This window comes from Kogia breviceps, chromosome 1 (genome assembly GCF_026419965.1).
Source record: "Kogia breviceps isolate mKogBre1 chromosome 1, mKogBre1 haplotype 1, whole genome shotgun sequence".
Lineage (NCBI taxonomy): Eukaryota > Metazoa > Chordata > Mammalia > Artiodactyla > Physeteridae > Kogia > Kogia breviceps.
This window is the reverse complement of record NC_081310.1, coordinates 64,290,890-64,433,052: the sequence shown is the minus strand read 5'-3', so window position 1 is coordinate 64,433,052 and position 142,163 is coordinate 64,290,890. Positions and strand designations below refer to the sequence as shown.

The following is a 142,163-nucleotide window of genomic DNA, read 5'->3' as shown; positions in this document are numbered from 1 at the left end:
TCAATCATACAGATCAGGGGTACAGTTCTTCAGGGTCCGTTAAGAAAAATAGTTGTTCTTGGGCTTCCCTGGTGGCACAGTGGTTGAGAATCCGCCTGCCGATGCAGGGGACATGGGTTCGTGCCCCGGTCCGGGAAGATCCCACATGCCGTGGAGCGGCTGGGCCTGTGAGCCATGGCCATGGAGCCTGTGCTCCGCAACGGGAGGGGCCGCGACAGTGAGAGGCCCACATACCGCAAAAAAAAAAAAAAAAAAAAAAAAAAAAAAAAAGTTGTTCTTTGAAGTATCCCAGACTTTTTTTTTTAAACAACAGATTGAGCCCTTTTTTTCTTCTTTCCTTCTAGCACATTCTTATATTTTTCTTAGTATTTTTTTTAGTGTTTGGCTTTTTCGTTGTCTTTCCCTCCATCGAGTTTCAAAGAATCTTATTTCATTTCAGAGGTATTTAATAAGTAGAGTTTTCTTCTGTGGGTTATTGTTCCTTGCAGGAAAAGGTGATGCCAAATCAAGTAAAAAGAGTTGTATGCCTTTGTCACCTAGGCTTTTGCTGAGGGAGACTAGTGTATGTGTCTATGAGCAAGGGAGGGAGAGAGAAAGGAGACTCTTTGTCTTTAGGAGAGTTTTACAAGAAGGACCCTGGGGCCTTAGATTCTCACTGCTATTCATCAGATACATAAAGAATTGGCCTTGGTGATCTCAAGAGTTCTCTCTGGATCCGAAATTTTGTGATTCAATGAACTGAGATAGAAAAATGCGATCATTTCTTTGGGGACCCAGGAGTAGATGATGAGGCCTTGGTTGATTCCAGGCCAAGGTCAACATTCAGCCCTACTGGAGAATAGTACAGGCACTAGGAGAACCTGGTACCAGGTTATATTAATGTTCTGGACCAAGATTCAGAAGACCTGAATCTTGGCAGGGGTCACATCCTGCCTCTGTCCCTTTATCATTTACAGAACACTTTAATATGTATTATTTTGCTCCTGGTACATGCCCTTAAGATTTGGGAAGATACTTGAAACAGTTTGTAAACGATATAGGACAGTATATATATAACAAGTGCCAGATTATGTGGTAGACTCGAAAAGCTGCAGTTAAGATGTGAGTGGAGCCATAGTTCATATGGGCTTGGAGTAGTTCTAAGTGGAAGAGGGAGGACTAGAATTGGGCTTTGAAAGAGCGTAGGATTTGAGTGGATGGGGTGAAAAGATTCTCGGTAGGAAGACATACCAGTTAGAAGGAATCTAGCATGTTTCGGGTATGGTAAGATGACCATCTTGTTTTGAACAAAGAGAGGCCTATGTAGCGGGGTTGGGGTGGCCATAGCAGTCAGGGAACCTAAGGATTAACATAACAGGAGTTTCTAGAGACTCCTGCTTTTCTTATCTCACTTTTGGGTCTTTTAACTACACAACTGGCATGTTTTGTTGTTTTGTTCAGTCAGGGGGACGATTCTTTCATTCTTCCACCATTTTTAGTGACTTTAACATAGATTCACTTCTCTTTGCCATAGATCACCACTGAGCATTTAACAAGAGATCCTACTCAGTGCTTCCTGAATGGAGGTGAGATGAAGGTAGAACAACTATTTCAAGAATTGGGCAACAGATCTGACACTTTTCAGTCAGATGGCATCAATGACTCTGAAAAATGCTCTCCTACAGTTTCTCAGGGTAAATGTTCAGATAGTTTGAATACAGTAAAATCCAGCAGTTCATCCAAAGCATCCAAAGTGGTGCCTCTGACTCCAGAACAAGCACTGAAGCAATATAAACACCACCTCACTGCTTATGAGAAGCTGGAAATCATCAATTATCCAGAAATTTACTTTGTGGGTCCAAATGCCAAAAAAAGACATGGAGTTATGGGTGGTCCCAATAATGGGGGTTATGATGATGCAGACGGGGCCTATATTCATGTGCCTCGAGACCATCTAGCTTATCGATATGAAGTGCTGAAAATTATTGGCAAGGGCAGTTTTGGGCAGGTAGCCCGGGTCTATGATCACAAACTTCGACAGTACGTGGCCCTGAAGATGGTACGCAATGAAAAGCGCTTCCATCGCCAAGCAACCGAGGAGATCCGGATTTTGGAGCATCTTAAAAAGCAGGATAAAACCGGTAGCATGAACGTTATTCATATGCTGGAAAGTTTCACGTTCCGGAACCATGTTTGCATGGCCTTTGAGTTGCTGAGCATAGACCTTTATGAGCTCATTAAAAAAAACAAGTTCCAGGGTTTTAGCATCCAGCTGGTTCGCAAGTTTGCTCAATCCATCTTGCAATCCTTGGATGCTCTCCACAAAAACAAGATCATTCACTGTGACCTGAAGCCAGAAAACATTCTCCTGAAACACCGTGGGTGCAGTGCGACTAAGGTCATTGACTTTGGGTCCAGCTGTTTTGAGTACCAGAAGCTATACACATATATCCAGTCTCGGTTCTACAGAGCTCCAGAGATCATCTTAGGAAGCCGCTACAGCACGCCCATTGACATATGGAGTTTTGGCTGCATCCTTGCAGAACTTTTAACAGGACAGCCTCTCTTCCCTGGAGAGGATGAAGGGGACCAGCTGGCCTGTATGATGGAGCTTCTAGGGATGCCACCACCAAAACTCCTGGAGCAATCCAAACGTGCCAAGTACTTTATTAACTCCAAGGGCCTACCTCGCTACTGTTCTGTGACCACTCAGGCAGATGGGAGGGTTGTGCTTGTGGGAGGTCGTTCACGGAGGGGTAAGAAGCGGGGTCCCCCAGGCAGCAAAGACTGGGGGACAGCACTGAAGGGGTGTGATGATTACTTATTCATAGAGTTTTTGAAAAGGTGTCTTCACTGGGACCCCTCTGCCCGCCTGACCCCAGCTCAAGCACTAAGACACCCTTGGATTAGCAAGTCTGTGCCCAGACCTCTCACCATTGAAAAGGTGTCAGGCAAAAGGGTAGTAAATCCTGCAAATGCTTTCCAGGGCCTGGGTTCCAAGCTGCCTCCAGTTGTAGGAATAGCCAATAAGCTTAAAGCTAACTTAATGTCAGAAACCAGTGGTAGTATACCTTTGTGCAGTGTTTTGCCAAAACTGATTAGCTAATGGACAGCTGGTGTGCTCAGAGATGATATGTGGGTATTTTTAATCATCTTGCAAACCTGAAAATGGAAAAAAAAAAAACAACCAAGCCCATTCATGGATATGTTTTTGGTAGACTAGATGTCTTTTTTTAATAAGGCAAAGCATTTTTATATGACTGTAAAAGAACTCTTGAAGGGCTAATTACCTAACCAACTTGTATTGGCCATCCTGGGATACATAGTAAAAGGCTTTTTATAGGTCAGTGCATCTTTTGTTATTATTGTCAGGTGTTCATCAACCTGTGTATTATTCTGTTGGTTTAAATCCCTTTCTCTCAAGGTAGACAATATACCAGAAAGTATATCCTGAACATTCACTTTTGGTCTCCCTCGGCATCTGTTCCAGAGGGTTAATTTGGGACATGGCTGTAGTTATAGATGAGACTCAAAGCTAGATCTCTCGTGCCAGCAACCTGTCCTGTGGACTCATGCTAGGTGAAAGGGCTCACAGCAGACTATGAGGTGGGAGAAGCTCCGGGAAGCTGTGGGTCCCCTAGGAAAGTTTTGTCACTGCTTCCAAGTGGCTTATTTCTCTGCCCTTCAATTCTGTGATGCATGGTGTTTTTATTGTATGTTGTCGTTATTATTTTTATTTATTATTATTTTGCCACTGGTTTGTTTCCTGGGCACTCAAAGCATTTTAGACATCTTACCACTTCACAAAGTACTGGTTTTAAAACAAGTCATATGCATCCCATCTCCAAGGAAGATAAAGAAGTTCTTGGCTCCAAATGACCCAGAACGTTAAAGGTAGAATCAGCCTGCAAACTGCAGTTCTGCATTTCCATGGACTCTTTCCTTATAAAAGTGATTGCTATCACATAACCCTGACTACAGCTTCATTGCTTTCTCTCCTCTTTCGAGCTATCTGCCACCTTAATGGGCCACAATTTTCTCACTTTCAGTTTAAACCGAAGACTATTCCCTAGACTGGGAGTGAGCTTCAGATATAAGAAGAAAATCCAGAAACTGGTGGTAATCCATTTCATTTTTTCTTCACTTCAACATCCTTTCTTTTTCTCTGCTGAGATTTAAACAGTGAGGGCTGGTAATAAAACTTAATTGCTAGCCAGATGCCTTATTCAGAAGGATGGTGAAAGGGACGGTAACTAACTCACTGATGCAGTTTTGTTTTCTTCCCCCCGCCGTGCCTCTACTTCCACCCTCCGCCAAAACAAGAGTCCACCCGAACTCTGTCCTGACAGTGTGTTCTTCAGAGTAGACCGTTGCTTTCTCCAACACTGTTCTCAGGACTATCCAGTTCCATTTTTATGATAGACTTTGGTCTCTACAGATTCCATAAGGTCGGAACGAGGCTGTTTTTGTTGGGCAGCACAGTCACAAAAAGAAGGAAAATGCCACGGACATGTTACTCAAGGAACTTTTGCCTTAACCAGAAGTATTCCTCACAGCACAGGCTGTGAGAACAAATGTCCAGAGCATGGCCCCAGCCTCTCAGGCACAAGGACCACAGGGCAGAGAAGGGTTCAGACTGTGACCTCAGCCTCTTAAAAGGGGGATGTCCTGGTACTTCTGGGGTCTGAGCAAGTGGACTATTGAAAGCCTTAATTATTTCCCCTAGTTTACAGAAGGCAATGGAATATGCAACTCCTTTCAGCCCCCTAACTCCTGCTGAGTGCTCTAACTTACAGAGAAGTTGTGTAAGGCTCCTGCATTATCTAGGCAGAGCATATGGCGAGGTGGCCTTTCCAGTTGTTATCTGTGTGGGAGACCTGCTCTCTTAAGCAAACTGTTGAAAGGACTGCAACCCCAGACGCATCTGCCACGTGCTGGATTTCGATGTTTGTGTTGTCAGTGAGATGTCTCCTTGGTCAGCCAGCGTTGTGTGTGACTTGGGAGAGAAGGGAGCCTGTGGCCGAGGTTGGCATGTGGTCTATTTTTGTGTAGTGAATGGACCATGAGGTTACAGAACCTGGGCCAAGCGACAGGATTATAGACAACCCATGACACTGTACAAATTCTAGAAAGCTCTGGGAGGGTGAATGGATGTGTTTATGCCTCAATTTGGCAACCTAGAGGGTGACGCAGAGCAGAGTCATTCAAGTTGGCATGACTGTCTTCTGCGGGCCGGTTCAAGTTTGGGGAGAGTGGGCTGCTCTAAAACGTGGTGGTTGCGCCGGATGGATTTGATGAGGTTTATGAGTGCGTTTCAAGTTTAGGGACAATTGTGTTTTTTAGAAGCTGTCACCCTTTTTCCAGCCACTGTCAGAGTTTTGCTTGGATCCCTGCCCAGCCATAGCACTGAATGACCAAATTGGATCAGAGTTAGTACAGAGATTCAGGATGTGTCTTACAGTTGCTGGATTGTTCTTCAGCCATTTTTGTCATTTCAATTAAACAGGTCAAGTTGGTTGACTTTTTAAAAAAATATTTAATATTATTTATTTATTTGGTTGCACAGGGTCTTAGTTGTGGCAGGAGGGCTCCCTAGTTGCAGGTCACGGGCTCCTTAGTTGTGGCTCGCCAGATCCTTAGTTTCAACGTGTGGGCTCCTTAGTTGTGGCAGGCAGGCTCCCTAGTTGCAGGTCGCGAGCTCCATAGTTGTGGCTCACCAGTTCCTTAGTTGTGGCACAGGGGCTCCTTAGTTGTGGCATGCGAATTCTTAGTTTCAGCATGCATGTGGGATCTAGTTCCCTGATCAGGGCTCAAACCTGGACCCCCTGCATTGGGAGCGCAGGGTCTTAACCACTGTGCCACCAGGGAAGTCCCACCTTCTTTTATTGATTTTTTTTTTACAGTGTGGAGTTGGAGAGAAGAATGGTACTCCAAGGTTTGTTCCTGGGTGTGGGTTTGGGGGGCTTGGAACTACATGTGTTGAATCACAGTAAATCAAGTAGTATGCAACATTATGAATGAGGAACACTCTGTATTGCTGTTTGGAAACTAGATACGAGGCTCCCAATCTCAAAAATCAATGCAGTTTTCTCCAAGGGTCAGCTATTCAGAAAATCTTGGCTTCAGTAGAAGGTCTAAGGTATATGGGCATTCAGGAGGATCTGACCAGTCTTCCAGACAGAAACATTTCCACTATTGTGACAAAGTGATGAGGGCAGTTTGGCTGGGTTGCGTTGTTCCCTGAAGTGTGTGGGTGGAATGGCTTTTGTAGTTAGAGGGCAGGGACCGGGCTGATTCAACTTTGTAAACCCCTCACTCGGGAGCAGCAGCCAACACCTTCCCCACCCTTCACTACCACCATCCTCACTCCCTCCTCATCTCACTTGGTTCCTCTGAATCTGGATCCCATGATCATGTCTCATTGGCATCCTCAATTCCCCTTGCTCCTTGCCCTTCTCACTGAACTAGCCTCATAATCCCTCAACATGGACCAATTATACATCTGGATTCTCACCTGCATTGTCCACTTTTTTGGGAAAAAATTGTTCAGTTGTGAAAATGGGCACCCCACAAAATACCAGGCAATGAACCATTGGCATTATCTCATTTGCTACCTCTGCAGGATGAGAATGATTATTATCCCCATTAACCAGATAAGAAAACTGAGGCTTGGTTAGTTCTTTTTCGATGGTAGATTTGAGGAGCATCTTGGGGAGGTAGAATTATTTATGCCTTACTTATTTGTTAGCTAAGAATAGTTGCTGCTATTTTAATTTTATAATGTCAGTGTCTTTTTGATGCCCCACCCATCTTGATTAAATTATCACTTTATTTGGTCAAGACTTTTTGGAGCCAATGAGAAGGATGACAGTAGAAACCAAAAGTGTTTGTTTTCTTTAAATCTCTGAAGGTGACAAAATCTGGAAGAGGAAATGAGGGTGAAGTCCCAAGTTTCTGATTGAGCTCTAGGAATGAGGTGGCGGGTTTCTTTATATCACCTATTATTATCATTGTCACTAGAATATAAAGGTCATTGAATCTTACTGTATGAGTTAGTTTTATCTTTAACCACTCAGCTCGAAGAGAATGCCAGAAACTGTCTGCTAATTCTCTTCCATGTGTCTTCTCCATCTCTTACTTCTGGAGATGATGTTCAGGTTTTTTAAAGATACACTGTTTCTAAGTTGAGAAATGGGAGAAACCGTGTTCTAATGTATTCCTTGACTGATCTGTGAGCACTGCCTTCCCAAAGCCTTGCCAACTACTACATGGCTTGGCTTGTCAGCAGTCCTTTGGGTGTTTCCCAAAGTTCACTCCAATTCAATAAGAGTCAGCAGTGAGGTGTGGCACACAACGGGAGCTTAGCAGGGAATGCAGAGACGGGTGGGTGATACGGTCCCAGCTCTTCCTGACCCAAACTTGCTGTGACTGACTTGTAGCCAGTCCACTTCATTGTCTTCACTAGCAGGCAGCGGACTCTTCTCTTGCTACTCAGAGTGGCCTGAGTAGGCCAGACCAGCATCATCAGCATCTCCTGGAAGTACAGGGTGCCGGCTCCACCCTAGACCTTATCAGTCAGAATCTGCCCATTAACAAGGTTCCCAGGGGGTCCACATGCACATCAAAGTTTGAGAACTGGATTCTGAAATACATACTAACCACCGTCATTCTCCCCTTGCCCCAGGAACGAATAAAATAGTGAGACTTGGGTTTGATGCCTGACTCGGAATATATTTCCTCTCTGACTTGGGCAAGCTGCTGCTTCCTCTGGAGCATCACAGCATTGAGGTGTTTCTCCTGATTAAGGAGAATGGAGCTTAAACGCCCAACACCCACAACTCTAACTCGACTTTTCTAACGGTAAAGTGAGAAACAAAAGCCAGGCCGCAAAGAGTGGAGCGGGGTCACTGTTTTTCACTTTATTTTAATTTATAGGAAAATTTAAGTACAGTTCTAGGTGGAACTCTTAAACGCTTTTAAAAAAAATTATTTGCAAAAAAAAGCATTTAAATCAGATCCATTTGGCTTTCCTTGTAACCTTGCCAAGCTCTTTCAATTCCAAACCGCCATCCAGGCAGGGACTCTTCTCACCCCTTTTATTGATTTTTAAATTCACAAAATCAACCGAGTTTCCAAATTGTTATTGAGACAGTACAGAGCTGGGTAGGAATGTTTGTTTTAGTTCATTCCTAAAATCATGTTTTTCTTTCAACATGGAAAATTGGCTAATCCAGCTAATATCTGCTCATTTTATTAGACTCCATCCCACATTCTACCCTCACAGTGATTGATCTGTTCATCATGTGCTATCACGATTTCTCCTTGTATTCGAGTGCAAGCTTCAAACGGGCATTCCCATTCGTCATGAAGCTCTGAGTTAATCGGTTGTGATGTTACCGAGCATGTGCAGATGATGGGGGTTCGTTTCCCTCCGTGTACCAGGAGTGCGCTCACCTCTTGTCTTCTTTCAAGTTGACCTACGTAGTCAATCTCTGATCTCCTCTTTTTGAGAGAGGGTAATTGGAGAAGGGTTATGTGAGGCCACCTTCTTCTGGTCTGGTATTTGACACTGATAATAATGAAAAGGAAAATGCAGCCATAACCTAACTATGATATAAAGATTCTGCTTCTGTCTCCCAGGGCCTCTGTGAAGAAGGAAAGAGTGTAACCTGCATCTCCTTTCCCAGAGGAAATTAATTTATGACCATAGTAGTATACTTTATTCCTAGGTGTTTTAAGGTACGGTTTGGGACAGACAGGTTAGCTGGCTAATGCCGTTATATTTTAGTTTTCATGACACTGAATCTGTTAAGAATGGGGTTTCTTGCGTGATAAAAAAAACTGAACAAAAGATTAAACAAGAATTTCAACTGTGAAACAGTCTGGATCTGTAGCAGCTGGTCGTGTTGAAACTTTTTGTTTTGCTTAATTCCTAACTAGGCATAATTAAAGTTAAATGCAAAATTTTAGGTAGCAGCCGATAAATTGTTCTAGGCTTTCTTAACAGAATACTCCTACTACTTTAGTGAATCATGGAAAACTCTTTCTCATTTACTTTTGATTATTTCTCTTTCATCTGTTATTCAATGTCATGAACATGGAAGTTGGAAGAGTGACAATGATTGTTCCAGACTGCGTCTGTATGCTTTTTCTCCTTTGAGAATTAAGGATAAGAGCTTATCCTTTGAACCAGGTAGAATTGCCGGAACACGCTCTCCTCTGTCTCTTCAGTCTCGCCAGAGGTGACCAGTCTGTAGAGCCCTATAACTTAATATGCACAGAGCAACTGCAGGCATCCACAACGTGAACAACCTGGAGTCTTCCAAACAAGGAGAGAGACAAGGCCAGGGATCAGCAAATCAAGGAAGAGTTGTCCTCTGCCAGGAATCAGCCTCTCAGTTTTTAATAATATTTTTAATATCCTGTTTTCAACATAACATGTCCCACTTTCACCTTCAAACTGTGCTTCCTAAAGCCCAAGATTTTAAAAGAATTTACTTCCAAACCTGGCCTTCAACCAGAATGTGATTAGGGGTAATCCTTCCCAAGTGTCTGTCAAATTATGCCTGCTAATTTCAGCAAGAAAAGTTTTTAAGTGAACCCAACCATGTAAGGACTAAAAGCTCTTTGGTCCCTGAGAGCCAGAGCCCCTGAGATAAGCCAGAGCTACAAATATATCGTCTAGACTTTGAAAGAAAGGATATGATTCTTAATATAGCTCACCAACCACTAAGTCAAGCCCAAGCTCTCATAATTTTTTTCTATAACAGGAGAAGCCTGCCTGACAGTTGACTCGAAAGATTCTCACCTCTTCTGCTACCACAGAAATAAACTGAAAAGAAAGAACTCCCCTAAATCAGGCCAGATGGTGACCTGTGGCTATTTCAGCTCAGGATGTCAGCCTCTAAAGCATCGGGTTTGAATCATTTGGGATCATGGGATTCTATCATTGTTCACTTGAATCTGCTGACACACTTCCTCTGGAGAGCGCAGTTTGGCATGGATGAGTCAGTGGTGTTTTTGTTATTTTATTTTATTTTAGGTTGTTTGTTTTTTAAAAAATAAAAATTGCTTTGAGAAATTTTCAGCATCTCACAACTGTTTCAAAACCAAGGCTGACAACTTTCCCAGCAGGCCCTGAGTGCTATACTCTGAAATGTTCCCAGTGTGGTAGGCAAGTTATCAATCACTGAACTTTTAGGGCTGTGCTGCAGGTACAGCCTCTCTTAACTTGATGACAATGACAGAGAAAGAAAATGCTCGAAGAAGAAAATATTGGGATGAGAAAAGGAGTGGAATGAGAAACAACCTTGTAGGGATTCATCCTATAATATCCTTTTAGTTCCCCAGAGCATCTGTCCATAAGCTCTGGCATTGTAAAGAAGGGAGATTGGGAAACAGGCGCGGTACTCAGGAATGGCCTGCTTCCCGGAGCCCTAACAATCAGCTCTCCCATCAGGAGAGAGTTATCACATTTACTCTCCTGGGGCCTAAGCTTAGCTTAAAGATGAGGCCTGGCAAGCAGTTTAAGGAATGCAGCTTATTTGGGAAGTTTCTGGGGTTTTTGTCTGTAGGTAACGTAAAGCTTAAGGGAACTGAGCAAATGGAAAGGGAAAGAATGCTCTTAGGGGCCCTCAGGCACCTTAGCTGCTGCCTGCTTCTGATTGGCCCTGAGCCCTTCCTGCCCTGGCAACAGGAGCTAAGTGGACACGGAAGAACTGCCTTCTGCCACCCTTGAATCGTTCCTTGGATTCTTGAATGGGCTTCCTGCCTTATGAGAGCAGGGTCTAAGGCTAGAAAAGGACCTTCCCATAACTCTCATGAAGCTGCTGCATGTTAGAAAAACTAACTTCGGCTGGAGAAACTACAGGCCAGGGGGAAGTTAAAAGAACATTGCTGTTCAGATTTCCCCATGATCTAGTACACCCCAAGCCAGGACACTCCCATGGTTTTTTGTTCCATTTAAGTTAAAAGCTTATCAGAGCTTAGAAAAGGCAGTGAAATGGCAATGAGAGCTCAAGGTGTGTTGTCCTTTGCTTTTCAATGTCCGGGAAGGCATCAGTCCAGAGGCACATGAGGTGACTGTGGCAAGACGGTGCCAATGCCGAGGGCTGATCTTGACCTTTCTGTAGCATGCATTTGGGTGCAATGCGCCCTGCTTGTTTACAGAGGCTGCTCAGCCCTGCCTTTGCAAATGGCTGCTGACAGCTTCTGATGGCAAGCAGACTCAGGACACCCAATCCAAACCACGGCGGAGAATTCTCTATCATCCCTGGGGTGGAGCCCTGGCCCAAACGAAACTCACCTGTGCCCTTCTGAAGCCTGTCCATACAGGCCTTTATTGGTGCCTTTATTCTTTTGACAGTGACTTATTGAGCAACTGCTGTGTGTGAGAAAAAGAGCACTCTAGTGGCATTTGTCAGGGACGGAGCGCGCCAGCAGCACTGTAGACTGTTCAGAATTTTAAAAAGCCAGGCAGTGGAGTTAGAGAAAATGCCAAGTTATCTACAGTCCGTTCTGGTTTTAAAATTTAAATAAATCTGCAAGTGAATGGGGTGCAGTTTGGAGTTTCAGAAGAGCATGTTCTGAGTCTGCCCAGAGTTGGTGTCTTGTGTTCTGAGCTGAAGGCGGAGGAGAAGGTATAGAGACACGCTATCTGGCTCTCACTTCCCTCTGTTTCTGACCTTGAAGATGAGATGGGGTCACCCTTGGGGTTTCGCCGACATAATTTCAGGTCAGGGGTGTGACTCTTGCTGTTCCCTCTTGAAACATCAATCCTATTTCTAAGTTGCCATCCGAAGCAACCCCGAGAGAGGAAACGGCAGGCACCATCCTTCCCCACCTCTCTTGCCTCTCTCTCCTTTCCCTCGACAATAAGCTGTCTTGTAAGCTGGCTTGCATTGCTGTTTTCTCTGGTTGCTAAATCAACATTCTTTATTTCTGTCCCTTCATCAAACCCTGTCTGAGCCCAAGACTGAGGTGAATACATGGGATGGAGTCAGGAACTTCATCCCTGAGATCCTTTCCTACAGTTTTCGAGCAGCTGTCCCACACTGTCCTGGTTCCAGTGCCCTCTCAGTAAACCCTTGTCATCCAGGAGTCCCTTTCCTCTCCTTGAAACCCAGAGTCACTCTCTGCTTTAAAATGTCAGAGCGATTTCCAGGCAAAGCAGCATAAGTGAGAGGGAGAAGCCTCCAGACCTCTCTAGGAGACCACAGGTGCTTCCCCTTGATCCTGCTAAAATAAGGGTCCAGGGTTTCCACGGTGGATCTTCCTGCAGGGACAACTGTTTCCCAACTGCCGTGTCACACCCGACACCCCTACTACCTCAACCTGGCAGCTGCATGTCAAAGAGAGAGTAATCCCTCCGTTCTTGATTTATTCCCAGCCTTAAATTCTACTACATCCAGAGGAGAGAGGTGCACCTTTAGCGGGGAAAGCCTGGGTGGGGCTGAGGCTGGAGGAGGTGCCACGGAGGCTGAGAGCTCCTCAACCAGAGTCACAGTTTGTAAAGTCACACGCTGGAGCCCCGGGCTCCGGGAGCGTCCTCTCCCTGCCCCCAGCTGTGTGTTCTGCAGGGGCTCCCCCAGGGGGCACCAGGTCCCCCCTACCACCTTCTCTTCATTCTTTCAGCAAATGAATGTGCCAGGCAGTGAGCTAGGCGATTCACACGTGATTAAGACATTTGTCCTTGCTCTCAAATTCAGTGGAAAGTTAAACTCTGGTGAAGAACTGACATACAATGGGATACATATGATGATAGACAGACTAGATGCCCTATGGAGTCTCCTCCTGGCCCCCCCAAAAAGAAGAAGGGTAGGGGTGGAGGTCAGCAAAGGTTTTTTGTGGTGACTGCCCCATCCATCACTAGCCATGGCCATTTCCCCCACTGACCACCCACTATCTACAATGCCTGCTGCCTCAGCGATCATGAGTGAATGGTGCCCAGGCTCTTCGAAATTGAAAATGTGGGGCTTCCCTGGTGGCGCAGTGGTTGAGAGTCCGCCTGCCGACGCAGGGCACACGGGTTTGTGCCCGGTCCGGGAGGATCCGCAGAGCGGCTGGGCCTGTGGGCCACGGACGCTGAGCGTCTGGAGCCTGTGCTCCGCAACTGGGAGGGGCCACAACAGTGAGAGGCCCGCATACCAAAAAAAAAAAAAAACCAAAAAACAAAAAAAAACAAAAAAAGAAAAAAAAATGTGGGAGACTGAGGCCCAAACTGGAGCGAGCAAATACCCATGTTCCTTTGGTTAGTAGCAGAGCCAAGGTTTGGAGCCAGAATCTCCACCGCTGCTATCAAAAAACCATGCCCCATTCAACACCCAGCCCCCATGCAGTGTTTCCGCTGCACTCCCAGCAACCCTCCTTCCCCAGTCCCCATCCAACTCCCCAAAGGTGCCAAAATGGGGGGGGTTATTTTTACCGACAGGGTTGGGAAAGGGGCAAAGGCTGAGGCTGGGGCAGTTCAGTGGCGCCAGCTGAGGCTTAAATACAATGAAAAAGCCCCACCCTGCCAGCTCTGCCTGAAGAGAACCCAGCAGGAAATAAATAGCGCTGTGTGCCCTGCCTGGAGGGCTGGCCTGCATATGTCTGCCTGGATGAAAGCCAGTCACATGAGCCGAAGCTGGTTAAAAAGAGCTCCGGTAATCTCCCGGCTCAAGTGTCTCCTCTGGCATGGGGAGTATGTGGGCAAGGGTGCCAGCTCTTCTTCGTGGGGCCTGGGTGAACAGGGAGGAGCAGGGGGAAGGGGCAATTCGGGCCAGGGAGAGAGAGAGCCAGCCAGTGGGCCTTGACTCCAGGCAAAACCATCAGTCCGCAGGTCCTGGCACTGGGACAGGGTGATGAGTCTGGTGAGGGCTGTGTGGATGGAGAAGTCGAAGGGAGAAAACACTTGGCAAAAGTTCCCTGATCAAGTCTTAATATGGCCAAAGCCGTTGTTGCCAGCATACCCCTTGCCCCTTGATATGTGTGTGCACACCGCCCCACCCGCTGTATAACTTTTCTCTCCCATAGCTTTGTCCCCCTGCATGCATTCCTGCCCCACCTCCAACCCCCCCAGCTCAGAATGTCAGCATCTGTCTCCCTTCAGCAGTGCACCTGACCCTGCTGCCTTCTCCCGCTCACCGGCTCCTGTGACACAGGCCAGTGGCTGCTTTTCTCCAGGCCTCAGTTTCCCTCCAGGCTGCATGTTTCAGATCTGGTCCTCATGGCTCTCCAGGCAAACTAGGGCAGCACACAGAGAGGCTCCCGAGAGAAGAGTTTTTACTCTGGAACTGATCTTTTACTGAAGTCCCTGAACTAGGTGAAATGATTCAGCAAGCTCAGGACCTTCTTGTTCAGATATGAGTTCCCTGAGATGTTGAGGAACCTTTTGCCAAGAGACTCATTTGCTCAGATCCTCCTGGTGAGAAAACACCTTGTGTAGAATGGCTGGTAGCATGCAACCCTGTTGCAGCGGGGTGGCTGGATAGCAGCCCGGGGATCACAAGGAGACAAAACTTGTTCTCTGCAGGACCACATGGTGCTGCGGATGGGGAGGCCAAGGGAACAGCTTGACCTCGAGGAGCCTGGATAGGGTGATGGCCTGGGGGTGGGCAGGCGGTGCTCACTCAACAGCTCTGGAGATTCTTACTGACTAGATGGTTGATTGTTCAAGGGGGAAATCGGGGCCTCACCGCCCCCCCACCCAATAAAACCCACTCCCAGTTAGCAAATCTAACTGGTCCAGAAAAACACTGACCATATAGGGATGCAACAGGATCATTTGTGATTTCAAGAACTATTCTGGAACTCCAAACTCCGTAGAGATTCTTCCTAAGGTTGGGGCCAGATGCCCGCATTCTGTGGCTGGAAAATTTATGATTGGGACATATGCAGAAACATCTAAGTTCTTGTAATTAATACATTTGCTTCTGAGCCAACTTCAGGCACCAATGTAGAGCAGGATCTGAAGAAGCCAGATAGGCACCAAGCTACACATGAGGATGAAAATGTTTTCTGTGGATACTGGGTCCAGTGCCCACTCAAAAACAGAGGAACTGGGGAGAGTCTGATGAAGAGGCCACTTACAAAATGTGGACAAGTTTCTAGGAAACTATTAAGGGACAGTGAAGCACACAGGCATAGCCTCACGGCCAAGAGAACCTTAGAGAACATGGCTGTGGATGAGGCTGAAGGACAGGCCCCTCCACAGGAGGCCCTTTGTAGAGGAAGGTGGCCCTGCCAACCTCTGGCCAGCAAGGAGGAACCAAGGGGACAAATATGCTGCCACCTCCTCTCACTCCTGTGCCTCCATTGACCAAACCTAACCAAAACCAAAGGACGAGAGAGTCTGACTGGTGCAGTCCCCAAAGGCCAACTCCCTGGGGCACAGAGCACAGTGGAGAAGGCTGGGGAGTAGATCCAGAGGGGCAGAGTAGGTACAACAGTCTCCATGATCCTAAGCAGGCAATTTCATCAGCATCAATGAACATTTTTGGAGCATAGGACATGCACCAGCACTGAACCACTCACCTGGGGTAAAACTTCAAGAACCTGGGACTCCTGGGGAGGCAGGAGCAGGAGTGTTCAGGGAAGCCTTCTTGGAGGAAGTGGGAATGTGAGATGGGGCTCGGAGGAGAGGTGAGACAATGGCCAGGAGTTCTTTCCTTCTGGTAGCAGAGTGCCACTTTGCAACTGGATCCGTCCCAAGGTCAAGTTTCAGATCTTCCATCCCTGAGATTTTACATCCTAGCCATGGCCAAAGACGCCCACCTGACTGGGGCTGTCTTAGTCCACACATTACTTCTCATCTCCCCTGGGAAGGATCAATTTGCCGAACTGTTTATTTTCCCCCGGCATTTCTGAGGACAGGTTTGTCCACCTCCAAGAGTGATGTCCTAATTCATCAAGCAATTCATCAGTAAAAATTCACTTGGACTTCCCTTCTGGCGCAGTGGCTAAGAATCCACCTGCCAATGCAGGGGACATGGGTTCGATCCCTGGTCCGGGAAGATCCCACATGCCGCAGAGCAACTAAGCCCGTGCACCATAACCACTGAGCCTGCTGTGCTGCAACTACTGAAGCCCATGCACCTAGAGCCTGTGCTCCGCAGCAAGAGAAGCCACTGCGATGAGAAACCCACACATTGCAACAAAGAGTAGTCCCCACTCGCCGCAACTAGAGAAAGCCCGCGCCCAGCAATGAAGACCCGATGCAGCCAAAAATAAATTAAAATAATATTAGATGATCAGGAAAACTAAAGGGAAAAAAATACATTGTTTTAAAAAAAAAATTCACTGAACTCCGTGCTGGGAGTACGGGTGAATAAAACACACTCCTTGCCCTCAGGAGGTCATATTTTACACAGAACAGAGACATGTAAAAAAATTATTAGAGTGTGTTTGATAGGAGGTGTCATGGAGGTATGATCCAAGTTCTAGGGAAGCACAGCAGAGAAAGTGACTAATTCCTGGAGGTGTTAAAAAAAGACTTCAGAGAGGTAATATTTGTACTGCAAGTCCATTAATGAGTAGAATTTGCTAAGCTGAGAAGGGAATTCCTGGCGGAGGACTTGAAGTGTGTTGAGACAGCAAGAGGTGAAAAGGGATGGTGAAAAACTCAGGATGGTTAGTGTATAGCATGGCAGGAATTGAATCTGGTGAAAAAGGTTTGGGCTGGTTTAAGGGGACATTAGGAGTACAGTTAAGGATTTTGTCAGTTAGGCAGACAAATAAGGAACCAAAGGATGTTTTAATGTAGAGAAGTAATACGATGAGTTTTCTTTTTGAAAAGAAAGTAATTTTCTGGAAGGAAACAGTATTTGTTCCAATGCAGGTAGTGGAATGTGAGCTAGGGGTCAGGTACCCCTGCTCCCACCCCACATCCTACATTCCCGCACCCTCCCCGACTCCTGCCATTTCTCTACAGAGACCAGTCTTTATTTGGTCTGCTGTTGCTGCTCTGACTTTGCAACAAATAAGCCAAATAAATCAGCTTGTTTCTTCTAGGACAACGTGGGATGAGCATACCCAAGAAGATTATTTCCCCTTCTTTCAGATTTTATCCCATCCCCTAATTTGATGACCCAAGGAATGGGATGGAACCTTAACTGGAACAGTCAGCCTATGGGATTTAGGACCTGACAATCCTAGAATAACCAGCCAATCCCAGAGCTCTTGAGCCTCCCTGTGGTTCCTTCCAAACTTTGTGGCTATTCCTCCAGGTCTTAGCTGAAAAACACCAAAAATAGGCCAGCTCTTTTCAATTTAATTAGCCATTCCTCTGAGGACACCAGATGGAATGAAGCAGAGACAGATGCATCGGGGGCAAGGAGGGGTGGGAGTCGATGTTAAATGGGGTTGTCTCATGAGCCCAAACTCACCTCCACAAAGGGTGCCTCTTAAAGCAAGGAGCCCAAGAGGCAGATGAAGGGGCTCCAGCCCTCGGGCTCAGAGGCAGGGGTCAGTTGCTCTCAGGCCTGGTCTGTGAGGCAGCCAGAGGATGGAAGCAGGTACCTGGGTCTCCTGGGCAGGAGGAGGAAGCCGCCTCCCTCCACAGGGGCTAATGCACAGTTGGTCTGCCCCGAGGGGGTTCATCTGCCCTCACCTGGCTCCTGTCTCCGTGGCTGTAGGCAGCCCACACTGAGAGCCCTGTGACACAGCCAGGCGCGGTGCTGGAGTTTATTTCAGGAGCTCTTTAAGAGCAGGGGAAACAGCCAGCTGTCTGGGACCAGATGATCCCTGAAGTGCCTTCCTTATCTAAGAGTGAGGTTTGATAAGTAAATGCAGGCAGCTCTGGGGCAAGGGAGAGCTAAAATGACCCATAGAGCCTTAGGGGGTCTCACCCTTAGCAAGTACCTTCTCAGGACTGCAGAGACCACCGATGTGGAGCAACTGCCCCCTCTGGTGGTGAGTACGGGGATAAAGTTACACTGCCCCCTCTGGTGGTGAGTGAAGGGATAAAGCCAGTTCACCCTCTACCTGGGTACGCAGCAGGTTCTTCTAAGCTCAAAAAAAAAAAAAAAGGATAACTGGAGAGTCCCTCTAGCTTCCTCTCCATCTCCTGATTGCAGTTATGGCCCCTAGCCAAGATCTTCTCTCAATTTTACAGATTGACATATTTAGTGGAAAAAACACTGGAGCTATGCTGTGAATAGCAGCCTGGTTCCAGTGAGAACATGGAGTCACTTTTCCTTTCTGCTCCACGGGGGAAAAGAAACTACCTGTTTGTAACTTTAGTCAAGCCTGGCACTTTCCATATTTGTAACGTGGAGATGATGGAGACACTGCCTGCCCACCCTCCAGAGGGGCCACACTACCTCTCCTAGTGTTGCAGGTAGGGAGTGAGGAGTCATTGTATATATGGGGAAGGGGGGCACTTCCTGATCCTGGGACCCAGTTAGTCCCACTGCTGGGGTGGTCTTCCCTGTTGGAAGCTGGCTGTCACTCCAGCCTGGACCAAGACACCCCACATGGCTCAGCCCCTCGTGGCTGCCAGGCTCCTTGCATCCTGGTCAGGAAGTCACTTTTTCCAGCTGCCCAGGGCTGCCTGCCAGGGAAGGTCAGAGTGACCTGGTGACTGTGGTTCTCAGGCTGGAAAGACAAAGTCCTGGGTCTATTTTGTTGTTACTGTTGTCACTTAGTCTGTATGATTTACAATTATTTTTAGGAACCTTACTGGACAATTTTAAAATGTGCACTGTGACTCTATCTATCAGACACTGGATGCTATTGGCGGGAAACAAGCCAGAAGAATAAATTCTATGCTTCAACTATGGTTGTGACTCTTTCCATGTGTAAATTAATGGAGCTTTTGCTACTGTTTCTCCCCTCCCTCCCTCCCTCCCTTCCTTCCTTTTTGTACTGATAGCTCAAAACTAAAATGAATTGAGTGCATGAATGCTCTGAATGGTTAATTCTTTGGATAGGTGTACATTTAGGAGCAATGTTGCACAGTGTGTTTCAAGATTATTTTCAAGAATTTATTTTGCTAAGTGTACTTTAAATTTTTTTATTGTGATAAGATGTATATATCATGAAATTTACAATGTTAACCATTTTTAAAGTGTATAATTCTGTGGCATTAAAGGACATTTATAATGTTGTGCAACTACCACCACTATCCATCTGCACAACTTTTTCATGATCCCCAAAAGAAACTCTATACGGGGCCACTTTAACACTGGACCCTGGAAGAGACTGCTAGAGTCCAGTTTGACCACCGAACTTCTTGGTGACTCTCCCTTCTACTGTTCTTCCTAGCCTGGACAGAAAAGTAGTGTCCACCATGTTCTGGCCCCTTCCCCAGTGGCAATTCATCAGATACAGACAACAGCAGAGAAAGAAGCTATGGCTGCCTTGGTTTCCTACAGTTGCAGAATTCTGTAGCCAGAAGAGACCCCCTAGAGGTCTTTTGAACACCCTTCCCCAAAGCAGAACCACAGCTAACCTACAGCCTAGCTCTATGTCTGACATGTAATGGGATCAAATAAAGATTTGTTTAATAAATGAATGAGCCAGTACAGATAGATCACTATCCCTGGAAAGGAGACTTCATGGCTGTTCATGGTCTTAGGGAGATGACAAAGCACGTGCTTTAGGGTCAGAAAGATCTGGGTTCAAGTGCTGGCTCTGTACCTTACAAAATATGCAGCTAGGTTTTTCTTTGTTAGGGAATAATTCTTACCTTATGGTATGAGGCCTGAGTGAGGCAATGTATATGACGTATTTTACCTTAGAGTAGGTAGAAGTTCAATTACGCTTAATTCTCTTTCCTTTCCACCTACAGGAGGATCTCACAGATGCATTTCCAGAAATGACTTTCTCCTTTTTGATTCCATTTCTTATTGGCTCCTTTTTTGTCAGCACCTAAGAAAGACATCTTCCCCATCTTCCTCAGCCTTTTAAAGTTGGGATTTTAATGAGAAACCATGAAAGGGGAATGTTACTTTCCCCTTATCTGACATTGAGCCTCCCGATTTCTATTTTATTGGATATGGTTGTTGTGATTTATTTGTTCATGTTACGCGTTTTTTTCTCTCCTTCCACCCACCCCCATACACAATTACCCACACAGGCCACTCCTCTCATCCTTTAAACTAAACTTTCACATCTTTTACTATTTCCAAATTCAAAAACTTGGTTCTACTCCCCTGGGACAGAGGACATAGGGCTTATTATGGGCCCCAGGTTTTAATAGTAACAAGATCTTATCAATCATTCATCGGAGGCAATGCAGTTATATGGCTCCTGCAGTGAGTTTGCTGGGGAAGGGAAGAGGAGAAAAGGGGCAGGTGTCAGGGAGAGGCAGGCCTGAGGGCCAAGGATACTTAAATGTGTTACAGGATCAGGAGAAAGAGTCAGTTGAGTGGGAGTGGGGCAAATACTGTCAGTTACCTACTCAAAACCCATAACCCTTTTTCTTCCCTTGGGAAGGGCTCCTCCTTCCAGGCAGGGGAGGAGTTGGAGGAATTCCACTGCCTCTGTCCAGTGATTGGTTGAGGATGAGCATGTGATCCACTTCTGGCCAATGAGATATAAGGGGGAACCTGTGGAGGTTCTCTGGAAATATGTTTTCCCATGATAAATAAGAGAGTCACAGGAGAAAAAAAAAAAAATGCCTTTAAAAATTTAAAATTTATTTGTATTCTCTTTTCCACTCCTGCCTCTTTCCTTGCTCAGTTGAAACATGTCCTCTGAGAATGAGAAGCTTGGAGCTGCTGCAGCCTCCTTGGAACAGTGAAGGGATGAGCTAGCTGGAGGGGGACGTCCAGTCCGCTGAGGATGGCAATACAGAAGGATGGTAGGACATGGATCCTTGATTGTACTTGAAGACTTTTTTGAGCTGCTGAGAAACCTGAGATCACATCTGTTAGGTCTTATTAAGAAACTGTTACCTGCTTTATGGGTTAAGCCACTCCTAGTTACCTTTCCAGCTGAGTTCATCCTTACTGATATGGGGAGGTTGTTATATTCTGGAACCAAGGTAATTTAGGTTGGTCTTAAAATGGGATCAGGATAGCAGTAAAACTTTTAAAGATGTCGAAGTAAAGCATCTCTGATTGGGGCTTTCTCCCTAAAGTAGCAGTCAAGACCATCACTCTTTAAAACAATCCTGAGTTGCCGATTATTTTGTGATGGGTAGTGAAGGTTATGGAAGTCAGATCTCTTTGCCTTTCTGCTTGAAGCCGGGCTAAACAAGCCTACATCTACAGTTCTAAGCAAGAAACGTCAGTTAGCCCACTCCATGCCTTCTAGCCCTTATTGGTCATTCTTGATCCACTGGGAGGCAGATTTTCCTAACCTTTCCAATTGGCCACATTTTGATCGTAATAGGAGACAGGACTTTGGACGTTGTGCTTTCCTCTGGAATTTAGACAGAAGAGCAGTGCTCTCTTGATTGAGAGTTCAGTAGGCTGGGTTCCAGTCCAGGACATGGACCTGAAGGAAAAGGAGAGATGTGCAAAGGAGACATTGCAGAAGTAGCCAGAAGGCACAGGCTGCTTTTCTCAGGGCTACTGAGGAATGTATAGGTGACTGGGAATAGAGTACCCACCCTGGAGAAATATACAACCTATGGGTGAGAAAGTTCTCAAAAGTAACTAATAAAAGCCTAGCCATTTCTATTTCATTTATTTCTGCTCTGATCTTTATGATTTCTTTTCTTCTACTGACATTGAGTTTTCTTTGTTCTTCTTTCTCTAGTTGTTTTAAGTGTAGGGTTAGATTGTTTATTTGAGGTTTTTCTTGTTTCTTGAGGTGAGATTGTATTGCTATAAACTTCCCTCTTAGAACTGCTTTTGCTGTGTCCCATAGGTTTTGGGTCGTAGTGTTTTCATAGGAAAGATTAATAAAACTAAAAGCTAGTACTTTGAGAAGATAAAAAAAATCAATAAACCCTTAGCCAGACTCATCAAGAAAAAAAGGGAGAGGATGCAAATCAATAAAATTAGAAATGAAAAAGGAGAAATCACAACTGACACTGCAGAAATAAAAAGGATTATAAGAGACTACTACAAACAACTATATGCCAATAAACTGGACAACCATGAAGAAATGGACAAATTATTGAAAAGGTACAACTTTCCAAGACTGAACCAGGAAGAATTAGAAAATATAAACAGACCGATCACAAGCAATGGAATTGAAACCATAATTTTAAATCTTCCAACAAACAAAAGTCCAGGACCAGATGGCTTCACAGGAGAATTCTATCAAACATTTAGAGAAGAGCTAACTCTGATTCTTCTCAAACTCTTCCAAAAAAATTTCAGAGGGAGAAAGACTCCCAAATTCATTCTATGAAGCCACCATCACCCTGATACCAAAACCAGAAAAAGATAACACACACAAAAATATTGTAGACCAATATCACTGATGAACATAGATGGAAAAATCCTGAACACAATACTAGCAAACAGAATCCAAAAGCACATTAAAAGGATCATACACCATGATCAAGTGGGATTTATCCCAGGGATGCAAGGATTCTTCAATATATGCAAATCAATCAATGTGATACACCACATTAACAAATTAAGGAATAAAAACCATATGATCATCTCAATAGATGCAGAAAAAGCTTTTGACAAAATTCAACACTGATTCATGGTAAAAACTCTCCAGAAAATGGGCATAGAAGGAACCTACCTCAACAGAATAAAGGCCAAATATGACAAAACCACAGCAAGCATCCTACGCAGTGGTGAAAAACTGAAAGCATTTCCACTAAGATCAGGAATAAGACAAGGATGTCCACTCTCGCCACTTTTATTCAACATAGTTTTAGAAGTCTGAGCCACAGCAATCAGAGAAGAAAAAGAAATAAAAGGAATACAAATTGGAAAAGAAAAGTAAAACTGTCACTGTTTGCTGATGACATGATATTATACATAGAAAATCCTAAAGATGCCACCAGAAAACTACTAGAACTAATCAATGAATTTGGTAAGGTTGCAGGATACAAAATTAATGCACAGAAATCTCTGGCATTCCTATACATCAACAATGAAAAATCAGAAAGAGAAATTAAGGAAACACTTCCGTTTACCATTGCAACAAAAAGAATAAAATACCTAGGAATAAACCTGCCTAAGGAGGTGAAAGACTTGTACTCAGAAAACTATAAAACACCGATGAAAGAAATCAAAGATGACCTAAACAGATGGAGAAATATACCACGTTCTTGGATTGGAAGAATCAATATTGTGAAAATGACTATACTACCCAAAGCAATATACAGATTCAATGCAATCCCTGTCAAACTACCAATGGCATTCTTCACAGAATTAGAACAAAAAATTTTACGATTCATATGGAGACACAAAAGACCCCGAATAGCCAAAGCAACCTTGAGAAAGAAAAACGGAGTTGGAGGAATCAGGCTCCCCAACTTCAAACTATACCACAAAGCTACAGTAATCAAGACAGTACGGTACTGGCACAAAAACAGAAATATAGATCAATGGTACAAGATAGAATGCCCAGAGATAAACCCACATACATATGGGCGCCTAATTTATGACAAAGGAGGCAAGAACATACAATGGAGAAAAGACAGCCTCTTCAATAAGTGATGCTGGAAAAACTGGACAGCTACATGTAAAAGAATGAAATTAGAACACTCCCTAACACCATACACAAAAATAAACTCCAAATGGATTAAAGACTTAAATGTAAGACCAGACACTATAAAACTCTTAGAGGAAAACGTAGGAAAAACACTCTTTGACATAAACCATAGAAAGATCTTTTTCCACCCACCTCCTAGAGTAATGGAAATAAAAACAAAAACAAATGGGACTTAATTAAACTTAAAAGCTTTTGTACAGCAAAGGAAACCATAAACAAGACAAAAAGACAACCCTCAGAATGGGAGAAAATATTTGCAAATGAAACAACAGACAAAGGATTAATCTCCAAAATATACAAAGAGCTCATGGAGCTCAATATCAAAAAAACAAACAATCCAGTTAAAATGGGAGGAGGACCTAAATAGACATTTCACCAAGGAAGACACACAGGTGGCCAAGAGGCACATGAAAAGATGCTCAACATCACTAATTATTAGAGAAATGCAAATCAAAACTACTATGAGGTATCACCTTGCACCAGTCAGAATGGCCATCATCAAAAAATCTACAAACAATAAATGCTGGAGAGGGTGTGGAGAAAAGGGAACCTTCTTGCACTGTTGGTGGGAATGTAAATTGATACAGCCACTCTGGAGAACAGTATGGAGGTTCCTTAAAAAACTAAAAATAGAACTACCATACAACCCAGCAATCCCACTACTGGGCATATACCCCGAGAAAACCATAATCAAAAAGAGACATGTACCACAATGTTCAATGCAGCACTATTTACAATAGCCAGGACATGGAAGCAACTTAAGTGCCCATTGACAGATGAATGGATAAAGAAGATGTGGCACATATATACAATGGAATATTACTCAGCCATAAAAAGAAAAAGTTATTTGTAGAGGGGTGGATGGACCTAGAGTCTGTCATACAGAGTGAAGTGAGTCAGAAAAAAAGAAGCAAATACCATATGCTAACACATATATATGGAATCTAAAAAAAAAAGAAAAAAAATGGTACTGATGAACCTAGTTGCAGGGCAGGAATAAAGAGATAGACATAGAAAATGGACTTGAGGACATGGGGTGGGAGGGTGAAGCTGGGGCAAAGTGAGAGTAGCATCCACATACATACACTACCAAATGTAAAATAGTTGGGTGGTGGGAAGCAGCCGCATAGCACAGGGAGATCAGCTCGGTGCTTTGTGACCACCTAGAGAGGTGGGATAGGGACGGTGGGAGGGAGGCTCAAGAGGAAGGGGATATGGGGCATGCATATGCATTTGGCTGTGATTCACTTTGTTGTGCAACATCAACTAACACAGTACTGTGAAGCAATTATACTCCAATAAAGATCTATTAAAAACAACAAAAAAGCCTAAGCATAACAAGCAGAGCGAAAGATGGATTGGAAACAATGGGGACTGAAAGCAAGGAATCTAGTTAGCCAGTTACTGGAATATTCTAGGTGAGAGAAAACTAGGGCAGTAGCAGGGGAGATGGAAAAGAGAGCAGGATAGAGGAGGCCTTGCTGAGACAGAAGCAGCAAGAACTGCCAGTTGAATGTGGGATGTGAGGAAAGGGAAGAATAAAAGGACGAATCTCCTAATACAGCGTTGGGAGAGACCTTAAAAATCAGCTAGATCAAGTCTGAAAACCAGACTTGGAATACCTTCTTCAACAAAGCCATACACACATGCCCAGTGTATGTGGGATACAATGTGTTTTTCTCTCTCCCTTTCCTTTTTCAGGAGTAGGGCACACACCAGGGTCGGATAACAGAAGATTCCACAACTGTTCTGTGCAGGGATTCGGGGGTATTGCTGCAGGGCCAGCTTCATGGGTGTGTGACCCATGTGGTCACACAGGGACCTGTGCCTAGGGGGCCCCATGTTTGGCTTAATGCTCTTCTGTTGCTCCCTTGGAATTCTTCCTAATTTCTGAACAAGAAGCCCTGCATTTTCATTTCGCACTGGGTCCTGCAGACTATGGGGCTGGTCCTGGGCCTGTGGCAGTTGCTGCTGGGAAGAGAGGCAGAGGTGAGGGTTAGATAACCCAGTCTGTCTACAGGCTCTGAAATGCGAGGGCAGCCTGGGTTTTGAAATGAGCGTGGATGAGAAGGGTGTGGATCGTAAGAGTCGCAGCCTATCTCACAGGTTTGCTGTGAATGTTAAATGAGCAAATGTATGTAAAGGGCTCGGAACAGTGTCTGGCATGTAGTGATTGCTATGTGCATGTTTGGTGTTAGTATTATTCCCTCCCTGCATGGATTCCTCACTTGACAGCCCCAGGTTGATTATTCACAGGGTCACAGTTAACTTCTCATTTTTACATTGTTAGCCTAGCATTCACCATCCAGCCCCTAGGCTTAGGATTGTCTTTTGGGGAAAAAAATCCAACAATAATAAATATCACAATAAATACACGTGTGATCTCACATCCTCTAATCCTTAGTGTAGCTAAACAGTGCTTCTTCTTTTTTTTTTTTTTTTTTTTGCGGTACGCGGGCCTTTTACTGTTGTGGCCTCTCCCACTGCGGAGCACAGGTCCTGGACGCGCAGGCTCAGCCGCTCCGCAGCATGTGGGATCTTCCCGGACTGGGGCATGAACCCGTGTCTCCTGCATCGGCAGGCGGACTCTCAACCACTGCGCCACCAGGGAAGCCCTTCAGACTGCGTCCATCCATGTGGGATGTGTGTCTGTATGTGTCTTTGTGTCTGAGAGGAAGCTTTTTTTTTTTTTTAAATCTTAACTCAATTATTTAGGGGTTCTCTCTGGTCGTTTAATTTTTTTTTCTTTACCTGCCTTTTTTGTTCATATAGAAAAGACTCTTGAACCACCTGCTTCCTCCCTCCCTCCACTTGTCCTCAGATCCCCAAGGGGAGGGCAGGATCTAAAGGAAGGACTAGTCACTATTGTCATCATGATAATGGCTCCCTCCCCCACTTCCCTCCACTCCCATCTGAGTCCCCAGAGCCCGTAAAGTGCTCAACCTTTGTCCTTAAAGTACAGCTCCTTTTACTGGAGGTAAAAAATTAAAATACTGGCCTGACACCTCTATTCTGTGAGCAGTTGTCCTGATCAAAGTCTGGAAGCTGTTCTCCCTGCTCTCTCCTAATCTTAGATGGTCCCAACCCATTCCCAGGAAGACAGAGCTCTCTCTTAACTATCCTGGGGTTTCAAGTCTATGGAGGACTGCATATTTTTTCCTTAGCAGAAATAGTTGTGGTTTTTCCTAACAGCTTTGCAAGTTCCCCATAGAGTTGGAAATTCCCTTCCTGGTTACAGCTTTTAATGGATGCACAAGAAGCCTGGTTGGATCCTATCTTTCCTGCTGTGTGACTCTAGGAAGTCAGCTTAAAGTCTCTGGGCCTCAGATTACAAGGATTTCCTAGATTAGGATGGATTGAAGGCTGAAAAGGGAAGGATTTATTTTTGGAGGACCCTAGGAGAAGGGATTTACAAACATCTCTGTGGTGAGAATAGCCAATTGGGGAACTACCAACACACTTAGGTTCCTCTTCTTGAAAAAAAAAAATGAGTTTAATAATTCCCATTGCTAATTCCTATCCCTTACCCTCATCTCCATGCCTGCCTCCACCCTTGGCTGTTGACTGATAGAGTAGATAAGCTGTACTCTCCCCCCTCCCACTTATACACATACTTCTGGAAGGCCTTAGATAAATAGGAGACAGAGGAAAGCCTGAGGAACTATTATTATCATTACGATGATTATTATGCTTTCAGCATGAGAAACAGGAAGTGAAACTGACAAAAATGCCCAATGATAAATGTCTAGCCCCATCTCCTCAGCCAGACCTAAAGGCAAAGAAGCCAGCCAAAGAAAACTGTGGTCCCACCACAGGCTCTATCAACCTCCAGCGTGTGTGTATGTGTGTGTGTGTGTGTGTGTGTGTGTGTGTGTGTGTGTGTGTGTGTGTGTGTGTGTGTTACAAGGAGTGTCTTTAAATAACTAGTTTCCAGGACTTGTGATCTTTCCACCTTATTCTAATGCCCATGCTTCCTCTTTCATGTGATATCCTCAGGGTCCTTCCTTACTACTTCCTTCCCCATTTCCTAGAGAGAGCTTCCAAAGGCTGTCAGATGTTAAAGGACTTGTCCAGTGATTAATTGGTTCCTCTACACACACCTTATCTGCTGAGGCCAGGTCTGAGCCTGATGCTTTTCTCTGGAGTCTGTTTTGTCCCCACAGCAGACATTCCCTGAGCCAGAGGCCTTTCTTCCCTCGCCCTTCAGGGGAGCTATGTTTTCTATTCTGGCCTGGCTGCCTGACACTACATCTGCTTGGCTGATTATCCACATCCTTTGTCTTTCTCAGGAATCGATTATGGATAAACGGTAGTGGGAAAACAGGGCATGGGGCCATATAATTACTCCACGTTGACATTGCCATTCGCAGCACCAGGGCCCCTGGAAACGCTGAAAAACAGTAGAAATGACCTGATTTTCAGACTGCCTTGTTAGCTCAACTTCCCAGGGATGAAAGAGCAGACAGCTGTGTGGGAAGTAAATGGAGCAAGCTGGTGTTTTGGAAATACCCCTGCATTTGGACAATGTTCTGAAAACTGCAGAGGGAACAGAAGAGAAAAGGCTTCAGGACAAGGAGCAGGGAGAGGAATAGAGAGTAGGATGCTCAGCTCTTGTTCTCCTCTCAACACCTTTAATGGCTTTTGGACCAAGATCTAGATCCAGAGGAATAGATTATTGGAATTTTGGTTTGGGAAAAAAATAACCATCTTAGTTTCATTGTCATTTTTTCCAAGCCTAGAACAGGGTCCAGTGGAGCCCGTCCAGGGTTGGCATGGGGGTGAGGTCACAGCAGGGTAACTGATGGGAGAAGAAATTCTAGGATAGAGCCTTATGCCCCAAGCTGTCTATCTTTGGGTGGCCCCTGCTCTCTGCTCAAGAAAGCACGGTGCCTAAGAAGACAGGGTTGGATCCCAGCTTCCTGCTTTCAAATTCCCACTCCAGTCCTTACTTTAAGTCACTTAAACACACTGGGCCTCAATTTCCTCATCTGGGTCCCCCAAAAGGATACTAGTAACACCTGCCTTGTAGGGTTGTTCTGGGGATTGATTAACACATGGCGAGCACTAAGACCCATGTCAGGAACATAGGAAGTGCTTGATCAATTGGCGTGATTATTATGACTTTTATTTGTCTTTCCCTGAGTGCCAGGCACCATCTTCCATTCCATCTGCCCAGCAAAAAATAAGCGTCATATTCTGTGGCAGGCACTGGACAGTCACTAAGGATGGACAAGAAGTTTGCAGGAGGCTTCACTGCCTGCCAGGTCTCTGTCCTTTCTTAACACAGTGTGGAGCACACAACAGGCAGTGTCATCTTGACTCCAGTCTCCCTGGGTCCTTGCCCCCCGTCCTTGCCTGTTCACCTTCATTTGCTTCTTCTGCTGCCCTGCTCTTTCTTTTCCCAGCTCTGTAGAAGATGGTCCCAGGTGTCCCAGCCCAGGCCACGCTGGAGTCCTGCCCAGGCCCTTCCCCGACTCATCCTGGTGAGGAAGCCCGCTATCTGCCTTTCCAGGCCCTGGGTTCCCCACACACTCCCTGAGGAAGCTGGAGGAGGGCCGCTTGGCTCTGTAATCACCACACTTCTTGGTGGTAAACAAGAACCAGATTCCTGGGGAGTGACGCAGGCAGGAGCTCAGTGGCCGAGGCAGCCTCGATCACACCAAGACTTGAAGAAACACCTCTGCTTGGGCCCTGACCTGTCTGGGGAAGGCCCAGGGGAAGGCTGCCCACACACCACTCTTTGCTACCCTTCCTATTGACAGGGGCTTTTGCACCAGATGGCTCTGCAGACACAAGGGGGGGCAGCCAGTGGGCCCAGATTCGGAGGCCTCCCCCACAGAACAGGGGAGCATAGCCCCATCTCTCCTCTTCCAGGATTGGTCTCACCCTCTTCCCTGATCGATACCCAGCTCCCACCCCAGGCCATCATCGCTCACTTCCTATCCCTTCCCTCACCGATGCTGGGAGAAGCCTCAGACTCCAGAGGATGCCCTGATCCCAGGAAGCACCGAGTAAAGGCTGCACTGCAGGCTGGCATGGCCACGAGCTATCCAAGCCTTTTGACTTTGGGTAACATGGCTGATCCAGGGCTTCCCTCTTGACAGTGTGACTTTGGAGTTTAGGATCTGGTGTCCTGGGGTTTAGGCCAAACACAGTCCATGCTAGTTCTTAAGCAAAAAGCTGGACTGGCTCAAACACCTCTGGAAGGATGCACGAGAAAATGGGGCAGAGAACTGGATGGCTGGGAGAGAGCTGTTTACTATATGTCCTTTGGGGCTTTTGCATTGTGCACCATGTTCACATACTAAAGCAGGGGTCCCCAACCCCCGGGCCACAGACCGAAACTGTTCCGTGGCCTGTTAGGAACCGGGTCGCACAGCAGGAGGTGAGCCGTGGCAAAGCAAGCAAAGCTTCATCTGTGTTTACAGCTGCTTGCGTTACCGCCTGAGCTCCGCCTCCTGTCAGCATTATGGTGAGTTGTATAATATTTCATTATATATTACAATGTAATAACAATAGAAATAAAGTGCACAATAAAAGCAATGAGCTTGAATCATCCCGAAACCACCCCCCCTCCCACCGGTCTGTGGAAAAATTGTCTTCCATGAAACTGGTCCCTGGTACCAAAATGCTTGGGGACCGCTGTATTAAAGATTCAGAGAGAGAGAGAGAGAGAGAGAGAGATGGAATATTCTGTAATTTTGTAAATCTTCTACCTGTTGAATATAGTTAAGAGTCCTTTGTCTCGCTCCTCCAAGGCAGAAGAGACAGTGAGGCAGCTGCATTGGAGAGGCCTCATCTGGGTCCGACTTCAGGCTTAGAAGGGGCTGTCAGAGGCAGGTGGCTGCTTGGGGGAGATTTTCCAAGTGTCTGAACGGCTTGGAATCTTGCACTAAAAGGTGACACGTTGCTGAGTGCAGTGATCCAGGAGGAAGGAGGGGGGACCTGTGACCCCTCTAGGCCTGGAAGGCCACTCTCCCATCTCATGGACAGTTAAGCCCCTCCGTACCAGAGAGGTCGACACAGGCGGGTCATTCAGCTACCTTTGCGCTGGGAGCCAACACCAGGGGGCTGGCCTGAACTAGCACCCCGGAGGCCCAGTGTCCTTCCTGGTAGATGCCAGAAACTGCCTCCAATTTCCAGGTAATGTGTATTAGTCTTAGTACATTTGTTTCTTTATTTTATTTTTTAAAATATTTATTTATTTATTTTTGGCTGTGTTGGGTCTTTGCTGCTGCGCGCGGGCTTTCTCTAGTTGTGGCATGCAGGTTTTCTCTAGTTGCGGTGAGCAGGGGCTCCTCTTCATTGCGGTGCGCGGGCTTCTCATTGCGGTGGCTTCTCTTGTTGTGGAGCACGGGCTATAGGCGCTCGGGCTTCTGTAGTTGTAGCACGCGGGTTTAGTTGCTCTGCAGCATGTGAGATCTTTCCGGACCAGGGCTCAAACCCACGTCCTCTGCATATTGGCAGGTGGATTCTTAACCACAGGGGAGTCCCCATTTTTTTCTTTAAAAACATTTCTTTCTTTTTTGTTCTAAGTTCTTGCATTTATATCATGTGTTGAAGTTTGCACAGCACTTTCACATAGTATTACCAATGGCTCCCTGTTGCCCAAAGTCCAAAGCCTTAGTGGAATGTCTAGCCCTTAAATCTGCTTTTCGCCTCACATCTTGACACTCTCCCCTGCACACCCTACATTCCAGCCTGTGCTGACCACCTGCTGCTCCTAAACAGGCTGTGCAATTTCTCATCTCTCTTTGCTCCATTGTTTAGTGTTACCCCTTTCTCCTCCTCTGCCTGGAGAATTCTTGCCCATATTTAGATCCCTAGGTCAAATGTCGTTTCTTTGGTGAGAACTTTCTAGATGACTCTCTCCTGTTTGTGAGCCCTGAAGACCCATACTTAAACCCGCTCAAGGCCACACCCATTAGGACGGCTATTACCAAAAACAAAACCCCCAAATCCTAGAAAATAACAAGTGTTAGTTAAGTGGAGAAATGGGAACTCTTATGCATTGCTGATGGGAATGTAAAATGATGCAGCTGCTATAGAAAATAACATGGCAGTTCTTAAAGAATTTCACATAGAATTAGCATAGGATTCAGCAATTCAACTTCTGGGTATATACCTAAAAGAATTGTAAGCAGGGACTCAAACAGATATTTGTACACCCATGTTCATGGCATCATTATTCACAATAGCCAAAGGGTGAAAGCAAACCAAACGTCCATCAAGAAGGATGAGTGAATAAATAAAAGGTGGTATATATATATATATATATATATATACAATGGTACAGCCTTAAAAAAAAGAAGGAAATTCTGACACATGCTATGACATGAATGAACCTTAAATACATTATGCTAAGTAAAACAAGCCAGTCATAAAAAGACAAATACTGTATGATTTCACTTACATGAGTTTCCTAGAGTAGTCAAATCCATAGAGACAGAAAGTGGAATGGTGGTTGCCAGGGACTGAGAGGAGGATGGGAGTGAGGAGTTGTTATTTAATGAGTTCAGAGAGCTAATTTAGGAAGATGAAAACTTCTGGAGATGGATGGTGGTGATGGCTGCACAACAATGTGAGTGTACTCAATGCCTCTGAACTAGTTAAGAGTTAAAATGATACATTTTATATTATGTATATACATAACCATCACCATTTACATATATATGTAAATATATATATATGTAACTTCTCAAGGCACTCAAGGTCCATCAGGGTCCTCTGAGCATTCCTATGCCCAGTACAATACTTGACCTTTAGTGGTGCTCTGTCAATGTTTGTGGATATGAAAGGGGGTGCAAAGTTGATGGTAGGGGTCAGGTGCAGGTACCAGGCTGGCCCACATGCCAACTTATCTCTTCTAGCACAACCAGTTTTCTCCTGCACCTACTGCTCCAGTGAAGGGAGGGTTCTAGACATCTATCCAAAGCTGTGGGGAGACCCCTTGCCAGCATCAATGAGCGAGCTTCCAGGAATGAGCGGGACTTACCTGCAACATGTACTATATAGGTCACACAAAAGGAAGAACTTCCTTTCATGATATAGTGAGACACCGGAAGTTCTGAGAGCCTAAAGTTTTTAAGGTCACACACCTACTTGTCTACATGTAGGTGTGGTCTTTTGAGAAAGTTGACAGATCAGGTGGTCTTCATAGGTCCTTTTCATCTCTACAATATCACAGTTTTCATAACCTAAAGAGAAACATGGGGGAAAAAGTTAGCTCCTACCTCTGTCATTTAATGAGCAAAAACAAAACAAAATGTAGGTTATACCACATGTACCTCATATATTTAGGTAATTTCTCCAAAGCTTATACATCCTAGGATCATAAATTCATTACTGCTTAAATGACTTTATTCATTGCCTTTAACTCTCTGTCTTGGAGGAAGAGTCTTTGGAATCTGAGTAAGATGCAGGTTGCAGACTGTTTCCTTCTCCTGAGCCATGCACACAGGCTGGGATGGCTTCCCCAGAGTGGCCTGGCAGGTGTCAGGTAGCTGGACAACTTACAGGAGCATTTAGGAACATGGACTTTTGACATGTGTGGAAACAGCATGAGTTTTGAATTCCAGCTCTTCTGCTCTAGTGTGATGACTTTGGCCAGGTATTTAACCTTTCTGAGCCACAGTGCTTTCAATGATTGGAATAGCAGAAATAATACTAAGTACGGCCTGTCAAGAGGATTGAAGGAGATGATTGGTATGAATGTACCTGCTGCATAATAACTGCTCCACAGAGGCCAATCAGTATGTGTCAGTAACAGCTCAAAACTTGGCACGGGAATATTAATCTAAGCAATATTATCTCCCCCTTCATTATACAAAAAGAATGCAGAGGTACAGTTATTATAGTAGTAAGTGGTAGAGGTGGGATTTGAACCCAGGATTTTATTCCACCATGTTCTGCTGACTCAAAATTATGGTCTCATGGGAAGCTGTTTATTCTTATACACTTAGGAAATCTCTACCCAGTCCACACACACACACACACACACACACACACACACACACACACACACACACACACACATCTCTTCCTACCTTTCCTACCTTCCCACTCCCATTTACTCATCTTAAGTGAGGGATGGAAAAAAATTCCAGGGGTCAGCAGGTTACCAGACAAAGACCAATGACCCTTTGGGTTGACACAGCCTGGTTGTGTTCCTGGATGGCAAATCTCCTTTACCTTTCTCCCTTCCCCATCTCACTATCCAGGCTGAATGCTCATCTGAATTGCAATTGACATGCCAGATACAGGCTAGACTGGAGGGGCAAAGGTTTTAATATGGAACAACAGTCTTGGGCTATCTTGACTACGGTGGAATAGTTACCCCTTTCCTCTCCATTTCCTGTACTAAGGCACAGAATTTACAGTTAGGCAACCTGTAGTCTTAATGAGTCCCGTTTTCCATCCCTTTGGACCAGGTCACGTCTGTCGATGTGCAGAGGCTAAGTTTCTGTTCCCCCTTAGGTACTTCCTTCTGTCTCTTCCCATTCCCATTCTTCCCCTCTGCTCTGGATGCTCCCTGCTGTGGCATTAAACAGTCAAAGGATGGGGTGCAGATAAGGGCATTGGGGTGGGGGAGCAGAGCATTTCTTCCCCTCTGAGATGTCCTCACATAGGGCATTGCCCACAATATTTACTTTGGGTAAAATTTCTTTCTGTGGATCAGTCCCTAGCACTTTCAGAGATTTCAAAAATTTTGTGACAAATAATTCTTATATATCTGTCATTCTTGCTCTGGAGAATTTCTCAATCTCTCAAAGAAAAACTAGCCTATAAGATGAAGACTGCTTATCTCTCCCAGGCCTCAAGTCATTTTCCTTTCCAAGAGTGAGCTTTCAGTGAAGAGAGCTTTTCCTGTGAATCATGCTGCCTTCTGCAGTATTTTGTGTGCCCCAGTAATAGATACAAAGGCCACTTTATCTGTGTGCATATATCTATCCAACAGCTTGCGGATGATCATATTTCATCAAGAGCGTGTTATCTGAAAATGTGCAGGAAATTCACCTCCATAGATTTTCACCCCTTGTCATCCATTCATAATGCCATATCACAGCAAAATAGGAAATTTTTACTCTCTGATGGTGGAAAGCAGGACAGGGGAAGCCTTGAGAAGAGATATTGCCATGGATTCACAAGTAATCCTATCATATAACCCAGCCATGCAAATTAACATAGACCTATACTCTGTAACAGATTAGGTCAAGATTGAAGGAAATTGAGGTGTGGGAGATTTAAAGTTTACCTAAAATGGAAAGTATAGGCCATACCTCTTTAGGTCATTCCTGCCCAGAAATGGCAAGATACCATATTTCGGACATCAAGAAGGATATGTGGGTGTATGTCTGCTTAGGATTTAGAGTGGGGCCATGAAAATGGACTTTGGGTCAGAAAGACCTGGGTTCTGTACTTTGTTAACTATGTACCCCTAGGAAAGTTATTCAATTTCTCTAGGACTAAGATTCCTCATTTTAAAAATAGATAAATGAGGATAACAGTACATATCTCAGAGGGTTGTATAATAGTTAGAATGGGATTTGGATGTGAGTGATAGAAAACTTAGAACATCAGTTGCTGTAATAAGAAGGACATATATTTCTATTTCATATAAAGGCCGGGTAAGTTGTTTAGGGCTGATACGATGGATCCAGGCTCCATCTTCTATCCATACTCCATGGATAGAAGGACATAGACTCTTTCCATCCTTTTGCTCTGTCATCCTCAACCTGTGGCCTCCAATTCATGATTCAAGATGGCTGCTCAAGCTCCAGCCGTTACATTTTTAAAAAAAATTTTATTTATTTATTGGCTGCATTGGGCCTTAGCTGCTGCACATGGGCTCTTCGCTGCAGTGCTCGGGATTCTCTCTAGTTGTGGTTCACGAGGGCTCCAGAGCTCGGGCTCAGTAGTTGTGGCGCGCGGGTGAGTAATGCCCTGCAGCATGTGGGATCTTAGTTCCCCAACCAGGGATTGAACTGGCGTCCCCTGCATCGCAAGATGGATTCTTAACCACTGGACCACCAGGGAAGTTCCTCCAGCCATTACATTTTTATTCTAGCCACCAGGAAGGAGAAAAGAGGAAGAGAAGGAGGAGGACTTACCTCTTTTCTCAACAGCTTCCATTTACAAGTCATGAACACAGCCAGCTGTAATGGAGGCTGGGAAATATAGTTTTATTCCGGGCAGTCATGTGCTTAGCTAAATACTGACGATTCTTTACTATCAAAGAGGGGGAAATGGATACTGGCGGAAACAACCAGCAATCTCTACCACAGATCCTCATGAGATTTAAATGAGACAATGGCAGGCTGAGCACAGTGTTGGGTATAGAGTAAGCACTCAATAATCGCCATCATTATCATCATCACGGTCATCATGAGGAGGTGGGGAATACTCTGAAACTATGACAAGACATTTCCTTATTTTAACCTCATCTTTCTGATAAAGTCACCCATATCCACCTCCCTTTTAAGACACTATGAGCTTCAACTTTTATGAAGGTCAGACACCTTTACGTGTCCTTATGAAATAAAACTACATAAAAGGAAAGCAAAGGAATGATGAACCTAGGATTCAAGATAATGGTTATCTTGGCCAGAGAAAACAGAGGTGGATTGGGGATGAACGGAGGAACCACCTAGTTAGATGTTTGCTACTGTCAAAGTCCTAGTTTTCATTTTGGGTAGTGGATTCACAGGTGCCTACTGCATTATTAAAAATAACGAAGGACTTTCCTGGTGTTCCAGTGGTTAGGACTTGGCACTTTCACTGCCATGGCCTGGGTTCAATCCCTGGTCAGGGAACTAAGATCCCTGCAAGGCGCAGCCAAAAAGCCCGCCTCAAAACAAAACAAAACAAAACAACCAAACTAATAACTAATTAAACAAAAGCAGAGATGGACCAATGATTCAATGATGAGGAGGATTATAATTAACCAAATTCTATGTACCTAAGGTCTTTAAATTGTCTTTGTGTGTACAGTATTCACGGCATATGTGTTTGCATGTCAATAGTAGACAAAAATAGTACTTTCTATTTGCATAGACTTTTAACTTTTGAAGTGCTTCTACATATCCATAAAAATTGTTTAAGTAGTTCATTATAGATGGTTGAGAGCTTCATATTATACAAATAGGACTTTGGACTTCCATGTCCTAAGAAAAAATATTTTATTGTATTCTTACAATAGCTCTACAAGGGAGGCAGGACAGATGTTATCATCACTGCTGGACAGATAAGAGGGAACTGAGAGGGCACGGGACTTGCATGAGGTTACACAGTTAGAACTGGAATGGAACTTAAGACTCTGGATCTCTTGCCCATCTTAGGTTCTTCCTTTAGCCCATCTCACTCCCCAGTTATTATCCATCCATTAGACATTTATTTCGTGTCTGTTACATGCCAGGCACATTGCACTTATGTGTTTGTGTTGATATATGTATATGTTTTCTGGGTGCTGTGTGTGCAGCTTCCGTAATCTCTATGTACTGAGTCCTTGTGCGCCCCCTGGGCCTAATTGGTCCCTGTAATTCCAGGAGGAAGCCCCAGCTGTGGTTTCAGTTGTCTAGTTATTCCTAGGTCACAGGGCTGCAGCATCTCCCCAGAGTCCCAGCTAGATAGAAAGGCAGCTTTGATATCAGGGGCAGATCCCCAGGCAGTGGGCACAGAGCAGAGGAGCAAGCCAGCAATGCCTCAGTCATGATAAGATTTACTATTTCATGATCATTTCTAGCTTTGGGGGAGTTCTCATGAACACTATCTCATTTAATTCTCACTCAGCCCTGATATTCGATTTTATTATTTTTCTCCTTTTTTCAGATACAAAGAGGAGAGACTTGAACTCAGGTCATTTGTCTCTAAATTCTATTCTCTTTCCACTGTGCCTTCTGTCTCTGAAAGGGCAAAAAGAGCTTATCCTCTTTCTAGCCTTGTGGAGGGAAGCAGGTGAAAACTCAGTGCCAGGCAGTAGGAACCCACCGGTGACCCTCTGCAGAGGAAAAAAGACCAACTCCCAGCCCTGCACAGCCCCAGCCCAGCTGAGATGAGACCAAGGGGCAGGCACTTCCACCACCCCCCCATACCTGCGTCCTTCTCTCAGTCCTTGAGCTTCTCCCTTGTGGGCCTCAGGGAGGTGATAGTAGTGCTGCAGAACGGGTGAGGTGTTTTCCAATCTCTGTGGCCGTAGGCTGTCTTTTTATCTTTGAGGAGTCAGAGGAATGGGGAACTGTCTAACTTATCCACCCTCCAGCATGAGAGGAGAGCTTCCCTGCCTGCTATTGCAGAGGAGAAATCCCCTCTGCCCTCACCTCCCAGACTTGTGTCAGTGCCACTCTCTTGATGCTGTCTGCTTGCACCTGTCTTCTCCCCCACAGATCAATACCATCCACCACTGCAGGCCTGAGCACGGCACCTTGCACAAATTCAAGGTGTACACTAAATTAACTGTGCTCCAAAAGAGCGAGTATTTGTGTTAGGGGAATCACATTTCTCCTCGGTCCATGGAGTGGGCCCTGGAGTGAGTCCCGGGAAGGGACTCTGCTGGGAGGGTAACTTCTACCTTTCAGGCTACCCTTCACTCCATCCTTGCCTGGGCTCAGTCCCCAGGGCACCTGTCCTTAGCATGTTCCCTTCTCTGCTTTTCCCCGAGCTAGGTCTCCCTGGACAAGGGGGCTCTAGAGCGTTGGGGGAACGTGTTAGGGGCCACGTATGGCCATAGGTAAAGTCACATTGTCTAATTCGGCCTTATCAGTAATGAAGCTGAGGTTTTGTCTTCACCTCAGGCTCCTTGTCTTATTTCGGAGCTGTTTTACTAGTCAGAGTGGGGAGGAGGTCAGCAGGAATGTATTTCATGATCATCCCCCAACCCCCATCAGAATATGTATCGAGACCCTCTGGCAGCTTAAATTTAGGGCCTCCCCAATCTCCTCCCCTGATCTGGGCTATGCTTAGGTCCAGCTAGATCCTTAGTATCTTCCTCAGAGACATGGGGCTAAATCGGACTAGAACTTGGCTTCTTCAAAAATACCCATTTCTGGGCTTCCCTGGTGGCGCAGTGGTTGAGAATCCGCCTGCCGATGCAGGAGACACGGGTTCGTGCCCTGGTCCGGGAGGATCCCACATGCCGCGGAGCAACTAAGCCCGTGAGCCATGGCCGCTGGGCCTGCGTGTCCGGAGCCTGTGCTCCGCAACGGGAGAGGCCACAACAGTGAGAGGCCCGCATACCGCAAAAAAAAAAAAAAAAAAAAAAAAAAAAAAAAAAAAAAATACCCATTTCTTATGGCTGTAGGTTTAGGGCCTAACTTTTCCACATTGGAAATCAAGACCTATTCCCCACACCTTCCCTTTTTGGTACATTGTCTCAGGGAATTCTCCCCACACCCTATTCTTCCCCCTGGGAGAGGTGCACCGACTTGCTCAGGATCACACAGCCAGTCAAAGGAAAAGGCTCCCTTATTTCAGGTAGTCTGAATGTCAATCCATCCTCTTCCTGCCCTGTATCCCTTTTTAGCTAATTTACATGAAAAAATGTTCAAAAGTATAATTACTAAATTGTTCATATTTATATGATAAATCTTTACCGAAAAACAAATTTGTGAGAAAAGAAATGCAAAACTCAGAGGAAAGTGTTCAAGTTAAAATATTCCATATTTGCCTCACCCTATTCCGAAAATGAGTGGCCTCTGTAATTCCAGGTCACCCCAGAGGTCTCATCTGGCTCATACTTGCTAGTCATCCCCCCCCCCTTCGAAATATACCCCCAGATGCAGCTGTCTAAAAGAGCCAGACAATTGGAGAAAAGTGGATTATCTATCTGATTATGCAGCTACTTTCATATGCCTCCCCTTTCCCTTTGCGTGGCCCTGATTATTTAAGAACTAAGATTTTTCAGTCCCCGCTCCCTGTCCCCAGCCCCAGTCCCCAGCTTTGGCTCTTCACGCTCCGGAAGCCTCGCGTCCTCCCCTTTAAGGCCAGCCCCTCCCCCACGCCCACGCCTCCCCAGCTCCGTCCCGCCTCCCCAAGCCCTGCCCCCTCCGACCCTCCCCTTTAAGGACCGGCCCCGGACGCAGACGAGGCTGTGACGCGGCCGCCGGCCCTCGGGCTGGGTACTTTGTCGCGCGGCCGCTTACCCCCTGGCCGGGGCCCCGCCGTCCCGCGTTCCACCGAGCGCCTGGCCCCCGGGGGGAGGGTGGGAGGGAGGGAGCAGGGTCGGTGGGCGCCAGCGGCGCACAGCGGGACCCACGGAGCCCCGCGACCCGCCGAGCCTGGAGCCGGGCCGGGGCGGGGAAGCCGGCTCCAGCCCGGAGCAAACTTCGCAGCCGGGCTGGGGGTGGCGGGGAACCCGTCCGGAGCCGGAGGAGGGGCCCGCCGCGGGCCCTCCCGCCGCTGCTCTCGCGCCTCCGGGCACCATGCTGTCCAACTCCGGTGCTGTTCCCCAGCCCACCGCCGCCGCCGCCACCGCACCATGCTGTCCAACGCCGGCGATGTTCCCCAACCCGCCGCCGCCGCCGCAGCCCCCCGCCCCGGCCCAACCTCACCCCCAGGTCCAGCCGCCGCCGCAGCCCCCGCAGCAGTTCCCCCAGTTCCACGTCAAGTCGAGCCTGCAGATCAAGAAGAACGCCATCATCGACGACTACAAGGTCACCACCCAGGTCCTCGGACTGGGCATCAACGGGAAAGTTTTGCAGATCTTCAACAAGAGGACCCAGGAGAAATTCGCCCTAAAAGTAGGTTTGGGGCCCGAGGGAGGGGAGGACGGGCGGAGGGGCTCTCCCGGGGACCACCCCCGGCACTCCGCAGCGGCCTAAGCTCTCGGTGGCTCAGCGTGGTCGTGCCGACGCTTTCCTCGGACGGGCGTCGGGGCCGCGGAGGAGTGGCCGCGGCGGGGCTGCCCGTCCCGCGCGCGCGAGGGGTGCCAAGTGCGCGGCAGGGGGCGGGGGGCAGCGGGAAGGTCAGGTCCCGGCGGACCACACCGCCGAGACCGAGTTTCCGGTCACCTCCGGGTGTGAGTGGCGGGGACTCGAGAGGACTTGTGAGGACCCTGCCATTTTGGGTTTGAGCGGCATCCAGCCGAGTCGCAACGGTTGGCTTCGGGACCACTTCTGCTAATTTTCCCCCTAGTCTCAAGGAAGTGATTTTCGGGGGTTGTGGTTCCCCATCCTCTCCTCCTTCCTTTCTTTCTGTGGGCACAAAAGGCCCATTACTCATTGAGCTGGTTGGTCGGTTGGTTTGGAGAAGTCGTATCTCAGAGGTTTATTTAGCCTCGCTCCTTATTTGGGAGCCGGAATGTGTGATTTCACTTCCCTGGGCCTTGCGAGTGCGGCTGTGCTGCCTTGGGGCGCGCCGGCCGGGGAGGTGCAAGGCTGGAGATTCCGCTGGGACACCGACACCCCCCCCTCCCTACGACCGCCCCGGGCGCGGGGGAGGGTTTGTTTTGATCCGAGAGCGTGCCCCCTCCTACCTTCAGTGCCTGTGAGGCTCCAGATGGGAGGCCAGCAGGCTCCTGCGCGGTGTCTGCTGTTTCCATAGCTCCATTGATCATTGTAAACCGGGTCCGTAAACCACGGCTTGGCCCAGTGCTGATTCCGCAAATCGGAGATAGCCACTTGAGTCCTGGACATGGGCGATTGGTGGACAGCAGGAGGGAGCGTTTTCCTGGAGCTGGGGAAAACCAACCTCTTTCTTTCTTTCTTTTTTTTTTTTTTCTTCTCTTTTTTAAGGGGATATGGTAGGGGGGAGAATGGGGATTTCAGTGAGAGTATCTACTTCGGAAGTTAAACAGAATGGACTTGGAGGTCTGATGAGTCGCCAGTGCAGTGTGAGCCACTGTTCAGGGTCATGAAAAAGGTTTTCCCCAAAGAGGGGTTTCAGATCAAACCACATCTCTAAAGGGGACCAAAAATGCCTTTTTCCCCTGGGGTGTCTTAATGATTGGAGGAGGAGAAAAATACTTCCTGTGTTATATTTTCTCTTCCCCCTCAATCCCTGTGGCTAGCTGTGTTTCAGCTATTCATACAGAACTCAGATATGTGTTATGGGTGGAAATGTTGGAATATATAATTAGATATAATAAGACCCTGGTACTTGGGGGTTGTAGAAGACAAGCATGTTCAACTTAATAGATTTTAAGGCCTCTAAAATTATTTTCTTGCTGCTTTCATCCTCCCTTTTGGGGGAGAACTTCAGCTAGCCTCAACACTGTCAGATTTGTTTGGTTTTTACTATAAGCTGTTGCTGAGGGCTTTTGGTTGTTTGGTGTCGACTTTTGGAGAAGGAATATATCAGTATCCTGAACCCTTTAATGTTTGTGCCTTAGACCGTTCTTTCCGTACTGATAACTGGGGGCAGGGAAGGAGAGTGATTGTTTGACCCCGTGGCTCTGACCTCGGGGAGTGGAGTTGAGTGAATACTGTTTGATCACAGTTAACCTGTACTGTTGAGGAAGCGACAGACATTCTTTCCAGGAGAGTTTTCTATCCCCTCTGAGACACCATCTGCCTTCACCCATCAGCAGTTTGGGGACACTGGCTGCTCATTTTCTTGGATAGCTGGAATATGGTATAAAGACTTCAGAACAAAAGCTCTCAACTTCTGCTCCTAATTCTATTTAATAGACACAGAAAACCACCCTCTAAAATGCTTTTGGGTGGCAATTCAGATTTCTATTGTAATTAATAGGAGAGAGATTTGGATTTTTTTCCCCCTTTGAATGGTTTTGAAAGATCCAGCAGTATTTTATTTTATTTTACTTCTTTAACATCTTTATCGGAGTATAATTGCTTTACAATGATGTGTTAGTTTCTGCTTTATAACAAAGTGAATCAGCTATACATATACATATATCCCCATGTCTCCACCCTCTTGCATCTCCCTCCCACCCTCCCTGTCCGGTGTCCCCTCTAGGTGGTCACAAAGCACCTAGATGATCTCCCTGTGCTAAAGATCCAGGAGTATTTTAAATAACACTCATAGTTTGTCCTTCTCAGGTTAGAAGTGGATGAAGATTGAGGTCAGAGTGTGTTTTGACAGGAAGCCTGCTCCCAGATCTTACAAGTTGACTCAACTGTTAAACTGTAGATTTCCCACATATCTTTGTGTAAAAACTTAATAATAGAGGAAGAAAGAAGGGATGAGGCATTCAGAAACTGATAGCAGTGTCAAGAGCGCTTCCAATATCCAAATACTGGCTGAGACATAATTACAGCTGTGAGGGGAATCTGGTTCAAAGAATTCTGTTCCAGAGGCACACACCAAAGAGATTTCTAGATCTTGAATCTTGATTAACTTAACCATAGGTGCTGAGTACTGAAATGACTTTCAAAACCAGGAGTGTTTTGATTATTAAGCAAGGGAGGAAGATGTGGTGGGGAGGAGGGATTGCCTCATTGGAAAGGTGCCTGAAGAAAAAGGGAGGAGACCTCTGCTCTACCCGGGGCGTTAGGCCATTCCTGGGGAGTTAGGTCAAAGAGCTGTAGAGCAGCAGCAGGGCCTGTCATGGGGGTTCTGATATCTGCTATCTCACAGCCCTGAGAGTTGATGAGAGGTGGCGGCTGCCTTGATGCTCTGCTCCCTGTCTGTGGTCTGGTGACCTCTTAGTCCTATTAAATGTAATCAGTGCTTTAAAATAGTCCCAATCCGCCCTGCTATTTCTCTACCTCCACCTGAGAGAGGTGACGTTTACATGCTTTTTGGTGGGTGCTATGACCTTGCCTCACCATCTCTCCTGGCTGCTTTTGCGAAGATCTGAGTCATACTCATACTTCTCTCAGAGTTGGAAGGGACTTTAGAGGTCATCTCATCCAACCCCCTCCTTTTGCAGATGAGAAAACCAAGGCCCAGAGCAAAGGCTTGCTTGAGGTAACACAGCCATGCACTGGGCAGAACCAGGATTAGCACCCAGGATGCCTGACCACTTCCCACTTGGGAACTGCACTGACATCAGCAGGCTCGGCCCTGGGACAGGCTGCTGCTCCAGAGCCTCTCAAGCCGGAGGAGCTACTGTCACCGCAGGCTCTCCTTGACTGTCGGCCAGGGGGTGCTGGGTAGGGACTTAGCGGCTTCCCAGCAGAGATCGCCAGAGTTGGAGAGGCAGCTTATAAACCAACTCAGCAGCTCCATGAGTTTTGAATCTTCAGTAACAAACATTTTTTTTTACCACCCCCTCCTCTTTTTAAAAGGAAGTGTTTGCTAGAAATCTTATTTACTAGTATATTTTTTGTGCAAGAACCTGAGAATTCTATTCACTCTTTCTTTGGTAGGGACTCCTGGTCTCAACTCACTTGTGCAGTAATTGGTCCTATTCCCTGTGGGGTTCCTCAGTTGCTTACTGCTTCATTGCGTCATGGTGAATCTTAGGTATTAGCTGAACAAATTTAATTAAAGCCAGCACCGTTGTCCCTCTCTGCCATGTGACTCTGATTCAGTGAAGCATATTATTGCTTTACAAAATATAGAATGTTGTCATAACTTATCTCTGTTTGTCTTTCCATTGTGTGGATTAGAGGAAACAAAGTACTGTTCCTTCTCCTTGCCTTTCTCCAGCAATCCTCCCTCTCCAGGTGACTTCGTGTCACCGCCATGTGGCTTCCTTGGTGTTCTGAAGGGGAGCTGATCAGAACCCCTCATGATTGAGAGGGAGAGCCGGGGTTCCCACATCCCCCCAGTGCAGGCTGCACCCTCTCCAGCACGCCTCGTGCTGTGTACCGGTCAGGGAGCAAGAGAGTTTGTGGCTGGGTGAGGGGCAGTGTCCCAAATTGGGGTTTGCTGGATGGAATCACAAGGTGAGGAAAGTTTCATTAATCAACCAATCTCTTTTATCTCCACTGTTGTTACAGTAGTTAACAATTCTCTGAGCATCCTACCATATGCTTTGTTGTATGGAGGATACAGACATTGAAAGTGGCCTTAAAATTTTGGAGGTCAGGAAGCTTATTTGGAGAAGGTGAAATTAACAAATGTAGTCTAGGGCTGTACAGTCCAGTATGGGTAGCCAATGCCCATGTATAGCTATTTAAAATTAGCTAAAATTGATTAATTAAATTAAGCTAAGTTAAATTTAAAAATCAGTTGCTAGCCACGTGTCAACTGTTCAGTAGCTACATGTGGCTAATGGCTACTGAACTGAACAGTGGAGAAGAACATTTTCAACCTTGTAGAAAGTTTTATTGTACTTTGCTGGTCTAGGGGTTAAATTGTGTGGTTGGGAATAGAAGACCTTGGAAGAGGCAATCTGTGAGGACCAAAGGAGCTGAGGACAGTCTCTGAGGAATGAGCACATCTGCAGGAGGTGATGGTGGCGTTGCCCTCGGGGCAGCTGAGGGGGAGAGTGGATCAGTTGGTAAGGAGCAAGTGGGGCTGGTGACTCAGAATTGAGCCTAACCGATCTTTGTGTTAAAAGCACGTTTTAAAGTGTTTGAGGAGCATGAAGTAAACTAACAGGATGTTATAAGGAAAGGTTACAAATCTCTGAGGTTGGGGCTTGTGATTTTTTGATGGAAGGTGTAGCTTCTGGGTTCAGAGACCCTGTTCCTTGCTTTGGGCCCTGCCCTGGTTGCTGTCTACTGCAGCAGGGCTCTTGACATCCACTGAGGCAGGATCAAAGCTGGGGTGGCTCAAGGTTCTTTTTCACTTATGAATTCTGGGCTTTGATAGAGCTTGAAAATAATCTCCAGCTAAGATGTGGGATCAGTGGCTGACAAAAGGGGGAGAAAAGCAGCCCCAGGCCTCAGGACCAAATATTGATGGGTGTCTGGTAAATGAAGGGGTCCTTTTTAGAGGATGAAGGTATTGGTATTCATAATTAAGATGTTTTGACTGCTTGGAATCTGAGGAGTTGGGCCATCATCAGTTGATTTTATTTAAGAAGCAGGTGCAGGGGATTCAGGGAGAGGCCTGGAGGAGCCAAGCTTCAGGACTGCTGGAGGCAAACTTAACCCCTGGCCATATCCTGGGGATGACGGAGGCCCCCTCCCTACCCGCAGAGCCCAGGGATGTGTGGTGTCTGTGCCAAGAGGAATGCCAGCCATGGTGGGGAAGACAGGGCATCAGTATCTGCATCTGAGTCTTCTCACGATTCCCAGGTGGCCCTCCTGTGCTCTGATGCAGGATTCTCCCTGGTAGTTTGACATCTGTGGCACAGGATTCATACTTTCCTGCTCCCTCTTCTCTGCATGAGGCCTTCCCAAGGATCCTGTGGGGTCTCTTTTTTCCCCTCCTCCCTGTGCTTCACCTTTCCAGTTGCTGCAGTGTCCTGGACAGAAGTGGGTGGGCAGGGCAGAGCTGTTCTTTGTGTTTGAAGGGGCTGCAGCTGCTCTTGGTAATGATATAAGGCTCAGTGGCAAAGGGACCCACAACTCCTAGTTCCTTAGAGCTCACAGCACTCCCTGCTTATCTTTCTGGACCCTTTCCACCTCACCGAGGAAGAGGCTGGGCCAGTCCAGAAAGGTTCAGTGGTATATCCAAGGTCTTACCTGGTATCAGCATCAGAGCCATGTCTTGGGACCTGGTTCACTGGGACCTCCTCTTGGTCTGGGTTCCTTTGGTGTTTTGGTTGCTAGAGGTAAGAGTATGGGGATTGTGGACCTGGCAGTGCAAAACTCATCTCCACTAACTGGTCGCTAGGATCTTTCTACATTAGTCATCTTAGAAACAGGGACATTGGTATTAAGATGGGACCATGCCACGGAGCAGCTTGATGTACACCAGATATGTAACCAAAATCAGATTTTATACCTTTTCTAGTTCTTAGGGGAATAGTGATATTTTGTGTTTTAAGATATGTATGGATATAAATATCTAGGGATGAACCCGATACCATGGGTTATGTGCTAGATTAGAAAGAAAGAGAGAGAGGAAGAGAGAGAGAGAGAGAGAGAGAGAAAGGAAGAAAGATAGAGCTAGTCTTGGTGCCCTGCTAACTAGCTGTGTGACTTTGAACAGGTCAGTTTAAACTTTCTAGGCCTCAGTGTACACATCAGAGGGTCAGGCTACCAGTGGCTCCTGGGACACGGCAGTGTGGGATAGTGGAGGGCTGTGCTGGAGGCAAGAGGCAGGAGAGCTTGCTGACTTGGTCCACGTCTGACCATCAGCAGTATCTGGGCCAGCGTGGATGCCCTTTTGATAGGCTTGCTGCTGGGTTGCAGGGCAGCTCCTGTCCAGTTAATTAATAACCATCACTGACCAGCTGCTCCTTCTCTTGTGTGAAGACTTGGTGAGTTTTCTAGCAAGTGCCTCAGCAGAGAGGATGGACTGTGTAACTCAGTGGGGTGTGAATCCTCTCCTTCCTTGAAATCAGAAGAATCTTAGTGTTCTGGTGGCTCAGGGTAGAGATGGGAACTCTTCATTTTTTTCCCCATCTGAAACTCCTTCCCGTTTGAAGTTACGGGGCCAAACATGGCTGCTGTGGTTGGCTGTGCGGGCTGTGCCCTGCACAGGGCACCTGGCTGAGGGAGGAGGAGGGCTCTGATCCAACTCACTGTCCCATTTGTCAGGCTTTGCCTTGGTGTGTGACTGGGTCCATACAGATGGGTGCCTTCTTCTAATTCACTTGGAGTTATAGTATGGGTTTGGGGCTGTTCTGAGGTGAGAGCTGGGGACTGATTCCCAGAGCTTATGGGGAAGTTAGGATGTACATCCAGGTACCACTTTTTACCCGTAGGACTGGGTACTAAGGGATGTAAGGAGACTGAGGAAGCAAGAGGAGAGGGAGATGCCTAGCGAGGTCTGTTTTCATTTCTCTTCTTCCTGCCATTCAGGGCTAAAGCGATGCTTTTAGCCCTGGAGCTTTGGACTGAGGTCCTGAGTGCCAGGCCAGAAGACTTTGTTGGAGGAAGAGGAGACTGAGTGGAAGCGGGGATAGGGTTGTGCTCTCCTCTTGCAGTGCAGAGTTCTTGGGGGTCTCTATTCTCTGATCCGGTAAACACCTTAATGTGCCATCTGCCAGGTCGCATAGGCTGGGACGTGGCTCCAAGGTCGACCTTTATCTGTAACTGATGTTCCCTTCTAAGACCAGCCAAGCTGTGTGTTCATTCCGCCAGGAACCTGAGCTGTCCAGAAGGATCGTATGAAAGGGCATCTTACTCTTGAGGGACGTTTCCAGGCATCTCCATGGCCAGTGTCCATCCAGGGCTCTTCCAGGGAGGTGAGGAGTGGTGAAGCCTTTTCTGTCTCAGAGAAGATGTGGCGAACATCTCTGCTAGGCTCATCTCCGGGATGGTTCTTCTGAACCTGAAGCAAAGGCGAAGTCTCTCTAGTCACAGGTAGAGGGACTTGGGAGGAGAGCCCTTGACGGCCCTTCCAGCTTCTCCACCTTCGTGCTCCTGTGGGGCTCCTTACCCTCCCGGGCCCTCCAAGGAGGTGATTGAGTTGATCACTTTGCTGCCATTTTGATATTCATATTGTTATGAGGCTCCCAGCCCACACTGGACATTTGTAACTGGGCCTCCCGCCCAGGGCCCAGAACTGTCACTCAGCCCCTCTGTCTCAATGGCTAAAAATAAACTGCCACTGCTGCAGTCTCCCCCCACAGCCAGGCCCTGACGCCTGTCCCAGGTCTTCCTGCCACACTGCTGAGCTGTTTCTCACACTCACTTGCACCCCCTCCCCATTGGCCCCCTTCTCTTCCAGCCTGAGCTTGGTAGGTGGTTTGGGGCCAACTGGCTTTTCTGAGTGCTGAGGGTGAGCCGTGGCTGCTGCTTCTCCAGGTGTCGAGATTTATGTGTGGAGGCTCCGTGGAACTCGGGGAAGGATGAATTAGCCAGGGAGGAGGTGAGTGGGCTCGGCACTGTTAGACCGTGTGTGTGCTTGCATCCAGATCTGGCTTCCTCCAGACTCCACCCGCAAGCTAGCCTCCCTGGCAGAAGGAGTGTGGGAGTGAGTAGAGGAGTTCAGCGTGGCTGTCCCAGGCCCTCACCCAGCCACCCGCCCTGTGGCTGAGCGTGCTACCTGCCCCAGGACTCCTGCCCTGTTGCTAAGCTATACTCTCCACCTCCACAGCATGGGGCTTCAGGTTACCAGATTCAAAAGTGTGACCTCATCTCTTTGGCTTCCAAGAATAACTGGGCCCTGGCTCTCAGGGCCTGTTTCATGAGTCAGGCCATGGCCCCTCTGGCCCTCCCAGCTCAGCCACCTGCAGGATGTCACAGAGAACATGGGTGTCTTCTACCTCCTGACTGTGGGGGGCAGGGGTGTTGGTGATCTGTGTCCCTTGAGGTCCATCGAGGTGGCCTCTTCTACTGCCCGTGGATCCTGGGGCACTATAGAACGAGGAGAGGAAACGGGCCCGGGTAGCTGAGATACCTACTTAACTGATAGATACTGGGCAAAGTATTTCCTTTAGTTGACTTTGACATTCTCTTCTTTCTGATTTTTCTAGTCCTTGGACAGGTGTTGGTACTAATCCTGTTGGATAGGAGGATTCTGTGTTTTCTGGTATTAGGGTTTATCTGGGAGAAGGGGTGCATGGGAGAGAGCAGAGGTAGGACTTGGGGGACCCTCTGCTTTCAGCTAGAGTTACATACCCAGACCAGGTCTCCATGACTGCCTACTCCTGTCTTTCCCCCTGGAGCCTTATTTCCTCTGCAGGGAGAGATTTATCTGCCAAGGCCCATTGGCCTCTGGAGGGGGAGGAGTTGGGTGTAAATTGCTAAGAGTTTATTTTTAACTCTGACGGAAGGAGTCCCTGTCCTTGGAGTAGCCGTGCCCTCCCTCTTCTCTCCGTCTCCTGGGCCTCCTTGCCTGGCTTCTGTAATTCTTAGAGGAAGGGATTTTTAAAGGAAGGATTTTAAAGGCAGGCTTCACGGGAGCCTCAGGTGAGGGAAGCCTTTCTAAGTGAAGAATCTGCAGATTGCTCCTCATGCCTGATTTCTGCAGAGTTCAAAGAGTTGGGGGGTGGGGCAGGAGGAAGAGGGGGAGCCCTGGGCGCTTGAAGCCACGTGTGTGGAGCTTAGAGCATCCTAGGAATGCAGGTGGCCTGGTGAAGAGCCCAGTGTGCCCTGGAGCTTGCTGCAGTCAGGCTGCCGCCTGGGGGAGCAAGGTCTTCTTGTACCTTTCCTTGTGTTTCTCTCCTTACTGGCACCCGGATCTGAGGAAGGCTGGAGGCCACGGGGCAAAATGAGTGCGTAGAGTAACCTGCTTTGCAAACTCTCACGCTTACGGAAATGTCATTTTGCTATTCCCTTTGACTGCCAGGCTCTCCAGCACCATATCCCTTCCACTGGAGCCCATGTGGGATTCCCAGGGACTTCCTCGCTTCTGTGTCCCCTCCCTCTGGCGGCACTCCAGTCACCTTCGCTCTTAGGGAGGAGGAAGGGGCTGTGAGCACCCCTTCCTCTGTGCCTCGTCTCCCTTGCTTTCATGGTCTCTTTTGGTTACCTTGCTTTAGATTTTTTAAAAGAATAAAATTGAGTTGGAGGTGTAATTAGAGAAGGAAGGGCTAGAGAGTAGAGGTGGGGGCGGGCTGGGCCTTCGAACATGTGGCCGACCCTGAGGACCCCGACCTGGAATGAAGTCTTGCCCCCTCGGTTCCTTGGAGAGCATGGGGAGTAGTTTACCTAAAGCCCAGCTCTGATCACGTAGCTTCCCAGCTTAAACCCTTCCATGGGTTCCCTTTGGACGCAGAGTTCAGGAGATTTCCAAATCCTTCTCAGATCTGACCCCAATCTGTTTTTTTCTGAGTGTGTGCTGTGCCTCAGCTTAAGTGGCTTTTATATGCTGTTTCCTTATGGGGCTCTGCTTTCCAACCCCACACCCTCACCCGTGGCCTGTACCGCATTCGTCCTGTGTCGCTTTTACCACCCCCACCCCCTGCTCCCGGTCCCTAGCCCGTCCGTATCTGCCTCTTCTACCCAGTACACACACTGCTCCTTCCTTCGTGAAGCCTTTCATGCCAGAAGCAGGTCTCCACCTTCGCTCCCTGTCACACTTGCCAAGACACTCTTACCTTTTCTTTCACATTTTAAATGTATTTCTCCACGTGTGAAGTGGAGATATTGGATTGTAAGTTCCTTGAAGACCCACGTCTCCATTATTTTTGTATCTTCTTAGTTCTGTGTAGTGACTATATGCTGCCATTAAAAAAAAATTCGGAGAGTATTTTGGCATTGTGCATTATACTTAGCTGCCTCACAAAGGTGTGAAAACTGAGTAATAGTGCCTGCTGCCTACGTTAAGTATAAGGTAGTGGCGGTGATCCTCAGGGTGGGGGGAGGTGGCCCTGGGTGAGGGGCAGTATTTGCTTGGGCTCTCTGAGAATGAGCCAGGGCTATAGTGAGGGTCCCCCTAAATGTCTCTCCCTGCTCTTCCTCCTGTCTGCTAAAAAGCCATTCTCAAGACAGCCTTCTGGGAGTTCTTCCCTTTACCCACTCGGATCTGCTGACTCAAGCTGGCACCTTATGTTTCTGCTTACGGAGTTCTCGTTCTTGTAAGGGCCCTAACCACAGTTTCCCATTGATGCCTCTCCTCCTCCTCCCAGTTCCAGAGCCCCTCCTTTTCCTGTTGTGCTGTGGAGATGACCCTTTTGCCCCTTGGAGAACTTTAACTGAGGGAGGGACAGATGTGGAGCTTGCCAGCTCTCCTACAGTTCTTGGAATCTTCGAGTCAGCGCCAGACACACCAGAGACACACAGATGCAGTCCAAGGTGATCTATCTGTCTGCTGGCCTTGCTCCTGTGTGTTGCAAGAGGACCAGTATTGAGCATCGTGTTGCTGGGACTGAGGTCAGAGGTTTGAACCTCGTGGGACCAGTTAATTCCATGCAGGGGGAACAGAACTGGACTGGCATCTGAGAGACCTACCTGGCTGTGTGGTCCTCAGCAAGTCCTTGAACCTTTCTGGGCCTCACTTATTTTCTTCATTTGTAAATCGAAGGGCTCTCCTGTTTTGAAGGGTTTTCTTCGTTACTGCTGCTGCAACCCCACTGCTGGGAAAACAACCCGATGCTGGGAAAGAACCTGATGCTGGGAAAGAGGTGGTCAGCCCAGGTTCCAGGGATCCCGGGATTGGGAGCTATCCTCTCTGTCCTCACTTTCTGCAGGCCAGTGTTCTTTCACCCTTCTCCGGACTTTAGTATTTTTATTCATTCAGCCATTCAACCGATGTTGATAGAAATGAATTCTTCTCTGTGCCTACCTCCTGTCTTCCCTGCTGACTGGCCATCAGGAGGCCCAGATGGCAGGATTCACCTAGAAAGGTGACTAGTCAGGGTCATCCCGTTGGGTTTAGACCCCTTTAATACCTCTGCTATATGAGATGAGAGGGATTGAGAACAATGAGGGTTGATTCTTTCTTGCATTTTAGAGTAGACCCCTACCTTTCTAAGTGGGATTTGCCTTAGGGTGCCTTCTAGCCCTCTGATATCCAAAGCAACCCACTACTCAAGAAAATTAATTAGAAATGCCAAGAATGACTTTTGCCGCCTCCCTAAGGATAGATCAGAACAGCAGAATGACTTTGATACCTACAATAATCTTCTATCATCTTTCTCCTTCAGATCACTGTTGAAAGCTTAGCAATGCTGTGAAAGTTTCCCAGATTGATAACAAGTGTTTATTGAGCAGATATTATATGTATCAGGCATTGTATTAGGTGTTTCACATACACTCTTGTTAATCCTTAAAATAATACTGCAAAGTGAAAGTCCCCATTTTACAGAAGAAGAAACATGTTCAGAATCATTCACTCATTAGCAATTATTTATTGAACACTTACTAAGTGCTAAGTGTTATTTCAGGCTCTGGGGATACATCAGTGTACCAAGCAGACAAAAAAAAAAAAAAAAAAAAAAGATCCTGCCTGCGTGGAGCTTGCATTCTATCTAGCAGGGGGGGCTCAGGGAAGGCTTCACTGTGAAGGTGACATTTGAGGGAGTCCTGGAAGTGATTGGAGTGGGGGCAGGCGGAAGGAATACAAGTGCAGAGCCCTGAGGCTATTAATGAAGGGCGTGTCTAGCTCTAAAACCTGCCTCCCTATAGCTTGCAGAACTGCCTCTTTTTTTTCTTTTTTTAAAATTAATTAATTAATTAATTAATTTTTTGGGCCGTGTTGGGTCTTCATTTCTGTGCAAGTGCTTTCTCTAGTTGCGGCGAGCAGGGGCCACTCTTCATCGCGGTGCGCGGGCGTCTCACTGTCGCGGCCTCTCTTGTTGCCGAGCACAGGCTCAGTAGTTGTGGCTCACGGGCCTAGTTGCTCCACGGTATGTGGGATCTTCCCAGACCAGGGCTCGAACCCGTGTCCCCTGCATTGGCAGGCAGATTCTCAACCACTGTGCCACCAGGGAAGCCCAGAACTGCCTCTCTTAATAGTTCTTCCCTGACTCCGCTATAATTCAGTACTTAGTTGATTCACCTCTTTATTTTATCATGAAGTATTTATGGAATGCTTATTTTGTGCAAATTGCTGCAGTGATAAGATGGGAGCGCTGCCTTTGGGAACTTACAGTTTAGAGGAGGAGTGAACACCTTTGTGTATAAAAGGAGTAAAAATAGACTGACCCCCAAAATCTGGACTGTGCGCCTTCACATGTCTTCCCTCTTGACCCTCTCTGACAGAGGCAGTCCAGGTGGTCTGATTCCAAGTTTTACACATAAAGAGGTTCAGGGAGCCAGTGGTGGGAAAGTGGTAGAATCAGGGCCACAAAAGATACAGAGACTCAGGGTGGGCTCCTTGAGGGCAGAGGTGTCAGGGGTGCCGTCACTTTTGCCTGGTATGGACTCACACCTGTGACAGGGCCCGGGGCCAGTGCAGACAGAAGTTTGGCCAGTGGGGGAGGAGTAGTTTGAGGGACTCCACTGGGGCTCCCATCTTCTGTTTGCTGAGGGGGGAAGACCCAACGTCTCCCTAGGGATGTTTCTGGTAATGGGAAATGCTTGGGATTGGGTTGACTGGCTATCGTCTGGAGCCGGGGAGGAAGGTGGTGATGAGAGAGGGCTGGCCGGGCTGCAGCTGTGGCTGAGGCTCTTGTCCTCTTCTGGGCCCTCACAGGGTTTCTCTTTTGCTCTGAGGAGTCGCATCCTTCCTGTGTTGAGCCTCCCAGGCGGATCAGTGGGCAGGTGCACTCAGGGTGCTCTCTGAGCCCCAGCTCTGGCCATCTTTGCCTCCAGCCTCTCAGGAGCTGGGCAGGCGGAAGTCAGGGCTCGGGATGGAGCCAACCGTTAGTGCAGATGGGAAAGTGAAGCAATGGGTCAGGTCTGTTTTTTCCTGAGCATGTGCTGTGACAAAGGAAGTTGCAACATTTTTTTTTTCTCTCTTTCTTTTTATAGAGCAAGAAGGGGGGAAAAAAAGTCTTCCAGTAAACTTCAGAAAAAAGATCTGGTCTTTGAAGGATAGTTGTTCTCCCCCTCCCCCGCAGGGATTTTTTAGTTTGTAGTCTTTCTCCCATCCTTCCTCCCCCGCCACCCCTGCCACTGTCCCTCTTCTCTGAGGGCCTGTGTCTCTGCAGCAGGCTGAGTACCTCTCCCGAGAGGAGGCAGTCAGTAACTTGGTCTGAGGGGGCCTTGAGAAAGCATCTTGTCCATTGTGAGTGTGTGTCCAGGCAGATGCTGGCAAAAGGGTCCCAAAACATGGGAGCAGGAATCAAGGCTGAAGGACCACACATGTGAAGCTGGAGTCCTTGGTCAGGTTTGAATTTGGCCTTTATGCCATATCTGGGCAGGAATCCACTTGTGTTTTTTAGTGTGCAGATGATATATTTTCCTGATGAAAACTTCCGAAGTCTGGAAAAGTAGTGGAACTTTTTTTTTTTTTTTTTTTGGCGAGATTTATTTCTTCTCCCTTGGATTTCTATACCCCAGAACAGCCAAAAAGTTCCATTACAAACCAGCTTTGAGACTCCAGCTTTAGTCAGCTAAGGGATGTTCTAGGTCATCCTTGAGAATGAGGTCTGCTTGCTCTGGGGAAGCTGGGTGGTTGCACCAAGCAATAGGACCCACTGTCTGGGATGGGCTGACGGCTGCTGGCACTGTTGGTGTTAATTGCTTTCTTGGGCAGAGAAGGGCAAAGCCCTGAGGGGTGAAAATTTTTGTTCAGGCTCTTTGTTCTCTGTACCTGTTGTCTCTGGTACAGCTGTCACAGAGCTCCTCCCTTCCTGCTGTTTTCTTTGAATTTAATCTCCCTGTCATCAGGTGGGTCTCTTCAGGCTGGAGATGAGCTCCAAGAGGTGGTGGTGGAAGGAGCAGAGTCACAAGTTTCTTGCTTGTGTAAATCTCAGAGTGAATACATAAACCCTCTTTCATAGCTAGCCGTGCTGGCTGGTCCAGTAGCCACTAGCCACACGTGACTATTTAAATTTAAATAATTAAATAAAGTTAAAAATTAGTTCCTCTGTATCGCTAGCTACATTGCAAGTGCTCAAGAGTCACATAGAGCTAGTGGCTGCCGTGTTGGGCAGCTCAGATAAGAGAACATTCCATCATTGCAGAATGTTCTCTCAGACAGCACCAGGCTCTGAGGTCATCATTCTACACCCTGGTAAAGATTTAGCAGAGCTGGAAGGGGATTTGTGTAAGAGCATGAGGAGAGGTTTTTGGGGCCCAGTCGAGAGGGTAAAAAGAAGGTGATCATTTAGAAAGGGACTTTAAATAGTATTTTGTTTGTCTTGTTTTGGGCTACATTCCAGCAGATGGTCATCTAGCCCAGTTGCTCCCAGCCAAGTCGACTGTCAGAATCACCTGTGGGTAACATTTGAAAATACAGATTCCTGAACCCCACTCTTTGTATCTTATTGTACAAGACTACAGAGGTGGTGTTCAGGAATGTGTGTTTTTGTCTGTGATAATTATGTGTGTTTGGCAACCTTTTGAATCTATTCTTAAATTCCTCCAGTGATAGGGGAGCTTATCCCTTTTCAAGAAAACCTTACTCTTAAAAAAATTGTTTTTTTTCCTGGTTTTAAAGGTTTATGTTTGGAGGTTCCTTAAAAAACTAAAAATAGAATTATCATATGACCCAGCAATCCCACTACGGGGCATATACCCAGAGAAAACCATCATTCAAAAAGATACATGCACCCCAATCAATGTTTATTGCAGCATTATTTACAATAGCCAGGTCATGGAAGCAACCTAAATGCCCACTGACAGATGAATGGATAAAGAAGATGTGGTACATATATACAGTGGAATATTAGCCATAAAAAGGAACGAAATTGGGTCATTTGTAGAGATGTGGATGGACCTAGAGACTGTCATACAGAGTGAAGTAAGTCAGAAAGAGAAAAACAAATATCGTATATTAACGCATATATGTGGAATCTAGAAAAATGGTACAGATGAACCAGTTTGCAGGGCAGAAATAGAGACACAGATGTAGAGAACAAATGTATGGACACCAAGGGGGGAAAGTGTGGGGGGTGTGGTGGTGGGATGAATTGGGAGATTGGGATTGACATGTATACACACTAATGTGTATAAAACAGATAACTAATAAGAACCTACTGTATTAAAAAAACGTAAAATGCCAAAAAAAAAAGTTTTATGATCATCGAGTCAAAATTTAGTTCCCTGAAGTTGTATCATCCCTTGGTGCTAGTGGTGTTTTCCGGAGCCTCACAGAATGCATCAGTCACATCTTCCTCACTCGGCCTTCTGCAGATAATTGTGCAGGGCTGTGTGTGCTCCTCTGCTGCCCCGGCGTCATGGCAGGGTTTCAGACTACTCGACCTGCCAGGGGCCCTAGAGAGATGCAGGGATGTGACATCATTCCCAGGATTCTTCTGATCATCAGGCCTTGCTGAGAGATTGAGGAAAGGTCTGCATCTCAGTGGACCCTGACAGTGGAGAGTCCTAAGGGTCATCCAGCTTGTACAGGCCGTGCGTACCTTCCCCTTCTTCACATCCTGCCTCATAGGAAGGAGTCGCTGTTTCTCTGCATGGTTAATGCTTGCTTTTTGAGGCCACTGATCCGGTTTTCTTCAGAGGCATTGAGAGACTCAGCCACCTGTACCCAGGCAGATGTGACCACAAACATTACTTCTATTTAGAGACCTTTTAGTGGCCTCCCCTTGCCTCCAGTGTGTCCCTTGAACTCCTAAACATGGTGTTCAGGCAAGCTGGCTTTGACCTTTCTTTCTTCCCCCACCCCCAGCACGCCCATGCGTGCACGCGTGCACACACACATGGGCGTACACACACGCACGTACGCGCGTGCGTGTGTGTGTCTCTCTCTCACCTTCCAGGAGAGGAGAGGGCTCCATCCCACTCTGCAGTGCGTTCTTTTGCTTCCACATCTTCTTTTGCACCTTTCACTTGTTCATCCTTTTATTCCTGGTAGAATTGTGTTTCTCCTTTGAGGCTTAGATTTTACCTGTTCCCCCACCCCCAATTCCAGGCTGAATACCTTTCTGCCCTATACTAGTGGTAGCTCACACGAGCTCTGTGACTGCTCTGAATTTATATTATGGTCACTCCCATATCTCTCCCTGCTGGACTCTGAGCCCCTTGGGGACAAGAGTGTGTCTCGTTCGTTTGGTATCCCCGAGTGCAAGCACAGTGCCAGGCACTTAGCTGAGCTGTACCATACCCACAGAAATGGATTAGCTTCTTGCCTGTTTGTCTTCTTTTGGATTCTGACGAGACGGCCACAGAGGAGCTGAAGCCTCTTTTCCAGCACCAGCATTTTTACCCCCAGTGGCCTAGGGCCTCATCAGCTTGGATGAAAAAAGTACTGTTTAGCAGCTGATAACTAACAAGCAGAGCAGAGCCTTGGCTGCCTCAGAGGCAAAACTGGTATTTAAACAATAAAGTTTTTAAAATCAAGAATTAAAGTGTCAGCTTCAGAAGCCGCTACATCCAAACACAAGCCTGCCCAGGTAGAGAAGATAAGTGGAATACTGGAGCCAAAGAATTCTTTGTAACCTTGAGGAGTCCAGGGGGAAGAGGCTGAAGGGGGGATTGGGGGGGCTGGGGGGGTGGTGGCAGGAGAGGGAAAGGGGCTTTTCTGTTTCTGCTCTTGGAGGTGGGGTCTGGGATTGCTTGGGGAGATGGGGGGATGCTTCACTAGAAAGAGCTCTCAGTGTTCCCTTTCACTCCCAGTTTCTATAGATTGAACTAATTTTGCTGGATGGGCAAAAAGAAATTTGGAAAAGTAGGGTAGGAATAAACTCTGGACTTTTTCCTAAGGTGATGAAACATGCACTTTTGTATTCGGTGATAGACGGAGACTGTTCAGTATTACCTCATGGGATCTCACCTTGTTTCCTTCTGATGTTACTAGGGTTGGGAGGCGAGAGCTGACGTAGGGCTTCCTCCCTTCTTGGGTCAGAACCAGAGCCTGAGGAGTTTCCCAACCTCTTGGTGCTGCCCACATACTAACCACGATCTGCATCTCCACTGAAGGTGTTCTAAGAAATATGCATGCCAGGAGCAGTCCGTGGCTTCAGAACAAGGGCAGAGGTTTTAAGAGGCTTCCTATGTGAGGGGTGGCGGGCTGGAGAGTGCCTTCAACTTGTCATCAGGGGGCACCTGCCTCTATGCTCAGCTGCAGAGGTCGGTGGGTGATGTCCTTTCGGAGTCTGCTTTATTGTGAATGAAGCAGAAAGCCCACACCAAGAAACCAGAGAGGCTCCTGAAGGAGCTTTTCTACAAGTTCACCCCAGCGTACACATCCTCTATTTTTCCAAAGCAAAGGAAGGATCTGTCAGACAAACCTTTTTTTTTTGCGGGGCGGGGACTACTTCCAGGTCCAAGAGATGGTCTGAGATATATAGTTTGAATATAAAAATACTGTACTTTCTGGGAGATGCTGACAGTTAATGTCATGTCTGAGTGTCTGTCACTCTCATGATGAGAGGAAGGTTGGGTGGGAACCCTTGCTAGTCACGCTTGGTTAGCCTGCTATTCCTTTAAGGTTTCTCTTTTGGAATTGGTGGTATTAGTGGCTGAGCTCACCCAGACCATGTGTGATACTTATGGTGGCGGCCTCTCCCTGACCACAGGTGTATACATTGAATGCAGTCACCCAGTTACCATTATGGCCAAATGCAAAACAGTTGGGGAAGTCTAGGGGGAGACTTGGTAAGGGAATAAAACCAACTGGCTTATCTGGAGTTGAACTGTTGTCCTTGGTGACATAAGCACATATGATTCACAGCCAGTGTTGGCTTGAGTGTGTGCAGAGTTTCAATCTTTTGGATGAAGTTCTAACGGTCTTTGCGGAAGCGTCATCATCGGTTGAACTGAATTGTGAAGATACCACAGCGCGTGTGCACTCGTGAATCTGTTCATTCATCTGTTCACTGGAAGCCTATTGAGGGGGGAACATGTAAGCAAAATATTTCTTATATATTCCAAGTGGTAGAAGAGCTGCATACTGGGGACTGGGTGAGCATGGAAGAGAGAGCCACGCATTTCTGCAAACACCAGACAGTCTTGGAATGTGTTGGTGCATCACCAACCCTGAGACGCTCTGTGATCAGATGAATCTGGGAGACATTCTGCAGCGCACATTAACATTCTAAAGGCTCTGAGAAGTTCTGTAGTAAAAGAATCTATTTGACTTTGTATAACCTGGTGCTTCTGACACATTTAGGGCCTCCTTTTTACCTATCACTTATTAACATCCTACAGAATACTATCTGAGAAATGGCAGTACAGTCTCCCTGCTCTGGGAGAACTGTCCAGTGATTCAGAGAAAAATTCACCTGACTATATGTTAACACAGGTTTGAGAGGCTTAAAAAACTGTGTGTGTGCATGCTGGGGGTGTGGCAGAGAAGGGCCCCTGGCAGGTGGCTTCCATTGAAGTTGGCCTGTCTGCATTCCTGCTGGCTTTGTGCTTCTGGAGAAGGCTTTTGTCCTGGCTTGAACATACTGAATAGCAGTTACATCTGTCATGCCTGGGAAGTGGCAGTGTGCAGTTTGCGTGGGGGGGGGGGGAGGGGGGCGACGACAAGCAGTGAGCAGACACCCCTGCTTGAGGCCCAGGCTGCTGAGAGCTCCTCACCATGGGAGAAGGGAGGGCCTGGTGATCCAGAGGCAGCTGCTTGCTAGGACTGGAAGTGTAAGGGCGCAGGAGTTAGCTCCCTTACCTCTGTGCGTCCTCCGTGTCCGATGGGGGAGGACTTTGAACCTGGAGGTGGCAGTGTGGGAGAAACAGGGGTCTGGATGTTTCCTTCCCTCCCCACCATCCAAGGGCATCTGGAGGGCGGACCAGGGTGGAAAGGCACTTGGCTTTTCATCCCCCGGGGGAACCGAGGTGAAGGCGTTTTGGTTTAAATTTAAGGAAGAATTCAGAATTGGGAAGTGGATTTACTAAATAAAGTTTGTGGAGTTTTAAAATTCAAGAGTCCCGGCTAGAATTGTTTTCAGACCGTTGGTGACTTGTCGGTGGTCCCCTTGCTGGCCGGCTCCCGAGGAAGGCCTCACTGGCTTCTTCACTTGGAACAGGCCCAGGCCCAGGGAATTCCCAAGCCCACTGTGGGCCTCTGCGGCCTCCTGGTGCAGCTTTGCACGGAGGTCATGGTTGCTTACAAGGAAGTTAAACACTGAGGGACAAAGGGAATGTTAGTGGGAATCAGTCCCTCTTCCTGGAGATTAGGCACTTCCAGTGTAGGTAGAGCTCAGTGTCATGAAAGCAGGCCCAGAATTTCCTGTTTGTATGTGTTTATATTTTTATGTTGTATTTCCTCTTCTGACCTTCCCAAAGGGAAGGGAGGTGGTCTGTCCTCAGGAACTACGGTGAGCTGTCCCTCATCTCCCATCTCCCATCTCCCTCATCTTCTCTGGCCATCTCCCTGTCTTACCTCAGCCATAGCCACTGCGGCGGCCTGGCGTTGCTCAGATGGGGGGAGGAGCAAACACAGGCCCGCTGGTTGTTGCCTGTGGGAGCAGAGAAAGGGCAGATGCTGCCCTCCGTTCCCCCTGAACAGGAAGTCTGGGTGGGCCTGGCTTTGGTTTGGGAAGCAGGAGTATTAGCTGCTGCCGCCAACTGGGGTTGTGTTTGCAGACTCCCAGGCTCTGGCGTCCCCAGAGGGACCAGTAGCTCTGAGCCCTGAGGGCTGGCGGCCCCCAGGGAGGGAGCCCTCGCCAGGAACCTCTGGTGGGTCTTGGGTTAAGGGTGGAGGGGGGCTGGGCAGTAGGAGAGGAGAAGGGGCGACTCCTCCCTCCCATATCAGCTGGGATGCAGCACCACTGCATTCCTGCCACTTCTAGGCAAATTGGTCATTATGGAAATTCTTTCTTACTCCAGGGTGGAGCTTTCCTTGTTGAGAAGAACCTTCAGATGTGTTCTTTCCAGGTCCTGGCAATGAGGCACTAAGCTGTTGACCTACTGCCCCCTCAAGGCTAGAAGGCAGGGCAGTGTCTGAGCCCCATTCCTGTCATCTCTCCTTCTTGTTCTCCCTTCACCTGTCCTTCGGTCTTCACCTGATTCTAGCTTGGTGCGTAGGTGGCATGGATTGGAGGAGGGGTGGCACTGCACGCCTGGTGTTCCTGTTTCTCACAGGTCCTAGCCTTGTGGGGTCTCCATTTCCTGTCATGGCCCTCCTTGCATCTGGGACACATTTGGATCTAGATAGGGTGTCCTGTTGTCCTGTGTGATGAGGATTCCAGATTTCCCTGAGTTGATTGGTCTCAGTTATTCCAGGGGAGGAGTGGGATTTCCCCCACCCTCAGACACTCCAGGCTCCTTTAAGAGTCTTGACCTCCAAGCAGCCTGCCCCCCCCGCCCCCTCCCCACAAGGAGAATGGTAGGAAGGAAGTCCTGCTGGAAGTTGTTTTTTGGTTTGTGAGGTAACTGTCTTTGGTTTGAGAAGCACATAACATATCCTCCTTCCCTTTAAGATCTGAGGCCAAAAGAACTAGGTTCTCTGGTTTCCAGGGAAACCAGAATGGATAAGGCAGAGAAAGAAGGGACTGGTTGTAGGTACTGAAATCTAAGAGGGGTTCTTGGGGTCTCCTATGCTTTTCCAGGGAATGTGTGTGGTCTTCTCAGCGCCCTGGGTTGAACCCCTCACTCCATCAGCAGCCAGTGTGGAACCTTGGCAAACATCCTAAACTCTCTGCACCCTAGTTTCCACGTGCCTGAGTGAGGATCTTGTCGGCTGCAACCGGATTGTAACTTTAAAGGGCTATGGAATATGTGAAAATTAAACACATTTTCAGGTTATATTACCTACCTAGAAAGAGAGAATCATATCAAAGAATTTAGCGTCAGAAGAAACCTTTGCCCTCAGGTAGGCTAGGCTTATCCAAGATTCCACAGAGGAGGGGACAGTGCAGGTTCTCAGCAAGGTAACTGTAGAGCTGGGACTAGAACTAGGCCAGTCAGCGTTCTGGTGTCTCCTTCTTTCACTTGGCCAACTCCAGGACATGTGTGCTCAGGGTGGAGAGCCAGAGTAGGCGAATCATACCACAGAAAATCTGACAGTCTTGTGTGCAGTCAGGTTTACATGCTCTATGCCATTGTGGGCGGGGGAGCAGGGATAGTCAAGTAGATAATCTTCAAATTATTGAAATCGGACTTTTCAAAATATCAGTGACTTTTTTTGTTTTTCTCCAGCAAATATATGTCCTTCATTCTCTTGGGTTTCCATAATGCTCTGGGTCCCAGCGGCCTGCTGGTGTGGGGGCAGGGTGCTTCTGCCCATTGGCCTGGTGTTTGCGGTGGACGATCCACAAAGTGCATTATTCTCGTGCAGACAGAGCTGTTTGTACCCAGTCCCTTTTTTTGAGTACATACTGACACAATAGCAATCTTCTTGCTGTAGGAAACTTGCCTGGAGGAAAGTGGCTGGAGCTTGCCGCAGCTGTAATTGTATCTCTGCATCCTTTGGCTCCTGTCTAGAAACATGGTTCAGAAAGATGTGGTGAATAGTTCACTTTCAGAGCTGGTCCCTTCACTGTCGGGGGAGAATACCAAGGCCAGAGAGGGGCAGGGCTAGAGTCAGATAGTGATGGAGCTGGTCCCATGGGAACAAGAACTCACAACAGCAAAGGTCTGAGCACTAACCTCACATATCCTCCATCTTGGCTAAGATTGCCTGTCCCCAGGTCAGCTGGGCCTTTTGCAGTTCTGCCCTTGAGAGGCCCCTGTGTTGTCTGAAGGCCCTCTTCTTCCCCTTGCTGCTGCCCTCCCATGACCTCCCGGCCACCTCTTCTTTCCCTTGTGCTCCCTATTGGCTGTTACTTCCTCCACCCCATCCCCCCTTTATTATGAGATACTTTAATAGGCAGTGAACTTGAAAGAACTGTGAACACCCATATACACAACAACCTAGATCCTACCATTAACATTTTACTCGCTTTCTCATGTCTTTCTCCATGTTTCCATCTCTCTATCCATTTATCAGCCTATCTTATTTTAGGAATGCATTTTATAGTAAGTGGCAGACATCAGTACCCTTCGCCCTTAAACATAGCATATGTAGGCATTAATTAGAGTTCAATATTTGTTCATGCGTTTAAGTAATTTTTTTTTGGTGGTAAAATTTATATAGCAGTGAAATGCTCAGATTTTAAGTGTATCATTTGATGAGTTTTGATAAATGCTTCCATCTGTGCAACCCGAACCTGTGTCAAGGTAGAGAACAAAAAATTTTATTACCCTGGTAAGTTCCCTCATGCTCCTTCCCAGGCAATCACAATTCTGATGTTTTTTTCACTAGAGATTAGTTTTGCCTGTTCTGGAATGTCGTATAAATGGAATAATCACGATGAACTCTTTTATGTAAAGTTCATCCACCTGGTTACCTGCATGGGTAGCTCGTTCCTTTCTATATGGAGTAGTTTTCTATTGTATGGTTATGGTACAGTTTGCTTATCCATTCTCCTTCGGCGCATTTCCAATTTTTGGCTATGGTGAATGAAGCTTCTATGAATATCCTTGCACAGGTCTTTTTGTGGACATAATGTTTTCATGTCTCTTGGGTCAATACCTAGGAGTGGGATTGCTGGGTCAAAGGAGGCTGTTAATTTCTTGTTCCTGAAATTACATCCTGTATTCTGTACCCAAGATCGTGAGTATTAGAAAGTTCCTGATTGCTCATCTAGATTATTCTTTCACTCAATGTAGGAATCCCCTGAGAGCCCACCTGAGAGCCTCTGCTTGAGTGTTTCCAGGGATAGGGAGCTTACTACCTTACAGGCCCCTGCTATTGGGGGATAGCTCCTTTTAATTTCTGCCTTGGGGAGCCACATAGGGCAAGTCGAATAATTTAACCTTCTCTGTGACAGCCCTATAGAATTTGGGGACTGTTAATCACATTCAGTCCCTCAGCTGCTCCTTCGAGGTTTCTCTTCTTTAGGATAATTGTCCCAGTTTATTGACCCGTTTCTCCTGTGACTTGCTTCTCAGACCTTTTATGCACTGCTCATCATTCTTTGGAAGTTTAATACTTTTTTTGCTTAGCAGGTGACACTGGATTCTAGATGTGGTCTGAGAGGTACAGAGTGTGGTTGTATCTGGACTCCTGTCTCGATCTAGATACTTGATCTGCTAGTGACCTGAAGGTGATGCTGACTTTTTGGCAGCCACATCATGGTGTTGGATCAGACGAGTTAATGTTCGTAAAAAATACCGCAAGTCTAAGGTGATATTAAGCTACTTATGCAGCTCAAAGCCGTTTAGACGGAGCCTCTGATATTAATAGCATCTACCGTGTACCTTCTGCTTGCCATCCTCCCATTTAATCTTTGCCACAACTTTATGAGAAAGGTGCTATTAAAAAGAACTTAATAAAAACTATTTGGTTTAAAACAGGGCTTGTCAGCTTTGGCACTATTGACCTTTTGGATCAGATAATTCTTTGTTGTGGGGATGGTCCTGTGCTTCTTAGGAATTAGCATCCTTGGCCTCTACCCACCAGATCCCAGATGCAACCCTCTCTGTGCCCTGCCAAGTTGTGACAATCAAAAACGTCTCCAGACATTTTCTGATGTCTCCTGTGGGGGAAAATCATCTCAGGTTGAGAACTATTGCCACGGTGTAGAACTTAGTCATTGAAATAATTTAAATAATGTAGCTCTTCCTGAAGGGTGACCACTGTTACACCTTAGCATATATACTTCCCTATTATGTTCTTTGTAAGAGCAGTCCTTGCTTTTCACAGTTACAATATACATGAATTTCATTTATCACAGTTTAGTTAAATAACAGCAGTCCCCCAACAGCATGGTTCCAATTCCAGTTCCCATGGTATATGAACTCTGAGTGATTACATAGAGTACAGACTTTGCTACTAGCTCTTCAGTCCACAAATCACTAAGTACCTAACAGATGTTTGTTATGATCAGTGACCAGTCACAACCCTTCTTTCAGAGTCTGTTGGTGGTGGTCACCGCCCATCTGTTGTTGAGTTCACACATACACAGGACAGTGTGCAGTTGTGTTGCCTCCTTGTCTCCTAGTGATAAACTCGTGTGACATTTTACAAAAATGGATAATCAAAAGAGGAAATTGCCCACCGTTGATGAAATTTCAGCAAAGAAATGAAAAGTGAAATTCCGTAACTGAACATAAGTGAAATTATAGAATAAATAGCTGATTGTAGGAATGTTGACATTGCCGCTGTTTGAGACTCTGCAAATGCAGCCAGAGGAACTCAGTGAAGGAAACTTCGTTGACACAGTGGTTGTGAGGCAAAGGATGAAGAAGTTCCAGAGGAAGTGACACTGGGATAAAAAGTTCACATTGAAGGCACTCTTGGAGATATTTTGCAACATTGAAAGCACAAAGGATAAAATGTTGGAAGCTGATCCAAACTTAGAAAGGAGTGTGGCAATTTGCGAAGGCAATGCTTGCTGGGTATTGTGTGTTAAATAACAAGAAGGCAAGCCCTGTTCAGGCGGCTCTGGATGAGTCTTTACAAAGCAACAAAACACTCATTCTCAATGTCTGATATTTTTTAGTTACAGTGTGCTAAATAAGTATTAGTTTTATACTAAATATTTTTTTCATTTCTCTATTCATTTATAGCTGACAGTAAAAGAGTTTTTAATGTTTTGACAAAAATTTCTAAAGGTCGTGGAACAATCTTAATTTTCCCCATTGATGATTAAGATTGCTTTGTGTGGTCATTTGTGTGGTTCCATGTTACTAAGTAAAGCAAGGCTGTCTATAGTTACAAAAGTTTGGGTAAATACACGTGTGTGGGCGCACGCGCACACACACACATATATCTGCTTTTTCTTTTTCAAAACATTTTACAAAAATGGGACCAGACTACATGTATTGATCTGCAGCTTGCCTTTTTCATGGAAGAATATCTTTTTTGGAGACGTTTTGATCTCAGTTTGTCTGGATCTCTTTCCTTCTGTTCTATAATTGCATATTGTTTAATGCACCATTGTGGGTATACCATAATTTATTTGACCAGTATCTATTAATGGGCATTTAGTTTATCTCACTTTTTTATTTTTACCCATTTGGAATGCACTTGACCCTTGAACAATGTGAGGGTTAGGGGTGCTGACCCCCATGCAGTCAAAAATCCACGTATAACTTTGCAGTCGGCCCTCTGCATCTGCAGTTCTGCATCCGCAGTTCTGCATCCGTGGAATCAACCAACTGGGGATGCTGTAGTCCTGTAGTACGTATTTATTGGAAAAAATCCGGGTGTAAGTAGACCTGTGTAGTTTAAACCCATGTTGATCAAGGATCAACCGTAATGCTAAAGCGAGTATCTCTGACAGATACTATCATTAGCCCCATTTAATGGATGAAACAATGGAGATTAGAAAGTGAAGGGAGTTCCCTGGTGGTCCAGTGGTTAGGACTCTGTGCTTCCACTGCAGGGGTCCCGAGTTCCATCCCCGGTCAGGCAAATTATTTTTTAAAAAAAGGGAAGAAAGAAGGTGAAATAACTGCCTAAGGTCAGGCAGCTACTAAGCTTAGAGCTGGCTTGAGTTTAGGATAGTCTAATTGCAGGGCCCTTGCTTTTAATGACAGCGCTCTATAGCTTCTCTTCTCTTAGAAGTAGCTTTTAACAACAGCAACAACAATATCACCAACAAACAGTAGTAGAGTTTATTGAATTAAGTACAATTCTAAGTGCAAGTACATTATTGTTATTATTATTAAACAACAACCCTATACGGTAGGTCCGGTTATTATCCCTGTATTACAATGAAGGGAACTGGAGGTATAAGTTAGGAAATTTCCAGGATCTCATGGTTAGTTAATGGAAGAACTGAGACTCACCCAGGCAGCCTGTCTTACTTATCGTGTGGTATGGATCTGACTTGAGAAAGGTCTCTCTCATCACAGGCCGTTATAGAGGATTTTTTGAGCCCCAATATATAACTTTTTAGGGGGTTACTTTGGCCCGTAGTTTCACCTACTGTCATCTGTAAAAAATCTGTTACCTAGCACACTCCCAATTTTGGGGTCACTTGCAAGTTTGATGAGCTTGCTGTCTACTATGTCTTCAGCCAGCTTATTGGTAAAATTCTAGGCAAAGCCAAAGATTGCATGCCTTGGTTTGTCACTGGAGGTGTTTTCTGGGTTTAGTCAACAAGCAAATATTTATTGAGTACGTCCATAATGCCATGTATTAGACCCAGGATTAGGAATCAAAAGGTGAACAAGACATGGTCCTAGTCTCCAAAAGGCACACGGTCTGTACAGCAGAAGGAGGACCAGTCTTGTAAATAACACCAGTGAGTGCTACAGTAAGCGTTTAACAAGAGTCTTGTGGGAGCAGAGAGGAAAGAGGGCTGACTGTGCCTGGACGTCATCAGGGAGGAGTCACAGAAGAGGTGACATTGCGCTAGCGCTCAAAGGATGCCAAGACGTGGAGTCATGACAAGGCATGGCATGTTTGAGGACAGTGGAGTTCAGTGTAGCTTAAATAGAATGTGTTAGGAGGTGAGGGCAGAGATACTACGGCTAGGAGTTAGGAAAGACCAAGCTAAGGAATTTGGGTTTTATCCTCTTAGCCAATGGACATCTTTAAGGAAGAAAATGTCCTGCTCAGATTTGCCTTTCAGGGGTTGATGTGGGATGTATTGGAGAGCAGATTAAGCCTACTGTCTAGAAACCAGTTAGAAAGCACAGAAAAGAAAAGGGAATCAAGCAAGCGGCAGCAAGACTGGAAAAGGGAAGATAGATTTAGGAGATCTTTCCACAGACAGAATTGGTTTGGTTCTGTGCGTGAGGGAGGGAGAGAAGCTGCAGATGACTACTTCGAGATTTATATGCGGGAACCTGGCTACATGGTGATGTCATTGTCATTTACTGAGACTGGGCAACAAGTCAGAGGGAGAAGTGAGTTCAGCTTGGTGCATGTTCAGCCTGTCCTAGGTCCATTAAATAACACTTTTATTTTTGGTCGTTTATAACAATTACAAATATTATCAAAATGCTTTGTCATCTCACCCCCTCTTTCTTTGTCATCCCAAAGGTCTGGCAGGAGACTTTGTCCATGTACTTTGTAGAAGTCAAGGATCCTTGTGTCTGTTATTTGTTTGGTCTATAATTTAGTAAGCCTGCTAGAAGAGGTAACAAGACTAGTGTGCCGTGGCTTCTTAGGGAAGCAGGCTGCGTTGTGAAGGTCCAATTCATGATCTGCTCCAGAGCTTTGCCAGAGACAGATATGAAGTTAAGCAGTTCTTCTTCTTAACAATTCTGTGTACATATTGTTTCTTTTGCCTTGACTCTGTTTCCTTCACTAGACGGAACTCCTTGAACTCCCTGGTGCCTGGAGCAGAGTGGGTACTGAGGGAATGCTAGCTGCCAAAAAGCAGGGCGTTGCCTGTTTTCCCCGTGGCCCCTCAGTGATTACCAACGGTGGTTCGGAAATCATACCTGCAGGTTCCTTCTGTATCCTGGGATGTGATTCTAAGACTGGCGTCTTTTAACTCAGTCATCTTTGGATGATAATAAGTTGGTTGGTTCTTGGGCCATCTTGGATTTGAGGTTTCCCTTAATTAAGTAAGTATGTTCCAGTTTGAAGTGCTTTCTCCTTGATAGAAAAGATGGAACACTTAGGAGATGAACATTCTCCCCTTCTCTGCCATTTTGGTAGATTAGAGCCTCTGTCCCCACGAGGGGCCCACTTCCTCCCTGCTTCTTCTTACAGCTTTGCACATAGGCTTTAGCCACGTTTCTAGGAGTTCTTACATTTTTCACAAGCTCTGCTCATGCTGTTTTATGAGCCCACGCCACTGTCTTTGGGTCTGTCCTGGATTATGGGCAGGTGCTCCTGTCTTTAGACACATCCTTAGAGCCCCCTGTGCATGGCCTTGCCATTGGCAGCTGCTTCCTCCTGGTTCCTTTTTCCGGGATTATCATGCTTTAGATGATCAGAATCCACTTGTTGGAGGCCAGGCCTTGTCCTTCAAAATGCCTTCCCTTTTGGGATCTCTGCTCATACTATTCCTTTGTCTCAACTTCTAAATACTGGTTTTCTGGAAGTCTAAACAATTGTTTAGACTAAACAATTGCTAAACAATTGTTTTTGTCCTAAGGCTTTTTCTTCCCTCCTTTGAACTCTGAATTGACAAGGTTACTTCCTCCCAATGTGGTATTCTTATTGTTATTGTTTTGCTGATTAAGGTTTTGTTTTGTTTTTTTAAACATAATTTACTAGACTTTGCTTTCTGGTCAGAATCGAGTTCTGGGTAGCAATTCCTCTTCTTCCATCTTCAGCTGTGTGAGAGGCAAACTCTTTAGTAAGGCAAGACAGGAATGTGTCAGGTGCCCTGCTCTTGGTAGAAAAAGACTTAAGTCTCTCTTGCAGATGTCCTCGCGCTCATGGTGGGTGATTTGAGTTCTGTCTTGCATCTGGGCCATTTTGTAAACTGTGTAGGAAAGAGTGGTTCATATCTTCTACCACATATTCCTCCATATGTTACCACAATAGCTACTTATTGTTCTTTTTCCTTCTCTCTTCACCCAGCTGTCCTCCAGTCTTAGGTGTGTGGAATTGTGGGATTGTTGTCAGGGGTGGGGTGTGTGTGTGTGTGTGTGTGTGTGTGTGTGTGTGATTTATAAGACCCTTCTCCTCTACTTTCTCTCTCAACTCCCTCCACCTTCCGTTAGATCTGTTGATTAAGGTATACGTGCCTTGAGTCTCATTCTGCTAAACTGGGGTGATGAAGATGAGTGGCATTTATCACTTCCAATTGAAAATTTATATTTGCTTTGTCAGTTGTATAGGGTCAAATGGTTGGGGGCTGCGTGTGGACCAGAAGCTGTGTTCGTGACCTCCTTCTGTCTTATTTTCTCTTGATAGTTTGTCCATCTCTGTGGGTTTCGTAAAGTCATACCTACATACTACAAAGAGCAGAGCATTTTTTCTCCCTGCCACTCAGGTTTTAGCTTACAGCCAGCTCGGAGAGCCTAGTGTGTTTCCTTCCTCCCGTCATCTACCCTGCGTCCTGGGGAAAGATGCCTTGTATCCTGCTGTAAGCCATGGCCTATAGAATTGTTCTGATATGCAGTCTGCCCATTTAATCAGTAAATGTGTGTTGCAGCTCCTCTGCACTAAGCTGTGTGCTGGGCCTGACGGATGCAGAGATAAATGGGGCTGACCAGCAAACAGAGCAGGGAAAGGAGGCCTTTAGGAGGAAGGAGACAGGGTAACAGTACACTAATGTCAGCAGCTCAGGGTTTGTTTGTCAAAGCCTCATTTGTAGTGAAAAAAGGGACCTGGAGGTTAGAGTCTGAATTGGGTTGAATCCTGGCTCTGTCAGTCACTAGCTGCTGTGACCTTGGGCAAGTTACCTCGCCAGCCCTGCTTGCCACACCTGTAAATGGAGTCAGCCATTGGCTCTATTCCAGAGGCCTGTTAGGAGGCTTAAATATAGCATATTTTCTATATATAAAGTGCACCTGGCTCATGGTTGGTGCGGTACACACAAAGATTCTTCTTTCTCTTTCGAAGTCGGCTGGAAGAAACAGAAATATCTGTGTCCTGTAGCCTTTCAGTTTCCTTCCCAAGACTCCACCGTGGTTGACATCCCTGCTGTGCGCTGGGCTCATTTCCAAATAAGTCAGAAGTGGTCAGCAGTAGCGGTTTGGGGCCTCAGCCTGCTCTTTATCATATTTGGGTTATACTCTCCAGGAAGATGCCAGGTCTTTCTGTCACCTGGGTTCCCCTCATACTCTGAGTTCCAACAGGTCCTTCTTTCCCCCTCTGAGGTCAGCATGGGGTCCCCATCTCCAACCACCTCCTGCTCTAACAGGCAGGTCAGCTTGCTTCTGGGGCACTCAGGCTGGGGGTCAAATATAGGACCAAAGCATACTGCCCCTGAGAATCCCTAGACTTAATTTTTAAGAAGAAATACACGCAGATGGTAGAAATCCAAACAATACAGAAAGATATAAAATGAAAAGGGGAAAAAATGGAAAATAGTACTAGCTTCTCTCTAGTGCCTACTCCCCTGGGGTGAACTCTGTTGATGTTATAGGGGGTAAATACCTCCAGAAAAATGTTAAGCATCCACAAGTCTGTGTATCTTCTCCCTCTGCCTTAAACAAAACAAAGCAAAACAACAAAACCACCCAAGTGGTATATTTTACATTCTGTTTAGTACATTTTTATTTTTGGAAATTTAAGAAACAAAAAAAAAATGCTACCTATATTACCACCATTTATGAATAACCACTAATGAACCTTTTGGTGTGTTTGCTTCTTGTCTGTGAGAACATACTTTAAAAGTTACTTAAGTAATGTGAATGCAGCTCCATTAAAAAAAAAAATTAGAACAGAAACAAAAAAGCCAAAGTATCATCATGTTCTTTGTCTGCTTTCCCATCTATTAACACCCAGCTCCCCTCACAGTGGTGGATGCAGCCCTGCCGCGCTTTCAGCAGCCTGTGCCACACTTTGTTATATGGAGATGCTGCCATTTATCTGACCATCTCCGCAGTGGTAGACATTTAGGTTCTGACCAATTTTTTTGCCATTGAGATACTTTCGGGACATATTTGTAGGATGATTTCCTAGCTAAGTAATTATTGGGCCTAAGGTTTGAACATTTATAATTTTGATAGATAGATATGGCCAAAAATATACTAGTTTATATCCCTGTTGAGTGTATGAGAGAGTGCCTTTTCCTCAACAATCTTTGCATAAACTCAGGAGTTTGTTTGTTTGTTTGTTTTTTGGCCTCACGGCTTGCAGGATCTTAGTTCCCCGACCAGGGATTGAACCCGTGCCCCCTGCAGTGGAAGCTCGGAGTCCTAACCCACTGGACAGCCAGGGAAGTTCCTCTTTTGTTTCATTTTTGGTCAAACATAAAAAAAAAAAATTCGCCATTCTGGTGAAGTTATTGTTATTATAAACATTTCTTTTTTAATGAGTTGCATCGAGCATCTTTTGTTTGTGTTTCTTTTGCTTTGAACTGCCTGTTCTTATTCTTTGGCCATTTTTATATTGGATTGTTAATCTTTTACCATTGATTTGCCAGAGTTAAGTTAACCTTTTATCTGTCATGTGTTGCAAGTATTTAAAAAACTTTGTCATTTACAGTGTAACTTCTAAGCCTCTTGTCTTTTCCTTGAAGGTTGGTCCTTTGTGGCTCCCCAGGGGAGGTTCTGGAGAGTAAGAGCGAGGGCGGTGGGTGGGGGGGACCACAGGGAAGGTCATGCTCATCTTCTGGGCAGTGTGGCTCAGTGCTTTTAAAGGCTTTTTGTACTGGGTTCCTTCCCCATTGTAAGTTTTAGCTTTGTTTTAGGTCGGGATTTTCCCCCATCACATTAATGAAAATCAGTTAGCAAAATAGAAAACCTCTTTCTTTTACCTCCCAACCAAATGTTTGGGAATGTGTGTACCAACATGAATGACCCGATGATGTACTTCCGTGTGTGTTCTTTTTTCAGTGACCTTCAAAGATTGAAAAAAATTTGCTGTTAGATTCGTTTGTTTAGATCAGTTCCTAGGGGAGGCCCATCAGTTGCTCCTCTCTGAGCTGTGCAGAGGTTCTAGAAGAGGGACATACTCTTTCTGCCCCTATAGATGTAGAGGAAAACCATCATTTCAACCAAGACTTGTCTGTTTATCATGTCTTATGCTCCCGAGCTGGGCTAGATGAAAAGAGATGTGTGACACCTCTCTCCAGCCTTTCGTCTCTCTGAAACTTGGGAGATATTGTGGCAGCACACAATTTATGTCCTTTATAGCACAAATCATGATGTGTAATTAAAAAAATTTTTTTTAAAATCTTGTTTGTTGTGTACTTCCTGCACTAAAATGTAAGCTCCATGGGGGTGCAGGCCTTATTTGTCGTGTTCTCTGTTGTTTCGCAGCACCTTCCAAACCAGCGTGTGGCACGTGCCAGGCACTCCGGGTTTGCCAAGTGATGGCAATCTGGGTAGGTGAGGTCAAGTGCTGTGAGTGCCACGTGTCTCCCCATCCCCTTGATGGCTGCAGAGCCAGGGACGGGAGGGACCTGGCTCTTTAGACAGATAACACATGATGCTAGGACAGCATGTCCTGCTCCTGCAGCCTTGTGACTCCTCATAACCTCCTTGTTCACTGTTCAGGGCTCTGGGGGCCCAGTGTTGTAGGTTTCAGGTTGAAAGGAGAGGTCCAGTGATTTTTGAGCCAGACATGGATGCCCCACTCCTAGCTGGAGAGCTGGGGAGGCTAGGTCAAGGGCCAGGTGGAGCTGGAGCCGGACAGAGAGTGACTGTGTAGGTTGCACTACAGTTCTGCTCTTCTCCTCTCCTTAGAGGAGGGCTGTGCAGCATCCAGTGCCCACTGGGCATGAGCTGCTTTGTTGCTCAAGACTCGACAGGGCAGCCCCTGGTCTGTGGCTAAGCCACCTGGCAGAGCTGCCTGGAAGCCCATAGCTGCTGTTCTCTGGCCACAGGGCCTGGGGGTATGGGTGACAGCCTCCAAGTAAAATTTGGAGAGTAAGCTTCTTTGCCTCTTTAAAAAGTATATATGCTAATTGTAAGTCACTTAAAAAATTAAGTTATAATAAAGAAAATTAAGGCACCTGTAATCCTATCTTTCAGATGTATAATTATCAATATTAACATTGTACTGTGAATGCGCTTCCATACATATGTGTATATATATATACACATGCACATACTATATACATCTATGTACATATATATACACACACGAATATAAATAGATATACATATAGAACTGTACTGTACATAAAGCTTTGTAGGTTGCTTTTTCACATACTTCAGATAAATTTAAAGAAATTTCAGATTGGGAATTGTGCTGCAAAAGAAAAAAAATAAAGTGCTACTGCTGATAGCGACAAGGTGACGGAGACACTTAGGAATCCATTTCGCATTAAATATTCTTCTGAAACATCATTTTAATGATTGAAGATTGTATAGATAAACTCTTTTTGTAAAAGCAATCTCTTTAGCTTGTTGCTGGGCGTTTGGTTTGCTAGCCATTTCTAGTTAAGGTAAACAAATCATAGAATATACATAGCCTTAAAGCTCCACCTATGATTAGTGCTGTAGGGTAAAATTCTACAGTTCTTGAATTCTGGAATTTCAAAGTTAAAGGGTTGGTTTGCACTTTAAGGCCTATGTACATTTTCAGCCCCCATTTTGGCTGTTGGTATCATGGGCAGCCTTGGGCAGATGTTGTACCCTTTGCCTTACCACGGGGGGTGGTGGGAAAGAGGCTCTGGGAGCGGTGAGAATGGGGTTCAGAGTCCAGCCCTGCTGGGGACAGCCAGCTCAGACCTTGAAGGGATCGCATAGCTTCTCTGAGCCTATGTTTTCTCATTTATAAAATAGGATGCGTCCCCCTGGGGCGGGTCTGAGGGTTCCCCGTTGGAAGTGCTTAGCACACGTTTAACTCAGAGCCCTCCCTGGAAGCAGGGGCTCCCTTCTCCCTGCTCCTTTTCGGCTGCTCCTTGCTTGCTGCCAGCTCTGTGCTAAGGAGCTTGCTAGGTCTCAGCCCACAGCAGCACCTCTCCTTCCCAAGTCCTCCTCTTTTCTTCTGGCCTGTAGAGTGCCCAGGTCAGCCCCCTCCTTGTGGTAGGGAGGGGAGTGGGTGAGCCTGGCCCACAGCAGTGTTGGTGCCCTCCTGCTGGGAGTGCAGAGGAGGTCTTATTTACCAAGGTGCGCCACACGCCGGCACCACGCTCTGCCTGATTCAGACTTTTGCATCACTCTTGGCACCGAATCAGTCTTGGGAAGGGATGGATGGCTTCGTTCTCTCAGGACCTGTGCGCCCCACCCCCAGCTGTCTAGTTTAGGTGGTGTGGGAGGGAGAGGGAGACTCAGGGCTAGGATGCCTAAGCCCACTTCTCTCCCAGTGTTCTGGGTCCCCCTCCACCCAGCGCCTGGAGCTGTTAGTAGCACCTTAAATGAGATGGGTGTGAGCAGGATCCCAGCTGCCCACCCCAGTGGGACTCTGGCGCACTGGGAGGGGGTGGTTTGGGGGACAGAACAATCATAGCAAACACTAATGCAGTGCTTACTATGTGCCAAGCACCGTTCTTAGTAATTTACATAATGCATATGTATTAATTCATTTAATATAGGTAGGTACTGTTATTATCCTATTTAAGAGATAAGGAAACTACAGCACAAAGGGATTAAAAACTTCCTCAAGTTCACACACTTGGTAAGCGGTGGAGCTTGTGAAGGGGATGATGCCTTGGGACCTGGGGCTTGTTCCTTCCTGTCTTGTCCTCAGACCTGCCTTGCTGGTGAGCTGTGCTTCAGGCCCCAGCCTCTCTTTCGCTCCTTTTCTTTGGCTCACCTAGGCTTAGGATGCTGATTACTCCCAAGTCTTTTCATGTGGCCCCATGATGGAAGATTTGGTGGGGGATATAGGGGCACCATCCTCTTGCCTCCACGTTCCGCCAAAGACAGGCATGGAACAGTATTTTTTTCTTTTTAAAATTTTATTGGTGTATTGTTGATTTACAATGTTGTGTTAGTTTCAGATGTATAGCAAAGGGATTCAGTTATACATCTACATGTATTCATTCTTTTTTAGATTCTTTTCTCATTTAGGTCATCACAGACTATTGAATAGAGTTCCCTGTGCTCTATAGTAAGTCCTTGTTGTTTATCCATTCTATATATACTAGTTTGCATCCCAAATTCCCATTCCTTCCCTCCCCCACCCCGCTGCCTCTTGACAACCACAAGTCTGTTCTCTGTGAGTCTGTTTCTGTTTCATAGGTAAGTTCATTTGTATCATTTTTTTAAGATTCCATGTATAGGGGATATCATATGATATTTGTCTTTCTGTTTCTGACTTACTTCACTTAATATGACAATCTCTAGGTCCATCCATGTTGCTGCAAATGGCATTATTTCATTCTTTTTAATGGATAAGTAGTATTCCATTGCATATATATACCACATCTTCTTTATCCATTCATCTGTTGGCAGGCATTTAGGTTGCTTACATGTCTTGGCTATTGTAAATAGCACTGCTGTGAACATTGGGGTGCATGTATCTTTTGAATTAGAATTTTCCTTTTTTCTGGATATATGCCCAGGATTGGGATTGCTGGATTGCATGGTAATAGAACAGTATTTTGGGAGAGCTCCCACAGCTCCCTCATTGCCACCATTACCCTAGAGGTTCCTCCCCAGGCAGTGGGCTCTGTGGCCTGGTCCCTGGCCCCCGCCACACTTGGTAGGTAGGTGACCTTGCCTATTGCATTGCAATCTAGCAGATACAACAGTTAACCTTCTCTACAGGGCAAAGGAATTTCAGATGCAAACTACAGGGGGGCCGAGGCAAGTCACAGTATCCATTCCAGGCTTAGCATGTGCTTAAAATATTTTATAATACCTTTCAGGCATTCCTTGTCTCAGGGCCTGTGGCTTTTTGGTGGGAAGACCCTTCTTTCCTTCAGACGTGAGCCCTCAGGGCTGTGGTTCTGGGCCCTTTCGCCTCTACTTGTCCTTGTCCAGGCCAAAGAGGTAGGAGCCTTTCCCACGTGACTCTCTTGGCTTCTGGTTGAACCTGCTGTGTTCCTCTGCTGGTGTGGCCCCTGGCAGCACCCCGGGAATCCTGTTTTCTCTCCCTGACTCTTCTCTGGCTCAGAGCTCAGCACCACCCTTACTTAGCCTGGAACTCCAGATTAGCACATTCTTGCTTTCCTCTCTCCAGGCTTCTGTACCCCACAGCTGTCTACAAAGCCTCTTTGGCTCTTAACGGCTTTGCCCCTGTGACGTCAGCCAACCTGTCCTCCTGACTGGGTTGAAGGCCTTGCTTTCATTGCGTGGGCTGGTTTTTATATCCATTCAAGGATTTCTGATAAATACATACCTGGCTGTCAATTACCAGTCTTCATGGGAAATTCTTACTATGTGTCTCTTAGAATTTAAAAATACTGCTCTTTCCAATTTTCTTATTTTGCCACATTGAATCCAGTTTTACAGATGAGGAAACCCTTTTCAGAAAGGTAGATTGGCTTGCCTGACACAAGCTGGGAAGTGCAGAACTGGGATGCAAATTGTGTGCGATTCACGAGACCAGGTTTGTTGTGCTAGGCCAATCCAGCTCCTCTACCAGGTAAGGAATTGTGTGTAAACCTGGAGGTGGAATGTGAACCCAGGCGTTCTGGCTGTAGATTCTCTTTTAACTAATGCCACACACGCTAACGTGTCTATAGCAAAGAGAGCAAGCAGAACCTGCGGTGCGTGCTCTGAGTTTAGGAGGGGCTGAGGGGCGTGCACTTGGGTTTGGGCCTTGGTGTGTCCTCATTTAGCACAGCTGTGGTTGGTTAGAGCACAGAGCTGGTTTCCAGGCGGTGATCACAGGGCTGCAGACAGAAACCCAGCCTATAGTCTTGCTGGTGACTTGTATATATCAGGGTTCCTTGGTTATATCAGGATGTTCCAGCCTCAAGTCAGAGGTGATGGAGAGGGCCCCTGTGCTGTGGCAGTTATGCTGATGGTTTACAGTGGTGAGTGCCTTTCTGATAACAAAGCACACTTAGAGGTATTCTTTCATTAGATCCTTGCAATGGCTCTGTGAGGGAGGGGGCCAGGCAGGTATTTTAACCCCCAACTTAAAAATGTGGAACAGGCTCAGAAAGGTAATAGCCTCTTCAAGGCTATGCAACCAGAAGTTGACAAATTCCAGACCAAGCCCAAGTCTCTCATGATTGTAAATCCAATGACCTCATGTTGCCTCTGAGTAAATTTGACAACTTCAATTCTTCCTCTCTGGGCTCCAGTTCCTATGTGCCTGTAGGGGGCGATAGAGGTCTTTCTATTTTGGGTGCACTGATAACTTTCTCTCTTGAACCCTTTGAACTTATCAGTGTTACAGCACATTATCTCTCTGGATTAGAAGCATTTTCTGTGTGTCTACCTCCCCTCATGCCCTCACCGCCCAGTTTGAGTTCTTCCAGATTGGGACTCTTCTATTTGGTCTTGACATCTAGCACAGTGTGTGGCCCATAGTAGGAGCTCGATAAATGCTTGTTGAATTGAAATACATGCAAATGAAATTGGCCAGCGTCTCCTCCTCCTTCTCATAGTGCATGGGAAAGGAAAATAACCTTTTTCCTTGGTCCATCCAAATAAATGAAGTTGAAGGTGGCAAAACCCAGGACCTGTTCAGTGTCCTTAGATGGCCACCAGGTGGCAGTGTGACCCCATGGCAACCTTGTCTTCTGCCTGCTCCCTAGGAGACTGAATTATCTGGGCCCCTGTTGGGGGATTGCCTCTGCAAAGACAGTTTGCATTTGGTGATCTGAGACTTGACAAGTCTCGGTCTCTGCCCCTCCTCTGAAAATTGCGTGTTATTGTGGAAAAGGTTTAGGCTTTGGAATCCACCAGGCCTGGTTTCCAACCCCGGCTCTGCCTTTCCCCAGGAACTGAGGCTGGGACACACTACTTCTCTGAGCCTCAGTTTCCGCATCCTGTAAAATGGGCAGCCGTTGTACAATTAGGAAAGGACCAGCATATCATAGACCATAGCATAACTGAATGTTAGTTTTATTTTTGGAAATTCCTGTTTGCTTTTCCCTGCCCTCTGTAATCTGGCTCCGTCCTGGCCTTCTGATCTTACTCACCAAGCTTCATGCACTTTCCAGCAGGTCTCTTAGTGCTCCTGAGGCATCACCCACCACCCCAAAGAACCTCTCGGTACCAAGATGACTGCCATGGCACCAGGTGTCATGCAGGAGAGATGGTGTGCGTTCCCTGTGCTCCTTTTAAGAGGTCTCTCAGCAGACTTCCTATAAAGTTCTTCTTGACCAGTGTCTGGTGTTAGTAAAGGGCTTGGCTTAGACTAGTCAAGATTCAGCCCTTCAGGACAGGAATAAAGACGCAGATGTAGAGAATGGACTTGAGGACATGGGGAGGGGGAAGAGTAAGCTGGGACAAAGTGAGAGAATGGCACTGACATATATACACTACCAAATGTAAAATAGATAGCTAGTGGGAAGCAGCCGCATAGCACAGGGAGATCAGCTTAGGGCTTTCTGACCACCTAGTGGGGTGGGATAGGGAGGGTGGGAGGGAGATGCAAGAGGGAGGAGGTACAGGAAGGAACATGTGTATATGTATAACTGATTCACTTTGTTATAAAGCAGAAACTAACACACCGTTGTAAAGCAATTATACTCCAATAAAGATGCTAAAAAAAAAAAAGATTCAGCCCTTGAGGCAAGTGAGGGCCCCAGACTGCTTTAATACCCCTGGCCACTTGGTCCATGGAAGAAGAGGGGACAAGGATGAGGCCCGTGAGTTACATAACTTGCTCAAGGTTGCAGATCTAGTAAGAACCAGGATTCAGACCACACTGGGCTGACTCCTGAGGCTGTCTGTTGGTAGAAAGGACATTGCTCGGGATTTGATATGCTGGGTTTAGGGATCTTGGAGGTACCTTTTCTAACTGATCTGGAGTCTCCCCTGTCTCTAGGTCCCTTTCCATTGTTGTTTGGATTTTTCTTGGTCTATCTTTCTGCCCAGGTGTCCTTTGCCCTCTGTCTCCCAATGCTCAACTCTGCTCTTCTTCTGGAATAGACTTCATGCCCATAGCTGGGCCTTTCCCCTGAATGGTCAAGGGTGGTCTCAGAGTAGCTGTTGAGACCCCACGAGGGGTCATTCTGAGGTTCCTTTTAGAGCAGATGAGGGAGCTGCAGAGCTCTGAGTCGGGGCTTAGGAGAAGGAAGTACAGGGAAAGTGCTCAGGGCTGGTGTTGGGCCAGGGTAGGGAGAGTGGGTGGTGTGTCGGTGGGGATGCGGGCGAGTGTGTGGGCCAGGCCTTGCGGTAGGTCCTGGTGGCGCAGCAGCCGCTGCCCCACTGCGGTCACTCAGGAGGCGTTTGGCTTGCAGATGCTCCAGGACTGCCCCAAGGCCCGCCGGGAGGTGGAGCTGCACTGGCGGGCCTCCCAGTGCCCTCACATTGTACGCATCGTGGACGTCTATGAGAACCTGTACGCGGGGAGGAAGTGCCTGCTGATCGTCATGGAGTGGTGAGCAGCCCTCCTCCTTACTCCTGGCCTGGCCTGGCCCTGCTCCCCACCCGGGCCCTCACCTCCTGAGTGCTGCCAGATGGGAACCCTGGAGCTTAAAGTGTAAACGCCTGAGGTTTGGAGGGGCCATGGGGGAGTGCCAGTGGGATGCTGTGTCCTCAGATCTGGCTGTGGCTTGTTTCAGTTTGGATGGTGGAGAGCTCTTCAGCCGAATCCAGGACCGAGGAGACCAGGCGTTCACAGAAAGAGGTAGAAAGGATCTGTGTGGGGCCTGGGCTCGGGCAGGCGTGGCACAGGGTATCTGAAGGGGCTCTCGTGAGAGGCGTGGAGGCCTGCTGCCTTCTCTGGCTTGCCGCGGGGGCCTTCCTCCTCAGCCGAGCCAGGGCTGCTCCTCATTCCCTGGTGTCTGGGGGGCGGGGGTGGACGTAGGAAGCCTTAGGCTGTGTGGGGGGATCAGTGTATTGGGTTTTCAAACCTAATGACACATCTTGTGACTTTCCTTCCCACTCTCACATTCCCTCTTCTCTGCAGAGGCATCAGAGATCATGAAGAGCATCGGCGAGGCGATCCAGTACTTGCACTCAATCAACATCGCTCATCGGGATGTCAAGGTGCCAGCTGTTCTTTTTGTCCCCCCCCCAGTCCCCCCAACTCAGGTGCCATGGAGGCCGTAGGGGTCAGGGTCATGGTGACGCTAGGAAGGGTCCCCAGAGTCATCCTACATCCCTGCTGCCTGGCTCCTGAGCGAAAGTGGGGCAGAATGCCACTCTACCCTGCAGGCCCCGCCCTCGCTGGGCAAACGCCCACCCCAGTCATGAAGCCTTGTGAGGCCACCCTCACCCTGTGGTGCTCCTCAGTCACACCTCACCGCCACACCTTCGGTCTCTATGTCACTGCAGTGTTCACTGAGGTTCTCTGCATCAGTGTCTGACTCCCACGCACGCTGTAAGCTCTTGGGAGGCAGGGAGCTGAGGGTCCTCACCCTCAGCTGTGCAGATCACAGGGGCTGGACAAATGGTTGTGGAATGGAGGAAGGAAGGAAGGAAGGAAGGGAGGGAGGGAGGGAGGGAGGGAGGGAGGGAGGGAGGGAGGGAGGAAGGGAGGAAGGGAGGGAGGGCATGATAGCCCCTCCCAGGTTCAGCAGAGGTTCTATTTATGTCTCTTTCTCTATAGCCTGAGAATCTCTTATACACCTCCAAAAGGCCCAACGCCATTCTCAAACTCACTGATTTTGGCTTTGCCAAGGAAACCACCAGCCACAACTCTCTGACCACTCCTTGTTACACGCCATACTATGTGGGTAAGTCCAGAGGAGGGCTGGGGAGCTTGTCTTCCCCAGAGCTTTTCTCAAACCCTCCTCTTGCCGGCCTCAGGGCCACAGGTCCTAGGAGAGTTGAGTCCTCAGGCCCTTTCTAGCCCTGGTTCTGATGTGACCCGACCCAAAGCAGGGCTCGTCAGAACTCAGCTGGGACTAAAGGAAATTATAGGAAATTATCTGCCTGAGATTATGGGTGGGATATTGCACACATGCGTGCTTTTCCTGAGAAGAGCTGTCATTCCCATCGGATTCCCAGTGGAGTCTGGGATGCAGATTTGGTTCAGGAGCCCCAGCTGACTGGCACAGAATAAACTCTCAAAACGTGTTTGTCAAATTAAATGGCAGTCTGAAAGGCTCTTGCAGTTCAAGACGTGTTTTATCTTGAGACTCTAGCCCTAGGGCTCTCTTGGAGAAGGGTCTTCTGGTCTCCTTTGTGCAGCCCTGGGTCTGGGCTATGACTGTTCCCCTTCCCAGCCCAGCTAAGGTCCCATCAAGATGGGCTGAAGGGTTGGGTGGGGAGCACCAGCCACCGAGGAACTGCGGTGGATCCCAGTGTTCTGAGGGCCAGGCCCACCCAAGTTGACCTTTGGTTTGCAGCTCCAGAAGTGCTGGGCCCAGAGAAGTATGACAAGTCCTGTGACATGTGGTCCTTGGGTGTCATCATGTACATCCTGTGAGTATGTGGGGCAGGGGCCTGGGGAAGTGGGGCTGGGCTGGGCTGGGGCGGGATGAGAAGAAGAGGCAAAGATTAGCGTTCCCCTTCTGGATGGCAGATGTCCTGAGAATCCCCTGCGTGTCCCTGTCTCTCTGTGTTTAGTGGATTCTGACAGCTAAATCCTATAAATTAGCTTATGGGCAGGAAAATGTGTGGTTTAGATACTTTTATGTTGGATTCCCGGGCCCTGTCCTTGACTTTGTATATTGTACCTGAGTCAGTGAGTCCCAATTTCTCTGTGACCTTTGCAAGAAGAAGCCTGTGTCTCGCTCTGGTCCTGGTGCAGGACCCTAAATAACATCAGCTCTGTCCCTCTCTTCCCACTTGCTCTCGGCTCAGGCTGTGTGGGTATCCCCCCTTCTATTCCAACCATGGCCTTGCCATCTCTCCGGGCATGAAGAGTCGCATCCGAATGGGCCAGTATGAATTCCCCAACCCAGAATGGTCAGAAGTATCAGAGGAAGGTAGAGAACCCACGTGTACATGTGCGTGTGTGCAGGTGTGTGTGCGTGTGCAGGGGTGTCTCTCACGTGGGTGGCGTGGCTGTGGATCCGCACCTGGCCCACAGCTGCTGGGTATGTCCTGTCTGTGTGAAGGGCCTGTGGCAGAGCTGGGGTATGGGCCGCGTGGGGCTGTCAGGGCTGGAGCCGTAGTGGTCTTCAAGGCTAGCTCCTTGGGTGGTCTGTGTCCATGCCCCTTTGAATCTGGTTTTTCCCTGAAAACTGGGAAGGAGCAGGAGAAGGGGGGTGGCCCCTTAGCCGTCTCTGTCCCCTCCCCGCACCTCGCTTTCCCCCACAGTGAAGATGCTCATCCGGAACCTGCTGAAGACAGAGCCCACCCAGAGGATGACCATCACCGAGTTCATGAACCACCCCTGGATCATGGTAAGCCTGGTGGGCCGGAGGGGCCTGGGTTCACGCGGACTGTCCCTTGGGGCTCCACCCCACCCAGGCTTTCACCCTGACACTTTTCTCTATCCCCAGCAATCAACGAAGGTCCCTCAGACCCCACTGCACACCAGCCGGGTCCTGAAGGAGGACAAGGAGAGGTGGGAGGACGTCAAGGTGAGGGGACCGCTGGCCAAGGGAGGCTCAGGGTGCTTGCCGAGTGCTTGGGTGTGAGAGGCGGTGCTGGCCCAGACGGGTTGGTTCTGTACTCGCTCACCCCAGGGGGTGTTGGTTACAACAGCAACAGCGGCTCTGAGCCACTCGCTCACCCCAGGGGGTGTCGGTTACAACAGCAACAGCGGCTCTGAGCCACTTCCCTGCCGGGTTGTGGGCAGAGGTTCTGTGTTTGGTCTAAAGTTGGCCTTGGCTGTTTTCTACAAGCCCTCTACTGTCTGGGTCTCTAAAGGGACGCGAAAGGTCATCTGGTACCATCTCCTCACTGCAGACGAGGAAACTGATGCCTGGGGTGGTGGGGTGACCTGTTCAGGGTCACGCAGCTAGTGATTGGCTGGGGCAGACATGAACCCAGGTCTCCTGACTCCTAGTCGGTGCTCTTTCTGCCTTCCCGTGGGGTTGCTGGAGGGCTCTAGGAGGGCGGTGGCAGCACGGTGGCCAGGCTTTGTTGACCCAGCCCTGGACCCATCAACCAGCCTGCCCTCTGTCTCTTCTGCCCCCACCCGTCACCCTCATCCTGCCCTTGCTTTGTCTGTCGCCTCTCACGTCTTTCTTGATCACTGCCCCCCAGGAGGAGATGACCAGTGCCTTGGCCACGATGCGGGTCGACTATGAGCAGATCAAGATAAAGAAGATTGAAGATGCGTCCAACCCTCTGCTTCTGAAGAGGCGGAAGAAAGCTCGGGCCCTGGAGGCCGCGGCCCTGGCTCACTGAGCCACTGAGCCCGTCCTGCTCCACTGGAGGACAAGCAATAACTCTTGACCTGAATCTATTTTTTAAATGAAGAGACACAGAACTGTCCACTCCCGCCTCCCCTCCTCCTCAGCCTCATGGAGCCCGGACCTCGTCATAGGCTGAATTCTGCCTTTGGTTCTGGCCACCCCTGAGAGGGAGAGCCTGGAAGGCTGGGAGGGCGTGGAGAGAAGGAGCAAGATGCTCTCGAACCTGTGCTCATTTTGCAGTTTTATCAATAATTTGAGTTAGAATTTTTATGAAACTTCTTTTATCGTTCTTGCCCTCATTCCTGCTCCTTCCCCCCAAACCCTTTCCTGTCTGGATACTACAAGGGTTTGGGGTTTGTTAAAGGGTATTTGTGATAACTGTTATAGGGGGCGTCCCTGTGTCGTGCCACCAGCCCTCTAATTTCCCCACTACAGCCCCAGGTCCCCGCTGGCTGAAGCCTTCCAGGAGCTGCGGGCCGTGGAGGGCTGGGACCAGGAGGCCACCCACCTCCTCTGCTGAGCCCTCAGACGTCACCAGTGTGCCAGACGGATAGGAGTGAGTGTGGTTGTGTGTGTGCGTGTGCCCGTGCCCATGTGCCTGGATCAGTGCCTGGGCCTGTGCATTTGAGGGGCCAGGGGCAGGCAGGGCTGCAGAGGGAGAGCCTCTGTCGGGGCTCAGGAACTGTCTCCCTCCTCAGGCCTGCCCTGCCTGCGCTGGCTCTGCCAAAGTGCCTGGGAAGCATGTCCAGATTCTGAGCCAGGCCGTCGGTGCCTGCCTCTGTGAGCGGGTCCTGGGAGGTGGAGAGGAGTGACTTAGCACTGGCACAGCGACCAGGAAGACGGGAGCCCCGCCCAGGACCCCACTCCACGCTGAGTGCTGGTCCTGGTCCTCCGAGGCACTCATCTACCATGTCATTTCTCTGCTCCCCCTTCCTGCCACTATTAACCCGTTCGTGTTTATTTTCTTACATTTTTGCTGTTTCTCAACAGGCCCACTCTCAGCCCGCACGGGTGAGCCTGGGCAGTCGAGTGACGCAGAGCTGCTGCGTTTTGTGTGCCTCCCGGGCTCTGGGGCATCGGCAGCACCCCCTGGTGGGCAAAGACAGCACCACTCTTGCGGCCCTCCTGCAGATCTCCGTCGAGCGGCCTAGCGGGTGGGCGGGGGAGGCTTCACACCAAAGATGTCCCGATCCTACCCCCTCCCCATCAGCCCCTTCCCCCCGACCCCAAACAACTCAGCGTCATGTGTCCAGGCCAGTGGGGGGCAGGGGGGGAAGGCCCTCCCTCCCCAGTATTAATTTGCAGCAGTGTGGGGAGAGAGGTCCTCTGTTGCCGTCGTCCCTTGGGGCAGTGGTGACAGTAATGCTTCAGCTTTCATCTCCCTCAGGGGCAGGGTTGGGGGGCGCACCCAGGGTTTCTCTGGGTGTGAGGGAAGGGCTCCGAGTGCCCGCGGCGCCTCCCGTCTCTGATGGCGTGTCCAGCACTCAGATTGTTGTAAACTCTTGTTTTGTATGAGCAAAATTGTCTTTACTAAACAGATTTAATAGTTGAAAGGTTTTCTTTCTCTTCCTTTGTGGGGCTCAGCCCCTTGACTCCCCACCTGTCCTCTTTCCACACGTGGAGAGCAGTCCTGTGAGTTGGGAGGGCAGAGTCTGTGTGTCCTGGGAGAGGAGGGGAGGGCTCCCGGGCGAGAGGGAGCCAGCGCACGCCCCACTGAGGGCCTGGCCAGGACCTGGTATGGGGACATGAAGAGCAGGGCTGGTGCCAGCCACGGTGCGGGGAGCCCATGCTCTTTTGCCAAGTATTGAATCAGGAGCCAAGCTGCTTCTCAGCCCAGTTCTTCGACTTGTTTAGCCACAGTCAGGCGCTGACACCCTAAGCCTGGGGGGCTGGCTGGTATGAGGATTGTGAAGAAGTTGCTGGTGGTGAATTGGTTCAAATCCTGGGAAAGAGTCCAGAGGAGCAGGTCAGTGTAGTTCCTGAAAGTTCCAGGAGGAGGTGATAGGGGTCAGGCAGAAGCCAGAATACTCTACCTCAGACCTGGAAGAGGCCTCAGGGCTCCCTCCATTCACAGATGAGAAGGCTGAGGCTTAGAGGTGGGGTATCTGAGACGCACAGTGAACTGGTTCGCAGTGGGGCCCGAGGCAGAAATTGGTCTGTTGACCCCACTGCTCTCCCAGTCAGATGGAAAAATAGTCGTTGGTAAGTTCACCTGCATTTTCTCACTTGATCCTCAGAGCTGTCAGGGAGAAAGGCAAGGCAGGTGGTTATCCCTGTTTTATGAGCGAGGAAACCGACCAAGGGCTTGAAGGGATGTGCTGGGGATCCCAGAGCTAATGGGTTTGGGCTAGAGCTCAGGATCCCAAGGCCTGGGCTGGTCTCATCCTAAGACCTGGTCTCCTGCCTGGAGGAGAGGCCTGCTCATTCCCCCAGTCAGCAGCGGGCTCGCATTCCCCCTGCTCGGGTTCGTGGCAGAGGCAGGGCATGCCTGTGGCCCCATGACTTCCCCCCCACAACTCCTGAATGCGGTTGACTCCTACCTTGAAACTCCACCCATCACTCTAGAAACCATCATTCGAATGAACCAGCATGAGGTTTTGCTTTCAGAGAAATCCTGTCCCGTTGTCTGTGCTTGTGCGGGTATCAGAGGTGATGGGTAAGAGCTCAGGGAAAGAGGGAACAAGGGGTGGTGGGCGGGGACTGGGGTACAGTGGGGGCATTGCCAGTGCTCGGCTGTCTTTGGAGGCCACGTTAGTTTTCTGCTGCTGTGGTAATACATTTCGTGGCTTAAAACACAAATTTAATATGTTAGATTTATGATGTCAGAAGTCTGATATAGTCTCCCTGGTCTAAAATCTAAGGTCTCAGCAGAGCTGTGTTCTGGAGGCTCTAGGAGATTCTCCTGCCTTGCGTTTCCAGCTTCCAGAGTCTTCCCCATTCCTTGGCTCCTGGCCCTCTTCATCCATCTTCAAGGGCAGCGACATCGCATCTCTCTGACCTTCTACTGTCTCACCTCTCTAACCTAGCCAGGAAGGAGTCTCCACTTTCAAGGACCTGTGTGATTAGACTGGGCCTACCCAGATTATGCAGGAGGTCCTTCACCTCAATCCCACCTGTAGAGTCCCTTTGCCGTGTAAGGCCACATGTTCACCGGTCCAGGGATTGGGATGTGAGCATCTGTAGGGCCGTTGCTCTGCCACAGAGGCCCATCTCGCAGCCTTCCCAGCCTCTCGCCCCACACGTTAATGCTTGTGTTTTGCTTCCTCCTCCATCGAGGTCAGCCCAGTTCACAAAACTGGCCCTGACATTCAGGGAAGTTGGCTGGGGTGAAGGGCGGGGGGGGGGGCTGGCTTGGTGAGTGGGATCTTGCCGTGCCTTTCTACTCTCTCCACGCCCCTGACCTTCCATGCTGGTGTGGCCCTGTGCTTCTCTGTCTCTAGGAAGAACTTAAGCTCCTGCTAAACTCCCAGGTGGGATGGCGGTGGAACTTTCGTGCCTAAAGGCAGATGCTGGCTTGCATGGTTGCAGGGGGCAACAGATGGTTCTTGAACACCCTTCAGCGGTGTGAGATGTAAGGAGGGCTTATGGACACTTGCAGGCACCTAGGAAGCACTGGTGTTGTGCTGGCCTCTTTCCCTTGATCTCTTCACCATCATAGGAGCCCTCTGAGGGAGTCAGTCTAGCCTCCAGTTTACCTGTAAGAAGACTCAGCAGCAGAGAAGTAAAGTGACTCTCCCAAGGTCTCATGACTAAGCAGAGGTCAATCTGACTTGGGTCTCCTGCTTCCAAGTTTAGAGTTTCTTAAAAAACACCACCACCACCAAAGTCCTCTTGATAAGGGAGGGGGGAAGGGAGGCCAAGCAGGGAGACAGCTGGATTCCTCTCCACTGAGTAGAGGTGAATTTCCTTTTCTAGGGAATGGGGGTGGCACTCTTAGGCCCTGTGGCTGTTGAGGAATGCAGCAAGATGATGGATTTAAATGTTTGGTCAGGGGCCAGGTGGCCTTTATCACTATTGGTGTCCTACCCTCTGGTGGGCTGCCCTGCCCAGAGGGCACAGGGAAGCCCAGGTTTGGAGCAGGGTTGGTGGTCTAGGCTGAGCCCATGTTCCTGTCAGCTTGAGGGCATCACCTGTGCCTTGGGGTGAGGAGGCAGTTGGGTTGGTAAACAATAACAGAAAATTTGGGGTTTTCCTTTGACTGGGTTGGAGACAGGAAACGCGGAGGGCTGGGAATGACAGTGGGTCCAGTGGGTAGGCTGGCCTTCTCAGGGTCCGAAGGAAATTCAGTTATTTAAGGGAGGAGGGTGGAGTTGGTGAGGTTGGGGAAAGTGGCTGTCTCACCCCCCAACCCCACCCCCTGCCCCACCCGGTGAATGTAAACAAACCTGCTGGGCGCTCTCCAGGGGGCCAGAGGGGGCTGGAGGAGGCTTTGGGAGCCAGCCTCTGATCAGCCCCAGGGATACAGCCACTCCCTGGCTCTGTCTCTCCTTTTTTTCTTTTGTGGTACACGGGCCTCCCACTGCTGTGGCCTCTCTCGTTCACGGTATGTGGGATCTTCCCGGATCGGGGCACGAAACCGCGTCCCCCTCATCGGCAGGCGGACTCTCAACCACTGCGCCACCAGGGAAGCCCTGGCTCTGTCTCTTGAAGCCCATGTTTAGGGGCCACCCCAGGGGGAAGCTGGCTGAGTTGGGGAGTAGCCATTCTTTGGAAGGGACACCAGGCTCTGTTGGGGCCTTTTGGTGGACTCATCTTCCTTCCCCTGCACTCAGTCGGACCCAACATACTAAATCACCAAATAAATACCCAGGCACTTACTGTATGTGCTATGCTTTGGGTAAAACCAAGTGTAAGACCCAGTTGCTGCCCAGCGAGATACAAAATCTGTGTGCAACCATCAGAGGCCTTGTCTTTTCTTTCTGTACATCCGGAAGCCTGGACACATACTTTGTGGCCTGAGTCGATCCGTTCAAAACTGTCCCAGCCCAAGTGGCCTCTTAGGGCCCTAGAGGTTTTGAGACTGGAGAGGTGAGTGAAGTGAGGTCAGAAGATCCTGGATCCTCATCTCCTGTTGGACAAAGCCCTCCATGCATGCCTTGCTCAGGACAAGGGTCGGTCCTCCCCGACCCAGGCACAGGAGGATGACACGTGGCAATGCCAGGACTTCAAGAGGAGGGAAGCACTGTCTGGGTGTGCAGGGCTAGGGCCCCTCCCCCAAACAGGCCGCCCTTTGCAGGGTCAGTGCCTTGGCCTCCTGGGCCCGAGCTGTTCTTTGAGAATCCCTCCATGAACAGAAATGCCACGTTCCGATTCAGCTCGTCTCGAGCACCTGCCATGTGCCACACCCAGCGCTTGGGACTTCAGGGAGACACAGCTGAGTTAGAAGTGGGTCCAGCCCTCCTGGGACTCAGCTTAGAGGCATAGGTGGGGGTTAAATATGATGGAAGGCAGGGAGGATCAACGCTTTCATGGGACAGGCACAGAGCAGGGGGCCTCGGTGGGGAGGGTAGAGCTTTTCTGGCAGAGACTCAGGAGGCCTTCAAGCTGGCAAATTCGACAAACCTGATGGTAGAAAATGAGGGAGCAGCATGGTGGAGGTGTTGCCATCAGATTTCTGCTCCGGTTTCTGGGGAGTAAGAGTCAGCTCTTCCTTTCTAGTTTCACCCCTCTGTCTTCTGGTCTGAACTGCTGTCTTCTCATCACTTCAGCTGGACCTTTGGCCATTGGTTCTGTCCATGGGAAACCTGACTTCTCAGTGGGGGGTCCTCGGTATTTTCTGTTCATTTTCTCTTTTCAGCCCCTTCAACCTGTATTCCCCTCCTTCACCATGTTTGTTCCCCCAAAACCAGAACTTAGCCTATCAGGGATTTCCCCACATATTCTTTTTTTAAAAAAAATTGAGGTATAGTTGATTTACAATATTATATAAGTTTCAGATGTACAACATAGTGATTCACAATTTTTAAAGCTTACACTCCATTTATAGTTATCTAATGTAGACTGTATTCCCTGTGCTGTACAATAGTTGCTCTATAGCTTATTTATTTTATACATGGTAGCTTGTACCTCTTAATCCCTCCATCTTGCCCCTTGCCCCTTCCTTCTCTTCACCCCCACCTATTCTTTTCTTTGGCTGTGCCATGGGGCATGCGGGATCTTAGTTCCTCAACCAGGGATCAAACCCGTGCCCCCTGCAGTGGAAGCTCGGAGTCTTAACAACTGGACTACCAGGGAAGTGCCGCCAGTCCCCGCCCCCCTCCCTCCCCGGTCATTTTATTTGTTTGTTTATTTATTTATTTTGGCCGCACCGCGCAGCATGTGGGATCTTAGTTTCCCGACCAGGGATCGAACCCGCAGCCCCTGCAGTGGAAGCGCAGAGTCTTAACCACTGGAACCACCTAGGAAGTCCCCCCCCCCACCCCCACCCCCACCCCCACCCCCACCCCCACCCCCACCCCCTATTCTTAATTTCATTAATTTTTTTTTTTTTTTTTTTTTTTTCTTGCGGTATGCGGGCCTCTCACTGCTGCGGCCTCTCCCATTGCGGAGCACAGGCTCCGGACGCGCAGGCTCAGCAGCCGTGGCTCACGGGCCCAGCCGCTCCGCGGCACGTGGGATCTTCCCGGACCGGGGCACGAACCCGTGACCCCTGCATCAGCAGGCGGATTCCCAACCACTGCGCCACCAGGGAAGCCCAATTTCATTAATTTTTAAAGAATCCTTACAAGGTTATACGTTAAACTTAGATCATTTTTAGTTACGCATTTTACAGATCATTATAGAAAAGGATAACATTACATGAGATTGGGGGGTCCTGGAAAATTGGGGTGAATGGTTGTCAAGGGCTTCCTTGCCCCTCTTCCCTCTGAGTGTCACTGAAAAGCCAGAGTTCTTTGCAGGTCTTTCTCATCCCCATTCACCATGGTCCGTCCCTACACCATGGGCTCCAGGTGTATTAAACCTGAAGCCCTTAGGAGCTTCCCTGTAACAAATACACATTTTAGTGTACCTAAGCTTCCACACTTTTTGTCACACACCAGCATCTCAGGCCTGGAGTTACCTTGGAATGTCCATCCACACTGTGCAAGGAATAATGATTGCTCTGAAGGGAAGTCAGTACCCAGAGCCTCTGGTAAGGAAATCTTGGCCTTCAAGCCTGCAGGATCTCAGATGGGGCTCTGGGGGGAGTGGCTGCTCCTGAGGCCAAGAACCTGCATGTGGTAAGTCATTTTAGGGGCCAGGCTGCCATGCAAATATATTCGTTTGCATAACTTTCTTGCTCTAAGGGGCAGTGAAGTTTCCTACCCCATCGGACACCCCTGCCAGTATTTGCAAGTGAAGTATTGGGACTGGCTTTCTCCCTTTGCCATCCCCCTCCCTTCATGAGTCCTCTAGTCTCCTGAGTTTTGTTTCTGTCCCCCAGGCCCTGTGTGACCAAATACTGGTCTTGACCTCTCTGATCCTAGGGTAACAGTGTTCCCAGGCCCCATGATGCAAAGTACTGCAAAAGTCATGCAAATGAGTCCCCAGTCTGGGTGGCTCTGGCCCAAGCTTCTGCCAAGTTGCTGGCTCAGGTCACTGCTGCCATGTGAAACGTGATCTTGTTCCTTCCTCAGTTCCTGCAGCTGATTGTCTGTTGTTCCTCAAATAGCTAGAGCCTCCTGAGGCTGTGAGGCCTTAAGGTTCAGAAAGAGCTGAGTTCTCCCAGCCCTTAGCCTCTGATTTGGAGGCCAGTGGTTCTGAATTCACCAGGCAGAGGTTTACTTTTCAAATAAATCACAATCTCATCTGACTCTGAGAATGAGACCTTGGTTAGCTGTGACTGGAGCCTGTGATATGGGGAGATCTGGTGTTTGTAGTAAGACCTAGAGGGGCCAATGGGTCTCTGGCACTCAGCTGTCTCCTTTTCTGATCAGAAACCTGCTTTATGGAAATGTCCTCATAGTGAGACTCTAATCCTATGTCTCACCACACCCACCCACAGTGGGACGAGGGCAGGCCATTTTCTGAGCCAGTCTGCAAGGAAGAGGAAGAGAAAGACGAGAAATCCAGTTTCGTCTGCCGATTCCAGGTTCTTTTTTTTTTTTTTTTTTTTTTTTTTTAAATTTTGGCTGTGTTTTTTTTTTTTTTTTTTTTAAATTTTGGCTGTGTTGGGTCTTCGTTTCTGTGCGAGGGCTTTCTCTAGTTGCGGCAAGCGGGGGCCACTCTTCATCGCGGTGCACGGGCCTCTCACTATCGCGGCCTCTCGTGTTGCGGAGCACAGGCTCCAGACGCTCAGGCTCAGTAGCTGTGGCTCACGGGCCTAGTTGCTCCGCGGCATGTGGGATCTTCCCAGACCAGGGCTCGAACCCGTGTCCCCTGCACTGGCAGGCAGATTCTCAACCACCGCGCCACCAGGGAAGCCCTGGTTCTGAGGATGTCAGCTCACCCAGCGAAGGTGCGTGCGCAGTACCTGCTGGCTGGATTAATGCGTCTAAAGAACAATTAACACAAGCAAGTCCAATCATTCAAAGAAATTATATACACACATAATTACATATACATACAGAGTGAAATGTGAAAGTTTTCTCCTTATAACCTCTCCTCACCTAACTATGTCAACTTCCACTTCAGAAATAACTACTTTTAGCGGCTTGAGTTTATTTTGATTTTATCGAGTCTTACCAAAAACTCTAATTATTTGTCTACATACATATATGCTTAGAAACACAGGTGAGAAATTCCTTTGAAGGCTGTAACAAGTAGCAATGAAATCATCAGGCATATTGTTCGGCAACTTGCTTTTTAAAAAAATTGTGGTGAGAGAATTCCCTGGTGGTCCAGTGGTTAGGACTTGGTGCTTTCACTGCTGAGGACCTGGGTTCAATCCCTGGTTGGGGAGCTAAGATCCCACAAGCTGTGTGGCGTGACCAAAAAAAAAAAAAAAATTGTGGTGAAATACACTTAACATAAAGTTTACTACCACCATCTTTAAGTGTAGAGCTCTGTAGTGTTAAGTATGTTCACATTGTTGTGCAACCAATCCCCAGAACTTTTTCATACGGTCAATCAATATGCAACTTGCTTTTTTAACTTAGCATTTCTTAGTGGGTGCCCATGACTGAACTCAGAACCATCATATTCATTTTTAACAGCCCATAGTGTGGCTATACAATCATTTATCCGCTACTGATGGAGGTCTCATTTCTTTTTTTTTAAACTGTTAGTATTAATGTTGCAAACATCTTGCACAGTATCTTTGTGCACATGTGTAAGGATTTCTGTAGGATAGATTCCTAGAAGCGGAATAGTTACATCAAAGGGTATACACATTTTAGCTTTCAGTAAGCACTGCCAAAAAGTATCGATTTATGAATGAATGGACTTTGCATATTGTTTTCTGAATGAGAGGTCCATGAAAAGATTTGCTGCCAGTGGTGGGGCAATCTGGGGACAGAATAAGTCAGCTGAAAATAAGAGGACATTCAAACCACTTCTCAAAACCAAAAGATGCATACCATGGGCCATATTGTGGGCTACTGGAAAAATCAGATCTGGAGGAGTCAAGGGGATTCCTAAAACCTCTCCTCACACATCAGCAGCTCTGCTCACTCAGTTACGGTTATTTGCATAAATTTTGGGCGTGTAGGCAAAATGGCTCAAAGACGATTCTGAGGTTCAGCCTTGTTCAGCCTCCTACTGGTGTTTGACTCTGAGCAGGTTACCTGATCCACTCCTCAGACTGGGAAGCGAGTGTACCAGGTGGAGCACCTAGGAGTTTGCAGTGTGCAAATGACTTTGACATAAGATAGACTGGTGGGTGCTGTAAGAGGCCCAGAGTGCCATGGGAGGTTACCTGGGAGGGATGGCCCCTCTGATTAAGAGGGTGGGGAAAGAAAGGCACATGACAGAGGAGATAGCTCTGACTCAGGGTCCTAGGTGTTATGGGGGACACAGGAGACATGCAGGGATTTTTTCTTACTATTCAGGAGCTCAGCAACATTTTCCCCCCAAAACCCTTTCTGGGACACTGATTGTGTGCTCAGCCCTCTGCTGATTAGCGAGTCTGAGATCAGGCTTGTGACACGGTGGTCAATAACTCAGATGCACACTGCACACGAGAAAGCTTTGGAGTTATACTCAACTGAGTTCAAACTATTGGGGCTTCCCTGGTGGCGCAGTGGTTGAGAGTCCCCCTGCTGATGCAGGGGACACAGGTTCATGCCCCGGTCCGGGAGGATCCCACATGCCGCGGAGCCGCTGGGCCCGTGAGCCATGGCCGCTGGGCCTGCGTGTCCGGAGCCTGTGTTCTGCAGCGGAAGAGGCCACAGCAGTGAGAGGCCCGTGTACAGCTAAAAAAAAACTATGGACAGGTGACTTGACCTCTCTGAGCCTCAGTTTACCAACCAGTACAATGGGGATAATAATTATGGCACCCCACAACTATTAATTAAATATTAATATTTATAATACTTAATTATTAATTATGAGCAGGTGCCTCACAGATATCCAATTACAGCATAATCATCCAAGGGCCCCAGCTGCTTGCTCTGAAACCCATTGTTGCATCTGCACTGAGGCCATCCTCCCCTGCATTTGCCCCCAGCCAATGACTGGGGGGCAGCAGGGTTGCTAAGGCACGTGGGTTCCTGGGGGAACCAGAACTCTAGTGACTTTGGCTGGAGGACTCCCTGGCAACTCTGTGGAACCTCTAGGACTCCTGTGCCCAGACTCCTCTCCCTCGCTCCTCGATGGGGTCAGACGTGGTATGATGCCTCTCCTTTGCCTGGCCTGGCTCCCACCTTATTTTCTCACGTAAAGGCATTTCCCCTCATAAAACATTTGCATGTTTAATCCCATTTTGTCATCTGCTTCTTGGAGGACCCAGACTAACAAAATAATGTCACTGACCTCATTCAGTTGTTGTGAGGAACAAATGAAAAACTGTGTAAGAGACATGTAAAAGCTTGAGCATAGCGCCTGGCACACAGCGCTCGTTATTATGTATCATAGGAAGTAGTCTTATTATCGTATCAGTGCGAGCAGGTTGACTTAACTAAAAAGGAGAGCTTGGGTTTGGGAATCTGGAAATGTGTCTTCCTGCCCCTTCCCTGCTCTATTCCTTCTGAGCTCTCTCTTCCTGGTGACCCACGCCCTTTCATAACAGTGGCAGCTGTCCCAGCAGTGTCTTGGACTGGCACCCATTGCTCTCTGCCTGGGTAAAGGTGATTGATACTGGTTGGCTTTTGGTTGAGGAAGTCTGCTATAGGGTCTGGGGCGGGGTTGTTCGGACCCACTGGATCTGTTGCCCTTCAGCCCGCAAAGAGGACCCCCGCCCATGCTGGGACGTGACTTGCTGGGAGGCAGCGCGAGTAGCTGTGCGGGGGGGGTGTCACTGGGGGGTGTTAGCAGCTGGGCAGGGTTGCGGGCCAAGGGAGGCTGATGGGAAGATGGTGTGCCTTCAGGTGAAACAGGGGCCGTGAGAGGTGAGGTTGAGTCACAGGGTTTCTCTCAAAACCCCTATGTCGGTGGTGTCTAGCATGAGCTGAAAGTGGAGCCCGCCAGCCCCAGCCTCGGCCCCAGTTCTAAGAATGCATTCCCTTCCCTCCCTCGCACAGCTGACAGAATTAATCAGGTGCCTGACTTCGGGGGTGAAAACCACTGGGTTATATCCCAGCAAAGGAGGCCACAGAGATTGGGGCTGATTGAAAGGAAATGTGAGAGAAGCTGTGTCTAGGTTGGGTTTCAGAACCTGGTTCTTTGTACTCCCACCAGCAAATACAGTGTGGCTTGAGTGATTGAGCAGAAGAGGCGGTGTGGGCCAGCGCCCTGGACTCCCACAGATCCTGGTCACGTTCTGGCTCTTCCACTTGCCAGCTCAAAGCTTTCACCCTCTATAAGCCTCAATTTCCCATCAGTGAAACAGTGACAGAAAGGGCATCTTTGTCATACTGTGTTGTGAGAATTACATAGCTAATCAGTGTAAACCCTTAGCCCAGTTCCTGGCACACAGTGAATGAAGGAACCGCCCAGCTCAGTTCAGAGGCCCCATCCCCCTTTGCGACCTCTCTTCTCATGGATTTTGACCTCCCACAACCCTCTGAGATAGTGGTATTATCATCCCCATTTTATAGTCTTGTAAGTGGAGGCTCAACTTGATTGAGTGCCTAGAAAAAAATCTTCTGTAGTTCAGGGACCTGACATGGTCAGCAGGAGTTTACAGCTGGCTTGGAACACCTCCCAAAGGCAAAGAGGAGGCAGTGAAGTCATCTGAGGCCCAGAGAGGCTCACGGCCGCTTGTCAGTGAACGAGCCAGAGCTCTCATGGACCTGAGGGCTGGAAGGGCACAGTGCAGCGCCTCCTGCCCCCCACCAGGCCCCCCGGATGGAACGCTCCTCCTTCAGATATCTGCACAACTTATTTCCTTTACGTTCTGTTCATGTGTCACTTTTTCAATAACGTCTGCACTTATAGCTCTAGTTCAAACTGCTGGCTTCCTTCCCACCCCCAACTCCTTACTCTGGGCACTGGATTCTCCTCCATGGCTTTATTTGTTTATTTATTTATTTATTTATTTATTTATTTATTTATTTATTTATTTATTTAGTGGTACGCGGGCCTCTCACTGTTGTGGCCTCCCCCGTTGCGGGGCACAGGCTCCGGACGCGCAGGCTCAGCGGCCATGGCTCACGGGCCCAGCCGCTCCGCGGCATGTGTGATCTTCCCGGACCGGGGCACGAATCTGTGTCCCCTGCATCTGCAGGCGCACTCTCAACCACTGCGCCACCAGGAAAGCCCCATGGCTTTATTTTTAAAAACCATTTTTTACTGATGTATGATGTACATACAAAACAATTACCCTGCTTAATCTCCCCCACCCCCATAGATCTGATCACCTTCTAAAGAGCCATCTAACTTATTTATAATGACTGGAATGCAAGCTCCACAAGGGCAGGAATTAGTGTCTGCTTTATGTATCATGTATTCACTGGTACACCCCGGCGCCTGGCACACAGCAGTCCCTATTTGATGAACGTTGGCGGGAACCTAGTAACGTCCTAGTAACAAGCACAAGACGGAGACCCCACCTCCCTGACAGTTTGGAGGAGACAACACCAGGCACTGTATGACTAAATGCCAAAGGGTGTGGCGGAGACAGCAGCACGTGCTGGGGCTAGGAGCATTCCCCAGAGGTTGGCGAGACACAGGGAAAGCCACCCTGGATCTAGGTGCCAGAGGGCAGCTGGCAGCTTGATCCTTCCAGCTCTCCTGTCACCTGAGTCAGCTCCTCCTTCCCAGACAGAGGGGAAGCCTTCCCTCTGCCAAACCCCCATCCCTCTTGCTGCTGCTTCAGCCCATTTCCTCTTGTTCTGCCCTCAGTGGGTCTTGTGGCAGTAACCACACCAACCATTCCAACCCATCTCATTCCACAACCTGACGTCCCAGCAGGCCCAGCAGGGGCTGCCACAAAGTAGCCACAAACCTGTGCAGCTCCTGAGGGCAAGCCGAAAACGCTTTGCCCCTGGAGTAGGGTGAAACCCTGGAGGCCCAATCCCCGGCATCTGTCGGAAAGCAGACCCACAGAGGATGCTCAGTAAATATTGGGTGAGTGGATGGATGTGGCTGAGGGTTAGACGATACCCTGAGAATTCTTTTTAATAACCTAGTGTCTGTCTAGATTTCGGTGGCTACATCATTTAAACAAATTTTTGGTTATTTCACTTTATTATTTATTGTGTTTAGTATTTTAGTTTTATATCACTTTTCTCCATAGAAGCTTCCCAAACTGTATTCGATGTGGTATAATAAAGCTGAATAAAAATAAATAAGAAAATCAAGGAAAAAAGAAAAGTGGGGTAGTAAGGAGGAGTACATCCCATAGAAGCTCTTACGAAGTGGGGATAGGTAGAGCTGAAACCCAGATATTTAAAGCCCTGCTGTTGGGACTTCCCTGGTGGTCCAGTGGTTAAGAAGCCACCTTCCAATGCAGGGGACGCAGGTTCGATCCCTGGTCCAGGAACAAAGATCCCACGTGCTGCGGGACAGCTAAGCCTGTGCGCCACAACTACTGAGCCCAACCGCTCTGGAGCTCATGCGCCACAACTACTGAGCCCGCATGCCACAACTAGAGAGCCCATGCTCTGCAACGAAAGATCTCACATGCCTCAACTAAGACCCAACATGGCCGAATAAATTAAGAAAAAAAAAATCTTTACAGTCCTGCTGTTGTCTATAGGGAGAGTGGAGGGTCACAATTCTTATGGGATCCTAAGACGCCATAAAACCTCTCTGGTTTGTATCACATGCTCCTATCCAGGTACATCAGAGAATAGGTTGAGTGATGGACATTCTGAGAAAATCCCTGAATCAGTCTCAGGGCTGGAGACCTACAAAGGGATACTGCTGTTTCCCAAACTTTCTGAAATCATAGAATACCAAATAATGCTACTCATGCTTCACCCTTATAAACCTGTTACTTAAAAAGTATCCCTGCCCCAAGCCACTGAGTAGCTACATATAGAGCAAAAACCAAAGGGAAGTAATTTCTTTCGGGATTGTTGTCTCAAAAGTGGTAACATTTTATCTGTTTTCACTAACAGAAAATATGCAACAATATTTTTTCCCAATTCTTATAGCACATTAGCCATTCTTTTCATAGGATCTGGACTGGAGTTCCATGAACTCTATAGCTTGTCACCAATATCAGAGTTTACTCCACCCACCCCCCCACCCCCCACCAGGAAGGAGTTCTGTAGCCCTGTCAGAACCCACAAGCCTTTCCTCTTGGTTTGTCCTCGGTGACCCTGAAGAGTGGCAAGTGGTGGCCACTTTAGAATCATCCTGCGAAGCCTTTACAGTGAAGCTAACAGAGCTTCAATTCAGAGCCCTGAGTTGCGCGGGCCTTTTCTAATTTTGTACCTGTAACTTTTTTATTTTTTATAACTATTTATTTATTTATTTATTTTGACTGCATTGGGCCTTCGTTGCTGCGCGCGGGCTTTCTCTAGTTGCGGCGAGCGGGGGCTCCTCTTCGTTGTGGTGCAAAGGCTTCTCATTGTGGTGGCTTCTCTTGTTGCGGAGCATGGGCTCTAGGCACGCGGGCTTCAGTAGTTGTGGCACACGGGCTCAGTAGTTGTGGCTCGCGGGCTCTAGAGCACAGGCTCAGTACTCGTGGCGCACGGGCTTAGTTGTGCCGCAGCATGTGGGATCTTCCTGGCCCAGGGCTCGAACCCGTGTCCCCTGCACTGGCAGGCGGATTCTTAACCGCTGCACCACCAGGGAAGTCTGTACCTGTAAGTTTTAATTTATTTTTTCTTAGAGACAGCCTCCAAATTATTCAAGTTTGGGGCCCCACAAAGCCTAGATACCTCATTGCTTGCAGTTCACTGTGGCAGGAAAGGCTAGCTCTGCACTGCAGATTTCTGTGCCTTCTATTGTTGTTGCTGGGAAGTGGATGCCCAGCCAGGGACTACATTTTCTTCAGTGACTGTGTTCTAATCAGTGGAATGTGGGCAGACAGGAAATGCCCACATTCCCAGGCCTTACCTATAAAAACCTCTCATAAATCTTCCATTTTCCTTTCCATTCAATACCTTCTCTTCGGGCTGCCATGACGACATTCAAGACAACCACGAAAGCTATGGGTCGATGATAGCAAAGTGAATTAAGTTTGACTCCGTTTTTGATGTTTGACTGCTGACATCCGTAGAGCCTGCGACTCTCCTTGTCTCTTCTGCCCCCCGGAGACTGATAAGAAAGCTTAAGCACAACCTCCCTTGGCCCTGGTGGGAGGTTCAAACCATGCAGGTCTCAGCCTGTGCCTGGGAATCCTTAGCAAGGCCCCTCACCTAACTATCCCCAAACCCCCAAGCCCTGCTCTCTCCCAAGCCATTCCTGGACCTGTTTGAGAAGCCACCTTGTCCCCCACAGAAAGCCTCATTATGTAAACAATAAACATTTCCATATCCTCTTGAGGTGTGTGTGTGCACGTGTGTATGATGATCAATCTTGTCATCCGAACCACATTTTGGGTGTGTTTGGGGGTCCATCCCATCTCTGAGGGTGACTCTGACACAGAACCTCCATCAGCATGGATGACCATGTGGAACAGAGTTCTTGTCTGTATCTCTCCACACCCCACCCCTTGCTGTTCCCCGTCCACACACATTCTTTCCGGGAGTGAGAAATAAATTTCTAATGTGTTAAGTTAGTGAGATTTTGGGGTTTATCTGTCACAGCAAGCTATTATGGTATTACCTTAACTTACATAGCTAATGATAAAGCTGACTCTCTAGTTCTAATCATGTCTGTCTAATTAATCCTAATATCCTAAGAAGCTTCTGGGAAATCTGGAAAAAAAAACCCTAAAACATTGGATCTCTTCCTTTCTGGCTTGAGAGAAGGTGCTGACTGCTTATCTATCAAAGAGATTGTGGATAGCAAAGCCATTTGATTCAGGATATGGGAATAAATATGTGGTGATTCTGGAATGGTGGATTATTTATTTGTATTACTATGACTTTATTCATTCATAGTATTTTCCCATGGAAGGAAGAGGAGAGGGACGAGAAAGTTATCATGTGTTATAATACAGTAGGAGAAGGGAGGGAAAATAAGAACCCAGTACAGCAAAATCAACCAGCCAATAAACACCCCAGTCATACACCAAAAGGGACGAGAAAGTTATCATGTGTTATAAAACAGTAGGAGAAGGGAGGGAAAATAAGAACCCAGTACAGCAAAATCAACCACCCAATAAACACCCCAGTCATGCACCAAAGCCCAAGGCAGCTGCAGGTCAGGAACTTCCCTAACCTCCCTCCTCTCTATGAATTCAATATCTCACCCAAAGCCTTGGTTTCTGACAGTAAACATGGAGTTGTATTTGTCCCATCTCCTACTGAACAAATTTCAGCTTCTGTGACATCTCTTTTTCCTAATATGTGAGCATCTTTCCTTCCTCAGTCTCCCACTCACTCCCAGTTTCTATGTGGAAACACTGCCCCCACTGGCTCTCTCTACCTTTGGAGGGGAGAGGAATGCCAGATTATTAAACCAATGGTGTGTGAGCAAGTGGAGAAGGCAGCTGTCACTAGGATTCAGTAAATTTTCACTGTTTAAGGTTTCACCTTTAAGGCTGCGATGCCACGTGTCATTAGGGAGACACCTGAGTCAGGAAGAGTCTGCAGATGTGGGTGCAGAGTCATATGTTAGAGGGGCCTTAAATTCATGCCTGGGACACAAAGTACCTCAAATCTGAAGGCTGGGGCAAGATTGTCAGTGGGTCAGAGAAACTGAGGCTCCCTCAACAAAATGAACAGATGCTTTTACACAGTGCCTGTCTTGTGTGGACAGGACAGATCTGAGGTCTTTCTGCTCTAAATAAGCTATTTGTTTCCTATGGTCATTGGACTGGTAGATTTGAACTTCCATTATGCAGACTAGAGTATCTTGATTTCATCAAGGCAACTGAGAAAGTCAATTTCTGGTTAAGCTATAGTTGTCTATTATTTCTAGCTGACAGAAGGACCTTGATTGTTAGCTGATGTGCTGTGGCCTTGAAACACCATGTGTAATGTTCTATCAACTTGGGCAAAAGTATAGAAGCCACATTTATCAAAAGCTAGATCAGCTGTCCAAATATCTAAGAGTAAAGCAGACCTGGATGAGCACACGCCATAAATCTACTGTAAAAATCTTCAGTGTACAAACAGAATAAGGATGAGGTAACTTGGTCTTAGTTCACATTTAAAAGATTGGGATTTTAGCCGACCCCAGGGTATTAGTTTCCTAGGGCTTCTGTTAAAAACCACCACAAACTGTGTGGCTTAAAACAACAGAAATGTATTCGCTTACAGTTCTGGAGGCTCGATGTCCAAAACTAAGGAGTCACTGGGGCCATGCTCATTCTGAAAGCTCTAGGAAAGAGACTCCTCCTTGCCTCTTCTGGTTTCTGGTGGTTGCCAGCAATCCTTAGTGTTCCTTGGTTTGTGACAGCATAACTCCAATTCTGCCTCTGTCTCCAAATGGCCATTTTTTCTGTGTGTCTGTGTCTCTGTGTCCAAATTTCCCTTTTGTTATAAGGACAACAGTCATTAGATCAGGGCACACAAGACTTCAGTATAACTTCATCTTAATTACATCTGCAAAGACCCTATTTTCAAATAAGATCACATTCCAGGTACTGGGGGTTTAGGACTTAAACAGATCTTTATTTATTTATTTATTTATTTTTGGCTGCGTTGGGTCTTCGTTGCAGCACATGGGCTTTAGTTGCAGCGAGTGAGGGCTACTCTTCGTTGTGGTATGCGGGCTTCTCACTACAGTGACTTCTCTTGTTGTGGAGCATGGCTCTAGGTGCGTGGGCTTCAGTAGTTGTGGCACATGGGCTCAGTAGCTGTGCCTCGTGGTCTCAGTAGTTGTGGCTCGCGAGCTCTAGAGCTCAGGCTCAGTAGTTGTGGCACACAGGCTTAGCTGCTCCGTGAGGTGTGGGATCTTCCCGGACCAGGGATTGAACCTGTGTCCCCTGCATTGGCAGGCAGATTCTTAACCACTGCACCACCAGGGAAGTCCAAATCCTTTTTTTTTTTTTTTTAATTGAAAGGACTTGAACAGATATTTTTGGGAGACACGCTTCAACTCACAACACCTGGTACAGCCAACAATGTAGTGTGGCTGCAACTGAAGGATCTGCAAGACAGTGATGCGGTGACATCACGGTAGATAATCCTGGGGAAAGAGAGTAGTGGTCCTAATCTGCCAGTGGGCACATCCTGAGGATTCTCAGCAGGACTCCTCCTGGTGCCCTTGGCTTCCATGCATCACAATCCATTTCTCTTTTTATCCTTCTGGCTGTTCCTCCTTGGTCTCCATTTCTGATACCTCTCCCTCAGCCCACTCACTAAATGACTGTATCTCTCAGTGCTTTAAATCTTCTATTCTCATGCTCTATAGTTTTTCTGACATCCTCTCCTGCAACTTCAGTAAGTGTTTATGTACTGATGACCCCAAAATCTGTGCCAATATCTCCTGAAATCAAATTAGATATCCATTTAGATATCTTAAGTTATCCCAGCTGAATATATCCCAAATTGCGATTTGCATCTTCCTCCTTTTTTAAAACCTGGGCCTCCTCCAGGATTTCTAGTCTCAGTCTATGGCACCACCATTTGTCTCAGAGATCCTTGATTTCTCCCTTTCCTTCATTCCCCGCATACAGTGAGACATCAAATCCAATTGATGCTACATCTGAACTGTTGCACAAATATGTCTATATAATTTCCTTTTTATTTCACTGCTACTACCTTGGTTCAGGCCACTGTCTTTTTTTTTTTTTTTTTTGCTTGGATAACTGTAACAGGTTTTGAATTGGTCTCCCAGTCTCTGGTCTTACTCTCAGCTAATCCACTTTCCACACAGCAGCCAGAATGCAAATATAATCATGTTACTTCCCTGCTTAAAACCCTTCACTGGATTCCCACCCTCTTTAGGATATGAGTCAACCTCCCCAACATGGTCTCATAGAAAGTGTATGGCCTGACCCCTGCTTATTTCTCAAGATTCATTTTTCTCTATTGCCTCTGACTCTCACACCTTCCTCCTTCTCCTCCATGTCTTTGTACCTGCTGTTCCCTCAGCACAGCACACTGTTCCTTTCTCTCTTTGCCTAATTAACTTATACTCATATTTCAGGTCTCAGTTTAAATATACTTTCTTGTAGGGATGCCTTTCCTGATACACTGTTGCTCCCATCAGTGACTAGTCTACCCCATTTCACAACTCCAAGGGGTGAAATTTGTGTTGTATTATGTGTGAATGGTGACCTCAACATTGTGCAACGCAGTGACCAGGCACACACACTTGGTTCCTCAGTGTCATTTTTTACTTGTCCTCCCTCCTGAGGCTGCAAGCTCCACGTCTGATTCTCTGCTATATGCCTGGCACACAGGAAGAACTCAATCAATACTTGTTGAATTAATAAATGAGGTGTAAGAGAGAAATAACTCTCTTAGTGAGTGAATACAAGAAAAAAAAATGGGAATGGAAAAGATCCTGAAAACCACAACTTTTACAGAATAATTTGAGTAACTGAAGATAGTTAGTTTGAAGAAATTAAGACTAGAACAGGTAGAATAGCTGCCTTCAATATTTGAAGGACTATCCATGTGAAGATGAAATATGTTTATTCTATTGTATCCCAGAAAATAAAAGTGAAACCCCTGAAGGCAAGTTATAGGAAAACAAATTTGGACCTGATAATAAAATTCAAATAACTTTTCAATAATGAGAGCTGTCCAGAAATGAAACAGATGGCACACAAAGTGATGGGTTCTGCTTTATTGCAAATGTTGAAGAATAAACTTGAGGTCTATCTGTTAGGATCATTGTGGCTGGCAGTTGGGCAGTTGGACAAGAGAGCCTTTGAAGGTGTAACTCAAAATGTTTGTGATTTTATGACTGAAGAGAAAGTTTTCTTTTTCATTGAACACAAGCATTTATTTAATGCTTTCTCTGTGCTGATGCTGTTGGGGATATAGGACTGTCAAGACCCTGCACTCCAAAGTTCACAGTCAGGTTGGAGGAACAAAGTCAAGTTTATAGGAAATAACTAGAAGACCAAATCTTTCAGACAATCATCAGTTGTCTAAACATGTTATACAGAGATTTGGTCAATGAGTGGAGTAAGAGTGTGGTCTTCCATTGTGGTAGAAGGCTTCACAGAAGAAGAATCATCTGAAAACACCCTTAGAGGATGGGAAAGAGCTGTAAAGGAGGTTCCACCTCAGGAGAAAGGAGGTGAGATGGTAGAGCCCTGTGAGAAAGGCAGACGTGGGCAAGATACATAAGCTGGTGCTCCTCACACATTTCATTCCTGGCATCAGAGTGTGGACTTAGCTCTGCAGAGCTCTGGCTTCCTTAAATGAAAGCAGTCAGAAGGTGGGATGAGGGCTGGCTTAAAAATTTGCTAAAACTCAGGTTTCATGTCCTTTGGTGAAAGGGAATGAACTCCTTGCCTATCCTAAACTCCCTCAAATATTGGGGGTTCAGTGGATGAGTCAGAGGTGACTCAGCCACCCAGAAAGAGGAAGAGATAAGGGGAGTCTCAAGATTGAAGTGGCTGGACTGTTTATAGCCCAAGAGTTCATGCATATTTTTCATACAGATTTTGGCTGCAAGTATCCTAAAACCCAAATAACTGTGACTTAGTCAAAAGGGAAATTATTATCTCCCACGTTGAAAATTCTGAAGTAGTTCTCAGAATTTGATTTGTTAATTGATCGATTGGTTAATTCATGGATTTAACAAAGTCATCAAGGACCTAGTTCTTTCCATTATTCTGTTTGCTATTTTCTGCTTGTTGATTTATCGTCTTAGGCTGTGTCCCCTCTTGGTCTCAAGAAGGGCTCAGATATTCCAGGCTTCAAATGTGGACAACAACCAGAGGCAGAAAAAACCTAGTTTTCATGCCTTTAAGGGTAAGATACAGTAATCAAGACAATATGGTACTGGCACAAAAATAGAAATATAGATTAATGGAACAGGATAGAAAGCCCAGAGATAAACCTATGCACATATGATCACCTTATCCTCGATAAAGGAGGCAAGGATATACAATGGAGAAAAGACAGCCTCTTCAATAAGTGGTGCTGGGAAAACTGGACAGCTACATGTAAAAGAATGAAATTAGAACACTCCCTAACACCATATACAAAAATAAACTCAAAATGGATTAAAGACCTAAATGTAAGGCCAGACACTATAAAACTCTTAGAGGAAAACATAGGCAGAAGATATAAATCACAGCAAGATCCTTTTTGACCCACCTCCTAGAGAAATGGAAATAAAAACAAAAATAAATAAATGGGACCTAATGAAACTTAAAAGCTTTTGTACAGCAAAGGAAACCATAAACAAGACCAAAAGACAACCCTCAGAATGGGAGAAAATATTTGCAAGTGAAGCAACTGACAAAGGATTAATCTCCAAAATTTACAAGCAACTCATGCAGCTCAATATCAAAAAAAAAACCCCAATCCAAAAATGGACAGGATACCTAAATAGATATTTCTCCAAAGAAGACATACAGATTGCCAACAAATACATGAAAGGATGCTCAACATCACTAGTCATTAGAGAAGTGCAAATCAAAACTACAGTGAGATATCACCTCACACGGGCCAGAATGGCCATCATCAAAAAAATCTACAAACAATAAACGCTGGAGAGGGTGTGGAGAAAAGGGAACCCTCTTGCACTGTTGGTGGGAATGTAAATTGATACAGCCACTCTGGAGAACAGTATGGAGGTTCCTTAAAAAATAAAAAATAGAACTACCATACAACCCAGCAATCCCACTACTGGGCATATACCCTGTGAAAACCATAATTCAAAAAGAGTCAGGTACCACAATGTTCACTGCAGCACTATTTACAATAGTCAGGACGTGGAAGCAACCTGAATTTCCATCGACAGATGAAAGGATAAAGAAGATATGGCACATATATACAATGGAATATTATTCAGCCATAAAAAGAAAAGAAATTGAACTATTTGTAGTGAGGTGCATGGACCTAGAGTCTGACATACAGAGTGAAGTAAGTCAGAAAGAGAAAAACAAATACCGTATGCTAACACATATACATGGAATCTTAAAAGAAAAAAAAACAGGTTCTTATGAACCTAGGGGCAGGACAGGAATAAAGACACAGACGTGGAGAATGGACTTGAGGACGCGGAGAGGGGGAAGGGTAAGCTGGGACGAAGTGAGAGAGTGGCATGGACATATAAACACTACCAAATGTAAAACAGATAGCTAGTGGGAAGCAGCCACATAGCACGGGGAGATCAGCTCGGTGCTTTGTGACCACCTAGGGGGTGGGATGGGGGGGTGGGAGGGAGACGCAAGAGGGAGGAAATATGGGGATATACGTATGCATATAGCTGATTCACTTTGTTATACAGCAGAAACTAACACAATATTGTAAGGAATTATACTCCAATAAAGATGTTAAAAATAAAAATAAAGAAATAAAAGTAAAGTGGAAAAAAAATGAATTGGCACAGAATTTATTATCCCATTCCTACAAATAAAGCCTGGGTTATTGTAGAGGCTGAGGGAATACAGTCCCTTTGGTAAATTATTCTAGGGATTAATAAAAAATAAAAAAAGAGTGAGAAACACATTTCCCTGTAGTCCCTCAGCCAACCTCATATTTCTTTGACCAAGTTATATCACAGACCCTTTTCTAAAGCAGTTACTGGACAGGGGAAATAAAATTACCATGGGAGGGGCCCAGCTCCCTTGAAGCACACAGATGCCTGACATCTGAACAAAATAAAGGTTCTTTATCAAGAGAGAAGGGAAGAATGACAGCCAATGGCAGCTGCCACATTTCCTTCCTGGTTAGCGTGTTAAGTTCTTTTTTTTTTTTTTTTTTTTTTTTTTTTTTTTTTTTTTTTTGCGGTATGCGGGCCTCTCACTGTTGTGGCCTCTCCCGTTGCGGAGCACAGGCTCCGGACGCGCAGGCCTAGCGGCCATGGCTCACGGACTTAGTTGCTCCGCGGCATGTGGGATCTTCCCGGACCAGGGCACGAACCCATGTCTCCTGCATCGGCAGGCGGATTCTCAACCACTGCGCCACCAGGGAAGCCCAGCATGTTAAGTTCTTTTGGTTTAATGGAGAAAAGGGAGAGAAGACCTGGCCAGTGCAACTTAGCTTGCCTGAGCCAAGTTGTCAGTATATCCTTGTCAGGATATGCTGCCTATGCTAGGTACCTGTGGTTGGTACATTGTTGGGGACTGAGATTCTAATTGGAGCAATGGGTTGTGGGTTCAACCCCATGGTCTTTAAGGCAACTCACAGTACTTACTGTGTGCCACTAGCACAGTATTTCACATAATCCTCATCTTAATATGCAAATCAAGGACTATTTTCCCTACCTTCAGATAAGAAATTGAGATTAGCCAATTTACCCAAGGTCAACAGTAAGTGGTAGAGTGGGGATTTGAAATCAGGTTAGTCTAATATATATATATTTAAAATAGAAGTATAGTTGATTTACAGTATTGTATTAGTTTCAGGTATATAGCAAAGAGATTCAGTTATATATATATATATATATATTTTTTTTTTTCAGATTCTTTTCCATTCTAGGTTATTACAAGATATTGAATATAATTCCCTGTGCTATACAGTAGGCCCTCATTATATATATGTTTTTGGCCATGCCACACAGCTTGCAGGATCTTAGTTCCCTGACCAGGGATTGAATCTGGCCCCCAGCAGTGAAAATGCTGAGTCCTAACCACTGGACCACCAGGGAATTCCCAGTAGGCTCTTGTTATTTATTATATTATATACAGTAGTATGTATCTGTTAATCCCCAATTCCTAATGTATCCCTCCCCCCCTGCTTTCCTCTTTGGTAACCATAAGTTTGTTTTCTATGTTTGTGAGTCTATTTTGTAAATAAATTCATTTGTATTTACATTTTAGATTCCACATAGAAGTGATATCATATAATATTTGTCTTTCTCTGTCTGACTTACTTCACTTAGTATACTAATCTCTATGTCCATCCGTGTTGCTACGAATTGTATTATTTTATTCTTTTTTATGGCTAAATAGTATTCCATTGTGTGTGTGTGTGTGTATATATATATATATATATATATATATATATATATATACACACACACACACACCACATCTTCTTTATCCATTCATCTGTTGATGGACACTTAGGTTGTTTTCATGTCTTGGCAATTTTAAATAATGCTGCTGTGAACATTGGGGTACATGTATCTTATATTTCTACCATTTGTAACTCACAGCCTCTTTCTTCTAATTTAGAGTTTCCATGAGTCTGGGAATAAGCTTGGCTGTGTGTGATTTAGAACCTTGCTTCTCAAACTGTCTTAGGCTAAGAACCAGATTGAAGAAAAAATTCCAATCTATTATGGATCAACATTTTAATTAAATACAATAACAGGAATTATTAGGAAAATGAAATTTAAAAAATTATAAAAAACATACAAAATACAAACCCCATTTTCAATGATTCAATCTAGCAAACAAAAAAATACCCTGTTAAGTTGCTATGAAGTTTTTTAAGCACTTACTCGTCATTTCTTTTCTTGCCTTGACACAGTCTTGTCACTGTTGGTAGTCCGACAATTGTCTTCAGGTCACCTAGAGCAGCATTGATTTAGACAGCTTTCTGCCTGCATTCTCTTTCCTAGACTGCAACTCAGAATGTTTGATGCTTGGAGGCCTCAGCCAAGATGAGGATGGGAGAATTACTGGTTGTACTGTTGAGCCAAACATCAGAGGAAGAGATTAGATTTTGCACTGTTTCCATGGGGCCTTCACTTTTCATCAACAGACAAATTATACTTGGGAAAACACTTTCTTGATGGTGATTTTCTGTCCTCCTGTTGTGCAGGAAAAATTGATACACAATGATAATATGTGAGATAGAAGAGACCGCGAGGGGGTAAAGAACATGCACACCAGAGGAAAGATCTATGTTTGGAGGTTCCCAGTTGGATGTGTCATTGGATGATGATTCATCCTGGCAAAAAAAATATACGCTTCTTGATTTGAGTGACTCTAGGGTTGTGTGTGGTTAATACTTGAACATCGTTATTTTTCTGACGTAAATATGACTTCAATCTGGTGGTATATATTTACAAATATGTGGGTCCTTTTATTTATTAGGAAAGTCCAAGAAATCCATATTAGGGAATCTTCTAAGAAATGTAGATCTCTTGTCCTCTAAGATTTGGAAAATCTAAAATGATCATGTGTCCAGCGTATGAAACTATGAGAACTGTATGTATGTGGAAATAAGAATCCACCAGACACTCCAGGACGCTCAAACATCTTCCACCTCTCCCTTTCATTCTCAGCAGAACCTCCAGTCCATTGCCTGGCTTATCTACATTATCTCTTTTTATCAGTTCTCTCCTGTCTTTTTCCCTCATTATTCAACTTTGAATCCTGGATCCATCTTTCCAATCAGGCTCTTACCTGTATTCTCAACGCCGTCTTCCTCTTGTCCTTTTGTGATATTCATGGGGTAAAACAATTCTACCTTCTCTATGCTCACCTCAGGCTGCCAAGAGAATCCTGAGAAAGATTACATAACCTGGCAGACCACTTCAATTCATGCTCTCCTACTTCAACTGAGCTCAGCACTGCCTGGAAATCTGCCACGTTTCTCGAGAGTTTTTTTGCTTTCCACATTTTTGCCAACATCATTTCAAATCTTTGTTTCTCTCCTCAAACTTCCTTGCATTCTCTTGTCCTTACTGACTCTTGTCAGAGAAAATAGAAACCATCTGATGGAAACAACCTCAACTTCCTGCCAACAAATCTTCAAACCAAACTGCTTTTGTACCCACTGTCCCTACTTTCTTCCTGTTATTCAATGAAGGAGTTCCTCCTCCTTTCAAGAGCCCCCCTTCCTTTTACCTGCATTCTACCTTTCCTGCTTTCTGAAGAATCTGTCTTTATCAGTTCTTTCATCTCTCTCCTCTGTCTTCCACTTCTTTTCCTCCTCTATTGGCCCAACATCTTGAAAGAGCTGTCCGCACACGTCATCCCATGTTTCCACCTCCCATTTATACAACCATCTATCTCCCATCTCCCGCTATTCCCCTGCTTGCTATATTCAGTAGGGGCTATTTTATCTTGAACTTATTTCACCTCCCAATGACATTTTATCCAGCCAACCAATTCTTTTTCTTTGAAATAGTTTCTTTCCTTGTCCTCAGGGATACCACTCTCTCCTGTTATTTCTCTTTACCACTCAGGTCACTCTTTCAGGTTGTTTTTACAGCATCTCCTGCTCTGAATTATAAATATCTGGCTTCTCTGTGGCTTGGTTCCAAGCTCTCTTCTCTTGTCACTCTACACTCTTCCCCATGGTGATTTTCTCCAGCCCCAGGATTTCATTTTCCATCTCTATAGCAATAACACCCAACCTACTGTGCTTTATCTTCAGACTACATCTCTGTCCAGCTGACCACTCTGGACATAGTCACTCAAAGTCTCAGAGGCACCTCTAATTCAATGGGGCCAGTGTAGAGTGTATCACCTTCCCCTCCAAACTGGCTTCTTCTCCACCCAGTTGTTAAGGCCAGGAACCTGAGGTTCATTTTGGTCATCACCTGCCATCACCACTCTCATCTAAGTAGTTGCTGAATATCTGATCACTTGCACTTCTCTCAATTCCTATTTCTTACCACCTTAGTCCAGACTGCAATTTCCTCTTGTCTGGACTGCTAGCAAATGGTCCCTAAATGGTTTCATTCAGAAAATACATATTTTCCTCTCTACTTAATAGCCTTTAATGGTTTCCCTTTGATCTTAGGTTAAAGTCTAAAAATTTTAACCCTGCCCATTGCTTCAAGCTCATCTTAAATCCCACGCATGTTGTCCCTCTCTTGCTGTGCTTCACTTTTTATTTCCTTAAACAGTTTAAGTTCTGTCCTACTTCCAGATGTCAGAACATGAGAGAGGATGGAGAGGTCAGAGGGTCCTGAAGAGGGCCTAGGGCCTGGCTATCAATACACATTAGTATCAGTACAAATCTACCCTTGCTTCAGAGACACCCCTTCCCCCTGTTCTTTGCAGTTCTAAGGGATCTTTAAATATGTGGCGCTCTCTGCTAAGGTTCTCATCACCTCCCTCTTTGTTATCCAACTCCCACTGATTATGTGCAGCTGAGCGTCACCTTCTCATGGAAGCCTCCCCCTAACCCTCAGTCTAGGTGAGTTGCTCTCTTAAAAGCTCCTACTTCTCATTTAGCAGATATCACAATTATAATAAAATTGTGTCGTTAACTTTGTAATGTCTATTTCCACCCCTAGCTATGAAATCTGTGAAGGTAGATTCCATGTCTGCTTATTTACCACTTTTTCTTCAGCACTCCACATAGTACTTAGAGCATAGTAGGTTCTGAGTGAATAAATGTACATCTCATAATGACTCTGACTTGAGGAAAAGTCCAGGGAGAAGCCAGTCTGCCTCTGTTTTTTTTAAATTAATTATTTTATTTATTTATTTTTAAATTTTATTTATTTATTTATTTTGATTTGCGGACCTCTCACTTTTGTGGCCTCTCCCGTTGCGGAGCACAGGCCCCGGCCACGCAGGCTCAGCAGCCATGGCTCACGGGCCCAGCCGCTCCGCAGCATGTGGGATCCTCCCAGACTGGGGCACGAACCCGTGTCCCCTGCATCGGCAGGCGGACTCTCAACCACTGCGCTACCAGGGAAGCCCAAAATTTATTTATTTATTTATTTATTTTTGGCTGCATTGGGTCTTTGTTGCTGTGCGCCGGCTTTCTCTAGTTGCAGCGAGCGGGGGCTACTCTTCATTGTGGTGCACGGGCTTCTCATTGCCGTGGCTTCTCTTGTTGTGGAGCACGGGCTCTAGGTTGCCTCTGTTTTTATTTGAATCTCATCCTCATTACATATGCAAGTAGAGATTATTCTGTAAGGAGACTGATTAGTTATTTATGTTGCATACTAACCTTATTTACTAACTCAGCCCTGGTGGAGAGATATGATAGGATCCGGTTTGGGAAATGATATCCCCCTCCTCTATGTAATCCCGAAAGATGTCTTCAAATAGACATGACATTCTGGGTTGTATATGGGACAAATTCTAGGCTCTATTATACAATGGCTTCTTGATCGTGGATAAAAAGATATTTTTCTTGAATAATGGTAAGGGAAAAAGAAGGGTAGTAGGTTGTCTCATTTTTCAGGTTGTTAGCACATAAGCAACAATGATGGATAATGACCATGTATGAACAACGTTCAGTGTTGTAATCAAATAAAGCCTTCTACATAGTTAATCTAATCTATATTTAAGGTTATGTGCAACTATTATTGCTCTGAATGGAATTAGGCATTTATGTTAAGCAGTGGGTTGTAATTCATATGTATATTTTAAAAAATTCATCAAGCAAAGGATTTCTGAGACCAACTTCAGGCACTCAAAAAAATATCATTTCCTTTTTTCCCTCTCAAGTGCGGAGATGGTCCATTTTTGTTTTCCACTTATAAATGGTGAGTAAGGAGGCAGAAGGTGTTGTAATGAAAGTCCAGGTCTAGTGACTGGCACACAAATTGTGTCCAGCTGTTTTTTTATGGTGTTAGCACTGATCTTATTATCTGGTCCCACTTGAGCATTTTTCCAAATGTCTAAGGAATAGAGCTGCTTTAATTATTTACTCTGTGCTTTATGTGTATTTATGCCTTTATTTCTTATGGCAACAACACCTTGAAAGAATGATTACTCTCTATGTTATAGAGAATAGCAGAAGCAGGTGATATCTCAAGGTCATGTAGCTTGGAGGCAAGGTTCAGCAGATTCCAGAGCCTGTACACCTCATCCCTGTGCTGTGGAATAAGAGGTAATCTGTGTTACTTTCCCTCAGGTATTTTATCTCCCCCAGATCCTCTCCAGCCAGTGTCAAGTTTCTGGAAGCTCAGTGCTCTGTGGCTGCTCAACCCTGCTTGGAGAAGGGAGCTGCTGATGACATGCAGATGACTGGGAAGCTGTTTGGAAAATGCCCATTGCAGACCTTGTAGACCCAGGACTATGTCCTGGAGGAGGGTCCAGGTGGGAATGGGTCTGGCTGACTGAAGGAATCTGATGCTGGAATTAGGAACTGTGGGCTTAAAGGGAACTTAGTGGTTTTAAAGCTTTTGATCACAAAGGACTGCAATTTTCCTGAGTATATTTTAAGCTATTTTGACCGGTTAAATTTTTTTTAAGGAAAATATTCCATTCTCTGATTTTGTTAATCAAAGATGTGATATATGACTACCAAGTAGAGCTTCCAATCAGCAAGAGGTAACTGTTTTTCCATATGCAGTGGCTATTACTTCAGCCCAGCATGTAGCAGTGCTCTTTTTGAGCCTGTACAGACTTATGGGAGGTAGGGCTGACAAGTGTACAGTTCTTACTAGGCTTTTTCATACTTTGGAACTTATTCAAAAACAATCCTCGCCCTCACCATGAGTGCCTTCAAGACCCACGTGAATGGCCCCAGTTGGAAACCATTGATCTAGACCTAGATCCTTACTTTATTATTGAGGAAACTGAGGGCATCTAAAATTTCCAGTCATCAAGTGAGTTAGTGCTTAAAAAGAGTATTTTGTGCTTGGGAGGATGGGGGGATGGACAGGCAGGGGGAAAGAGAGAGAGAGAGCATACATGTGTGAGCTCTCTACGTCTCTCCTTATAAGGGCACTAATCCCATCATGAGTACCCCACCCTTATGACCTCATCTAATCCTAAGTACATCCCAAAGGACCCATCTCCAAATACCATCACACTGGGGGTTAGGGCTTTAACATATGAATTTTGAGGAGACACATTCAGTCCACAACACTGTAAAAGGGGAAAGAAGTTTTGCTAGTTTTCCAGATGAGGCACAGAGGCTCAGAGAAGTAACTATATTAGACTGAGCTTATAAGAGAGAACTGAAGGAGGGCAGTGTCCATGATGCTGACCCATCCATGTACTCTGATGCCTACCCAAATCTTCCCCTTCCCATCACCAATCAAGGAATCTGATGTGCCAACCAGCTCAAAGCTATTTCTTCTAAATTCTTAGAAGGGTGTAGTATTTTAAAACATGTCCACAGTTCTTTGATACCCTTCCCTTCAAACGGTGGAATCTAATTCCTCTTCCCTGGAATATGGGCTATCTTTACCAATGTGCTTCTAACAAATGGAATGTGGCAGAAGTGATGGTATGAGATTTCTGAGATTAAGTCTAAAAGATACCATGACTTCCCCCTTGCCCTGTCTCTTGGATCATTGGCTCAGGAAGACAGCTGCCATGTCATGAAGACACTCAAGAAGCCGTGCAGAGAAGCTCATGTGGTAAGGAGCCAAGGCTACCTGCCAATGACCAGTGAGGGACTGAGGTCTCCTGCCAACAGCCCTGTGAATGTGCCATCGTGGATGTGAATTGTCCAGTCCCAGTCGAGACTTCAAGTGATTGCTGCCCTGGCTGGCATTTTGACTACAACCTCATTAGAGACCCTTGTTGCTCCAAGATTCCTGACCTAAAGAGACTGTGAGATAATAAATGTTTATGGTTTTAAGCTGCTAAATTTTCAGGGCACCTGTAGATAATTGCTACAAAGGGAAAGGTATTTTATGCTGCTATTCTCACTTGTCCATTCTCCACTTCACCCACATCGCCGAGCCCTATCAACATTTCTGAGCATCAGTTCCTTCTTACAGAAAATACCAATAAAATACCATATAGTATAACTGATACATACATGCCTAGTACTGACTCGCTCAAAATAAGTGCTCACGAAATTGTAGTTTTTGTCAGCATCTTGTCAGCTATGCAGCTTCTCCATGTGAGTTTCTGTCTATTGGTTTCAGATGCCCACTTCCCTCACGTGAGGTGCCAACCTCAAACCAAAGTCAATGTGCATTGCCTGCCAGAGACCCCTAACCTCCTAATCCTTCCTGCTGAGGGATTCATGGCTTCTTCTCCATTTCAATACAGAGAGCTTTCCTCCCTCTCTCACTGTCTTCTGCTAGCCTCCATTCTTAACCCTAATCTTTCATCTCAGAATTTCAACTTTGATGCTTCCCACTTCCTTCCTATGGTTGCTTTAACCGAAGTGAGTCAGGTCTTACTGAAAAACTGACCACAGCCACTCGGCTCCCACCCTCCCCCAGACCAGGGCTGCCTGGGCAGAGTGTGAGGGGAATCAGTGTTTACTCAGCCCATTCTTTCCCCTCTCCACCTCAAGTCATAGGGCTTTGAGTAGGGCTTCCCCAGCCACCATGCCCCCCCACAACAGACCGCAGTCAGCAGCCTATCTCACATTTGTCTGGTGGCTCAAGCAGAGAACAGAAATGCAGCAGCTTTAATCCTTGGGTAGCCTATCAAGTGGGCTCATTTGCTTATATTCCATTCTACTAGGTCCAACCTGTTGCCTCTGTTCAGCTCCAGGAGGATTTGGTAGAAGATTTTAGGTGTGAATACTAATAACAGCCAACCGTGTGCACTTAGGACCATCTCCTAGTGTCCAGAGACATGCAGCACTTTATCTTAATCCTCACAATAACACAGGCAAATTAATATTCACCGCTGGAACTTTGGAACTTGAAGGAGCAAACAATGATAACATAAAAGAAAACAAACAAAAAAACACCAAAACCTAAAACACACTGAAAAACTTCCTCTGCCTTGCTTTTTAATTTTGGTATGTACAGAATCTCATCCTTAGCCTTGAAAATCAGCATGATCATGAAGGATGATTCTTTAAAGGACTGAGTTTAGGGGAAGAATATGGTGGGCTTTGCTATTGGCTTTTGAAGGGGTAACAGCTTTTCCCTGATCAGATGTGGCGGTTTCCCATTTTCTGGGAGAAGGTAGCTGGCTTTCTTTCTCTGGAATGTAGAATTCATTCGTACTCTCTCCTATCTTGGAAACTTTGGGAGAATAGTTTTAGCCAGACAGAAGTCAACTGACACCATAACATGATTTTAATAAGACCCATTTATTTATTCAAAATTAAAATCTGCTATGAAGACAGACAAACAATGTAACATTCCCAGAGGAATTGAATTGCTTCTAGTTCAGACTGAGTTCTATTAGAACCAATTTTAGGTTGTTATAAATAACAAGCCAGCCACAGCTTTCAAGAATGAAGTGGTTGGGAAATAAGGTCAGGGGAATCCCTCAGAGCCACTGGAATATTAATTGTCAAAGGGGCTCCCTAGTTTCTCTTCTTACAAGCATAAGAGTGTTTGTAACACTCTGGGAGCCCCAGGCCCAGGGACAAGAGAAATTAGAGGGAGGTCAGGGAAAATAGCCCAACAGCTGTCAAGTGTGGTTAGGCTTGGAAATGAAGCTGCAGTTGACTCCCCAAGGAACATTTCTTTTTCCTTATATAACTTACAATTTCTCTTAAAACACTCGAATACCATAGGGTATCACCCTATGGGAACAGCTTAAACACAGGTGAAAATAATAAATATTGAAAAAATGTATAATATTGGGCTTCTTTCTAAATATTTCACAGAGAAGCTCAGTAAATAAATAGAAATGGGAGTTGAGGTATCAGAGGTAATAAATATTCTAGGAGAGAGGTACAACTGGGTTTTCCAGGGAGTTGGTTCTGCTCTCCCAGAACCCTGGATCAGATTTCGAAGATCTTCAGTTTATGTCCTAGAGTCTAGTAGAGTCGCCATCCCTGATGTTTTCTTCACTAGAATGCTTCAGTTTTTCATCTTTGTTGTCATGTAGGCTTCTATGTAGTTGATGAAGATGTCAAACTCACTCATGGCTTTGTAGACACCCTTCTCTTGGAGCTGTGTAGGGAGATAAGAAATGTTTAGTGAAAACCCCATCTGAGCAAGTAAGTGGGTCCTCCGCTTGGATGGTCATGACCCTGGGACCCAGAAGCTGTACTAGCTCCCTTGTGTTGGGGGATGAAGGACAGACCCTGGGGGCCTGAGGATATGCCCTGCTGTCAGGAAAGGCTGTGCATTGGCCTGGACCACGGCCAGTAGGCAGCAAGAGGAACGTTCACTTTTGCAAAGCACAGTCTTTCAAATGGTGCCTTTTCAACAGTTTTAAAGATCATGTGCTCACGTGATGCTTATTCAAAATTTGATGAAAAGACATTAGGGGAACCACTTTGAAAGCAAGACTTTGAGAGAAGGAGAGAAGGGAGCCTTTTTTGTGTTTATGTCCCCCCACCCATGGATTGAGAAGGTCCAGCCCTGCTGCTCTGGCCTACTGTCAGGGGATTCATGGCCACTGATGTTGGAAGCCTGCCCAGTGTCTGTCTCCAACCCATGAAGAGGACATAGGCCCCATGGCTTCTGGGAAATGTGGTAGAAGAATTCATGGACAGTTAGAAGAGTGAAACCCCACTTGGTTTGAGAGCTGACATTCTCAGGCACCTTGGGAGGTGTGATTGGTGGGTGGAAAGAGAGGGGGACCAAGTCCACATAAGGGAGAACTCTGCTTCCTGCTCTGCGTTTGGGGGAGTTCAGGCTGCACCCCTGGCTGTGTTTGTAAGTGCACGTTCACGTGTCGGCTTCCTGCACGTGTGGCTGCAGACCTGATTCCCAACAAGCTACTTTCTGTTTCCTCTGTCACTCTCCCCAGCACCCAGCTCACTGTGTTCACAGCTGGCTGGCCAGCCCAACCCACAGGTCTGCAAAGGCAGGGAGCAGTCATTTAGAAACCCCCCAAAACACTTCACAGAAAACAAACAGGACTGAGATGGCAGCTCCTCACTGGCTGAGGAGGTCATACCATTTGTCGTGTTCCCACACTCCCTCTGAGCGAAGCTCAGGGCCCGCTGAGCACCTGCCAACCTCTGCCCCTTGGGAGTGGGCAGAGGTCATGGTCCCCGGACCCTCCCTGCCAGCATCCCAGGCTCACCTTATTGAAGACACTCTTCACCTGCTCCACCGCCTTGCTCTTGTTTTCACAGGGCAGAAATCGATGCTGTGCAAGGAAAGAAAAAGTGTGAACGACACTGGCGCCCGGGTCCTGGGTCCATTGTGCTTGGGGGACAAGCCGGGAGCAGGAAGAGGCCAGACTCATCTTGGATGTCTACTCTCCACAGCTCCTGTGAAGACTAACCTACCTCCTCCTTCCCCACCAGATAGAGAAGAAACACAGCCCAGGGAGATTACTTGTGTTTCCCTAAGAGCTGCTCCCAGCTGCTTACAAGGCTGCGTCAAACACCCAGGTCTTAGAGTTTCCTCCCCTGGCACGTCCCAGTGCTGACCAGAGCCTGAGCCAGCCCTTCTGTCCTTGCCTGCTTTTGTCCTGTCCCTCTCCTTCAGTCCCAGCCACAAGGACCATTTCTAAGTCTCCAAGGAGCAGAGACACAGTCTCAGCCCTGCCGGCCTAACCCGTTGCATGGCCCTCTTCTACAAATACAGCCCAGATGATTTCTCAACATCAGTGAGGGAACAAAGGAAGCCAGTGGTGAGGGTATCACTTCAGTTGGAGAAATAAATGATCCTGGGGGATTATTCACAGACACTAGCTTAGGGCTGGGTAGCCCCCTGGCCCCTCTAAAATGCCAGGGAAAATCCTGTCAGTCAGTTGGGCTCCACTTGAAGCTCTGCTCTCAAAAGGTTAAGAAGAAGAGGGAAGTGGAGTTTCCTCCCCCAGGACCCTTACCTCTGGCCCCTCCTGCGGGGCCCAGGTCCTAGGTCCCCAGGGACGAGGGAGCCCTGACTGAAGCTCTGGGCCCCTTTCATGTAGAGAGAGGGGAATAGCTAATAACCCACAAATGACTCACAAATAACAGGAAAGCTATTGCAAACCTTCACATGTAAATGCCTAGCAGCCACCCCACCCCCTGCTCAGAAAGAAATGAGCAAGTGATGTGACTTCAGCGCCTGGCCGGAGGGAGAGGGCGCCTGCCGGCCTGTGTCTTTGTGTCTCCAGGTGGGAACCGGGTTTGGGGAGGATGTTTCCGGAAGAGCCCAGAGGAAAGAGAGCCGCCTGCAAGAGAAAGAGCTGGTCTGCTACTCACACAGCGCCTCAGCCTCAGCCTGAGGGTCTTCAGCTTCTCCCCCAGAGAGTTCACATGCTCCTTGATGTTGGGGCCATGGTCCTCAGCCTGTGGCATCACCTCCTCCAGGTAAAACTGGATCATCTCCGACAAGGCTTGGCAACCCAGGTAACCCTAAGGGCGGAAGCCAGGGTGGGTGGTGACCCGGGAGGAAGAGCTACTGCTTAAGAGGACAGCTTTGTTCCCGGGGACCTTCTTAAGTGGCCACCACCCCCCAGGACCGAGCCCTTGGTGACAACCCCCCTCCAGCTACTGACTATGTGCTGAGTTAAGATCTTCCCACTTCTCCTTTTCAAAGCGAGGGAAGCGGACCCAGCTCCTTGCAGGCGAGAAGCAGAGCCGCCCTTAGTCATGCTGCACACTGCACCCTCGTCACCGCCCAGCCCTCACCTTAAAGTCCTCCAGCAGAGACTGGCTCAACAACGAGGTGTCCACCTGGTCATTCATTTGCTGCAAGAAGAACACAAGGAGAATGAAAAGGTTTGGGGAAATACTGAAAATGACTGCTTTTCTCATGCCCTTTTATTTATAGAGTTTTTGATTTTTAATCAATGCAGACCTGGCCCCAAAATGGAAAAGAGAGCTTTCAAAACAGAACATTCAACGGTGCTGGAACTCTTAGTTAAATCAAGTCCTTCCCCTTGGGATCAAGTTCTTTAAAAAATCTGGCTGATTTTGAAGGCAAGGCAGAAGTTTGCCTGGGTCCTGGTCTTTCTGCGAAACTGTGTCACATGTGCAAGGGTCCCCATACCAACCCCTTGGTGCCCTTTGCTTTTCTGTCTACCTGCTGCCGGCAGCCAGCTGCAGCACTGAAAGTTCTCCGGGAGTGGGAAGCATCTCCTCATGCAGGTTTTCCCCTGTATGGTGCTACCCCAAACCATCAGTCTTTCAGGTTCTGGAAGCCCTCTAAGCTGAGGCAACTTATGTTTCCCTGCCACAGGGTATGGGGAACATCTTCACCTCCAATCAGACCCTTCGTGATCTCTCCCAGCCTGTGAAGTATTGAGCTCCAGAGAATTCTTATACAAATTTCCGAGCATAGGAAAGATAGGAGAGATACCTTTTTGAAGGGAGCTTTTCCTGCACAATTTGCTGCAGCACCAGGGCTTAGATTGACTCACTGAACCCACAGCTTGACCAGGGATTCTGAAGAATTTCAGTTTGAGGGGGAATGGGTGTTGTGGGTGGAGGTGAATGAAAAGGAGGTTTTATAAGCTCCAGCAGAATGCCTCATCAGGCAGTCCCAGGGAGGAAGGAAGGACAGGAGAGCATCATACTCACAAAGAAAGTCTTCACGTTGCTGAAGGCAGCTCGGAGCTCCCGGAGCATGTGGGGCAGGCTGTTTGGGAAGTGGATGCAGCCGTCCTTAGACTGGGTGCCCTGGTGTTGGCTGGCTGCCACCCCGGCCAGGAAGATCAGGCAACAGAGCAGTGTTGAGCTGGGCATGGTGGAGTTCTGTCTTCTTCGTTCAGTCAGACTTGTGGCTTGGTTTTGCAAGAGCAAGCCCCTGTTGTGTAGACCTTCACCTACTGTGTCCCCCTTTTATATCGTGGGGCCTCGCCATTCATAAAAAGCCACAATGTCACAGATTTCCTGGCAAAAGTTTCTTCTGATTATAGCTCCTCCCTTCCCTAGACCTCTCCAACTTTGTATTCGTTGAAACTCTTACTCAAAGTTTATAATTTTGCATCGTAAGCAAAAGAGATGGTTGAAAAATGAACTTCTGCATATGGCTATTTTTAGGAGAAGCTACCTCTCTCTCCCTTTTAAAATAATTTTTCAGCTTCTCTTAATAAAAAAAAAAGTTGATTTCCTGGGGTGAACAGCTGTTCTGTGCAGAGGGACTCACAGTTGTGGGTTCCATTCACGTGTTCCTAGGTCACAGTGACGTGACAAATTGGCCATTCCAGAATACACTGGGATTGAGAAATAACTGGGTCCCCCTCCCCAACCTGGGTTGATACTCAAGGCTTCTCCTTACTGGATTGGGAAGTCACCTCAGCTCTCCAGGCCTCAGCTTCCCCAAATGAAATCAGGAGTGAGAGCTAAATATCCTTAAAGCTGCCTTCTGGTTCTTTCATTTTATGTTCCAAGAGTACTCCTTAAAGAGGCCAGCTTCCCACAGGACAGGCAAGGGTGTCAGATGTGCTCCAGGTTCCTTCTCTGGCCCTGGATTCATTTAGACTCTCAGATCCATGTCTCCAACCTCCTGGGCTAGCCACGTCCTCAGGGGGAATTAGTAAGAAGAGTAGTCCACGCTTACTGGAAGCTGTACCTGCCAGTCACCATGACCCTCATCTCCATTTTACAGTGAGCAAACGGAGGCACACAGATATTAAGTACTCTGCACATGGGTGCTGAGTGAGGGAGCCAGAATTTGCACCCAGGCCTGCCTGATACTCAGGCTGTGCTCCTTTCCCTATTCTACACTGACCCCAGTGTGCATAATGGAAAATTTGTATTAAAGAGTCACTAGGTTTCTTCTGGGTTTTGAGCTTCAGTGGCTGGAGACTTACATTTGAAAGATGGGGAGGAAGAAGTAAAAATAACAAAGAAAATAAGTTGGGATTCCATGAAGGCTGGACAGGAGGCCCCTTTCTCCCCTCTTACCTATCCCTTGTTCTCCTTCCAAAGAAGCCTTAGTTGTCTTGCTTTGGATTTGCACATGTGAGCATGTGTGTGTGTAGGGGCAGAGTAGCCAGATATGGTGAGGAATGTTGCACTACCGCTAGAAGGAAAGGATGGTGTGGTGACATTACTTCTACAGATATGAAGAAAGTCTGGGAGTCCTTTGATTGTGCCTTGACCTCCCCCTTCTGCAGGGGCTTCTCCCACTGTCCCACTGAATAGCTCTGAGCTGGGGGGACAGAAGGCCGGGACTCTGCCACTCAAACCCAGGGCAAGTCACCTGACCTCGCTGTGTCAGTTTTCCATCTATCTCAAGGGCACAGCAGTACCTGCCTTCTGTCTGCCGGGGGCCTTTGGGCTTCACATAGGATGGCGCCTGGGGAGGTAACAAGTGGATCCAGATGTAGGATCTCTCCAGTGTTTCTGTTATTTTCTTGCCTTCTTGCATCAGCACTGGGATACCTCAGGTGGCCCTGGCCTCTGAGCGTGCCTCATTAAAGAAGCTCACTGCACCAGATGAGGGGGGCAGACATGCTGGGGCTGGGCTGGAGGGAGTGGGAGGGAGGAGGCAGAGAGCCCAGGCTGCAGATGTACCTTGTGGGTCAGGATCAGGGGACTGTAGTCTCTCTTCCCAACCCTTTGGGAAGTGTTGATGCAGAAGCCTAAGAATCACAAAGGGAGAAAGAACCTTTAGAAATAGGCGTGAAAGGGAACTATATTCAATATCCTGTGATAAACCATAATGAAAAAGAATATGAAAAAGTATACATATATGTGTAACTGAATCACTTGGCTGTACAGCAGAAATTAACACATTATAAATCAACTGTACTTCAATCAAATTAAAAAAAAAAAAAAAGAAATAGGTGTGGAGCTGACTCAGGAATTGCTGCTCCTACCAGATTTACACTGGCCTTAGGAGTTCTGAGTTTTGCCACTAGGAAGAAGAGGGAAGAGGTCAGGGGCTGGGTTTTGCACCCCTTCCACCCTACTCCTTCCCTCTTGGCTCCTGGGTTTTCTGGGCTGTGTCTGCTTCAGCCTGTAGGACTGACCCCTCTCTGAGCTGGGTGTTCTGGGTACTGACTCAGCCTGGCTGACCAGTCAGGCCAGAGGACCCAAACCCAGGGCAGACTATGAGACCCCGCTTCTGGACCCAGGCAGCACAGATCCCCCTCTTACCTTTGTTTGCCACTGTGCCATGTGCTTTTCTCCACTACTAAGTCTACAACAAATGTCGCTGTCATCCAAGTGCACAACTGACTCGGCCAATCAGCTGTGAGCTCCCTGAAACAGGGCACTGTTTCATTATCTTTTGTGTAACTGGTGCCGAGTACAGGGTCTGGCCCATGGAAGGTGCCAGGGACACAGCTTTCTTTTTTCTCTGTTGGGATGGGCATAGCAGAGTACCCTGTGAGCCTGGACCAGGGCTGGACTGGGCATGGGCAAGCACTCAGAGCAACTCAGGCAGTCAGGCAGTATCTCTTCCACTTCTTCTTACAATTTGAAATATTAAATACACAGAGACACGCATGCACACACACATGCACATAATGGCAGGAGAAGGGAGGTGGGCAAGAGCCATTTCTATCTTTCTTTATTCCATAAGCCATTAGGTAGTGTAAGGGTTAGGCTTTGACTTCTTTATTTATTTTGGAATGTTTGGTAAATGTTGCCAATTACCTCAAGCCATTTGTTGAATTTTTCATCCTTTCTCTGTTGATTTGAAATTGTTGTCCTCTCTCATCGCAAAATTTTCAGAATCTAAATGGTCAGAGACCATTTAGGCAACTTCCTTGATGCGATTACTTAATTAACAAATGGGGATAACAATATCTTCCCTATCCACATGTCTCATAGGACTGACGTCAAGCTGACACAAGAGAATAGGTGTGAACATCTTGGGAAAAGTTAAGACTCTTTGATTATATATTGACCAAACAACAAGAACAACAAAGATGACTCCTATTTCTCAAGACTGTGAAGGTTCCATTCATCTGAAAAGTCATTAGGATTCACTGGGAAAAGTTCCAAACTCATAGGTCACGTAGAAGTGACATAAATGTCAACAGTCTGCATGTTAGATTTGAGTTGGGGTTTCAGTCCAAGGGAAGAGCCCGAGTAGGGAAGAAAGTGAGCAAGCAGGCACCTGTGGATGGATGGTGTGTCAGCCTGGACACCATTTGGCCCTGTGGATTTCAAGACAACACAAATGCCACTCGTTAGACTGTGAGCTCCTTGAGAGCAAATGGTCTGAGCCCAATTCTCCCTCAGATCTAGATTCATAGCAAGTGTCCAATACATGCCCATTAAATTGAATTTAAATGAATTTTTTTCCTTGGGGACTCACTGGGAAATCAGAGGAAAGTGTGGGAGGGGAAGTATCTCTTCTCTTCCATCCCTGCTCCAGAATATTTCCTAATGTTCATATTCAGCTGCAAAGGAAAGAAAGTCTGACGCACCATGGCTTAAAAAAGAAAGGGATATTATTTTTTGGTCTTCCGTGACAAGAAGTTCAGAGGCAGGCAGTCCAAGGCTAGTATAGCACTCCAATGTCATCCAGAACCCACCTCTTCTGCCTTCCTGCTTTTCTATGAATTGTTGTAGAATGTCAATGTCAGGGAGGAGGGACGTGGGTACAGTCTAAAGGTCCATTGGCATGTCAGCCCAGGAGATCCTAATAATTGTTCTGGAAAGCTCCACTTATGGGTTTCACCACTTTAGCTGCAGATGACTCCAGGCAGACAAAAATTGTGAACAGATTTTGGAGGGTGCGCTCTACAGCGCACAAGAGCTTATAAGGAATCACCTCGCAGCTAACCTCATGCTCAGCAAAATGGCAGCCTTCTTGGTATAACTGTCCTGTATCTTGCAACAATTCTGCTGCTCAGACCCAAGAGTGGGGAACAGACTGGGAGCCCTATGGGGCTGCACTGGAGTCACAAAGAGAAAGCTATGGAATCTGAGCTTGCTGGACTCAGGGTTCAGCCAGCTTGCCTGTCAACAGGGCCACCACAAGCATAGCAGTCAGGTCAGCGATGAAGGCAGAGAAGATGGGAAGGTGCCCACCCAGGACAAGGGAGCTGACTGTCTCAATGAAGAATCCCTCGGGGGCTTGGCTCCTGTGTGCTCATCTGTAATCATTATTTTAAGGCTGATAATGGGAGTTTCATTTCTTCTTCTTCAGGACATCTAGAACGTACAATAGTTTCCCCAGCTTGAAATTTCTAGTATTTCCTTGAATAACCTTCCTCAGCTCCCTGGACCGAGGCTTCCTCAGGGGCTTTGCTGCAACAGGCCTGGTCAAGAGCACAGAGTGTGGCATCACACCCCCCAAGTGGGGCCGAGTGGGACCCCAAGGGACAGGGTTCTGTCTTTGACTTTGGCTTTGTGGTTGAGGTGCTTCAAAATAAAGTCCTGGTGGGTCAGAGCTTTAAAAGGAGCCTGAGTTGGGGCTGGCCCCTAGGCCGAATCAAGCAAGGGTTATGCAAACTGGAGTGGGTGCCCTTCTGAGGACTGTGGCCAGCAGACGCTGCAAACCACAGCGGAAGGGCTGATCTTTGGACAGCCAATGTGGAATTCCCCTTTGTACAACGGTGGCGCCATATCAAGCAATTTGGATTTTCCTTAGGGGACGGACACTGTGTTCTGTAACTTCTCATAAGAGAGATTTGGCTACAGGGGCCAGGACACCAGGTGCTGGAGTCCTTGCCACCCAGAGGATACAGCCGTCTCTGCTCTGTCTGCATGACTACCTAGAATAACTAGTGGGTTCCTGAGCCTGGGGCACAGATAGATTCCTTCAGCTCCAGGGCTGTCGCTCTGATGGGATTTAGTTTACTCAAATTTCCCTGGATGGCTGACACATTAAACCTAGTGTGTCTGAGCAGGACATGTGATCTGTGTAGTCACTCAGAGGGCCCCATGCTTGGAAGGGCCCTGCCTTTGCTCTGTTGTCTTGAAATTCTTAACAATTGTTGAACAAGAGGCCCCACATTTTCATTTTGCACTGGGCCCCCAATTTATGTAACTGATTTTTTATCGGAGACTAAACTCATCATCTTCTTTCTCTCGTCTCAGCTTCATCCAGTGACATAGCACCCTAACTCAGCAAGGGGACCGCCATCACCTAACATACAAGCCCGACACGTAGAAGTAATTTGTTGGTTCCTCCCTCTCCCTTACCAACCTATGTCCAATCTATTAGCAGGTCTTCCAGATTTTTCTTCATAAACATCTTTGTAATCTGCTAAATTCTCTCCATTTGCATCAGCAACAGCAGCAACTGTCTGGTTCAAGTTTCCATTTTGTCTCTCCTGGGCTCCGAACAAGCGCCTTGTTGATATTTTAATATCCATTCTCCAAACTGTCCTCCACTTTGTATCCCAAGTGATTATTTTCAAATACCAATCTGATCATGACTCTCCCCTTGCTTAAACCCTTCAATGACATGTCACTTTCCCTTTCTGGGTAAAATAAGGACCCACATTCTTAATACTGTTTACAACTCCCTTTATTATCTGACCTTGACTATTTCTTCTGCCTCAACTTCCAGCACTCTCCACTTCCCTCTGCATTCCAGCCTTATTGGCTTTCCTCTTTTGTTTTTTCCCAAATGATCCATTCTCTCTCTCCTACCACGGGGGCTTTGCACATGTAGTTTCTCCTTTCTGGATTGTGCTTCCCCCTCTCTTCATCCTTCGGTTCTCAGCTTAGATCTTACTTTCTCATATGAGTTTTTCCTTATTCTGCAGTCAAGGTCAGGTCATTTGGGTATATCTCCTCAGGACACCTTACTCCTTTTCTTTATAGTACTGGTGTCAGTTTGTAATTACCCATGTGGCTATGTGGCCACTTGATTGATCTCCATGTCTCCCATTAGACTGCCCTCCACAAGGGCAGGGCTCACATCTGGTTTTGATCATCTTTGTTTGCCTAGTACTTAGAACAATTCTGGGCACATCCAAGGTTCACACTAAATATTTGTTGATGGATCGCATGACTGAGTGTGTGCTTCCTAAACTTTTTGTAGCTGTAAAACGGCTACGTTGGTCTTCTATCTCATATAAAGCAGATGGTGAATTCACCTGGGGAAACACCTACCCTCACAAACTCTATGTCTATTCCCATTTAGCTTTTCCATGTTTAAAATATCAATACTGTTACTAATCCATACTCTTCCTGGCAGATGTTAACCAAATCCCCCACTTGTTGGAACATTAGAAAGGTCCTGTGTCAGGAGATGTCAGAAGAGGAAGGGCCTTAGACATTATCTAATCCATACCTCTTATTTTACAGGTGGGCAAACTGAGGCCCAGAAAAGAAAGTGACTTTCCCAGGCACTAGAGACAGTTAAGGACAGAGGTGAAATCAGAACTCAATTCTTTTTGTATTATTCTTCTCAAATCAGTACCTAATTCCTTGACTCAGATGAGTGTTAAGTCACTGACTTCTCATGCAGCACCAACAGCTGGGGGCAGTTGCCTAAGACGTGAGCAGCAAGTGAGGCAGCAGTGGTGAGAAGAAGTTGAAAGCCTGTGAAAATAAGTTTTTCCTCTATAAAACAATCATGAATCTATTATGTACTTGCAGGATGCATAGCCCTATGATTAGAAGCTGGAGATGGGGATGAGTGTTGCTTAGGTAATTTTGTTTTAGGGAAATATTTCAAACCTTCGAATATTTGCAGACAGAAAGGAGTTTCTCCTGTATCTTTTCTGTCTCTAAGACACAACTGCAGTGATATTAAAGGCATAGTTTGGTATGCTTTCCCACCACGGTACCCCTAAAGCACCATCTCCTCCATGAAACCTTATTCAAGAGAACAGAGAGCTGAGGATTTCCCTTTATCTTGCCTATTCCGATCTCTATCCCTAAGATGTACCCCTGACTGTAAATCCTCAGCAGCACTCCACGTGTGCTTAGGTGCATAACTGCATGACATGGGAAGAGCCAGCTGCTTCCTGCATCCTGAACTCACATCACTTCTACTGTGAGTGTGTCATTTACATACCAACCCGAGGTCATATACTCTCTGGGGCAGGGAGTGGGGGTGTGCCACTGTGTTCAGTGTGGTCCTAGATTCCCTTAGTCAGCTCTTCTCAAACTATTTGGATTCAGGACCCTTTTACAGTCTTGAAAATTGTTGTTTCTTTTTTTGTTTGTTTTGTTTTTTTTAATTAATTTATTTATTTTTGGCTGTGTTGGGTCTTCGTTGCTGTGAGAGGGCTTTCTCCAGTTGCAGAGAGCGGGCACCACTCTTCATCGTGGTGCGCGGGCCTCTCACTACCGTGGCCTCTCTTGTTGAGGAGCACAGGCTCCAGACGCGCAGGCTCAGTAGTTGTGGCTCACGGTCTTAGTTGCTCCGCGGCATGTAGGATCTTCCCAGACCAGGGCTCGAACCCGTGTCCCCTGCATTGGCAGGCAGATTCCCAACCACTGCGCCACCAGGAAAGCCCCAGTCTTGAAAATTGTTGAAGACCCCAGAGAGCTTCTACTTCATTGGGTTATATCTATCAATATTCATCATATTAGAAAGGAAAACTGAGAAATTAAAAAAGAACATTTATGACATTCTAAAGGAATAATAATAAAAACCTCCCACTACATCTTAACATAAATAACATATTTTTAATGAGAAATAACTATTTTCCAAGTCGGAACACATTTAGTGAGAAGAGTGCACAGTTTGACATCTGTTGCAAAGTTCTTTAAATATCTGGTTTAATAGAGGAACTTACATTCTTACATCTGCTCCTACAGCCAATCTGTTGTGATAGGTTTTTGGGTTTGAAGCGTGTGAGAAAATCCAGCCTCATAAAGGTATATGGTTAGAAGAGGGAGGTCCTCCTAGGCGTCCTTGGATCACACTTTGAGAACCGGTGGCTTAAGCGTTTAACAAAAATGTCTGGGTGAGGATGAATGGGAGGAAGGTGATCAAAGTTTGGCTTCCAAGGAAGGGGCGGAGTATGTATGCTCAGGCACCTGTCCAGCAGGGAGAAGGGAGAAGCCCATTGCTTCACTGCCGTCTCCTTTATTCAGAGTCTCCCAGTAGCCTGTGTGGTCCTATAGCGGTTTACAGTGCAGCTGCTTCTGTGAGCATCACACGTGTCATGGAAGCTGCAGTCCCTCACACACCGAATTTGTAGTTTCAAGTCAGAACCCAAGGGAGTTTGGGGGCTGATTTGCAGTGCCCTACCTGCTACTGTAAATCCCCTTCTCCAAGGGGCCCGGGCCCAGGATCAAGTTGCAAGGCTGGGGCGGTCAGGGGGCACCGGGCTGTGGGAGGGACTCTACTGTAGACTTATTTTTGGTTCTACTTTCCATTTCCACTTTTAATTCTTCTCTCGTTCTCGCTCTCACTCTCTTGCTCTCTCCTTCAGTTCTGAGGGGCAGTTAATAAACCTGCTTTCTCTTTGGCTAGCCTTGTTCTTTCTCAGTTTTCAGAAAAACCTTGAAAATAAAATATTAGGAGATTGGGATTGACATATATACACCAATATGTATAAAATAGATAAGTAATAGAATCTGCTGTATAAAAAAATAAATAAAATTCAGAAAAGAAAAGAAAAGCAGACATTTCCCAGTCTAACAGGCCAGGATTAATCCAATCAAATCAATACAATTTGCTTTCCATTCTCTTCTGTCCTCCTGCAGAGTTGAGTGGTAGATACAGTCAGTGGGCTTTGATTGATCTGGCTAATTCAGAAATCACTTTGAAAGGTGGGCACCCTTTTCGGAACTGGGTCAGACATGGTATGTTCAAATTAAAGCTTGATCCCTGGTTGCCCATCTGATTATGGAAGATTCTATGCACTGAGTGGAAACAAGTTCTTTTTTTTAACAGAGCTGGACTGAGAGGCCCTAAGATGCTTCAATCTTCAAATGTAGTTCAAAATAACATATCACTAAACTATAAAAGAAATTTAAGGAAGCCCAGGAAGGTTCTGATACTTTTGATGATTACATACGTCAATGCTTGAGTCTGTCATACAGAGTGAAGTCAGAAAGAGAAAAACAAATACCGTATGCTAACACATATATATGGAATCTAAAAAAAAAAAAAATGGTTCTGAGGAAACTAGGGGCAGGACAGGAATAAAGATGCAGATGTAGAGAATGGACTTGAGGACACAGGGAGGGGGAAGGGTAAGCTGGGACGAAGTGAGAGAGTGGTATGGACATATGTACACTACCAAATGTAAAATAGATAGCTAGTGGGAAGCAGCCGCATAGCACAAGGAGATCAGCTCGGTGCTTTGAGACCACCTAGAGGGGTGGGATAGGGAGGGTGGGAGGGAGGGAGACGCAAGAGGGAGGAGATATGGGGATATAGGTATATGTATAGCTGATTCACTTTGTCATACAGCAGAAACTAACACACCATGGTAAAGCAATTATATTCCAATAAGGATGTTAAAAAAAAAAAAACCCAAATCAAGAAAACATTATTCTTTCAAAAAATTGAACAAGATCTCTTTGTGCCTGGCTTTTGGGTGGTTCGGGACTGTTCCTAGTCAGGTGCCTCAAGCACAAGGTTGGATATAAAGTAGTTGACCGATCGGTTTCCTGAAAGAGTGGCTAAGAATTGTGCACTCAAGCTTCCCTGTGTGGCAGAACTCATATGACCTCTGACAGCAAAGGCTGGATCTCTGACAGCAAAGCACTCATCTTCCTCGCTTGCCACCCCACAGCCCCCTGGGTCCAAGTGTTCAGTTACTGGAAACCACGTGATGTGCCCTGCCTTTGGGCTGGTCTTTGCAGGAGAGTGTGGTGGTTAAATGTGTAGGCCCTCGAGTCAGACTAAATTTGCAACCCAGCTCTGCCCCTTACCATTGGTGTGACCCTGGGCAAGTTACCGAGCTTCCCTGAGCTGCAGTATCTCCAGCTGGAGATGATGACTTGCGCTGTGGGGCTGCTGTAAGGGCCGAGGGAAATAGCGCACGTACACAGGTGCCTAGATGATTGCCCGGCACTTAACAAGCAGTCAGTATACCTGAGATGCAGTGGTCCATGCCTTTCCGTGGGAAGGTGCAGCTGCTAGAGCTGGAGGTATCTCTTTGTGGACCTAAAGTCTGGGAACAGGAGTTCTTCACTCCAATATTCTGAGGACGTCCCAGGGGGGCAGAGAAGTCAACCCCATAATAGAAAGAGTTCTGGCTCGGCCATCCAGGAGGACGGCTTCCAGCCCTGGCCTCCCCTGTGAAATCCTGGATGCATCCTTTCCATCCCTCGGCCTTGCTTTCTGCATCTATAAGTGGGAGGCTTGACAGAGTGGTTTTGCTAGGGTACTTTCCAAATCTAACATCCTAACATTCTGTGATGTTCTCGTTCCCCTCCCCCGCCCCATCTACCCTCCCTGGCAAGAGTTAGCTGGCATGAGTGACTCCGATGCACACCTTCCCCCCTTGCCAAATCCACTAAGTCAGCCCTACATGGGGCCCCTCTGACCATTTCTAGTGCAGAGATGCTGCCCAGCCCTGGAAGTGCCATTCTGTAAGAGGAACAAAAACCTTTTCCTCGGGCAGCTTTGCGTGTGTTCACCTGTATTTCCTTCTCGCAATCCTGGCCCCCAGCGTTCTTGAGGTTACAGTTTCATTGTGAGTCAGAGCTGCTGAGAGCAGTGGAAATGAGAGGGGCCTCCGCTAGTCGGGGAGGACATGATGCTACCTTTTCCTCAAGAGCGAGGCCTGGGGGGCAGCGGGGGCGTGGGATGGAGGTGAGCACGTTCCGGAAGTGGATTTCTCACAGTGACTGTCTCTGGGAGGAAAGAATATTACTGGAAAGCCCTAGAGATCGCTTCACATCTCTTTCAGAAGGGCCTTCACGTTCTCAAGAAATGATCCGCACCGGGAGGTAAAATGTCTGTCGTTTTGGTGTTGGCCAGGAGCAGGCCATGGCCAAGGAGGAAGTGCTCTGGATGTGGCTGGCTCACGACCTGAGTCTCAGATAACAGGTTTGCTTGGTGACGGTGGCGTGGGTGCTGGATCCCCATGGCAGAGCACGTCAAGCCAGGTCAGGTGCTGCCTCAGGCCGTGGTTTGCCAGGGCTGCAGTCTTTGAAGCGACGAGGAGGTCCTTCAACGCCTTGGCCATATGCCACGGGGAAAAGGAGAGGACGGGGCGGGGGGGAATGACCAGTGCTGGAAACAGGACACCTGACCATCGTGTGGAAACCACTGTGGAGGAACACTTACCTCATGCAGGCACCAGAGCAGCAGATTCATGGAGCCAATGAAGGAAGCTCCACGGAGCAGTGGACTGAAGCCTCACTGGACAGAAACATGTAGACGGTGCCAAAGGTCATACAGGCCACCCCCAACTTACAAATGCCCATTTCTATAGACTCAAATGGCAACCATTGGTTCATTCTTACCCTTCTGAGTAAGGAACCCCTTACTTCAGGATTCTGCTTCTGAGAGATCCTTTATGAAGTAACCAGTAACTTCTAGAGGGCCGCTGGCGTCAGATTCAGAGGCGGGGAAGAAGCAATGGAAAAGAAGCAGAACATTTAGGTGTGCTCACCCCAGAGGCTGGGCTCTGTGCAGGGCTGGGTTGTGAGTTGGGACAGGTGGACAGGAGAGTAGATCACCTGGGAGCTCTGGGTCAAGCAGGGCAGAAGGCAGGGGTTTCAATAGAGGGGTTTCAAGTGAGGGTCCTCTCAGAGGGGAAAGTGACAGGGGCCTCCCAGAGAGGGGTCTCAGGGAGAGGGAGTAGAGTGTGATAAGAGGTGACCCAAGACAACTTTGTCTATTTCAAATGTTGCCTAAGGCTGGTCATATATCCAGTAGGAGAAAGAAACTCCCCTGTGTTAATCTTGCAGAGGCCAGCTCCCAAGACCCTGAGCTGAGGTTGGTGCTATTTATAGTATAACACAGTTGTATCATAGGCCAAGAACAAAGCATTTTTAAAAGGAGTTTATATGAAGACATTGTTTCAGGTTCCAAAACAGTGACTTACAAACATCTGTGCCTCAGGCAAAAGCTACCTGCAAAAACACATACCCGGCCAAAGGGGCCGCAAAGTTTGACTGTGTGTTGGGAAGGGATGGTGATGGGGGCTTGGGGCTGGGCACGTGGAAGCGAAGGGATAACTGGACATCCTCAGCGGGGCTTCATGGGGAAACTGGCCTGGTGTCTCTGCCACTGGAATCCAGAGCCCCATATACATGTCTACCAACAAAACCCTATCATGTCTGTAAGACAGAAGAAATAGTAATACCCATCTCCTGGTCATGAGAATAAAATGGGATAAAAGCTTGTCAAGCTTGTCACCGTGTCTGGCACGTAGTGAGCACTCAACCACTATTACCTGGCAGACAATCCATGGCTTCCATATAACTATGTTACACCTACCACACCATGACTACCAGAACAGCTATGACTGTTGATACTACCACAATTTTGCTTTCCCTTCTGGGCCTCTTGCAATGACTTTGAACATCCAAAGAGTGGTGCAAGTGGAGGGGGTGCGGGCTGCAGGGGACTAATGAGGCAGGGCCCTTGGTGGAGGGAGATGAGCTGGGGAGCAGCACATGGGAGCTTCTGGTCACTATGATCACAGCTGGGGTTTCTATTTCATTTCAGGTAAAATCAGAGGGCTTTAGAGTAGACTGGAGGTGAGGAGGAGGAGCTGCATTGCATGGAAGAGGCCACTGGGAGCCAGAGCTTGCTCCCGTATAGGCTGCAGTGGTGGGAAAGTTGGGGTTGAGGCTGCTGGGGGCACTGCAGCTGAGATTTAGGGCTGCAGAAATGGTGAGCCTGCTGAGTTCTTCACATTGACCCCACCCTTGGTCCCTGGTGCTTCCCACCCTAGCTGAGCTAAAGGCCACATGGGGGCTCAGCTGTAGCCGGTAGTTACTGCCATTACCATCCTAAGGACAGCCAATTAACTCTTTATGCTGGTTGTTCCCTTCAACCCCAGGAACACCAGAAGGCCTTCTTTATGTCATTTTCGATTTCTCCAGACCACAGGCTCATCTTCCTAATGCACCAGTATCATCACCAAAGTCCCATTTGCAGGAACCTTCAATGGCTGCCCAGTTTCTTCTGAACAGACCCCAGCCACCCAAACTTGGCATTCACACTTCCAAATGCCTTTTCAGCCTCCTTTCCCACAGATTTTCTGCATAAAGTTGCTGGCCAAAACAAGAGGGCTCTCACCTGTTGTCAGAAGATGCCCTGTTCTCTCTCAGCATCTTGCTTCCACTCGCGGCTTTACTGGTCTGCAATGACTGCATGCCTCCCCTCTTTCATCCAACAGAATCCTCCAGAGCCACCTCTTCCATGAGCCTTTCCTTACCAATCTGGTCCCACTGATCTTTCTTCCTTTCTCCTTCCCTCCCTCCCTTTCTCTCTTTCTCTCTCTCTCTCTCTCTCTCTCTCTCTCTCTCTCTCTCTCTCTCTCTCTCTTTCTTTCTTTCCTTCCTTCCTTCCTTCCTTCCTTCCTTCCTTCCTTCCTTCCTTCCTTCCTTCCTTCCTTCCTTCCTTCCTTCCTTCCTTCCTTCCTTCCACTCCTCCACTGCTTATGACCATACTTGGTCACACTTGGTGTATACCACCACCTAGAGTTGTGAAGCGTCTTTTCCTATGTATGTATTTGTGTGTGTTTGTGTGTGTGTATGTGTGTATTTTGTCCTGGGAGCCTGGATCCATGTTTCACATATGCCAGGGATGGGGAGGAGACAATCTAGCTTGGGGTAAATACTTTGCTCATTTTGGCTAGAAGTTGGGTTTTAGATTCTCAAATGGTAGAGATCTGGGCCCAGGAGAAGGAGATCTGTTTACGCTTTAGCCTTTCTTCTCTGTGGCTATGGAGATGTCTTCCAACTTCAGTGAGCCTCAGTTTCTGTCTCTGTGCAATGAGGAGACTCCTCCCTGACAGAGGATCAAAGAGGCCTGCCAATAGGTTGAAATACTTTAAGGTTATGAAACAGCCAAAGACATGGGAGAGTTAGCTCCTTTGTGGTCTTATCTTTGACTCAAGGAGGGAGGCCCTGATGGCTTTTAGAACCAGCAGCAGTAGTCAGATCCAGGACTGTCTTCTCCCTAGCCAGGCCCCAAACCACCAGGCCCCACAGCCCTTTCCTGGGCTTCAGCCTTCCCACTATCCTGTCTGGTGCAGTCTGTCAGGCCTCACTTTCCTTTATACAATCACTTTACAGCCATGGGGATCTGAGTTTTTCAGAGAGCTTCCTTCTAAAATCCCCCTCTGCCCAGGGTTCCCAGGAATACTGAGGACCTTCCTTCTTGTGACATGGCTGGGGAAACACACTGGTCTACAGACCTCTTATTCATCTTCTCAATCCGGAGATGGTAAGCTTAAGCAATCTGATCTGTTGTGAATGTGAGTGTGTGCTTGTGCGGGTGTGTGACTCTGTGAAGCTCTTTTATGGCTAACTGATGCCAGATGTCTGCTACCATCTAGTGTGTGTCTACTGTGTGCCATGGACTTGACATAGCCTGACCCAAGGCCAAGAGCCCTTGGACCCCTGCTGATGCCCACAGTTGACTGATACCTGGCCTAACTGGTTTTCCTTTATTACTCTTTGATACCTTACTATGTGCCAGGCATTTTATTAATATTATTTCACTTTAAGTTTCACAACAACCTCAAGAGGTTATCCAGTTACCAATCCTATTTTAAAGAAGAGTAAAATGAGGCTCACCCTAGGTTATAGAGTTCATAGTGATTGAGGCAAAATTGTGAACCCATATTTGACCCCAAAACTTAGACCTTAAAAAAAAAAAACTATACCATGTAGATTCTTAATAAGAATAAGAATTTTCTCAAAGTAGCCATAACTGCTCACTGAACTTCTTTTGGGAAACTATTAAACTATTCCTCTACATTCCTTCTAAACCTCATTCACTCCCACTACAACCACCCTCCCAACCCATTGCTTCAGAATACATTGCCCTTGTACTCGCACCCTCTAAAAGCATCTTCTAGGAAGCCTCTCTCCGATTCCAGTAAGCTGTAGAGATCAAAAGTGGTCCAGTTTAAATCCAGAGGGCCATTGTCCATGTAGACGATTTTCCCAGCCTAAACCTTATGTAGGAGACTTAAAAATTCTTATACTGCAAGAGAAGTAGGAGTCTTCTAGTCTAAGTCCTTGCTTTCAAGACATAACCAAACAACCTGGCACCAATCCTTGTCTATTCTTTTCCTGTGGCCTTTCAGAAAAAACTCCATAGTGTCCAGTGATACTGGTGCTCAGAAAATTTTCTTCAATCCAACAAACCCCCTCTCCTGCTTTCCATAAGCCTGTTGCTAGCTTCATGGAGCACCAAGAGGTGCAGATAACTAAAACCTTCTACTACTGTTTGCCCTGGTAAGTGGAAATTATACAAACAGTCTGCACATGTCTAGAGTGTAAAGGTTTACAAAATGCCCTTATAGGTATTGTATCATCTGGTCCTCCCAGACACCCTAGGAGGAAGGCAAAGCCAGGGTTCTTAGTGCAGTTTTTACAGATGAAAAAACTATGGCTTAGAGAAGTTAGCTGACTTGCCCAGAGTCAGATAGCTAGGAAGCATACAGTTAAGGCTTGACTCTAAACGCTTAGAACTGTTAGAGCTGGGAGGCATTTTGGAGTTTATTTTCTAGTTTATTTCTATATTAATCTTCTCCTTTTACAGATGAGGAAAATGGAGTTCAGAGAGTTTAAAGAATCTGCCTGAGTGGTAGAGTAAGATTTAGAAGTTTGGTCTAATCAGTTCATTTCTTTTCCCATATCACCATACTGAGATAAATAATGTAGCTTCAATAATTTTAAAAAATTAAAAAATGCCATATGAAACTAATATGATGTTATACATCAGTTGGAAAAACTGTCAGGAAAAGAATCTGAAAAAGAGTGAATATATATAAATGTATTACTGAATCATTTTGCTCTACACCTGAAACAAACACAACATTGTTAATCAACTATACTCCAATAAAATGAAAAAAAAAAAAAAGAGAAAGAGAGAAAAAAGAAAAAATGTCACAAGGTTGTGGTCCTCCTCTCCTACCATCCTCTCAATATCCCGGAAGAAAACCCGAGCCCCGTGAGATTTCATCACTGGTTCTAGTCAGCCTCCTTCTCTGGTTGCCGCATGCCCAAAGGCATGTAACAGCAGCCCCCTCCACTGCAATGAAAGGAAAATACGTGCCACCTCCCAAGTAGAAAAAGAGTAAGAAAAAAAACCCCAAGCTCGGCAACCATAGAAGATAAACAACGTTGAGCCTCAACATGGTTCATCGGCAGAATTTTCCCCAGAGCCAACGGCCTGTGGCAGAGCTGTATTTTCCACTTTGGCTACTGTGATTTGGTTGCGGCACACTTGCTTTCTTTCCTTTCGTTGGACAGACTCTGACGCAGGTTTAGGGCTCTGGCAGGTGTCTGGGGGTTTACATGCCCATCTCTGGCCTCTGACACCTCATCCTCTCGCATCCCCCCTCCCCTCCCCCTCCCTCCCTGACACGGCCCGACCAGCTGGGACAGAAGCAGTTGGAGCTGTGGAAGGGAGGTAGGGTTTTACCGTCTCCAGAATCCCCTTAGCATGTGCCTGCAGCCTGAAGGCAGAGCTGGCAAAACAGAAGGCAGGAGCCTGGATTCCATAGGGGTTTCTCTTAGAATGCATTTCAGAAAGTTTAAGGGGACTTGATAGATGACATTTGCTATCTTTCCTCATTCCTTCTTGCTAAGTTCTCTCTTGTGCGCTGCTTGTGTGTGAGAGGCTTTTGTGGACAGGAGGGCTTTTCCCGGGCTGGTCAGATTTACCATCTCATCTGCTGATCACCTGTCACATCCAGCAATAGTCAGATTCCAACTGGAGGGCCAGGTTGACCTCTTCCACTTCCTCCTTGGGAAGAAGACTGTTTCCAGGGACGGTTATAGTACTGGATAGAGAGAATTAATCAGTGAACATTTGTTCATGATTAGGGTAAGGCTGGGCAAATTCCCAGCAGCCAGGGGGTCCCCAGGTTTTGACTTTAGTTCTCTGCATGCTGTGCTGAGTGCCAGCTTTTCCTGTGCCCCATGCCCAGCCCTCCAGGACCCTCTCCTCAGCTCTCTGGTTTCCAAACCTCAGTGTGGTTTCCTTCGCCAGCAGCTTCACCTTTATTGGCTGCTCCCTTTCCCCTCCTACAAAAGCCCCATTTTCTTAATGATAATTAGCCAACTGAACACTAAAAAACAGGTTATAACTGCAATTTCTCACCCTCCCATGAAAGGTCATATAGTTTTCACTGGTAATATCACACATAGGGTAACTGAGTAAACGAGCGTTCCTGGCTGTGTGTGTGTGTGTGCGCGCGCGCGCGTGTGTGTGTGTGTGTGTGTGTGTGTGTGTGTGTATACACACATTTGAGGGCAGGTCCAGGGCTTTCCCAGGCTGGTTGGATTTATCGTCTCATTTGCCCTTCCCAATATGAAAGATGAATAGTACCAGTCATGGGGCAGATGCCTACTTCTCTGGAATTGCCCGATCCTGGTGACATCTGTGGCTTTTAAAGACCAAGTTTGTTCTAAGTTTCTGAGGAAGCCTGAGAAAGAGCAAAAAGTCCACCCTGGAAATAATACACAAGGAAACCACCCACCCACTACCCACTTCATGAGTGAAAGTGGCTGAGTATTCCTGAGCCTGGGGGGCAGGTCTGAATTCCTTGGACCCTCTTCTCCTTCCCCAGTCCCAACCTGGGCATGGCCTCGGCCCCCCTCCCCATAGCATTAAAGGCTGTGTTTAGTCAACAGTGGTGGATCTTCTCGGACCATGCCGACCTGGGAAAAAACTGGGTAATTATGAAAACATGATTGTCCTGGCTGCCCCTTTGGGGTTCAGCACATTCACTTTAGTTCCCTTGTTCCTTTCACTGTCCCTCTGTTGGGAATGGTTTACATTCTTACAACAGAGGGATGAAGGGCTCTCAGGATCAATTACAGAGCAGATCAGAAGCATTTGTGTTGTGAACGTGCTTGTGGAACACCCAAGCAAGCCACTGATAATCACCTGGGAGGTCCTGGAGTTGACACCTGACTCGGCCTTCTGCACATGACTTTTCTAGTTTCCAACATTTCAGTCTCCCCATCTCAGGTGGAATTTGTTGTCTGAGGCAGTTGGGGGGTGACTATTTTAAAAATACTATGAGGCAGCACGTGAGCTGAGTCCCAGGAGGGGAAAGCTATGAATCAGGAGTCATGTAGCAAGACAGGGTTTTCCTTCAGACTGGCTTTGGTCAGCACGGGTCCACGGTTCCCTTGAGGGATTCCCCGACAACACAACCCAGTGGCCACGCTCTGCTAGAATGCCTCCAATTCCCCCATCTGACCTGACTCACCCCTGCCCCCAGATTGCTCAGTGATGCTCAGACCTCCATCAAGGCGCTGCGTGGAGAGTCAAACAGGGCCACAGCAGGCACCCCGTCACCCACCACAAGGCTGGGTGGGAGGCTGAAACAAAATGGCTGATCCTCTCAATTCTGGGAAAGAAAGGTTGGGTCTTCCTTTTACTCTCCAGCTCACACTGGGAACCTCAAAAATAAGAAAAACACAAAGCCTCGAAAAATATTATAATAATTATCAGTGCTTTCTGAATCTCTGACACTGCTCGATTAGTCATAGCCGCAGTTTGGGTGGCTGCGATGATAACACCTCGTTGACCTCCTTAACAATTAGTTAGTGATGATTATTTACCTCATCCAATCTCTGAGCAAGGGGGGAGGGTGCCTGGTGACAAGATGGAAATGCTGAGCACCAGGAAAAGGAGAGCAGGGCCGGCCTGACACCAGGTGTGGGCAAAGGTCCTAGGGCCGAAGACTAATTCTAGAACACCTGAGTCATGAGGGTGAATCCCCACAGATCATCACTCAATGTCCCAGAGACATCTAGAGGGCTTCTGGGTCATGTCTCCTCTTGACCGTAGGATGAAGAGGGACAATGTTCTCCAGCATCTCGGATACCATAGCCAGGCGAATCTTTTTCCGTCACTGTTAGCCTCAAGCTCCTCCCCAGTTTGGCCACTGGCAGAGACTTCTCATTGACCACCAGGTCAAGTCTAAATTCATGTAAACACCTCATTTTCCTCCTCTGCAAAATGGAAATAAAGATACTACCACTCTTGTTGGGATCAAATGAAATAACAGGTGGAAAGCACCTCGCACAATGAGTGACATAGAGTGGGCACTCAACAAATGGTGGTTTATTTCATTTCAGTTTCTCTCTGTGTCTGTTCCATCCCCTGCTCCCTAAACCCCTCTTCCTGCTTCCTTGCCTCCGGACATTCACTGATTGCCATGCTGCTGTGCCCTAGATGTTCCTCCTCCATGGGCCCTCTTGCCACTGCTTCAGTTTTCAATGACATGCCTTTCTCTGAGCCTCTTACATTTCAGTTTGGCCCTTGATCATTGTATATCCTCTTGGCTCTTCCTTACTTGGTGTGTGGATGTAACTTCATCTTCCCATGCAGGCCGTAGTTTCTCAAGTTTAAGAACTGGGCTCATTGTCTCTTTTGATGCCTATACTTAGCAGATCACTAAGAGAACAGTAGGTTCTTTAGTAGAGACGGAGGGGGTAGGGGTGGGTGTGTGGCAATGGAAAGTTACCCAAAATCATGGGGAAACCAGCTGGGGCACTTCTGTATGGGGATTTCCCTGGACCACGTTTCGTGACCTGTCCCTAGCCCCTTGGGCTTTAACAAGCTGTAATCCTGCCACACTCCTTACTTTCTATACCTATAAAGGTGCTGTGGGATGGAGAATTTGGGGAATCTCAGGGCAGGATGAGGGGCCCCAAAACCTTGTGTTCTGCTGATCACTCAAGGCTCCCAAACCCCACCCCCATCTCTCTGTGGCTATTGAATACTGGCTGGCCTGCTCTGGATGAGGACTCTCTCTTGGGAGGTTCTATTCTCTCTGTGCAAACAGCTCAGACACAAGGGCCAGTCTAGGTCCAGACCTTGGGGCTCACTGAAGAATTTGAGAATTAGAGTAAGCCCTGGCCTCCAGGACTGGTACTGTTCACTTGGCAGAGGTCTGTGGGGAGTGGTCTGTTGTTAGAAGGGATGGATGAGTCATCTTAAAGCCATAGTGCTTTGCTAGACCCAGCCCCACCTCCTTGACACATTTCAGTTTCTTTGCACCCAGCTGGGTTTATTCTGTCACATATGCATGTTGCCTTCTGCTCTGGGGCTCCTTTACAGGGACCAGTCCAGGATGATGCTTGGTCAGGGTAGACTTTGAGTTTGCTCAGCCCTAGCTGATATACCTAGATTATGCTCAGATTAGATGCCTCAAGAACCTGGCCTATTCCCTCCTATTTGCCACCTATTCTCTACTCTACCCAACCTAACTCACCCATGAGTTCTTCCCTAAACTTTAGGATTGTAAAATGCTGGGAGGGGCTGTAGAGACAAACCAGTTTACTTTCTTCCTCATTCTGTAGGTGGGGAGACAGACCATGACTTGGGAGTAACTTGCTGTGAGCCCATATGGCCTCCACACATGGATAGCTGTGCACTTGCCTACCCTGGGATCAGAGACTTCCCTCAGGTTATTCCCCACAATGCACTCTCATTCTATCCATTGTGTCTGAATCAATGCCTCTCTCTCCTTATTCCTTCTACTACCAGTCTTAAAACTCACCTTCTCCAAGAAGTCTTCTCTGATTGACTCAGTTCATTCTCCATCCTTTATTAGGTGGGTGGCTCGAGTTATGTTAATTTTCACCGAGTGTTGGTTTTTTTCTCTATGAGATCCTGTAGGATTATTTCAATATGTTCTTTATCATCCTCATTAGTCTGGCAGCTCCTGAGTGGTAGAGTCCATTGGCTTGCTTCCCCCATCATTCTAGGGGCCCTTGAAAGGCATCATTTTCTTCCTGTGGATCATCACCCTTTGTCCAGCTCAGGGCTACAAGCCCAGGGATGCTCACAGCCCAGGAGGTGGGTAGCATTGCCTGATAACCCAGGTCACAAAGACTCTTTGTGCTGAGGGTGAGGCTGGATAAAACTTCGAGGAAGAAGAACCTTCCCTGACTCCTACACTGAGGTCAACCTCTAAGGGTCAGGGCCCACCCACTACAGTGCAGAGGCTTTGTTGCTGGACAGGATGTGAACATCCTCGATTTTTACTTAATGGTCAAACTTAAGTAACTTGTCTGGGATCACACTGTGACACATTCATTGCCAAACCTGT

At 47.0% G+C, this 142,163-nt stretch overlaps 3 protein-coding genes and 2 long non-coding RNA genes across 6 annotated transcripts in view; 3 read left to right on the top strand and 2 right to left on the bottom strand.

The window, feature by feature from the left end:
- Positions 1–5,872, top strand: part of DYRK3 (dual specificity tyrosine phosphorylation regulated kinase 3) — a 12,519-nt gene extending 6,647 nt beyond the window's left edge. The window contains exon 3 of the mRNA XM_059049325.2: positions 1,514–5,872. Coding sequence (XP_058905308.1) covers positions 1,514–3,085 — 1,572 coding nt within the window. The 3' untranslated portion in view covers positions 3,086–5,872. The remainder of the gene's footprint in view (positions 1–1,513) is intronic.
- Positions 5,873–20,577: 14,705 nt separating this feature from the next.
- LOC131747857 (uncharacterized) lies at positions 20,578–41,201 on the bottom strand. Of its 2 annotated transcripts, none has more exons than XR_010840465.1 (3): positions 41,057–41,201; positions 32,585–32,786; positions 20,578–21,399 (listed from the first exon to the last, which is right to left on the bottom strand). It is a non-coding gene; the product is annotated as an uncharacterized lncRNA (long non-coding RNA). The 2 variants fall into 2 exon arrangements; XR_010840467.1 differs by having other exon boundaries at positions 32,688–32,786.
- On the top strand, positions 39,679–85,335 carry MAPKAPK2 (MAPK activated protein kinase 2). Its single transcript, XM_059049685.2, has 10 exons — positions 39,679–40,322; positions 79,766–79,905; positions 80,090–80,154; positions 80,437–80,516; positions 81,079–81,205; positions 81,821–81,896; positions 82,278–82,402; positions 82,737–82,822; positions 82,922–83,002; positions 83,631–85,335. The coding sequence occupies exons 1-10, from the start codon at positions 40,005–40,007 to the stop codon at positions 83,772–83,774; spliced, it is 1,242 nt and encodes a 413-aa protein (XP_058905668.1). The 5' UTR covers positions 39,679–40,004; the 3' UTR covers positions 83,775–85,335.
- On the top strand, positions 47,637–71,821 carry LOC136794113 (uncharacterized). The gene is made up of 3 exons (XR_010840468.1): positions 47,637–47,734; positions 48,220–48,360; positions 71,647–71,821. It is a non-coding gene; the product is annotated as an uncharacterized lncRNA (long non-coding RNA).
- Positions 85,336–116,297: 30,962 nt separating the features above from the next.
- IL10 (interleukin 10) lies at positions 116,298–120,968 on the bottom strand. The gene is made up of 5 exons (XM_059049770.2): positions 120,646–120,968; positions 119,755–119,814; positions 119,326–119,478; positions 118,215–118,280; positions 116,298–117,130 (listed from the first exon to the last, which is right to left on the bottom strand). The coding sequence occupies exons 1-5, from the start codon at positions 120,808–120,810 to the stop codon at positions 117,038–117,040; spliced, it is 537 nt and encodes a 178-aa protein (XP_058905753.1). The 5' UTR covers positions 120,811–120,968; the 3' UTR covers positions 116,298–117,037.
- Between the last annotated feature and the right edge of the window lie 21,195 nt (positions 120,969–142,163).

What these genes read in the sequence shown, in the direction of transcription:
- MAPKAPK2 (XM_059049685.2), top strand. Translation starts at nt 40,005, where the DNA reads ATGCTGTCCAACTCCGGTGCTGTTCCCCAGCCCACCGCCGCCGCCGCC. An exon ending in AGGAGAAATTCGCCCTAAAA is followed by an intron (nt 40,323 to 79,765) that starts GTAGGTTTGGGG and finishes TTTGGCTTGCAG; the next exon opens with ATGCTCCAGGACTGCCCCAA. An exon ending in GTCAGAAGTATCAGAGGAAG is followed by an intron (nt 82,403 to 82,736) that starts GTAGAGAACCCA and finishes TTTCCCCCACAG; the next exon opens with TGAAGATGCTCATCCGGAAC.
- IL10 (XM_059049770.2), bottom strand. Translation starts at nt 120,810, where the DNA reads ATGCCCAGCTCAACACTGCTCTGTTGCCTGATCTTCCTGGCCGGGGTG. An exon ending in GGCTGAGGCTGAGGCGCTGT is followed by an intron (nt 118,281 to 119,325) that starts GTGAGTAGCAGA and finishes TTCCTTGCACAG; the next exon opens with CATCGATTTCTGCCCTGTGA. An exon ending in TGAAGAGTGTCTTCAATAAG is followed by an intron (nt 117,131 to 118,214) that starts GTGAGCCTGGGA and finishes CTCCCTACACAG; the next exon opens with CTCCAAGAGAAGGGTGTCTA.